Raw genomic sequence first — 144179 nt, forward strand, 5'->3', positions numbered from 1 at the left:
TCCTTGGAGGGAAAACAACTTCAAGGGGTTTCTAAGAGGCTGGAGAACAATGTTAAGGTTTATTTTTCTTGAAAATTATGTCATTATTTACCACTCGTTATTTGCAATGGGTTATGCATTTGTTTTGATGGTTTCTTCACCATATTGTTAAGAGAGAGATTCCTGCGCTATGGGGATGGCCAAACACAAGACAGCCAACACTGAACAGATGAAGTCAGCAGCTGCTTATTCACTGCATATATGCACACCCAGGGGAGGAGAACACTGCACGCCATGCAGGGTTACACAGTGTTGTGCTTAGGGATGCAGTAAAACATCAGGGGCTGTGGGAGGCAAGTTTTGAAGTCTCAAGAGGGTGAGGTGCCCTTCATTCCCATGGGAGGAAGTGATGGCTTGCTTGAATAATTCTGAGGGCCAGCAGGAAACTGTAGCTCACTATTCAGGGTAAGCAAGGACTGTGCCTGGTCCCCGTGATAAGAAGTGTTGTTTGGCCAGGTGATCTTGCCCATGGGAGTGGAGTGGTGGAGAGGGGAACTAACACTTAGGCTAGTCATATCTCTCCCCATTTTACCAGATCTCAAAGCAACGCACAATATTGAACCTTAATCTTTTTTTTTTTCTTTAAAGATTTTATTTATTTAACAGCAAGAGACAGAGAGGGAACACAAGCAGGGGGAGTTGGAGAGGAAGAAGCAGGCTCTTTGCCGAGCAAGGAGCCCGATGAGGGGCTCGGTCCCAAGACGCTGGGATAGTGACCTGAGCCGAAGGCAGACGCTTAATGACTGAGCCATCCAGGCCCCCTGAACCTTAATCTTAGATCTTCTATTTAGGTATCATACCATGCATTTGACGCAATCTATCTCATTTCACCCTCATAATAAGCCCAGGAGGTAGTTATTATTATTTCTTACTTCACAGTCAAAGAAACCTGAAGTTCATAGTATTTAAGTCACCCCAGGTGATTCCCAGGAAATGGAAAATTCAGGATTCAAAGCTGTTTCTGTCTTACTCTATAGCTGCGACATACACGGTGACTCAGCTTGTGAGGGATACTTTGCAAATCATAACAGGCCATACTTCCAATTAACAATGAATTTTGACACCAGGATGTGAACAAGAAAGTGAAATGGAAATTCTTGATTCTCCTGCCACATACTTATCTTCTCAATGAGCTGCAGCTCCACGGATGGAAAGCCCTTGGGTACAGTGAGTACCTTGGTTCTTAAGCAAAGTGCTAATTATCTTGCAAAACCTCAACACATTCCATTCCCCATGGATTATATGTCCTTTGAGTTTTATGAATTGTTCAAGCCAATCTCAGGAACATATTTTACAACAAAATGTATACACACGATTTGGCATGGTTCTAATCAATCTTATGTATGGTGATTTTTGGAAATAAGCTAAACATTTTCTGATATTTATGCCTACGGTCATTTCCTTTTATGTGAGAATCAGATTGACACACGAAGGTGGCAATTTGGTATTGATGAAGGGTTTGCCCAAAGAATTTTTACGAAGGAAGAATGTGGATTGTTTCTATGCACATCACACACACAGTGCATTTTCTCTTGAAATAAAGTGTGCCCTCCCGGCTTAGAATGCAGTAACCCTGGTCTATTTCTCCCCATCGATGCTGGGGCCATTCGCTTATAGCAGTAGGTAGAAGCCTTGAGGGCACTTTTTTGCTTATCCCTTTACCTACCTATAGGTGTACTTTAAAGTTATTCCTTATGGATTGTAATGGTCAGCGATCGCTGCCATCATACTGTATACCAAACAAACTAAACATCTCAGTGGCTTAAAGGACTGTTAAGGACTGAATTGTGTCCCCTTGAAATCCATGTGTTGAGACTCTATATCCCCCTCCCCCACTGTGATGGTTTGGGGAGGTAGGGCTCTGGGGAGATAATTAAGATGAGACGAGGTCATGAGGGAAAGTCCTCGTGGATGGAATTGGTGCTGTTATAAGAATCCTGAGAGAATGTGCTTCTTCCTGCTCTCCGCTATGGGAGGACACAACCAGGAGATGGCCATCTATGAATCAGGAAGTGGGCTCTTAACAGACACCCAATCTGTTGGCGCCTTGATCTTGGACTTCCCAGATTTCAGGACTGTGAGAAAGAAATGCGTGTTGTTTAAGCCAGCCAGTCTGTGGTATTTTTGTTATAGCAGCCCGAACAGACTGAGACAAGGAGGAAACATTTTTATTTTTCTTGCTCACAGTTCTGAAAGTCAGCAGAGGTGACTCTGCTTCAAACTACCAGATAATCTGTTTCAGGAAGTTCAGGAAATCCATTTCATGGGTCTATCATGCTCCTTAGCCCCATGGCTGAGATATGCTTTTCTCATAGGAGGTGGCAGAAGCACAGGATGGTGAAGGGAAGCATCTGATGCCCCTTGGAGGCTTGGGCTCTGCTACTTCTGTCCAGAAAGAGGTACTGCAAGTCACTTGACACTAGATAAGATGTGATGGGAGCATGGACCAATCTATTACAGGAGAACTTGTTTTCCTCCTATTAGCTTTTGAAATTGTACCTTCTAATTCATATATATATATATGAATTATGAATATATATGAATTATGAATATACATATGAATTATGAATATATATATATGAAAAGGCACTTCAAAATGTCATTTAATTTAGGCAGGGCTAAATCTCTAGGGGAAAAAAAAGACTAAAATCATACAGGATTACTTCATTCCCAAAGCTGCTATTTTTCTTACTTTTGATTTTTTTTTCAGATGAATCACAAAATTGTGTTTTGGAGACATCTCTCATGTTTAGGAAAAATAAAAAATCTCATGTGTAAGAAAAATTTACTGCAGGGGCGTCTGGGTAGCTCAGATGGTTAAGCATCTGCCTTCGGCTCAGGTCACGATCCCAGGGTCCTGGGATGGAGCCCCATGCAGCGAGGAGCCCGCTTCTCCCTCTCCCTCTGCCTGCTGCTCCCCCTACTTTTGTTGGCTCACGCTCTGTCAAATAAATAAACAAAATCTTAAAAAAAAAAAGAAGAAGAAAAATGTACTGCATACTTTCTCAAAGAGAAGAGTATATGTTATGGCTAAAGCACCCAACCTGTCATAGAGAAGAACGAAACTGGAACATTCATGAATTGAATTCAACATCTACCTGTAATGCGATACTTTATAATTTATTGTCTTAAGGAAGACCCTTTACCTTAACTATAGCTATTAACTTTTTTTTTTTAAAAAAAGAGGGAGAGCACAAGCAGGGGGAGGGCACAGACAGAAGGAGAAGCAGGCTCCCCACAGAGCAGGGAGCCTGATGCGGGGCTCAGTCCCAGGACCCTGGGATCACAACCTGAGCCAAAGGGAGATGCTTGATCGACTGAGCCACCCAGGTGCCCCTAGAGCCCTTAACTCTGAAAATGGTTGGTAGCTTCTCAGGGCTGGCAAAGCACTGTAATCCAGGTGACCACCAGACATTCATGTAGCTATGAAATTGCATAGTCTATTACTTACGATGAACAAGTTATTAAATCATGGCAGCTTGGCTAAGACATACAAATGATTAACTTTGATGAAATCCAAAGTCTCTGAATTTGAAGACTGTCCAGCTTCACCTCCCGGTGGCAGGGGGTTGCTAACATCAGGTATGACAGTGCTGATGGCTTGGCACGGGCTATGTGATCTTAACGCTCAGAGATGCAGGGCAGGAGCACTCCGTGCACCTGAAGACTGAGGTCACGGTCCCCGTTCTCCCTTACCAACTCGGGGACGCTGGTCACTCACTGAAGGTTCTTCTGGTATACATTCTTACTTAGAGAACGAGGACAATAATGATGCGTAATGTTCTCAGGCTTAGATGGAGTAACCCAAGTGTTAATTATCATGATGATGAAAACACGGACCGTGTCCTCCTGGCACGGAGCAGCATTGTGAAGCTAGCACTTGGCTCTGTGGCCAAGGGGATGTGGGATCGCTTGCACTGACGTCCCTGCTGTACATTGGAGAAGCTGTGACAACACGTGAATTCGCTGTCCCTCCATGGTTCAGTTTACTCATCTGTACAATGTGAATCATAATAGTATCTACCTCTGAAGAATAGCCTAGAAAATCATGAAAAGTGCTAAGCATGAAACCTGGCCCATAGTAATTCCTCAATACATTCATCAACCAAAATGATTGTTTTCATTATTTTGTGGAATTACGTGTTAAATTTCGGCAACACCAGAGGGTCCCAGAGAATATCTTGTTATACCGAGTCTTAAAAATAATATACTTCATCTTATTTTGGACGACTAGACAATAACCCTTTCACAATATAACATTTTAGATTGGTCTTTTGGACTCCATGATGTGACATTTGAGTGGCATGGGAAAGAATATTCCAGTTGTTATCACCCACCCTTAAAGAACATCTCCTTTTGTGAGCTCAAGGTACAAGCATCTCGCAGCCGAAGCTCCTGAATGCAAGTGCGGAGTTTGCCCGGGCTTCCCAAAAAACAGTTCTCCGCATATGTGCAGATAGGGGAAGAACAGAAGGACAAGAGATTCCAGCTGATTACTATTCTCAGGTGAAGGAGGAGACAAGACATTTAAAAAACTGCATTAATGTGAGCCGACTCATTTCCCCGCAATGTGATAAGCGGTTGTAGCTTTTTATTTAAAGCCTTCATTAAAAGAGGTCTTCAAATAAAATGAACTTTATCTGTTTCTGACAACCAGAAGAAAAGATATGAGATCATTTCATCTGCGATGCGGTTGAAATCCAACCTATTTTTGGCTACATCAGGTCGCGCCTGCCAGTGAAACAGTGTGGCCTGGTTAGAACAATTAGACGAGTTTTTTGAAGCATCGTTAATTCCATGTATTTTCATTGAGTCCATTATTTTCATGTATAATCATTAAACATTAGGGATGGAGTACGGCTATAGCCATAGCGGCTACTTTGAAGATGGTGAGGATGAGAAGGAGGAAGGGGAGGAAGATTAGAAGGGGGAGGAGGAGGGGGAGGAGGGGGGCAACATCTACAACATACCTGAACATATCTCCCAAACATGCCTTAAATCTGCCTGCTTTCTGGCTCCCCTGCCGCAATCCCAGCCCAGGACACGAGCTTTTTCCACCTGAATTTAGTGCAACAAATATCTGGGTTCCTCACCTCTGATCATCCCTTTGTCCCCTGCAATTCCTCCTGACAGCATCTGCAGAAATGTGCGGCTGATTACACCCTCACACCAGCTTTGAACTCTTCAAAGAGTCTCATGAGAGGCAGGGGGAGTGTTCAGGAATTCATGATAGGAGAGGCAGGAACCTCGTGGAGTCAGGGGGTGGGGGTGGAGGCAAGAGAACATTCTGGAAAATTGGACAGGACTGGTCAAGAAGAGCTATGTGGGCATCAAGGGGTTTGGCCTGGGCATTCCAGAGGGGAAAATAGGGAGCCGTTAAGTGTGTCTGAACAGGGTGCATAGGATGTCCCTTTTAAGTAGAATTTTCTATATGTATGTACAGAGAGAGAAGGGTCCAGAAGAAAGCTCAAAACGTTGAGCCGTTACTTCTGAGTGGCGAGATTTGAAGGAATTTATATATTTCTTCTTCGTGTCCTTAAAATGACTCTCATTTTCTACATGATTCTGTATTCTCAGGTTTTTAAGCGTTGAGGTTATTTTCATCTTGCAAGCAAAATAAAAGCGTGTCCTGTTTGTTGTTGTTGTTTCTTAACCACATCGCAAGGCCAATTAAAACCCTGGGTTAATTGGGCCTCTCGACACGGTAGGCTCTCACAGTAGCTGGGTCTGCGGCACCACGAACCGCGTTCTAATAGGCTTCCCACCGTCGCTGGTTTCGAAGTTTCTTGCCTCCGGAAGTCTTTTGAGTCTCTTGCTAGCTGAACCACGGTCGCTGCTCACTGAGGAGAGCCAGCTGTGTGCTGTGGCGACCAAAGGGCAAGCCGACTCTAATTACAGTGTTTTTATTGCTCTTTGAAAGGTGAGAGGCGAGAGTCCTCATTTACCGTGCTGGTCCGAGTTTTCAGAGCCCCTAATCAGAGAAGTGATCATTGCATTGTAAACTGAGCCCATCTACTGTGAAATTGCCGGAAAGAAATTGATAAAGCTTCCCAGTTTTAAGCCGCTGCTCTGAAGAACAACCCCTATAATGGAGTAGTTGAGATGGTTTGCTCTGAGGAAAATTCCTAAGGAAGCTGGGGCAGGGGGTGGAGTAGGGACTGGGCTGTAATTAAATATCGGGCACCCTGATAATTATATCATTTCCAATTAAGATGGTTTATTACCTATGGCCATTTTTCCCCTTTAAAATAGTCTTAGTTAGCTGGAAATGAAGCCCTATCTGATCATTTATTCATTTTGTCTCTCTTGTTCTCATATATCTACATGAAAGTCCTCATTTCTCAGAGTTGTTACACTTACTTTTCAGTACGGGGCATTTCCAGAGCAAAGAGGTAGACCCCTTTCAAAAGCAAAATTGTCTTCCAAAACTTAGGGCAACACAGAAAGATCCAGATACGGGATGGCATTAATTAATTGCATTTTCTAGAATTTTCTTACGTTGCCTCCTAAGGAAACCTTCCAAAATGCTCCCTAGAAATCAAGGGTTAACAGAATGTGTTAGTGCTCTAGAGCTGCCCTAAAAATGCCACAGCCTGGGTGTCTTAGCCACAGAAATGTATTTTCTCTCAGTTCTGGAAGTCTAAGGTCAAGGTGTCGGCAGGTTTGCTTTCTTCTGAGGCCTCTGCCCTTGGCCTTGTTGCTGTAACCTCACATGGCCTTTCCTCTGGGCACAAGCATCTCTGGTGTCTCTGTGCCCTAATCTCTTCTTATAAGGACACCAATGACATTGGATTAGGACCCACCTTAAAGGCCTCATTTTAACTTAATCCTTTCTTTATAGTCCCTACCTCCAAGTGCAGTCACCTTCTGAGTTACCAGGATTAGGAGTTCAATATCAACTTTCAAGGGGGACACAGCTGAAAAGTAAACAGAGGGGGAAAAAAACCAGTAAAGCACTAAACTATTACTTGTGGTTTTATAATGTCAGCAAGAGTGACAATATTATCTGCCAACTTTGAGTAGAGATGAATGCAGGATTTTTTTTTTTTTTTTTTTATCCCCACAACCAAGTGTCCTCTGGAATCAGATCATTACCCTTCTCCTTACAATTATCCGAGACCTCTCCAAAAGTGTTCATGCCTCATAAATGAGAAGTGGCCAGGGCACGAGCTTTGGTGTCAAGAGAACTTCTTGCAAGTCTGAGCTCTTTCAATTATTACCCAAAGACACCTTGGGCAGGTCACTTAGCATTTCTGGGTCTCAGTCCCCACATTTGGAAAATGACGCGATCATACACTCCACCTCCTTCTTTCCACGGTGGCTGGGGTGATCGCATGATCAGAGGCCACTGGAGGGCTGTGGGATTCTGAGGCTCAAACTTGTGTTTGATCCTGAATCTCATTGATTAAGGCATACTTTCATAGCAAAGGATGATTGGGTACATAAAAGTGAGGGGAAACAAATTATTAAAAAAAAATCGGAACTTAAGCAGTACTAAATAGGTTTATGATTTGGAAACAATCTCTAAATTTGAGGGCAATGTAAAAGGTAGCAAATAAACATAGATGTTTTGCCTGTGTCACTAAATGAAGGGTTTGAGGGGTCTTGAAGACAGCAGGTTAAAAGCAGAGGCAATTAAACCGTAGCTGGATGGACTAGGACATCAGATGTGGTTACTCACTTAGAAATGCCGACTTTCTGTTTCTCTTAATTTCCTGGCATGTGAGGCAAAAACCGGAAACTTTATTAAGGGTTCACAGGACACTCATTCTCCGTGAGGGGACAGCTGTTCACTTTTCTATGGCTGCAAAGTGTCACCAAGCACAATGTCTGAGAAGACATTTCCAGTGCAGAATGTCCTCTAGTTACTACCCTGACTGGTCACTCCAGAGCTCTTGGGACAAGAGGAGCCGCCAAAACATTCAGAGGCCAGAGGCCAGCCTTCAAGGATCCTAGTTTAGCAGGTGTGAGTCAGGCAGCGGATTTATGTTGTTCAAGAGCTCGGTCAATGGGCTGATCATGAGCCAGGTTTGAAAAGCATGGACGTAGGATCTACTCAGGGGTCTTAGTTTCAGTTTTTGCAGTGAGCAGACGGTGAGACAAGGATTGGAGTACAAAGTGTTGATTTGGGAGATGCAGGAAACACAGACAGGGTAGTGGAGAAATAAGACAAGAGAGGAAAGATAGCGAAGGTAGTGCGTCACGATGCCAGTGAGCACAGTAGGGCAACGGAGCTTCATCCTGCTGGGGAAACAGTAACACGGAATGGGACACATGCCTCCGAGAGCAAGGGAGCTCGGCACTGATGCACCAAGTGCCCAGTAGTCAGGGCTCCAGGGCTGCTCCCAGAGGGTGGCCGCTCCCCGGTATCCCCAGCCTTCTTCGTGAGTGCTAGCCAGGGTAAACCTTTAGGTAAATGCATGCAGGAAGTCCGGGCTGAAATCTGGTGGGTTGGCATGAAAATGATAGGGTTGAGGACAAATATGGCGGCCACAAAACCATGGAGACCCACTCACTACCCTCCTGGGATCAACTGTGGAACTGTGGTCCTCATCCCCATGACCCGGAGCTATAATCACATCTGCCCTGCCCAGGAGCGTGGTTTACTTTATGTATACGTGGGATTTCAGAGCTGGGCACAGAGGGATGGGTGGAAAATGGCGATGAATCAAGGCAGTCCCCAAACACCAGTGCTGAGACCTGGCCCAATGAGCCAAGGCTTGCTTTTCTTTTGCACCTCCTTTCTCTCCTGTGCCAATTAAGAAAAATGACTTGCCCTGTCTTTCTTCATTTATTATCGTGGGACTTAAGACAAGACTTCATAAAACGAAAGGACGAAGTGTAACCAGGCAGTGGGGCTTACGTGGAGAAAAGGACTTTGCAGATAGCTAGACCGGCTCCGCTACTGCACGTTAGCTGTGAGGGCTTGGGCGGGATACGTTCTGAGTCTTAGTTTCTTCATCTGTAAAATGGGAACAGTGATAATATCTACTTGGCAGGGCTGTTGTCAGAACTAGGGAAGGTAGAAACGGAACCTGGTACTATGCCAGGTAAATGATAACTGTTGTTAGGGAAGGGGGACTTATTTGACAAAATGTTCTTTTATTTGATAAAAGGTTCTTTATCTGTGACTGATACACAGGGATTCCTCAGTTCCTGTTTTAATGTGAAGATAGAAGGTCTCGTGAATGGTAAAGGGCTGAAAATGTCAGTTTAGGTCAGTCCTGTTTGTTTCCCCAGAGCCTTCTTCCAGGGAGTGCTCGCCCTGATTTTTCTCCTCAGTTCTTCATTTCACATTCTCCTCTTGTCACTGCAGCTTGCTCCGTGGATAGCCAGGGAATTGGCAAGACAGTCTGTGAGGATGAAAGACTTTGAGAGCAGACCAACATCTTTCATATATCTTTCTTCTAGAAGGAATGTGGGCAAGCCTAAGGAAGCTGGACTTGTGTAAATTAGCCCCATCCCACTCCCTGTGGGCCATTTTATTTTAAAATCTATTCAACAATCAATGCCATTAGCTCAACAGATGGCTTGTTAATCTTTAGACCAACAGCCAGATTTTAAATTGCCTTCCATTTTGCAAACTCTTCTCGGAAGAAAAAAGTAAATGAAATATCAAAGAAAAAGAAAAAGAATTTCAGTCCAACCCCAGGGAGACCCACAACATATTCATTTCAAGCCTAGCTTTTAAGGTCAGCTTCAGCAAATTCTTGTCGGTTGGATGCTTGGATATCTATAGGCAAAGAAAGTAAGCGCATTGATTCTTTTTTGAAAATAGTGAGCAAAGTGCAGAACATTTGTCAGCCAAAGAAAAACCATAACTCTCAAACTTGAGCAACTCAAACCCGAGCAAATCAAACCTTGCCATTAGTGACAAGCATACATGTTTTCTCCATACATGGGGACAGCTTTGAAAATACATCTAATAATTTCCCTGGAAATCCCAAAGCTCAGTCATCTCTAGATCAGATTATGGCAAGATTTTGTTTTCAGTGATCTCACTACCTCTTTTCCTGATGCTTTCAGGACCCAATTCCCTACCATATTACCCCAATGCACACATGGACGGACACACACACACACACACACACACACACACCTTAAACAATTACACTAGCTTCTGGTTCTTTTAATATTAAATCAGTTAGAGCCATAAAGTAGGGGTGGGTTTTCTTTTACTGTCTCCCACCCATGATACAGTTGGACCCTATGTCCGTCTCGTGGCCTCAGGATGGTAATTTCCCTGAGTTGGCCGGAAAAAGTGTTAGACCTTAAGGAGCGCCCCCTGCCAGATGCACGTGTCCCATTAATTCATTTGGTGCATCTGGGACCATCCATACGAGAGTGTGGGCAAATGTGGGATGAGGCATTCAGGTCTCCCTCTTCCCTAAATCCTGACTCACCTATTTGGATTTGGAAGAGGGTTGGGGAGGGCATTGACAAATGTGTGGCAAATGAGTTTGCTTTTGGTCTGCTTTGTCTGGGTCAGACCAGCCAACTTGATGAATCAGTGACATCACTTCGGGAAGCCAGAAGAACATCAGGTAGAGGCAGGGACTCCCCTCCTGCCAGCAGGGCTGCACTTGACTCCTTGGGGTTTATGTTGCCACTCAAGGAAACACATGCTAATCAACCCTCCCTCCCCAGGAAGCTGCACCAAATCATTTTCTCCATCTCTCCCTGGAGAAGCCAGATCTTGCCTAGTGTTGAGCATGTTATCTGGGGGCTGTTTGTGAAAGGAAAACAGATGATCTCATCCTATCTTGAGGGAGCAAGAAGCTTTTTACAATCACGGATATTCTTCATGACAACTCTGTGATGATGTAGGCACCTCAGGTGCCTTTTGAATCCTCAAAGAAACCGCTGCTGAGAGCCAGGACATTTTCATGCTCTCTATATTGTTACATTGCTCTGTTTCTTTGAAGACCGGGGGACAGAGCATCGGGAGAGGCAGTTGGTGTCCTATGAAGGACACTCGGTGGAGAGTATGGGCACATGCATGCCAGTGTCCAAGGCTGAGGGTTTCCATTTCAGCACCTGTAAAATCGGAGGGTGAGATCATCTCTAGGACTCTTCCAGCCCTGAGATTCTAGGAGTTCATCTGTTTCTAGTAACCTGAACATTTCATTAGGCAGAATTTTCCATTCTCTAGCTGTGCCAGATAGATGAGAGAACTTACTGAATGAATTGGAAGTCTGGAGCCAATAAGGAAAACCTACCCACATCTCAGACTGCCTTATGCTTGTTGATGCCAGAACAAGAATTATTGTGGGTAATCGTCGAAGGACGTAAAAAAGAACAACGCGTACCTGGCAGAATTTGTATATCAGTGCATTGCAATTTGCCAAAGTGTTCTTGAAAGTTACATCTTCCATTACATAACTTTTTATCACTTTCTTAAAAATGTTCCAGTTGGGCTGGCATGTTTTATGATTTGCCTTGCTTCCGAGATAAGCACACTGTCAATGATTAGACGAAACTTCCCAGGTATTTTTGAACCAAAGAGGTTGAGATTGGCAGAGGGAGGCCAAAAGAGGGGGGTTGAGCAGAGAAGCTGTTATTTAAAATATTTAAAAGGCAAGATGGTGTGTATGCGCCTCGGATAATAAGATGATGGTGAATTTCAAAAACCTTACAGTCCTAAAATAGGTAGCTTTCCATGTATATAAACACGTACGAGGGTTCAGAAACTTAGGGAGCATACTGGGATCAAAACTGAAGCAGGCATTTTAGGGCTTTTTCTGTTCAGCCAGCTGTGGGCCTTAGGAAGCCACTCCTTGGCATCGTGTGCTGTTGGTCCAGTAGGGTGACACATCCTACTAGCTGATGGGAAGTGTGTTTCCTTCCAGTTCTGGTCATGAAGGGGTCTTATAGCCTGTTATTGGTTTGTTTTTAAAGAATTAATTTTTTCCTTCAATGGCTTAACCACTCCAATTCATGGCAACCTACCTTAAAGTTGTTTTTTAAAGCTCTCGCACTTACAGCGCTCTTAACTAAAAACCTACACACAGAATCCAGGCAGGGGAACGATTATTAACCTAGGATGCCCCTCTTAGCTCTATGTATGCAGTGAGTTACCAACCCAAAAGTGGGAATTCACACTGCCACCTCAACCAGCAGCTGACTGCCCTACCACACTTTTCAGAGATTTTTTTTTTTTATAGGTACTTTCACTTGACTAATGCAATTGGCCATTAGGAAAATAAACTCTTATTAGTACGAATAGGAAGGCTATTTCGGAAGCAGCAAACTGAAATGGATTATGTGATTTGTGAATGCTTTCCTAAAACGAATGTGACTCACACACTCAAATAAAGGCAATTAATTTTTTCAAGGGTTATCTTAGCAATGGCTGGACTTCCTAATCTTGAGCGCAATAAAAAGTCGCAGTTGGGCATCTCTCTGTGGTAGTACTTACTGAGATATATTATAATGTTGTCCTCCAGGGGGCGTTAAATCTTCAGCCAAGCTCCCAATTTCTCTGGAAGGCATTCAAACCCAGTTAGCAAGAGCAGACAGTCTGGCTTCTTTCTCACTGGGATGCAGAAGTGCTAGGGCTCTTATTCCGAATTTCACATCTCAGACTTGCAGACGAGGCCTTACATTATTCAGTAAGGCCAGGGTGGGTCTGCCAATCCCCCGGCCCTGGGGTATATGCCAGTGTAGCCTCGCCACGTTGTTCTGAACGCTCTCCCGCAGGTCTTAGGTTGGCTGACCCTCATGGTCCATGTCAGTAACCCCTAAAGAGACTGTTGATATGGATAGGAACTGCTGTGCTTTCCAAGGGCAGAAATGTGATTCCTGGAGGCCTAAAGACAACTTAATGTGGGTTGGAGAAGTCTCTGTGGGCCAAAATTGCAAAGGATCCCTCCTTCCTACTGAAGCCTCACAAAGGGCTATTTTTGCTATTACTTTGTTAATGAGACTATCACGTAGGAATCTGCAACCCTCTTCGTCTGGGGAACCAGCAACTTCAGTAGTAGTGTATGATTGTAAAGCAATGCAGGACAGTGGTTAAGAGGTTTCTAGGTTCTAAAATTGACTGACTGGATTTCAGTATCTGCTATACTTCTTATAAGGCTAGGATCCTGGATTCATTACTGCAACTCCTGTGTCTCTGATCCCTCATTCACAAAAGAAGAATTGGAAGGATTAATTAATACAACCCAAAAAAAGTACTTGGTGTGTCCTGAGTGTTCCATAAATTCTATTAGTCATTCTTATTCCTAAGAATTGAGATCACCCTGATATGGCTCCAGTTTTGTCTCTTATTCCTCCCTCACACAGACTGCTTCATCCCAAATACCTCTTTGCTCCCCCGCGCCCAGCCTCTGGTTCATCAATCTTCCTTGCCTATATCACTACCTGATGAGATCCCACCCAAGTTCCAAGCGTTATCTGTGACGGCACCTCAAACAACAAACAAAAACCCACAATTCCCTACTCCCAGGACTGAATGAGCTTTCTCCTATCTGCGAACTGTAGCAGAGACGCAATATCTTGATATGCAGGTATATACATCCGTCAAAACTGTACACTTAAAATGGCCACATTTTTTTAGCATGTAAATCATTCCTCTACAAACCAACCCAGTAGGAACATAATGAAAAGGTCTCAGCCTTTGGAGAGAGAAAGATGTGCTTCAAATTCAAGTTCTAGTACTTTCTACCTGGTAGGCTGCTGAACTCCTTCCACCTGTAATTTCCTCTAATGGGGCAGTTGTCACGTTCTACTTTTGTGGTGAGGGTTGAGACACATAATAATAGTATAAAAATGCCTCGGACACAGTTGATGCTACGCGACTGTTAGACCTTCTTTTTCAGCGTAACTGTTTCTGTGTGAGTCACATACCCTTGCCCACCAAAAGGTGATCCTAAGGACAGAATGTGGGCTGTCTTTTTCTTTTCCATGTTTCTAGTATGGAGTAGAAGTAGTGTGTTTAGCTATTTATATATAAATATTATTTATATCATACAAATTATATGTTTATATAAATTATTTACATAAATTATATAAAATATAATATAAATATATATTTATATATAAATAGCTAAACACACCCACTTTTGGGTAGCAACACCTAGCAGCATCCCAGCTGAAGCCTCTGCAGGATGCCACACTGTGTATTATCGCTCGGGGTTGTTCGGCTCAGTATTTTAAGGTCTGACAGATACTTTCCTTGCTCGATATTTCAGCTATGGCTCCCTGGTGTACAGTAGGGCTTAATAACACATCTTTCATTATGATAGTTCTTTAGGTTCATAAGGTTGTCCATTTCTCTTGAAAGCAACGGAATGGCCATACTGTTTTCTGGAACAATAAGTCACTCTGTTTTCCATGGTTCAAAGTTAAGCTTTTATTTGGTTTTAAATTAAAAAAATAAATTTCATTATTAAATAGTGAGATGGATCTAACTTATGTTCAGATAGTAGCTTACTCAGGAAGATACCACTGGGGGTACAAGAAAGGGGTGGGTCGCCTAAACTAAAATGATTCATTACGTTGTTATGTTTGTTAAAAGTTCAACAGTGGCATAATTCAAAAGAAACGGAGATACAAAGTTTTAAATGTTTACAATGGATGGGAAAAGTAAACCACTTATTCTCTCGCAGCTGCAAATGACTTTCTTTCTCAGCGCCAGTCTGCTCGGACGCTATACCACAGTGCTAATGTCATCGGGTTCATCTGCTTTCTTCTGTCTGCTCGGCAGGGATTTCAAGTATTCAAGGTGTCTCCGGGCATCCTCCTGATTTTGCCGCACGTAATACACCACATAGGAGATCACCATGGTGAACCAGCCAAACATGGTGACCAGCATGGCATAATCGGTAGTCTTTTTAGGGAGGTTACAAAGGTCAGCATCATTGGCAGCATTGAGGAATGGTCTCCCGGCGTGCTCATCCAACACAGAAGTCTTACAGATCACGTTGTGGGCTGTCTCGTGGTTGGACGCCATGCTCCTCAGCACTTGCTGTAGGGTACAGTCACAGTGCCAGGGATTGTTGGCGATCCTGGCCCTGGCCTTCAGGTTATTGAAGGCATTTTTGTGCACGCTTTGAATCCGGTTGTCAGACAAGTCCAGAGTCTGCAGAGTTTCGGCTACTCCTTTGAAGGCATGCTCATCGATAAACTCAATGCCGTTTTTGGACAAGTTGAGAACTCTCAGTTGATGGAGGTCCTTAAAAATCTCGTTGGGGATAGATGTGATCTGATTGGAGTCCAGATACAGTAAGACTGTTTCAGGAGGGAGATCTCTAGGTATTTCCTTGAGATTTGCATTGCTACAGGTGACATTTAAACCCCCAGAGGAAGAACAGAGACAGCCCTTGGGACACATACTGGCAGAATGAAAGCACAGTATCATAAGAACAAAACTTTGTAGGAGGAGACACATGGAGAGGGAACGGGTTAACCACAGGTCTACCAGATTCATGCTGGAATGTCAGCATAATCACAAGCCCATTCCTCATTCACTCCGATAAGCAAGCGTGGCAACGGTTCCAGCCCTGTCCACACTGTTGATTTCCTTCTTGCTTGGTTCAAAAGGTTGCAGCTAACACACGTGTCTCTTCATTATTCCTGTCCTTGCTTGGGTACCTAAAGAAAAGGGAAGCAGATGCAATTACCTTTTTTGCAGAGGGAGGTACATTGCAATTAAAAGTGCTCTCAGGCGTCTGGCATTCTATGTGGGCAGGAGAGTTGGTTATGTAGTTAATTTTCATCGACAGCACTGGGAATTATCTGCATAATGGGAGTCTCCTGCTCAAATCCCAGGTGTTGGGCGAAAGGACTGTCAATAAAAGACAACATTTTTAAATAGTGTTGCCTTGGTTTTAGTTGTGCAGAATTACAGCAAACGGTCCAGATTTCTCTCGTCTCTACTAGTCCTCTCAACATCTTGAACCCCTTCTAAATTAGACAGCAATAAAATTTAATTAGACCTTCCCCCTTTCTATGGTAACAGATGCATTAATGCAATTTAGACCTGCTCTTGAGCAGCAATGAGAAATAACACCGGTATTTCATGGCTAATGACCGTAGATAGCAATAATTGTCATGGCTTTTGAATGGATGTCCAACTGGAATATTTTCTCTAAAGAAACATCTTACTTGAATTAAGAAATGAATAAATGCATTCCAACTTTCACAACAGAATGTTGCTAGGGACTGATAGACCAGGATCTCCAAAAGAGCTGTCTCCCTGTTTTTCTCTGTTTTCCAAACAATATATCCTCTCCCCCAATAGATCTTCAAATATGACACACACCTCCAAGACTTTTTATTTTTTATCCATTTATTTTCAAGATTTTATTTATTTATTTGAGAGAGAGAGACAGAGAGCAAGCGGGGAAAGAGGCAGGGTGGGTGAGGGAAAGGGAGCGAATCCCAAGCGGACTCTGCACTGAGCCTGACAAGGAGCTTAATCTCACAATATTGAGACTGTGACCTGAGCTGAAAGAAAGAGTCAGACGCTTAACTGAATGAGCCACCCAGGCCCGCCTTTATGACTTTTTAAAATACGAGATAAGAACTTAAATATATTAGCCTCTAAGACTTTCCCAATAGCCTCTTTTTTCTTTCCAATTATATATATATGATTGTTGAAATATATATATATATATATATACACACACATATATATATATATATATATATATATATATATATATATATATATATATATATAATATTGTTGGAAGGGGCTTCCAAAATGGCAAAAATTAAGTGATATACATAAGGATATAAGCTTACTCAAAAACAGAGATGAGAATATAAGTGAACCCTCAAAACTACTTTTTCATTTAGAGAAGACAGAGATCTGAGACCAGTTCACGGAGAAAGTGAGTGGATTTTGGAGAGATTATGTGATTCGCCCAAGGTCGAATAGCTTGTAGGTGGTAGAGACAGGACTCAGGCCAAAGGCTTTGTTCTGACTTATGAATCGCCTAGCTCTCTCCACTACGCCCACAACTCTCTCCCAATCTCATCCGCTCTAGGAGGACAGTCAGGATCCAGGGAGCATCACTTGTTGTGATTTCTGATGCTGTTACGCAGCAGTTTAATCCCAAATTGAGTACCCTATGGAGTTCAAGGGAGCTCCGTGCCTGAATTCAGAGGGTCCTCTTTCAAGATGTGAGAAACAAGGAGAATGTTCCTTCTTCTCACTGCAGTGAGCAACAAATGACTCTCTGCAAACTTATCTTTTCTAAAGATCCCAGATGGATAAATACAGAGGGAAATGACTCCAAATGTTACCAAACTCACAGAAGAGAAGATTAATGTGAGCTGAAAACATAATGAACGGGATTGTTAATCATGGAAAAAATGAGATTAGCACCAGCAGAATGGAGTGGATGTGCTTTTGGAATCCTGAGTCCCTTAAATGCCAGAGAATGCTAAAGAAGGACCCCTAGGCTTACAAAGCCATCCATCAATAGCTCATTTCATTTGCAGTGAGTTTCCCTCCCTTCCATGTTTTCCTTCAATACTGCATTGCATGACATTTGGGGCTCTAGTGATTGTCTAGATGGGAGAGAGAAAAAAATAAACAGGCGTGGAGGGGAGGGAACTCAGACAGAAGAGAGGGTGGCAGAAGGATAAGGCAAAGGATGCTAGGATGAGGACATGAGAAGGACACAAGAGACGGGAAACATGAACTTGAGTAGAGAAAATAAGAAGAGTCTGTATAATGAACCAACTCCCGTCAATTGAGTATGTACCACTGGCCTAGATCCTGCTGAAAAGTGGGAAGTCTTCTCTGGAGGATACTCCACATCTCTCCAGAGACTGAGTCAGAGTCTATCTGAAGAAAAATGTTCACCAATTGAGACTAACAGTTCTGTGAGGGCAGGGTCTTGTTTCCGCCTCATGCAGAAACAGCAGCAAACAATTAAAAAGTGAAAAGTACACTGGTTTGTATCCCAGCTGTAATCCTTGTTAGCAATATGCTCTTGGGCAAGTTATTTAACCTCTCTAAACCTCATTTTCCTTATCTTTGTATAGAAATTATAAAAAGTACCCAATTACAGAGCTGATTTGAGAATTCTATGAGATAATCCACATAAAGCATTTAGCCCAATGCCTATGAAAGCAGTGAGAGTTCAATACTTGTTGACTACAGTTACTATTATTATCCCAGATACATTCTCAAATGCAACCACAGTGTTTGGCATGTAGTAAGGGCTAAATAAATATCTATTGTATGAATGACCCCAAAAATACTGAGGAATCTAGCTGTGCTTTTTCTTCCCTAGGGTGAGTATTTTTATTTTTAATATATACATTGGCTCATCCAATGTCTATTGGTTTTATAAGTTGACATGGCGGTCTTTGGAAAAAATCAAGCAGGCTCCTAGTCGATGGAAGGAAGAATGGAGCTTCTTTTCAGTAGGCTTCTTGAGACTTAATCTTGGTTTTTCCAGAATGATCAGTCCAATGGTCATGGTGACAGCCAAGAAATGATTAGGACACATCTTGGGTTCTCAACATTAGAGTGCAATACCTCTTCATGCCCAAATGATCCATCTATACACCAAATAGAAGGCCTATTAGGAACACAAATACAGAGTATCTCTCAGGTTCAGAGAGGTTGGACTCAAACTAAAGATTCATTTTCTTTCTATGATGTTTGATAAAAGAGAAGGAAAAGCTCTGGGATTGGCTAGATGACTGGGCAACCATGACTCAGCCTCTAGATCCTCCTCCCTCAGCCAAGACGAAGTGAGAAGAGATGCAAGAAGTAGAGAACTGAGCCCTTCGATGTCTAGGAGGCAGACAGAGGGCCAAAATTATCGAGTCAAGGTCATCTTCAGCAGGGAGGATGGAAGAACTGCCTCTCCACTCTATTATGCTGAATTACTATTTTCCAAAGGGATTAGCAGCTTGACATTGTCTTATATTGTGGATAGGTCAAGAGGGGTTCTTGGAAAAGGAAGACATGGGGAGACATGCCTCAGTAAAAATGTGGATATTCATCAGTTACTAGCCAGCATAGTACAAATCTAAAGAGCAGCTAACCCTGAAACTAACATTCTAAATCCCAAACTTCCTCCTGCTCTGTCTCAGTTGGGTCCACCCACCAATGCAAAGCAGCAAACTAACTATCCTGCTGGAAAAAGAGAGTGCCTCCTTTCTAACTTCAGAATGAGGATGCAGAGCACGAAGAAGGCCTGCGGTCACACTGGTGATGGCAAGGACAGAAGCAGCATCACTGCCTGTCCTCCTGATAAGGAACAAGACCAGCCAAAGGGGCAGAGCAAATTAAACAGCATCTCTTCTACCTCTTGACACCCCCTCTCCACTTCTCAACTCATTACACAACCCTATCCTCATTCCCTCATTCCCTTCAAATATGTCTGGGGCAGGAAGCTACGGTATTTTGGGGTGTGCATTTAGGTATGAGCTGGGCTCCCTAAAGGGGGCCATTTTATCCCCAGACCCATGCCTTGCTCACATTTCCCTATCACACAGGTTTCTGAGCCAGAGCAATTAATGCCTGGATTGGGTGGCAACCATCAAGTACTGTTTACAGAAAGGAAAAAAAAAAAGTGCATTTAGCAGACTGCCTGAGAAGACAGATCTTTCAGTGGTTGATTAACAACTCTATCTTGCTTCCTGTTCTCTTCTTCTCATCATTAGGGGACACTCAGGGACACTCAGGGCTTCTAACCCAAAGCTTTCATTAACTCTTCTGAGATAAGTGAGTGTACCAATTCAGGAAGAAATACCAGACACACCGATTTCTCCCAATTACATTCCATGCAACTCTGTTACCTACAAGGATTTGATTAAAAAGCACAACATGGCAACACAGGAAGGTCTTTCGATCTGGGAGGTAAAATTCAAATCAATGGGCGAAAAAAATCTCATAAATTTAAGTATTTGAAATTAAAACTTCCATATGGCACAAAGTAAGACCATACTCAACATGAAAGGATAGATGATAAGATAAAAGGTTGATTTCTTTAGTATACAAGAAGTTCTCACAAAGGGATAAGAACCCGATCCAACAGAAAAATGGACAGAAAAACAATATATACAAATGACCAATAAATCATATGAATAGATCCTTGATCTCACAGACAGTAAAACAAATTCATGTTAAAGTACTTAACATCTTGGTTAAAATGAGGAAGAATATCTACTGTCAGTGAAGATGTGAAGAACAGAGCACTCTCAAAACCTGACAAGGGGATACTTGGGGCACTCCTTTTGTCTGAGCAATTTAGGAATATCTATTCAAATTTTAAAATACAAGAACAAGTTAGACTGAATTGTACTGATGTAAAGGTCTGCAAAGATGACCTCAAAAAACAGCCTGGAAGAAGGGGTTCTAATAGCATCATCCTATTTGTACAAAATTCTTTAAAAAGAGGAAGTAACCGTGCAACTGTAGGTATAGAATTTATATGTTCACATATGCATAGATCGTTTCTGAAAGGATCTGCATGGAGGGAAATGTATAAGAAACTATTGATTGTGCTTAACTGAAGAGTGGAATTTTGGGGGCCAATGGGGAGAAAAGGAGCTGGGGGTTTTTTTGTTTTATTTTTTTATTTTATACCCTTCTGATGGATTTAACTTTCTGTGGTATAAAGGAGTTCTGTTTGTTTTTGTTTACATAAAAAGTTAAAAAAGTTAATACAAAGAACCAGAGACTAACTGAAAAACCAGTCTGAACATAATGTCTCAGAAGGCAATTTTTGAACGCATGAAATAGTTGGACAATGGTGGCCAAGAAGGTTGAGTAAATAACAAGACAATAAATTTTAAAAAGCTGAACGTGTTTCAAGATGAGAGACTGAAGATGCAAAGGGACCATGGTGAGACCATATATAAAAATAGAACTTGAACTCCCAACCTGCTGCAACCAGCCCAGGAAGTCAAGCTCCAATCTCTGTAGCAGTTGTCCCAACTCAGCCAGATCAGTAACCGCTAGCTTCCCTAATTTTCATTCCTACTTCTAATTCAGGACTGACCATGGAAACACAAATCTGCTCCCCTCACCAATTGCATAGGATTATCTGGTTCTACCTAGCCTGCCTCCAGCTTCCCTATGCCAACAGCCACCCAACAGGGCACTTCTGAAGCCTTTCAGAATTTTCCCCTCTATCCAGCTTTTCCACTCCCCTGCCTGCTTGTGAGTCTCTGCCAAATGCAGGGGATGGCAGCTGGCTCCCTTGCTATAGAAAGCTTGGGGAAAATGGCCTTTGCTTGTTCTCATTTGGGTAGTTTTCATTTACTTCCACAAAGACTACAGTTTGAGTGTGTGATATTTTCAATGTAATATTTCCAAAATTAGCTTTATAACCTATTATAGAAATTATATAAGAATTTCTTTATATGCTCAGGTTTTCTACGGACTAAGCTTGGGTTTCAGAAGACATCAATGTGTAATTCCTGACCAAAAAATTAGGGACCGTTGGGATCTGAGCTATTGAGGTGAATGAACTGTAGAGATAATTTTCTCTACTGCTGCTCTTTGAGATCATGTTCACAGAGACAAACACCTTCATTCACATCTTTAGCACTGAGCTCTGCCAGGAACTTCAGTTCTACCTTCCATTCACAACCACCTATTACCAGAAGATTCCACCCAGGCTTCAAACTGGGCATCCCTAAAAGTAAAATCATTTTACCCTTTATCACACCCTCCCCCAAACTACATTCCTCCTCTGCCCTACACCACCTAGTCTTTCTTCCTGATTTTTTGAGAACAGTTTCCATTTTCATCCTCCTTGTGCCCCCTGTCTTGTGCTTTGGGTCCCCACTGCCTCTTTCCTGTTCAAACCTCCATCCTCTTGCTCCGAAAGGAAGCAAGAGCATCTTTCCTGGACGGCCCACGTGCAGCTTCCGCTCTTTTAATGTCGGATTAAAATAACCATCTGAGCATGTATTTCCACTGGGTGAAAAGCTTTTATGACCCCCTGTTGTTTATAACAATCCTCCTTTTCCAGTCCTGTGTCCCACTACACTTCTCACACAGACACAGAAACCTGAGCTCAATAAATAGAGATCACCAATTCCAGAGCTGATGATGAACAGCGTTTTGTTCCACAAACATGAGATCTACCAGAAGTCATCCCAACCGAAGACCTCTCCAGCTTGGAATTGCCTTCCTGCAGAGGAAGATCTGGCCCAGGAGTCATTTAGGGGGCTGTTTTATAACAGCAGCTATCATCATTTAGTTAAGGATATGAACTGATAAGGCTGACGGGTACAGGAGGAACTGAGGATCCTTATATTTAATCTGCTTGCAGACCCATAATTTTTAAAATCAGGAGCTCCTGAAATCTCGAAACTCTTGCTTTTGTAATTAAAGCTATGTTTATCTTCGCTACCGGACTACGAGTTTTCAAAGGGTACGATCAATGTCTTACCCATTTTTATATGCTCTTATTGCCCATGGTAAAAATTTAACAAATACTTCTTGAAATCATTAGGATCCATTCTCATTTCATCATTAAAACAGCTATTGTTTACTTGGCATTTTTTACATTCCGGGTATTTATTAAGTGATGAACTCATCTAACATGAGTAATGGATGATAAAATTGAAGTTCTGACTAGGTTCCTGGTTAAATGGATATAGAATTCCAACGTGAGGGGTCAGGTTGCCATGTGAAGGTTAGCTGACAATGTTCTTTGAGTCTAACACGTATGACCTTGCCCACTTTAAAAGCATCAAGAGGTACCTATGCTGTCATCTCCCCAAGGAGAGGAGAGAGTTATTACAGGATTCCTGGAGCTGGGGTGGAGGTGCAGAATATCTTAGAACAAGAACAAGGTTGGCCTATTGTTGGGCAGTAGAATTGGGTAATGTTTTGAGCCTGCACTCCCAGACTTTGTCAGAAAAGGGATAGAAAACTATTTCCTCTGGGTCAGATATGGCCACCTGCGGGAAGGAGATCCCCAGTGAAAAGTATCTCAGGTCCTTTTTCATGGTCCCATAGGATTCTTTGGTAAGGCAGAGGGGTCTGAGCAACAAAAAACGGAAGGGCAGATGCTTAGATCTGGGGGAAGTGGCTATCTGGACTGTATCCGCCACAGGGGCCAGGGGAGTCATATGGGTGAGTAGGGGGCTTGAAGAGGCCCTGGGAGAGAGGCACCAGGCCCATCTCATTCTACCTTCCAGTGAGCCTCTGAGCAGAGCAGCTGATACCCAGTGATGCTGAAGGCCTGGGAGAGGGGTGGGAGAGAGGGGCAGAGAGGAGAAATCGAGCTACCCACCATACCTTCTTCCCCTTTCCTTTATGCCTGAAACAAAGAAGAGGGGAGAACAGCTGGCTATTAGAAGAAATTCAGAGTATTGGCTAATCTCTTGAATTAGACATTAACATTACCATATTCCATTTTTACTTTGGTTTAAGTTAATTGAGCTTGTGACCTAAAGTAATGGTAGGACAGTCTATTACCTGCGACTGGCACAAAATCATGGGGCTGACTGATGTCATTCAGGGACTAGAGGAAGATGATTGCCTGCACAGAACAGAGATGAAAGGAATGGTGGAAGCAGAAAGTGAGTTGCATTTTATTCTGGATATACATGTATCACGTTGTATAATCCTCAGTACCACTGTGAAAGGTGGCAATTATGACCCTCGCACAGATGAGCAAATTGAAGCATAAAGAGGTGAGGTAACTTGTGCACTTGTCATAGATGCTGAGTTAAAGAGGCATAATCTGAACTCAGGTCCTTTGGCTTCCATAGCTCATGTGGTCAAACACGGCACGGTACACTGCTTTACAGAGAAACTACCATATTTTTTTTCCTTCTTCTCAACTGATTCCACTAAGATGAGGAACAAGGACCATGATGGGTTTTACACTGGAGGAAGTATTGCTAGAAAGGAAGACTAGCAGGATGGGAGGAGAGAGGGAGAACAGCTGACATATGCTTCTGAAGGGGTTCAGAACAAGTCTCTCCAGAGAGCACCACTCTGGCATGATGATTATTTTGAGCTGAAGACAATCAAGTCCTAAAAGACTCAGGAAGAGCTTTATACTTCCCTCTTAGCTGCCTCTAAGAATGCAGATACAGGGCCTGGTTTAGGAAGAGAGCTAGCACCAGAGGTAACTACAAAGGGAATGGACTAGGTGTGGTGAGATGGGTGGAGGTCAGCAGGGCCTGTTTGTTCAGCTTCCTTTCTGTGTCCCATTATCTCTGCATGGTCTCACAAACATGTTTACTAAACATTTGCTCTTGCCATCTTTCTGTGAATGGTCTTCCTTCCCTTTGAAGCCTCACACCCCACCCCCTTCATTTTTGCTCAGAATGGCATGCACACCTCAATTGCCTGTCCGGGAGCCTCATTGTGTTTGTGGGGCTCCCTGTATGTAATTAAATTTGTTTTTCTCCTATTAATCTGTCTTATATCAATTTAATTAACAGACCAGCCAAATGAACCTAGAAATGTAGAGAGAAATTGCCTCCCCTATGCTTCTAAACCAAAAGCTCTAACATTACATTTGCCTTACATTTGTGAACTACCATTACATTAGATGCTTGTGGGGGCAAGTCCATGGATATGATCTCATGCAATTATCTATAAACAGCCCTTTTAGATGCACATTATAAACATCATTGGTCTTATTTTAGTATAGTTGAGGAATTCACTGAATGGAGGAGACTGCTTAAAGTCACACAGCTGGGTAGCAGGACAGAACCTGGACACAAGTGTCTTACACAGTAGGTCCCATTCAACACTCGTTGGCTTATGTATCTCTCCTACTGGCCACTTTTTGATATGGAGGGTCTGTAAACACAAGTACTGAGTTTTAAATGCCAAACCAGTCCTCTGTTAACTGCTTCCTACAAACTTCAGGAAAGTCAATAACAAGAAGAGAAACTCCTTTTCTTATAATAATCTCTTAAAGGCTACTCACACAAAACTTTTATCAAAATGACATGATATCCATCTGTCCCAGATCTCAGTCAATTCAGGTACTGCTTTTCCTCTTTGGAGCCTATTTCACAAAATAATTCTTTAAGCAAACCCTCAATTTATTGGGGGGGAAAACCCAACTCTTATGAATGCATTGCCTCCTTTCTACATGATCTAATGTCCGTAGGTCTCCAGGATGGATTTAAACATTCTTCCCACCCAGAAACCCACTGGAAAAACAGAGGAAATCAAAGAAACACACAAACAAAAATCACTTTTTTTTTTTTGGACCTAGTATCTCTCTCTCTGTGAGACTAAACACAGAATAAAGATAAAACTGTCTTTGCAAACATCTGTATTTATTATTCAACATGCTGCAAGTTTATAGGGAGATTGAGTGGGAACCTATCCATCTCAGTTTCTTTCTGCTTCTCTATTATTATTTCTCAGCAAGTGCCTATGACATTTAACAGTGAGAGCTTTGCAAGCTCTTAACACATAATCTACATAAATGTAGGCTCCCTAAAACTCACCAGGGTCCTGAAGCAACCTGAAAGCTGCTTTTAGAAAACACTAACTTATGTTGAATTCAGTTGCATTTCTGAGTAGGATGAGTGACTGTTACCATTTTCTTTCTTTTTTTTTTAAACCTTGTTTTGATTAACCCTATCCATTGACTTGGTGGGAAAAGTACAGGATTGAGATCCAAACCACATCTAGAAACTGAATTCAAACTCCAGATTCTGCGGAATGAATTTCAGGAATTTAGCAAATCACTCACACTTCTTTTTTTTTTTTTTTTTTTAAGATTTTATTTATTTGACAGAGATAGAGACAGCCAGCAAGAGAGGGAACACAAGCAGGGGGAGTGGGAGAGGAAGAAGCAGGCTCAAAGTGGAGGAGCCTGACGTGGGGCTCAATCCTGTAACGCCGGGATCACGCCCTGAGCCAAAGGCAGACGCTTAACCGCTGTGCCACCCAGGCGCCCCATCACTCACACTTCTAAGCCTTTGTTGTCCTAGAACTAGAAACAATAATATCCACTTCATTGGTCTCATAGTTATGAGGACAAAATAAAATAAATATCAGAAAAATCAGAAACCATCAATGGACATTTAAAGATTATGCTCTGGGGTGCCTGGGTGGCTTAGTCGTTAAACATCTGCCTTTGGCTCGGGGTGTGATCCCAGAGTCCTGGGATCGAGCCCCACATCGGGCTCCCTGCTCTGCTGGGAGCCTACTTCTTCCTCTTCCACTCCCCCTGCTTGTGTTCCCTCTCTCACTGGCTGTCTCTCTCTCTGTCAAATAAATAAATAAAATCTTAAAAAAAATAAAAAGTAAAAATTATGTTCTATTGTGGGTTTCAGTATTTGGCTGTTTTCCTAAAATATCAGATCATTCCTTTTCCAGAGATGTACATGTATTTTTCTTAAGCATAACTGACGAGGATATGATTCTCACATAACCTATAATAGTATTCATGACAAAATATATTTAACTTGAATCTAATCAAGAGGAAAGGATTTGACCAATCCAGAACTTGAGACACTTTGCAAGGTGACTGGTCAGGATGCTTCAAAGGGTCACTGAAAGGAAACAAACAGAACAACAACAACAAAACAGACACAAAAAACAAAAACAGTCTGCAGAACTATTATCAATTAAAGGAAAAAGACATGTGACGACTAAAGGAATGCAAAAGACTGACTTCTGGATGTAAAAAAAATGCTAGAAAAGAGCATTACTGGAACAACTAGGGAAAATTTTTAATACAAACTCTATATTAAATATTAATGTATGAAATATAAATTTCTTGGGCTTTTCATGATTTGAGTAGGAAGTAGAGACTCCTTGTTCTTAAGAGGCACATACTGAAGTATTTTGGGGTAAAATGTCATGTAAACTGCAGATAGAGGGCCTGGTTTGGGACCAGAATATCCAGGAAAAACAAAACTATATTTTTACGTGGAAAGTGGGAGACAAAAGTGGCAAAAGATTAACAGTTGTTAAATGTAAAACAATGAATATAAAATTATTCATTGTACCAATTTTTCAACTTGTTGGAAAGTTTCAAGTTTCTCAAATGAAAATCTGAATGGGACATTCTATGCTTAAAAAATAAAAAACAACAAAAGGACTTCAAGAGAAAAATCCCTTCCTAATAAAGCAAGAGAGTTTTAGGAATACTCATTAGAGTACGGCTTATCTCCTCATAGCGACACAGAATAGAAATCCAAGGTGAAATGAGAAACAATTCTTTGAAATTGTATTTCATGTACACCAGGACTATGAAAGGACTAGCACACTGACAGAAACACGTGTGTAGAGTGGACCTGGTTTTAATTGGGCAGCATGGAGGTCATGGCTTAGCCTCTTATGAATTATATAACCTCTTTACCCCACAGTCTTCTCAATTGAACAAGGGGGTAACAGTTTCTCTCTCAAAGGGATTTCATGAGGATGAATTGAGGTAGCACCTATAAAACACTTAGAAAAATTTGTTACACGATAAAGTCTCCATACGAGTTTACTATTACTGTCCCCTCTACCACTACTAGTATTGTTACTAACCTCACCACCATCATTTTACACCTTGTCTTCTCTCTGGTAAGAGAGTGTAGGGCCAGAGTGTGACCCTATCCTTAATGCAATAAAGGGAATAACTCCAATGGTGGCTAACATTTCTTGGACATCTACTATGTGCAAAGCCCTGGACCAAACACTTTACTTTGAAGATGGAGAGAAATTTTGTCCCAGGATGGATCATGCCCAGCATTGTCTCATATCTACTTTGGATGATTTAGCTGATGAGATTTGGGACTTTTGAGCTGATGATACTTAGATGAAATTTTGGATTTTGATTTGATGTTGTAATGGGTTGAGAGTTTGGGGGATGTTGGATATGAATGAATATATTTTGCATGGAGGATGGATGTGAATCTTTGGGACCAGAACGTAGATTGTAGTAGGTTGAAAAATGCTCCTCCCCCCAAATATCTAGGTCCTCATCCTTGGAACCCATGGAGGTTACCTTTTATTGAAAAAGAGACTTTGAAGATGTGATTAAGTTAGGGATCTTGAGATGGAGGGGTCATCCTGGATTATCTGGGTGAACCCTAAATGTAATTACAAATGTCTTTATCAGAAAGAGGCAGAGGTGGAGTTGATATGGGAGAGAAGGCAATATATTACCAAGGTAGAGATAGGAGGGATGTGGCTACAAGAAATGCGGGCACCCCCAGAAGCTAGAAACAGCAAGAAACAGATGCTCCCTTAGAATCTCTGGAGAAAATGGGCCCAGCTGACAAAGTGATTTGGGTCCAGCAAAATGACTTCAAACTTCTGGCTTCCAGAACTACAGAACAGACGTGTGTTGTTTCAAGCCACAGTTTGTGGTAATTTGTTATAATAGCCATAGGAAACTAACACCACCGTAGTTAAGTGGAGAATAGAACACAGAATCACTTCTAGCTGACTCTCCATTACACTGAATTAAGGATTTTTGCTTCAACTAAAGACTTGGCTTAGCTCCGAGTTTCCTGGCAGCCGAAGGAAGAAGACAAAAATGTCGAATTGCAAAATGATTACTAACTAAAATAGTGAAAGATGATTAGTAAGCAGAGAGAAACTTTTTCAAATTTCAGAATTTTTAGAGGGCGCCTGGGTGGCTCAGTCGTTAAGCGTCTGCCTTTGGCTCAGGGCGTGATCCCAGAGTCCTGGGATCCAGCCCCACATCAGGCTCCTCCGCTGGGAGCCTGCTTCTTCCCCTCCCACTCCCTCTGCCTGTGTTTCCTCTCTCGCTGGCTGTCTCTCTCTCTGTCAAATAAATAAATAAAATCTTTAAAAAAAAATTCAGAATTTTTAAATGATCCTGTGGAAGGGCTGCCACACGATATAGTGGGCAAGATCTGTAACGTTTCACAGATGATATATGTATATTCTGCCTTGGTTTTAGGCATAATGTAAGTCACTGCTCTGTGAAGACTTCCTAAGCCCTAGAAAGCTAAATTGTCATATAAGAATGATGTTTCCTAGAGATGCAAGATAAAAGGGGGATGATTAGCATGTCCCTTATAGTGCGAGGGTCTGTAGGGTGTATCATACAAACCAAGTCCCCTCTGACAGTGAAAAGCAGTGCTGCTAACAATTGTGCTGGGACAACATGCTCAAACAGAAATTGTCCCCGACAAAATGAGACATGTGATTATCTCGCTTATAGGCAACATCCTTAAAAGTTAGGAGAGAGCCTAGTCAAATCTACAGTATGCTTTTTTAAAAGAATATGTCAATCCTTGACTGAGACTAAAGCAGACTTTTTGTTCAAACTTCACATTCTTCCTAGACATCCACATAAATTATCTTCTGTGAACTATTAACTTACTACATTTACAAATAATATTATAAAATAGATGTAATGTTTTATAAATGAAAAAGACTGCCTAGAATTCAAACATAACATATCAAATATTTTATTCTTCTAGGTAATTTTATAATTCCCCTTTAGCATAGGTGGCAATTTTGTTCCTTTCTTAAGATTCTAAATTGTCGTGATCCTCATCATTTTATTTTATTTTATTTTATTTTTTGAAGATTTTATTTATTTACTTGTCAGAGAGAGCGTGAGCACACAAGCAGGGGGAGCTGCAGGCAGAGGGAGAGGGAGCAGGGAGCCTAATCTGGGACTCGATCCCAGGACCCTAAGATCCTCATGATTTTAATACCAGCACCATGCCCCAGTGAATGGAGTTATATATTAGATCTATCCAAACATTATTCTTTTGCCAGATATTTTGATTTTCTCCCATTTTTGCTAATAACTTATCATAAATAATGTGGAATTGAAATAAATGTTTCGAGTCAACGCATTTTCCTTTTTGGATCATTTCCTTAAGATAAATTCCTAGAGATGGAATTGCTAGAGTCAAGCTTCTCATCTGAATTCTGTTCATTACAACATCAAAAGGGCCAACTGCATAAAATAATGGGCTAGTCTTTAAATGGCTAAGGGTTGGTTGCGTCTGTCCACTTTGTACTGAATATGTGTCCATAGCATCAAAACCAAAATATGTAGAGTTGTTCCACAGGCCAGGTAGCAGCTTGAAGTCTGAGTCACCTTCTCCTGGTTAGTCATTGTGGATCTTAGTCATAGAGGCATCTGATAGGACAACTGGCTCAGTCCATTTGCTCCCTGATGAGAACAGAGAGACCAAAGAAGTAGAATACTATATTTGGTCCAATATTTGTATTTTAAAAAACTGTTTATTTACAGCTCATAGAACATTTTCTTGGCAAAAGTCCTCTATTTTTCCTAAGAGAAGTCATGGGGGAAAACGATGCCCTGCATGGTATTTGGTTTGTGTTTTCCATGAAAAACCTAACTGTGCAAAGATATCTGGATAAGACTTTTTTCTTCATTGAGGCACTGTTTGCTATAGCAGAAAAATTTTTAAAAAGAGGAATTAAAAAAATAACCAGAAATACTTCAAAAATCCATCACAAAAAATTGGTTAAAAGTAGTACATTGATAGAAAAGAAAGAAGCAATCTACATATGTTGATTTAAAAAAAAGATGTCAAAGATATATTAGGTGAAAACTGTACATGTCTGATCTCATCTGTGTAAAACAAAATAGAAAGATTTACACACACATACACACAACAAACACGTATAATTAAAAGTTATGGGAGAACAATAAAAAATGATAGTCTTATCCTCTAGGGGATGGTTCTAGAGCTGAAGAAATGGAGAAGAATTTTTACTTTTTATCTTATACATTTTTTTACTATTGCCATTTTTTTGCCATGATCATAATAACTAGGTAATAAAGGGAGTGGCCAGTAGGCACTGAGAGATAATCTCTTCTCTGTCAGGGGCTACAGGGATTACAAAAGTATGTGAGACATGGTGTCTCTTCTGATCAGCTGAATTACCATGGGCAGTCATTTAAACTTTCTCAATCTCAGCGGAGTGTCCAGGAAACATTACAGGCTTGAAATTAGATACAACTAGATTCAACTCCCAGTTACGATACCTGCTGGGGGATCTTGGGCAAGCAAGCTAACTGTGCAGTTTCCTCAACTATAAATAAAAAGACCCACCTATTTCATGGGTTTCTGATAATGCCTGGTTCTGATAGTGCCTATCTCATAGCAGACGCTTGACAAATACTATTAACTCTGAATATACTTTCAAAGGGATGAGAATCCAGTTCAGACTTCCCAAGGGTCCTGTGGAATACCAGGTATCCAAGAGTTCCAGCAAATGAATATTCTACAGTCATCTGAGTCTGAGAACTACCCTCTCTGAGAGTAACAATGGGCATCAGCCCGTGAAAGGTTCTGAGAAGTTACAGCAAAGCAACCTGTTAGCTCAGAATTTGCCAACATACTTGGTCCCCCTGACGAAGGCTTCCCCACACCCCATTATTCTTATAGCATAAACACCCACAGAATTTATTGGCTAAATTCAGATCTAATAAACAACATTTAATTCTACCTCAATTGCTATTACTAATACACGATCACTTTACCCGAATATTTGGAGGGGTATATAGTGACAAGTTTTGTAAATGAGAATTCCATTTGCACTCAATCCCTCTCAGCCTATATAATATTACCATAGAGAAAGAGTCAATGACAACTAATGTCCATTAGAGGCAGAGATGAAAAAATGAATAATCCATAAACTATCACTAGGATGGTTTTTTTTTTTAATTAAAGAAGTGGCCCTTGATTAAAACTATTCACGCCTCTAAGTAAATGAAAATGAATGGGTTATTACTATATTTGATTTACATATTCTCCTATTTCCTTATCCTCAGGCACCACCTTCATTTTTGACAAGATCATTGAATAACATGATCCTTAAAGACCTTGAAAACCTTATAGAGTAGTCAAAGAAAGGCCTTTAGAGTTAGACATGCCTAAGTTTGCCTAATTTTGTTATTCAACCATTTACTAGTTATGAATTAGTGCTAGTAACTTACTACTTATCAGTTTGTTTTTTTAGGTTACTTAACACTGGACCTCAATTTTTTTAATCCACAAAATGAGCCTGATAATACTTAATTTCGTGTGCTGCGGTACGTTGTTTCAAAAACAGTTTCCAGTATTTCCCATCCTGTATTATCCATGTCCTTTTGCAAGGTAACCTTAAATTTCTCCCATCAAGACGTGGAGTTCAGGGGCAGCTGGGTGGCTCAGTTGGTTAAGCATCCAACTCTTTTTTTTTTTTTTAAAGATTTTATTTATTTATTTGACAGAGATAGAGACAGCCAGCATGAGAGGGAGCACAAGCAGGGGGAGTGGGAGAGGAAGAAGCAGGCTCATAGCGGAAGAGCCTGATGTGGGGCTCGATCCCATAACGCCGGGATCACGCCCTGAGCCGAAGGCAGACGCTTAACCGCTGTGCCACCCAGGCGCCCCAAGCATCCAACTCTTGATTTCGGCTCAGGTCATGATCTCAGAGTCGTGTGAGATCAAGCCCCACATCAGGCTCTGCACTCAGTGCGGAGTCTGTTTGAGATTCTTTCTCTCCCTCTGCCCTTCCCCTGACTCATGCACACTCCCTTTCTCTCTCTAAATAAAATAAAACAGGATAAGATAAGACACCACAAGATAAAATAAAAAAGAAGTGGAGTCTATTTCTCCACCCCTTGAATCTAGGCTGGCCTTGGAATTTCCTTTGACCACAGATGAGGCAGAAATGACACTATGCCACTTCCACGCTTACATCTCTCCAAGAGGTCACACATGCTCTTGCTTTTGCTCTTGGAACCCTCCCCCTCAAGCCACCATGTGAACAATCCCTGCCTAGCCTGCTGGATGATTAGCAATCAGATAAAGGAGGAGAGGGGCAGTTGTCCTAGCCGGGTCAACTCCAGCCTACAGCTGGCCACACTTCCAGCATGTGAGAAAGTCTAGCCTCGATCATCAGAGTCAACGAATGACCTGCAGCTGACCACAGACTCATATGTGAGCCCAGCCAAGACCAGAAAAACCATCCAGCTACCCATGAACTTGTGGGCAACACAAACGACACTGAGTTTGGGGGTGCTCGTTAGCTAAAAGTCAGCTGATATACATGACTATTTTAACAATTAAGAAAGTTAATATATTTATGTTTCTTATCATGACAACTGATTGATATTTGTTTAATGTATATATACTAACAATAATAGAAGAGTGTCCTAGGGACATGATTCAAGAATGTTATAACTGTTCAAAGCTAAAGAACATCAGCAGTTACATTATCAATAGAAACCAAATTATGTAATTCTATCTGCTGACTGTGATAGTCAATCATAGTCCAGATTGTTATGGTAACCCTCCAAGTAGCCCAGAAAAACTGATACATAGATGGAAGATACCCAGCCAGTTCCTAGATCTAATGTGAATACTACACGTTTGTATTGTTAGCTCACATATTGCGAGTGCCTGGTACAGGGACTAGCAAGGACTCAGGGCTCTATCACTGCAGGCCAGTGGTTAGGAACAAGGGCTCAGTCTGAATCCCAGCTCCTTCGATAACTTTGCCTTGCCTCTGTCGCCACCTCTGCAAATGAGGATAACAGAAGAATTTACTGCCTCTGTTTGTAGCAAGGATGAAGTGATATTCTTTAGGTGAAGTACCTACATGGCACCTAGTGAGTACACAATACATGTTAGTTATTTCTCTTTGTTGGGTGATTTTTGTTTTAAACATATTCCTGAACACAGAGCCTGGGGTGGCAGTTCTGGGCATATGTGAGTCGCCACCCTAGTGTTTGCTGGGTCTCTCAGGCTCTCAGAAGCTAGCTGTCCTGCAAACACAAAGGCCAACATCAAAGAGACAACTACAAAGAAAGCCAAGTTTCTAGAGATTCAGTGAAGAATTGAAATATCATGTTTTAGCAATCGTGATGAAACAGAATTGAAATAAATCCTGTTTTATTAATTCAGGAGCTCTGCCGGCATGTGGACACTCTGAGGTTCTCACCTGTTGTTTGGTCTGCAAAAGGTTCCCACGGAATGGAACCCCCTTGCCAATACACAGTCCTGAAGGGCAGAACCCTGAGGCTCCACTTCCTCTCATTTCAGTTTGGCCATTAACGAGCCTGCCCAGACCTGGGACCTCAGAGACATTTCTCACCGAATAACCTAGGCTGATGACCTGAGGCTGACACTGGACCCTGATTTCAATTAAAGGTGAATAGACAATTTATTTGCACTCGGATTATCCTTCTTCTAGAACCTCAGGCTTTCCCTTCCAGAACTGCTGTTTTATCAAAGCAAGTGGAATTGCTGCCCCTCCAATCTGTTAGCAGAAACGAAGTGGTATGTAGATCACCCCAATCTTCACGTAATCTGCCCTTGATTTCCGACTCAGAGTCTTCATTCCGTGAAGCTCTCTAATGTACAGTTTCAAATTCATCTTCTCAGTGACCACCTGGGGATCATGGAAGATACACATGTCCTCATTGATTTTATCCTGTGGTATGTATTTTTAAAAAAACAAACAAAAGAACTTAAGTCCTCCCTAAAGAAGAAGACAGAATGGCAAAACAAACCAGTATTTGTAGAACAATAAAGTTGTACAAAAGAACTTGCCCGGATTCTGTTGGTGGTGATAATTCTAACGGGAGGATCATCAGACAAGCTGCCTCCTATTTACCTAATTACGCCAATGGATGAAAGAGGCAGCCCTTTTCAGATCAATGGGTTGTATCTAGTCTAGAAATGTTCTTGCCTCTTCCTGTTCTCCACCTGAGCCCTTTATCTTTCCAGTTAAACATAGGCTTCTCTCAAATGTAAAACAAAACAAAACAAAAAACCCCAGAACTCCACAGAACTCCACAAATCAGAACAAAACAAAAAAAGGAAATCAGAACTGAGATCTACGGTTTTCTCTTTCCATACCGTGTAGTTCATTGAAATTCCACAGGGAAATGTGTAGCCCTGAGTTGGCTTGATATTCCTTTGCGAATCACCCGGAAAAATTAACAGCTACCCAGGGACTGAGCTCTTGTCAACAACAAACCAAATAAAACTTTCCAAACTCATTTAATTGTCTGCAGGATGCAGTAAGGCTTCCCTCATCTCCTTGTTCAGACATCATATGCCAGTTTAAATAAAACTGAATTGGTATTTTCCGTCCTAGCATTTACTCCATCTTGGTGAACCAACCAGCCAGGTTAAGAAAAGTAAAAAAAGGTAAGAATCAGTCCAGTTGAAGCTAAGAAAGTCAAACAGAAAAGAGACAGCCATTCCCAGAAAAAGATAATATAAAATCCCATCCTGTTTCCTCTAAATGCTTGCACGATTAAAAAATTAAAAAATAGGCCATCACAATATTGACACGCAGTCACAAACTTCATTGCCTGAAGCATGGTTTCAGGAATTGTGACTAAATTGCAATTGTATTAACCAATTATTATACATGTTCGGCTCAAAAAATGTTTGGTCGAGAAAGAATGTATTATTTTTACCCAACCTGTTGCTTTTTGCTTTGCACAGAGTCTCAGGCTGTGATAACAGGAGGTGGTGAGGCTGGACTGGTCTCCCTGCTTCCCTGATTTAGTAAGACTTGGTCTAAGCATGAGTGCACAGTCCCTTCACCCCCGCCCCTGCCATTCTTTTCCTTTTCTCTCTTCCCACTTCAGCAATTCCTCAAGTCACAGAGGGAAGGGCTGGACAGAGCAGAGAGCCAAACTCCCCTATGTGGTAGGCCTGTGGACCATCTGAGTGTCTCAGCTGTGGGCATCCCCAGAGCTGCCTTAGTTCATTGACAGAGCAGGTGCTTGGGACATGTTTGCTCAATGAAGGGCCGGATGGCTGAAAACACATGGAAGCTTCTTAAGAACCTAAACCCCTGATGCAGGGGACTGGGTCGGGGGAGACTGGAGTCCTGGGGATGAGCCACCTTCCCCTTACCTTTGCAGACTTTTCCACTTATCTCCGCGGCAGTCCATGTGGAAATGGAGGCAGAGAGAAAGAGCCACTAATTATGAGCTGCTTCTTATGCAATCGGGTTCAGAATAAAAACAGAGCTTCTCACACTGGGGACATGGAGAAGGCAACATCCAATTCAGAAAATCTGACATCTAGCAAGATACAGGAGGGTGACACCTGTGCTCCCCACAAGCCACCCAGAGATGACCATGGTCACAGGAGGTCAGGTTCTGGGAGGATTCGCCATTGTTGACCATGTAGGGGTGGATCCTGGTGTCCCAGGCGCACTCTCTTCGGGCCTAGGACACTGGCCTGGCCCGTGATTTTCAGAAACACGTTGTCAAAACACGAAGGTAGAATATTTAGGGGGTGTGAGTGGCAGAAAGAGACTGACTACTCTGTACCAACTGGATTTTTCACTGGAATTGTGCAGCATTTCCCTTTTGGCCTCTACTTTCTCTCAGCTCTAGAAGGTAAGCCATCATCATCAACCTTCAGGGAGATGGAGCCTCTGAGCGTCTACAAAGCCGGCTTGTGGGCCGCTGCTGAGAACTCTCTGGAGTCCAGGAAAACATGGGAGAGCTATGGACAGAGTTCTGCGCGCCTGCAGAAACAACTGGCCCTCCTCCAATGCTGGAGAAACTGAGGCCTTGGTCACATGACACGCTGATTCTTCTGCTAGCTACACTTCAGATTCTCATCATTTGGGGGATCCAGCCAACCAACAAGGATACAGCCATACCTTGCTTTACTGCAGTTTACTTTGCCCTACTTTGCAGATATTGCTCTTTTTTTGAATTTTTAAATTTTTTTAAATTTTTAATTTTGCAAGTTGGTACAACCACTCTGGAAAATAGTGTGGAGGTCCCTTAAAAAGTTAAAAATTGAGCTACCCTACAACCCAGCAATTGCACTACTGGGTATTTACCCAAAAGATACAGACGTAGTGAAGAGAAGGGCCATATGTACCCCAATTTTCATAGCAGCATTGTCCACAATAGCCAAATCGTGGAAGGAACCGAGATGCCCTTCAACAGATGACTGGATTAAGAAGTTGTGGTCCATATATACAATGGAATATTACTCAGCTATCAGAAAAAACGAGTTCTCAACATTTGCTGCCACATGGATGGCACTGGAGGAGATAATGTTAAGTGAAATAAGTCAAGCAGAGAAAGACAATTATCATATGGTTTCACTCATTTATGGAACATAAGAACTAGGAAGATCAGTAGGAGAATAAAGGGATAAAGAAAGGGGGGGTAATGAGAAGGAGGAATGAAGCATGAGAGACTATGGACTCTGGGAAACAAACTGAGGGCTTCAGAGGGGAGGGGGGTGGGGGAATGGGATAGACCGGTGATGGGTAGTAAGGAGGGCACGTATTGCATGGTGCACTGGGTGTTATACACAACTAATGAATCATGGAACTGTACATCAAAAACCAAGGATGTACTGTATGGTGACTAACATAATATAATAAAAAAATATTTAAAAAATTTTAATTTTTTTCTTTTTTTTTTTTTTTTTAACAAATTGCAGGTTTGTGGCCACCCTGAATCAAGACAATTTATCGGTGCCATTTTTCCAACAGCATTTGCTCACCTCGTGCCACTGTGTCACATTTTGGGAAGTCTCAATATTTCAAACGTTTTCATTATCATTATATTTGTTATGGTGAACTGTGATCGGTGATTACAACTCTCTGAAAGCTCCGATGATGGTTAGCATTTTTTTTTTAGCAAGGAAGTCCTTTAATTAAGGCATGTACACTGTTTTGCAGACACAATGCTCCCGCACACTTAATAGACTACAATATGGACTAAACATAACTTTGATATGCACTGGGCCACCAAAAGATTTATTCGACTCGCTTTATTGCCATGGTCTGGAATTGACCCCGCAATATCACCAAGCTTTGCCTGGGTATAGCAGAGGCCATTCTTTTTTTTTTTTTTTTTTTGAAGATTTTATTTGACAGAGAGAGAGAGAGTGCACACAAGCAGGGGGGAGGGGCAGAGGGAGAGGGGAAAACAGGCTCCCCGCTGAGCAAGGAGCCTGATGAAGGACTTTTTTTTTTTATAATTTTTATTTTGTTATATTAGTCACCATACAGTACATCCCCAGTTTTTGATGCAACGTTCCGTGATTCATTATTTGCGTGTAACACCCAGTGCACCATGCAATATGTGCCCTCCTTAAATCACCAGCCTATCCCAATCCCCCACCTCCCTCCCCTCTGCAGGACTTGATCTCAGGACTCTGGGATCACGACCTGAGCAGAAGACAGCCGCCTAACCAACTGAGCCCCCCAGGCATCCCAAGCAGAGGCCATTCTTGCCCTGTGATAGCCAGAGCTAAGAAGGAATGCTTGGAAAGTGTACTCCAGACAGTAATTGTGGGGGAAGGATGGGAATGGTCATTATTCTCTGCTGGTGCTGACAAATACTCCCCCACTAAGCTGAACTTCCCTTCCCCTCCCCCACAAAGAAGCAGCAAGTACTCTTTTTTTCTCCCTGTTCTCCTCCGCAGGTGAGTGCATTACTCTTTATGTGCTGACCAGAGAAAGACAGATGCCCGGGGGGTCTGGAAAGGGATGTGGAGAGATTTTTGAAGGGTCATCTTCCTTTTCATTAACCTGTGATCATAACACTTCCACGTTATTTCTTCCCAAGTGCACTCGTGGTACCTGAGCCCCTCTCTGAGATGACCGAGATGAAAGCTTCGATGAGGCGTCTTTGTAGTGTCAACAGAAAGAAGGATCGGACAGAAATCTTTCCAGAGGCCACTTGTGGAGCGGCTCCTTGTTCAGTGGCTCTGTTGCGTGGCCACATGAGATAAAGCTGTGGGAGAAGGAACCAGAGCTAACTCTTGAGTCTTCAGGCTGTGGATCAGCTCAACCCTGGATTCTCCCCCACTTCGTCTGCCTCTGAGGTCCTGGGTCAATTTTGCTGCTCGTTATGACGAGCACCAGAGGGGAAGGCAGAGGAAATGAAGGGAGATGAAATTCAAATGAATCGATTCTGCCACTTGTTAATAGCTTAGCTCGCAAGTATACAAGTGGGAGGAGGCGGCAGCTCTTCTGTGGGTTTCAATTCTCTGTGCTATTCTGGTCCCTCGTGCTGCCAGGCAATATCGAGTGGGCTGTATGGAAATGATCTGTGGGATGAAAGAAGAAAGGAGGGGGGAAGCTGCCTCCAACGGTAGCTTCTTCGAATAAGAGGAAAAGGAATTATATGCTCAATGGCAGCATGCCACACAGAGTAGCCCAAATTTTATTAAACAAACTCATGTTTGGAAGCATCTTCTCCCCTCAGAACTGGAGGAAAAGGATGCTGAGACCATATTTAGAGCCATTATAATGCAGAGGATGCACTGATTGTCATAGCAGCAAAAAGAAAATGAGAAAGTATTCTTGAAAGATGATGCCAAGGACAGCTAAGGCAGAAACAAGCAAGGACTGTATCAAAACCTTAATGGATACTGAACGGGAAGAAGACCGCAGTAAGACCTTTCAACCTGCTAACCCCAGCACGGAGGATGGCAGGAGGAGGAGGGAACTGCGCTGCAGAAGGCAATGCCCTCCTCTCTAAGCTTCGGGAATAGGAAGGAGCAGGACTACGGTTGTCAATGTCCTGTCCTGCCCTGTAGTGGGCACTGGGAGGTGTCACCGCTAATGGACGGCTTGTCCCAGCTGCTGGGAGTGCTGGTGACAGAGAACTCCCCGCTGTCAGCCCCTTGGCGGCTTGTCTCTGTGGCAGAGGGTCGCTTTGCCCTCCAGGGACAGCCCACGTCCAGTGACTGAGCAATGTAGGAGGACAAAGGCCTGGCCTTCTCAGCTCTATCTGGGGCAGCTCCAAAGGGCCATTCTAGATCACAGCTGCCTGAGGGGTTGGCCGAGGTTGCCGCTGGGTGTGCATTACAGCTCAGTCTGTCCCTCTCTCTAGTCCGTCCCATCCCACCCACAAATGTGGGTCTTCAGGGTACTTCTTAAGGAACCTCCCCCATACAGAATCCTACCTCCAGAGACTTCTACTCGGGAAGCTCAACATGTAATGGTCACTACTTTTTCCTCACCCTGCCTGGCATGTAGAGCTGATCAGTTTCTCTGAGCTAAACAGTTACTTTTCTGTATGAGGTTGGCGTACACAGGAAGAGAAGCTATGAAACACACCAAAGAAGAGACCCAGGTTGGAGAGGGAGGGGACGTCAGAGAGAACAAGCCTATGAATGAGCCAAATGGGAGTAGAATAAAGAGACTGGGCTTCAAATTCAATGTTTAAAGAAGCAGTTTTGAAACAACCACACAAAATATTGGGCACCAGGAAGTCACAATGACATTATTTAGGAGAGGTGTATGGCATCCATACCAGGAGAGCCTGGGGAGAGAACAGGGAAGGGGACAGCATGAGTTTACCTGAGCAAGGCAAGAGGCAGAGTCTGTGTGAATCCTATACCATAGCTGAGTCCATTAATGGGAAAGTAATTTTTTTTTTTTTTGCTAAGCCTAAGAACATGGTATCTTTTATTTCGGAGAATTATTGGCAATACAGTCTCAGAGAATCCTTGCCACCAGATAAGATCATAACAGAGAGACTGGACTAAATGACTGATAGATCTGAACGTACTTCCCCACTGAATGGCATTAGACACAGTCTCTGGACCCTCCATCTGACAGGAATAAAGTAGGAAACAGCTCAGTAAGTGGAAATTCATGACACCAAGGTCTTCCAGAATTATATTATAGGAATTTTTCATCACTTGAACTGCCTAAGAAAATTAAGATCAGCCAAAAATTGAATAATATGTAACTATTTCTTAAAAACAAGGTGGATACACACACACATACACACGAACACACGTAAAGTCTACAAATCTTACTATTTAAAAAAAGCCAGTTATAGAACAGTATGTGTAATGGTATGATTCCCTTTGAATCAGCAAATCCTTCTATGTTGTCAGGTACGACAGCTGATAATTTCACAATTACTAGCTCAACATGCATAACACTTTTTGAGGAATGTACAATTATTGTCCCCATTTGCCAGGTGAAGAAGTTGAAGAACAGAAAAGTTAATTAATTTGCCCAAGGTCACAGAGTTAGTAAAGGAAAAAACCAGGATATGAACCAAAATCTATGTTAACCACTATGTGGGGCTTTCTCTCATTTATCATGCCTGCATATATTAAGAGCAAATAGGGGTTAATTAAAAAAATCTCTCTCTCTCGCCAAACTGAAGCTGGACCTTGCCAAGAGGAACTATAGTGATGCCATCTGTATGGGTTTATCATGTGCTTTAGGGAGATGCGGCTGCCATTTCAGTGCTTCACAAAGTGTTCGGGGCTCCTTCTGGAAAGTGGTAACACTGCACTTCCCCACCCTTTCTGAGGCTAGCTGTGGCCATGTGATCACTTTGGCTAGTGAATTCTGAGCAGAATGTAGTTGAGTTTTTCAGGCCTCCTACTTCCATCTTCCTGGCTCAGTGCAGACCCCCTCCCTGACCTATGCTAGACACGTGGTGTGAATGAGAAATCAACTTCTGTTCTTTTACCCCCTTGAGATACGGGTTCATTACAGTTGTTTATCCTCCTTTCACAGATAAAGAAACTAAGGTTCAGAGAATTCTCAGCCTTGTCCACAGTCACATACTAGTAAGATGGGAAGCACTTTGACAAACAGAGAGTGAGGGGCAGTATTATTTCAGAAAGGAGGACCAACTTTAGCAAAGTCAAGAAGGTAAAAAAGTATATTTGAACAATTTCAAGTATTCTTTTTTTCTTTTTTTGAACGGAGAGCGCCTCTGATGGGAGGAAAAGTAAAAACCCGAGTTCCGAATGCCAAGTGAATAACGAGTTCATTCTGAACTTATTAGATATGTTTACAGGAAGTCAGCAAGAGAGCTGGAGCAAAGGACCGGAAACTGTCAAGAGGAGAGACAGAAAAGTGTGAGCACAGATGCAGCTTACACAACCATCAAGGCCAGGACATCATCAAGATTTTGCTACAACCTGCCCAGTTGCTGACACTGCACAGTCCTTTCAATACCACGCAGACTGAGATTCTGACTCGATTTCCTGGGAACCAGCTGGCTCAACCAGTTCCATGCAAGCGGCATTCACCTTTGGTTCCTCTGCTGCCATCAGAAAATGCAAAGCCTTCACAGAGAGGGCTGTGAACTTTCCTGACTTTGTTTTTTAAAAAAGGGCGGGGGGGAAGCTTCCAAGGGAATTGTTCATCCTGCCATGATCCTGACTGAATAATGAGCAAACCATCTAAATTGGCTGATTCACCAGCAGAAATGAGGCAAGGCCACAGTGGACAATTCAGCCAGAAGGATCTTGAGGAAATATTGAGAGGAACAAGCCCTGAGGACTACGGGTCGGCCTCTGTCAGACATCAGCATGCCTTACACTCAGGAAAGAGTCCAAAGAGCTGGCACGACGGTTTGCCTGGCAAAGTGCTATGAATTAAGAAGAGGTTTAGTCACAAGAAATTCTGCTACAGGCGTCTCAGGAAAAGTGAGCAGCCCAGCTCTGCACAAACAAGCAGAGTGATACAACATGGAAATGTGGAGAGGCTGCTCTCTTGAGCCGGAAGAACAGATAACTTCCGGGCTTGACAGACCAGCGGAAGTTGACTGCTCTGAGTAGGCAGTATTTCAGGGGTGGAATCTGGGATTAGTTTCACTGCTGAGTCTCGGTCACGTGTGGGTCCACATTGTCCCTGCCCTTCCATGTTGGATCAGGCCTTTGAAAACTGCTGCGCCTTCATTCCTGATCTGTATCGTACAACCCCTGGTGGGGTCCTGCCACGAACCTCTCTGCTCCTGGGGGATCCAACTCCATGCATATCGTCACCGAGCCCTTCTTCATTTCTCTAGACTTTGCTAGAGCTGCTGCGTAGTCTATACCGGCGGGGCCCCAGGAACTCTAATGCTGCAACTGTTCAAATCTGGCTTTGCCAACAGTTGGTGATGCCAGCTGGGTGCTGATTCAGCCTATATCGAGCCAGTTTTTACCACGCCCCTAGAAGTGTGATTTGAACTGCTGTCCCCTTCCCAGATGGGGTAAGGGAAGCACCAAAGCTGCCTTAGTTTCGATTTCCTGGATCCCGGCCTTTCCTCACCTCTTCCCGTATCCACAAGGTGCTCCTGAAGTTCCCGCAGGCCTGCGAACTAAGCATGACTAGAATATAAAAGACCTCAGAATTGAGTTGCTCGGGTTTAACTGGTATGAAAAAATGCAGGCAAAATTGTTTTTGCGAGTCGTTCTTGATACATGCTGCAGAATGCCTGTGCAGAGAAATACAGGGTGTAAATTAGGAAATCTCAGATGTTGCATTGTTTTGGGTAAACACAATGGAAAAGTGAAATAGGAAATACAGAGCTAATTGATGTAGAAGAAGGAAAAACAGCAATCTTTTGATGCTAATGTTCTGTGGATGAATGCCCCATGTGCTGCGTAAGGGGGAGGGGAAGCACCATCCCACTGGGGTAATAATGCCCCTGGTGTGAGAGCCCTGATGTGGGGGCTGCGTGGAGGTCCAGTGGTGCTTGAAAGTGAACAATGTCACCACCAAAAGGAATATTTGATTTTTTCTCTAGGCTGGGGACTGTCTTTTCAGTGGCACTCGGCCAAGAAACATGTTTTCCCGTCTCAATGACAGGACTTCCTGGGGGTAAAGAAATAGCTCTGCCCACCAGGAACAAAAGCAAAAGAAATGAAGTAAAGGAGTAGACCAGATGACAAGAGAGCAGCCAAAGAAGTTTTCTTCTTTAGGGAACAATGTGTGTGTGCTTGGTGGGTTTGGAGCAAAGGAGAAAGAGAGAGTGAACTTGAGAGGTTACAAGGGAAAGGTGACGATAAGGAGACACACATTATGTGTCCAGGGGTCTCAACCCTAGGCGTTATGCAAGAAGAACAAAGGAAGTGTGAAATAAATGGGTTGGACAACGAGGAGATGCTGGCTACACCACCCTTGGGGAGTCCTGAGTGAGAAGGGCTTGGGGCTCACTTGTATGAATTGGCTATCACGTATAATGGATCTGGTTAATGGCTGAATCTGGTAAACACACTGCACAGAGTGATTTATTAAATGAATTTTTTTTTTGGTTGATAAGCTCAATTCAAGAGCCTTTGTCCATTTCAGAAATACTTCTACTCATACCAAGTTCATCAACCATCTGGTTGCTACTCTACTGCCAGACAGTGATTGACGTTAATGAAAATATGGTGATGAGAATGATGACTGTAATTGCAGTGGCTGACATTTAGTTAGACTTTACTTTGGACTATATGCTTTAGACACATCATATCATCTGATTCCACATGCAGAGCCACCCGGAAATGTGGGAGCCACTTTGGTTCCCTTTTACAGACGAGGAAATCAGGGCTCCAACAAGCGTGCTTGAGTCAGGTGCACAGTCTGGATTTTGACCCAGATCTGCCAATTCAAGAGTCTGAGCTCATGAACATTATGGGATCTCATCTCTTGCTGGGCAGAACTGATGGGGTTGATATCTATTCCTTCCAGTAGACTGTGCGGAAGAGTTTCATGTGCTACAAATATGTTCTCATAAATATATTTAATCAGCTTTTCAAATAAGTTCCCCATTATAACTACTTATCCAATATTACCCTTTTATTAACCATAAAAATCAACACCTATAATTGTGTTTGTTAACACAGTTTAGTGGGATCCCAAAGGATAGATTTTAGATTATCTAAGGCTAAAAGAACTTCCATGAACACAAAAGAACGACAACAACAAAAAAAGGACAAGTAAATGCCAACGAGAACTGAAACTATATATTAATTATTTCTTTTGCAACCTTTCCCCACTGCTTTCTTGCTCCCTCAAAAGCTATTCTTTTAAAAGCCTGACCCAGACCACAGTATTTAAAGTGTCTTGTGTAGTATGTATGTCACAAAAATACACATTTGGGAGAAAAAAATAAAAGTTTTTCTTTTCTCTGTCCAATGGTGCCTTTGGGTTTTAGCTTCCAAAATAAAATCCTAAGATTAATAATGAAATAGGAAGGATAAAGCCGGGTCGCCTGGGTAGCGCAGTCGTTAAAGCGTCTGCCTTCGGCTCAGGGCGTGATCCCGGCGTACCGGGATCGAGTCCCACATCGGGCTCCTCCGCGATGAGCCTGCTTCTTCCTCTCCCACTCCCCCTGCTGTGTTCCCTCTCTCGCTGGCTGTCTCTCTGTCACATAAATAAATAAAATCTTAAAAAAAAAAAAAAGGAAGGATAAAGCCATCTTTCTGGATTTGGATACTTGTCTGAAATATTTGGAAATCTGTGTTTTAAGATATACCAAGATAGGTCCCCTCTCTGGGCTGAACTATACCCTTGATTCTTTTAACCACAATGAAACAAAAGATGTTGAGCCCAAGAAGGAGAAGTCAGCTAGTTTCCTCTACCAATCCCAGTGCCCCAGCAATTTGTGCATATTAGCCACAGGCTCTCTGTATTCTGCTTGAAGGTGTAAGAAATCAGTTCTGGGCTGCAGGGCAGGAACAGCACATTTGTGAGTTGGGGTGACACAGAAGTTTAAGGAACTATAGAAGTGCCTTATGTGTGACATTTCTGGGATAATCTTCCAGCAACCGGATAAGATAGAAAATCCTATTTCTTAGGCATTGGGAAATTTGCAGTCTCTGCCCCTGGCATTAGACTTCATCCAGGGAAATCCTATCAGAATCTTCTTTTGTTTCATTTGTGAAAGAAAGACACGGTGGGTTTCTAAGTAGATTACCAAGGCGTATATTTCAAAAGTGCAACTTAGTGGAATTCCTAAACATAGAAACTTCAAGAGTGTTTACCATATAATTTTTTTTTTCCCTCAGAGAATATTTTTACTGGGAAAGTTCTTGAAACTGTGGGACAACCATCACGATTTATTGACACCCTTGGATTAACATAAGAAGGAAATCTTTGATACGGCAAGAAGCAGGAGATTCAGCTTTTTATAGAAATTTTCCCAAAGATCTCCCATCAATTTCAGTTAATACTAAAGCTCTGCACATTCATTTCTCAATAAAAAAAGAAAAAGACAGGCTTAAATATCAAGCACATTTGACATTTCTTCTATAAAAACAAAGTTGTATAAAAAATTGTTTTATAAAAAACAAAACTTGTATAAAACCAAAGCTAGTTATCAACTGTAATTTTCAGCAACTTACTTTAACCTCTCTGTAACTCATTTTCCTTATCTATAAAATGGGGACATTGATTGTCCCTACCTCAGGATTGGCTTATCTGCTTCCATAGTCTCATTCTACTAGTCTCCATTTGACTCTTAGGTGGAATAATGACAGGTGATCCAAGCCCGAAGGTGAAACGGAAGAGAATGTCATGTTTGCCAAGTAACCTTTGATACTCTGGCAAAGGTAGTGCTCAGAACACCCTTCTTCCAAAATGGAAAAAAATAACTTGCAATGAGGGACTCCTGGGTGACTCAGTCATTAAGCGTCTGCCTTCAGCTTAGGTCATGATCCCAGGGTCCTGAGATCAAGCCCTGCCTGCATCAGGCTCCCCGCTCAGTGGGGAGCTTGTGTCTCCCTCTTCCTCTGTCTCTCCCCCTGCTTGTGCTCTCTTGCTCTTTCTCTCTCACTCTCAAATAAATAAATGAATAAAGAAAATCTTTAAAGAAAATAACTTGCAATGAAATGGATCTTCAGGGCAGCCATTCTCTCCTGGAGCCTGTCACATATAACATGGTCATTACCTGTACTAATGTAATAATACATCCTTAAAGTTATACAAGTATAGACTTCCCCTCTGGATTGTGATGGGTAGATGGTAGACTGGTGTCTGGTTTCTAAATTCTAGTTTCTAAATCATTCATAGAGTATCTCTTCTATGTATCAGGTTGGGGAGGGTAGTGGTCAAGGAAGGACCAGAGATTTCAAGTAAGAGGTCCTACATGAGGATGCCAGGCACAACTCTGTGCCTCTTGAGTTGGGGGTGGAGAAAAGAATAAACCTGTAGAAGACAAGGAGGTTGTAAAACCCTCCTGGAGGGAAAGAAGGTGACAAGGGAAACATCCACTCTCTCTTTAGCATGGATGCCACCGCATCCTGGGAGTCCAGACAAGTCTCCACTAAATGGGCTGCTCACCGTAGCAAATGGTAATGACATTCAGTCATTGAGCAGCCATTTACTGGGGGTCTGCTACGTCCCAAGGACCCATTAAAGTGCCATGGATGCAGAAATAAAGACAACGGAATGAGCCCCTGACTTCACAACAAGGACCACAGACTCCATGCGAGTGAGATGGACACCACCTCCCTATTCGACCATGAGTTCCTGTATCTCAATCTTAGTGACAACAGGCGCCATGGGGAGGAAGAAAGAGATCGAGTCCAGGCTTGGCAGTGTGATTCGGGGCAGACGACTTAACCTTCCTAAAATTCTGTGAATTTATTTTCAAATGAAAGCAAAACCATATGGTCTCTACTGTATCTTCTTTAGTCTCTACCTGTTAATTATAAACAAAATGCAGAGAGAAGCTACTTTCTTATTCTGGCAAGAAAATCTTCAGGAGGACTATCAATATGGGATGTTTAACACCACAGATAGAAGATCCTTAACACTATCTAGCACACAGTCATCATTTCTTAGAGGAGATTACGCACCATCACATTTCCCTGGCTACCCCAGGACTCCGAACTGTTCCAGAAATTATCTAGTCACGCTAGCACGATACCGAATGCGTAACCAGACTGTCACAGGGGGCATCATTTCCACCATCAGCAGCAACAGAGTGAAAAGGATAAATAACTCTTTATAAATTGATGTCAAAATGCATTAAAGAACTAAAAAGCTCTTATGTTATTTTGATTCTTCAGCAAAGATGAGACACATGGAAGCTGAAATTATGCAATTTGTAAAGGAGAAGGAGGAGGACCTAGGATAAGCAAAAGAGCTTTTTTCCCCCTTGAAATGCAAAACAACACCTGGGAAAACACGGTTTATTATGTTTTTTAATACATAGAGTCAAGAAAATAAATCCCAGCATTCTGGCTTGTCTGTGTTTTGTTAGTTTCCTTGACCTTTAATAACTTTCTTAAAAATCGCAAAGAGCGTGCAATGAGACCCTCAGAGGGAATTTACCTTAACCGCCCTGGGGTGAGAAGCAGATTCCCACCGTCCTCAGGTTCTCCCTTCTGCCTTCTACTGTGCAAGACTCTACCTCACCTCTCCAGAAACCCAAATGTGGGGAAAAGGGGTGGGTGGCACCAGGACGGTTGGGAAGGGCCTGTGCCCTGGTGTTGGAGGGCAGCTCTGATGACCCTTGGCCTCCCCTGGCCCATGGACCAGCAGCCCTGGTGGCACCTGCGAGATTCTTAGAAACGCAGAATCTCAGATCCCATCCGAGACCTTCTACATAAGGACCTACACTGTCACAAGGTCCAGGTGATTTTCTTGCCCTTGAAAGTGTGACTCGCCCTACCTCGGCCTCACCTGCAGGCTGATGGAGGAGAGAGCATGAGCACTGCAGAGGGGTGGGTCGTGACCACGGAAGAAATGAAGCTCAGGGACCCACTTCTCTCCTAAATGTGGCATTCCTTTGCTTTTTCACCACCTCCCGCCTTGCGTCACTCACCTTCCTTCATTCATGTGTTCATTCAACAGAGCAACAAGGCTCCTATTTTCTTAGAAGCCTCCTAGGTGCCAGGCACTGTCCTCGTCTGTGTTGAGGGTACAGCAGTGAACACGACAGACCAGGTCCCTGCCCTCATAAAGCTTCATTGAGGGTGGAGGAGAGTAAGATGGACAGGAGGCAAACACAGAAATAAACCACTTCATTTCAGGGAGTAACTCTGAGTAATAACAAACCAGGATAAGAGAAGCATGTTATGGTGGGATGGTGCTATTTCAGATAGGGGTTGGGAGAAGCCTCTCCAAGGAGTTAACTTTGGAGCAGAGAACTGACTGAAGTAAGGAAACCCATCTCTGAAGAGAGTGGGGGAACAGTGTTCCAGACAGGAGGAACAGCATGTGCCAAGACCCTGAGACATCCCCAGCTTCTTTGAGGAAGAGTGAAAAGTCTAGCTTAGCTGAAGCAAAGTGGGCAAGGGCACAGCGGTAGAAACAGGTTTGGAGAGGTCAGCAGGGGCCAGACTGTGGAGGTCTTCAAAGACCACAGTGGGGGGGGGGGTTAGATTTTATTTTAAGCATGATGAGAAGCCACTGGAAGACTGTGAGCAAAGAAACAAGTTTGTCTGGTTTATATATTGAGAAGATTGCTCTAGCTGGTTGTGATCATACCAAGGCCACTGGCCATCACCTCTCTTGCAGAAGCACCTACGATGCTACAGACTGTCCATCCCTAGGGGTTTTGTACCTCCTTGTTTAAATATTTGATGACTGGGTCAAAAACTGAATGAGTGAGTGAAAGGTTCTGATGCCCTGATTTGGGCTACCCCAAAGCAAATAATCTTATGCTATGCCATATTCATAAAGTTCTTTCCTTGTCATATCTATCTTGATTTGCTATAGGATAACAGATATACTGTCAGCAGAAAGCCCATCCAGATATTTCTGGAAGATCTGAGCTTTTTAGAGAATTCCAGATTTCCCTTTGTTTCTAATGGGAGACCATGGAAAATACACATTTCTCTCATAGGCAGAACTTAAAAAAGAAATTCCTCCCAGGAAGGTTGTCTCCCCTCCTTATCTCAAAGACTTTCATAGTAACCTTCAACAGAATGTGAATTGGGTATCAGATGACCTTCAAAGTTATTTTTTTTAAATCTCTGTTTCTGTGAATCTATGATTTTATGTTCTCTGATTGTGGTGCTTTTCCAACCTTTCTTTCAGAATAATCTTCAAGAATCAGCATCATGATTGGCATGTGGCTTTGAGGGTCCCCTTGCTCTTAGGTGCAAAATCTGGTTCCTCAGACACCAACACTGACCAACAATCCCTACTTCTGCCAGATGTTCATAAGTTTCATTAAGGAGTCCTCTCTGGTGCTTTTGTATATCCCTAAAACATTTTTAGAAATCTTAATCTGGCCATTTATCATCTTGGTAGCTCAATTTTGGCTAACAATGAGAATGTGTTATGTATGTTCCTGTGTTTCTCTGGAAATATAGCATTATAGCATTATTGTTCTTACATGCTCTAAATAACCTTCACATTTTTATGGCATTGGCACAGGGGTGCTTCCAGCACCCCTCAACGAACTGGCCCACCAGCCAATCTGCTTTCACCCACACAGACCATCCCTTCTTCACATACAAGCCCACTAGCTCCTCCAGAGTGGGCCAGGACCACAGTGCAGGAGCCTGTCTCCTGGCAGTAGTGCTAGCCCTTACCCAACCCCAACCACACCCCACCATTGTGACCATTGCCCATCACAGGCCAAACCTCCCCCATATTTGCCTTCATATGGAAGCTTATGGGAAGTGCAGTCTCTGCAGAACACAGCACTGGGGGTTTAACAGTCTCAAAATCAACCTCTACACATTCCCACTTCCCCAGAGGAAAATATGGCTTCCTTGTATGATGCTTTATTTTTATATAGTCCTATACAATTTTCAAAGTGCTTCATGCACATTATTTTCTTTGATTGTTCAACATCCCTGTGAGTAAGGTAGACATTGCTTTTATCTTCATTTTGCAGATAAGATTAATGACTCATCTTCACAACTAGTCAGTGATGAAGCTAGACTGAGAAGTCTGCTCTCTGACCCCTAGACTCATGCCCTTTCCATTCCACCATGACACCACACCCAAGTCCTACTTCAGGCTGTGATTCTGAAGCACAAATATGTCCATTCTATACGCCCATCCACTCAGTGCCTGCACTGAAGCCGAGATACCCACCTTCCAAGACCATGCTTCTAGACCAGTGCTCATAGATGTCCAAAATATAAACATGAAATAAACCAAGGATTGATCTAATGCTGCCACATTTTATCTGGCCAGATACCACCATTATTTCATAAAAGAAGTGACACGTTCACCACAAAAACAGAAAGGAAAACATTTTAGAATAAGAGCTAGTCTTTCCTAAGAAACAACCATTAAACCATTTTATACCACTCCACTCTATTTTTAAAAAATTATATTTTCACATTTAAAATGCAGACAAAATGAAAACAATTTTCCTTTAACTGTACCTTATATGCAATTATTATTGACACAGTTTGTCAATCCCAGTGTGTCTCTCTAGATACATTCAACACTGCAAGAAAAACCAGTTATTTCAATTAACTTCATTTCTGTCAATACTATCAAACACCCAGTTTCACATACTATTTTGTAAAAATGGAAATGACACTCACTAGGGCTTCTTCACACACCTCGGAATATTCTGGGCAAACTGAAAGAAGTTGAGAATTAATTGTTTCTATGCCACTAGCCGCTTTTCTGACTCTCTCTCCCCCTGGAACTCCAGGAAGACAGTGGGTAGTTGGCAGGGCGTGGCTCTGGCTGAAGGTGGCAAGCACTGCAGGAAGGGGGCTGCGGCACCTGGGGCCGCTGCCGAGACCCAGAGCTGATGGCATAGGCCTGGCTCACAACCCTGCCTGTTGCAAATCATCTGACTGGGGTATCACAGGCACTTGCATTGCATTTCTGATTTTAAGAATCACTGGCTGTGTTTACATGCTATTCCTGAATGTCTCCATTTTATTTTAAGAAAATGACATACGTTCCTACCTGTATGGTTTCCATCTACCTACACCGGTATCTTCCTATGTGCAATAGAAATTAGGTGGGAAAACTCCATAGGGAAGACACTTTATGAAAGTACAGAGAGAACATACATCAAAGATTAGAAAACATCAAGAGAAGGATTTCTTGGCCTCTCTGCTTGTGATACCCCAGGGTGTTTCCAATTACTTCGAGTCATGGAATGTCAACACAATAGCCCAGTAAAAGATGATGTTCAATCCATTTTAGGTTATATTTAAGCACATGCTATTTGAGAGACAATCAGGAGCGATGATGAATAGGATTCGAAACATGTTGACAATCAGGTCAAACCTGGTGACTCTTCACTGAGAAAGAAAACATGAGAGGAGTAGTTTGTGGGTTGGAGCGGAGAAGGAAGGGGCAAGTTTGAATTCCTTTCTAGGAATGCTCAGTTTGCTGCACCTGTGGGAGTTTCAGGTTGTGAGGTCTCATAGGTACTTACAATCCATTTAATCATCTAAAACTATTTGTAATATATAGGTGAACTTAACAATACAGAGTTTAGGGCACAAGCCCCCCACAGTTGAAAATCTGTGTGTAACTTCTGACTCCTCCAGAACTTTACGAATAGCCTATTGTTGACCAGAATGCTCACTGAGAATATAAACAGTTGATTAACATATATTTCGTATCTGTTATGCATTATATACTGAATTCTTATAATAAAGTAAGTTAGAGAAAAAATGCTAAGAAAATCATAAGGAAGAAAAGTACATTTACAGTAACCTACGGCGTTTATCGAAAAAATCCACGTGTAAGTGGACCCAGGCAGTTCAAATCCATGTTGTTCAAGGGTCAACTGTGTGATTAATGATTGCAAACCCTGTGCGAGGCTCTAGGGACTAAAACAAGAACATGGGACCTGCTTCCACAAAGAGCCTACATTTGAATAGTAACAATTTCTGGAGTAACTGAGAAAATGCATTTACTCTTTGAAAAAAATTGTTTTAAAATATATAATTCATTTGGAAATTTTAAAGAGCATCCTTTTTTTATTTTTTTAAAGTAATCTCTATACCCAGTGTGGGGCTTGAACTCATAATCCCAAGATCCAGAGTCACACACTCTACCCACTGAGCCTGCTAGGCACCCCATCTTCTTTTTTTATTTAAATAAGAAAACAGGAATCGAAGTCAAGTGCTGTCACATTTGCATAATTCCAACATTTTACTTTTGTTATTTTAATCTGGCTAAATTAGTCAAGAGCCTACATTTTATTTCAGTCCATTTAATTTCATCTTAATATTTTTCACATTCATGAGTAAATGTGTTTGCTTTTGTCCTATGACAGTATGACAAAATATATTTACCAAATATTCATAGTTAACCTGTTAAATTGGATGGTGCAAAAAAAAAATTGGATGGCTTCAAAAATACCTCCATGAATTAACTTTGGGAGACGGTGGAAGTCACAGCCATATTTATTTATTTTTTTTTAAGATTTTATTTATTTACTTATTTATATATAGAGAGAGATCAAGCAGGGGGAGAGGGAGAGGAAGAGAGAGAATCTCAAGCAGATTTTGTGCTCAGCACGGAGCCTGACACGGGGCTCGATTTACCATGAGATCACAACGAGAGCCGAAACCAAGAGCCAGATGCTTAACCGACGGAGCCACCCAGGCGTCCCATAGCCACATCCTGATAGTGCTCCGTCATGAATCCGCAAACTACCCCAACACAAACCTCTCTTGTAAACTGCAGAGTATGCTCGCTTCAAAACTTCAAGAGGTTTAAATGACTTCTATTAAATCATGAATTGACTTAGTCCAAAATCTCATCAGCAGCAAACCTATTCATTTCTCTGTTATTTATTTATTATTTGTTATTTATAATCTCCACGAGGCCAGAAGATGAGATTGGGTCTCCTGCAGCCTGCCAGCTTTCCAATCTGGTGCATAATCCACGGTTCATTTTCAGGAACGTGCTAGACCTGAATGTCTCTCTTTTATTTTAATAAAATGGCTTAAATTCCTACCTGTATGGTATCTATCAACCTCTGCATATCTTCTTCTATGCCAGTCACAGTAGAAGGCAAAGCAGCCAGAGAGACCCAAGCCAGGAAGCAAGATTGAGGGCAGAGCTTTTACCCCATCCTGTGCCAGGGGACTAGCTCCGGGGAATTCTCTTCTGTCTGGATTACAGGCTGGGAGTACGTATGGAACAGGAAAGCCCTCACTAGTAAGTGTCTATCCAACCCCTATCCCCACTGCTCTGTCCCATTTTTCCAAGACTGCCCCTCCAAATCGCCCTACACAGCTGAGAAAACCTTAATAGAAGTACATTTTCATTGCACTGTGGCTCAACTCTGGTGTCTTTTTCTCTTCTTATCTACATATTTGGCAATAACCCCTTCGATATCATTGGGTTTTCATCTCACACAAAGGCTATCTAAAGATGCAGCACTATACAGTTGCTGCTGGAAATGGAAACCTCAGCATAAGAGAAATAAAGACTGCATAAGCTCACACAGTAGATACTTCATGTTCTGATTTTTTAAGGATAGGATTTCTACAAAAAAAAAAAGCAATCTATGAACGCTTTAATTTTTCTTGATTTGACTTTTGTGCAAAAAATACTGCTCACCACTATAACAGACCTTCTTTTGGGCTGTTCAAGAGCGGATCTCCAAGGTTCATTTCACGGGGCAACGTTTACATTTGGTGAAGCTAGAATTGGAATTGCAAATGCTAGGAAGCTGGGCAAGTGGAGTGAAACTTTAGAACAGTGAGTAAACTTCAGCTGCCACCCAGCATTCTCATCTCCTGTGCAGCCTTGCTGTTCCTCAAGTCAGCTTGTAGAGTCACTGTGGTGAAAAACGAAGAATATTGTTAACGTTCCAAAGAGTGGCCCCTAAAAATAGTATGCTATGAAGCTGTTTCTGAATTAAGACGTTCAAAAAAGACTTGGATATATTCTATTCAAAATGGATTGATTTCAAAGACACGAAAAAGGAGAAAATATCATCTATGTTGAATGCAAAAATCTTAAGTAGCTACTAGTGCCGCTACTGTAATTTGAACAATGGATTTGAGGCTGAGGTTTTAGCCTCTGATGGAAACTGGATAATCAATTTGAGATTTTATGTCTAATAATAAAAATGTTAATACCTGGCTGACCAGGTTGGAGGTTGGGAACAGAGACTCAGTATGAGCTGCCCATCCAGGAAATGCATGGTACGTAGAATGTTCTTTTTCAAAAGGCAGGTGGTCTTCCCAATGTAACCAATAAATGAAGGGTCTTCTTCTTCTTTTTCTTTTTTTAAAGATTTTATTTATTAATTAGAAAGAGAGAGAGAGCACGAGCCAGGTGAGAGTCAGAGGGAGAAGCAGACTCCTGGCTGAGCAGGGAGCCCGATGTAGGGCTCCAGCCCGGGACTCCAGGATCATGACGGGAGCCAAAGGTAGACACTTAACCGACCGACCGAGCCACCAAGGTGACCTGGGTCTTCTTTTTGATTCTTTACAATTAACTGGACATTATAGGAAGACATTTCCATACACTTGCATCACAACTCTTTCGAACACTTAAGAACTGACCTAGCGACTGAACAATGAAACGAAGAAATCAGGCGGGCAACTTCATGTCCTGGTGCAATGGACTGACTCATCACCACCTTTCTCCCTCCAAATCACTGACTGTGATTGCCAGGATATCATATAATTAAAAGCTGTGTTCCCTCTTCCTTGATGTATCTTCAGCTTTGCCCTTTGAAAAATCAAGAATATTCTCTTTAAAATGCATTTTGTCTTCCAAAAACCTTACTCAATTTTAAATTTAAGGATTCTGTTTAAAAAGACTGACATTGCCATGTCAATGTGTATGTATATATTGGATATTTTTATATTCAATATTTTTCCTGTAAATCTAAAAATATATACAGAGCGACACAGTTGTGTCACATATAAAAACGCCAAGGTTTTTTTCAGGGGGTGAACATCTCAGGTACTGGACAGCAATTTCTTTCAAACGGTTGAAGCTTAGAGCTAGGGGTGGGGAGGGGCATGCACAGAACACCATGTGTTTGAAAAGTCTATAAAATGAGTTTAACAATGAATCATTGTTATTGTAGTGGCTTTTCAATCTTGTAACAACAAAACAGATCTTGTGTTTAAAATCCACAGTGTTTATATCTTGGCCTTTCTGGGAGAGTTTTCGGTTAGGAAAGGATGTCAAGCTCAAGTTTGCAAATACAGAAGAAAGAATTCTAGGACGCAATCTGAAGACCTAGAAAATGGTCCTGGTTAAAATAATCTGCTTCACATCCCTGAGCCTCAGTTTCCTTTGTCAGTAAAATGGAGCTAGCCTGGGTCCTTTAAATAGAGATATTCTTTTTGTAAGATGTATGAGAAAAGGACTCTGTTCGCCTCTCTCAATGCAGAGTGCACTATGATGCCCTTGGCACAGGATGTGATGAACACCCCCCGAATGAAAGAACTGAGATATCAGAATTCTTCTCGCTAGCTCTTTGTATGTGCTGATAAAGACATGAATGGTTACTGAGTTTTTATGATGTGTCCAGTACCACACTGAGCTCTTTCTGTGAATTATTGCTTTCCACTTGCCCAATGTAATGGGGTAGTAGTTATGATTAACTCTATTTTATGCTTGGGGAAACTGAGACACAAAGTGGTCAAGTAACTTGCTCAAGGTGACCCATGAGTAGGACTGGAAATTCATACCCAGGCTTATTATCTCTTTGGACACAATAAAGAAACAAATAAGGAACAAATGACTTTTGCCTTCAGCTTTGATTCCTGATATTTTTATAGCACATACGGTACTTCATGGGATTCCCAGAAAACTCTGGAATAGCAGGACCTTTATTTGATAGATTTATTAAAAGGCCCAAAGCTCAGAAAGAAGAACTAATTTGCCCAAGGATCTAAGTGGCATAGTGAACAAGAATTCAAGCCTCCGGAATAGTAATACAATGAACATTCCCCTGTATCACCCACCACGACCTTTTATCAAGCAGTGGGGTGGGTGAACTAAATCCCTTCAGTTATTTTGGGAAACACAGCACTAATGTGTCTCTCCATATTCTAGAAGACTGCTTCACATCTCTCACTTGTGAAAGGCAAAGTGATGAAATGATTTCTCTTCAGAACTGAGCATCCACCAGGAAATGTAGCTCCTTTCCTCAACCACCCTCACTTCTCCTGTGATGAAAGAAATAGATTAATTAACAGCACCCACGGATAAAAATGAACAGGACAAAGGAAAGAAATGATTAGAACGAAGTGCTAAACTGATGGCAAACTCAATCAGAGGCAGAAGGGACAGGAATAGTAATTCAAACCACCTAAAATAGAAGGCTAAGTGGGGTGGAGAGGGGGAAAAAGCATTTTATTAAGCTCTGGGAAATGTGATTACATTTGGAATGCACTGGAATGGGTGAGGAGGACTTGATCTTTTGCCTGGGAGCCACTGTGCACCCCCAAGTAACAGAACCGAACCCAAACAAACAAAGCAAAACTAAAATAATTGGCTTGGCAAGGGTATCTGTTAACACATCCTGCTTATGGAAAATCCAAGAAATCATCCTTCACCAGCAACCGTAGGACTTTAAGTAAGATTCAACTTTGGCGAGAGAAAAGTAATGAAGTGTGAAATAGTTTTTTCTTCAGGATGGCAAATAAGAAACCTCCTCTATTTTCCAAATTATTGGTTTACTCTCTTCAAATAGGGCAGATTTTACTAAGAAAGTCAATCGTAAGGAATGAGAATCAAGCAATTAGTGAAAGTCGGGGTTCATCACTCCTGGGGTCATCAGGGGCAAAAGAGCAAAAATTGTCTCCTTATTTTACAAATGTTGGAACATTTCGACAGTATTTTTGCTTCAACAATCAAATCTTTAATTTTCTAGCTAAGCCAGTAAGGTTTGTTAATGCAACTAAGGAAGAAGGACCTTCCAACCATGTAAACAATTTGCTTCTTCTCAAGGTAAGGAGCAAAGTAAGAAAAGTAAAGGCAAAGGAGGTGTTCTGGAAGCATGTGACTGGCACGGACTGAAGTATGTCATGGTGGAAGCAGTGATGGCTCCACAAGTCACTCATTCCTCATCACGAGCACAAGGACCCCTTTGGAACATCAGTACATCTGTGGGCCCACTATAAGATAGTTGAGTTTATTTAATATTCATTGACTGAAAAAATAACTAATGACAGTAAGCTACTCTAAATTCAGTAGTGCTTTTGAATGAATTTGCATTTATTTATCTCAATGAATAACATCTTTGTATGTTTACCCAATGGTTGAACATGTGTGTGTGACATATTAATTTGTTCAACCTACAGACAATGTTTGATAAGCGTGCAGATTTGAGGACCCTTATGAGTAATTCGTGGCTCCCTAGGATTCTTCAGCTGCCAGATGGGAACTACTAAACCCTTTCTCTTCTACTAAAGACTCCATGGACTAAAAATAGACTTTTAGAAGGCATTCCAGCATGTTATCCTGCAAAAATTTGCAGTCTATCTGCATTGAAATAGAGCCAGAGTATCATACGCTAAAATGGTAACAGTATTCATTGCTGGCTACAATGGTTTAGGGAGGTTTATTTGCTTTTCTGTATTTTCCAAATTTTCAACAGTAATTATTTATCCCTTTTGTAGTAAAAACAAACAACAAAAAAGCCAAACAAAAACTTAACAAAAGGTCCCCATGCCATGATATCAGGAAGTCCCTAGCTGTCCTTTGTAAACTTAAAAACCCAGATTCTTGGAAAATGTCCCTAATAGCAGCTCCTACTCTCTCCTGGGGACCCAGTCCCGCAAAGCAATGTGGGAAACCATGAGAATGTAAATGTGAATTCTACTACCATGAGGTATTTCACAAATATTGAGTTTCTGATTAAGAACGACTGCATCTTCAGCACAAAAATAATCCCGTCATGCTTCTGCTTACATCCTTCAATGGTTCCCCCCATTGACCTGGAGGAAAATGTCAAAGTCCTCAGAGCTTTTTGATCCTGCCCCCCAACCTCTCTAGCTTAATGCCTAACCACTCTGTTGAGTAACCAATTCTGGCTCGGGCATGGCCTTTCAGAGCTATCCTGCTCGCTACTTCTTGAAAGAAGACGTCTAGTCATTTCCCAGGGCTAGTTTTGTTTTGTTTCTTTGGGTTCAGTTCTGTTACTTGGGGGTGCACAGTGGCTCCCAGGCAAAAGATCAAGTCCTCCTCACCCATTCCAGTGCATTTCCTCTGGAATGAAGGCTCTCCAACTCATTTATAGAGGGAAAAAGACAGCTCCACTACTCTATGCACTCCCAAGACAGCAAATCCATTTTTTTTAGGATTTAACCGCAATCCACATACATCCCCATCATCTAGTTATTTGAAATTTACAGGTCCAAAATACTGTTTATGCAAAAATTAATGATAGGTCCAATGTTGAGTCTCAAAACTCAACCACTGGTGGTACAACTTAAAATTGTTAGTAACCCAATGATCTGTGTCTCCATATGCAGGAGGGATTGTACAACATTGCCAAGTGTGGTGCTGGCCACTATTTGTTTCCCAATTTCCAGTGTCACCTTCTTCTTTGGTAAGAGATATTCTTTTTGCTAGGCACATGACCACCTACAATAAAAAATTATATACCCAGCCTCTTTTGTAGTTAGGAGTATTCATGTGACTAAGAATGGGACCGCACTCTAGGGATGACAGAACAGTGAGCCGAAGGAGCCCCATGTCCCTGAGTGAATAATTTCTTTAGCTCTAATTCCAGTTCTGGATTGTCTACTCTGAATTGTTTCTAGGTGAGAAAATAATAAATGTTTACCTTCTTCAAGTCTCTATATTTACTGGCCATTTTTTTTTTCAAATCTCTGTCCTTACAGCCCAACCTAATCTTAAAGAATATATGAAGCTTTGTGTGACAACCAGACATTTTAGCAGAATGCAGAATTAGAACCCGTAATAAACGTAATCATGCACTACATTCAGTTAGTGACTATCAAGTGTTAGTGATCCTTAAGAATTCACTTTGAACGCTAGCATCCTCATCAAAATCTAGGAGCTGAAAGACCATGGGGTTGGGTAGACTGGTCTAAACTAAGGTGCTTTTCTTTTTCTCCAAAGGGGGCCTTTAGTAACAGTGAAAAAAATCACAGAGGGAGCATTCCTAGAATTCAAGGGGCCTAGGCATTGCTAAAAAACAATTCAATCTTAGTTTTTAATGTTGTTGCTGGCAAAAATTATTACTGATACCTTTCTTTTCAGGCCAAATCTCTATCTTTGATGAAATTGTTATAGTTGATAAATTTCTATTACAAAACAGCAATTTCGATTCTACAAAATACCTAACCAGTACTCTTCAAAACTGTCAAGATCAAGAAGAACAAGGGAGGATTAAGAAACTGTCATGGACCAGAGGAGTTGATAAGGGTAGTGTGGATCCTGGATTGGATCCTGGAAAAGAAAAGCACTGTGGTGACATCCAACTCAAGTCCAGAGTTTGGCTGACAGTGATGTGCCAATATTGGAATTTTCATCGTGACAAATAAAGCAGACTAACAGAAGATGTGAACAGGGCAGAGTGAGTGTATGTATACAGGAACTCTCTGTTATATCTTTAATATTTTGTGCATCTAAAATCATTCTAAATTTTAAAATTTTACTTAAAAAATGGCAATATCTATTGCTCAACAGTCTGGTGGATTGGTTGTGATAACTGGTATAAAACCATGGACTTGTAGGAGGGATCCGGTAAGTAGTAATATCCTCCCTTCCAAGTAAACCTTTAAAATCCCATCAACCCTTTCGTTATTAGACAAATGCTTCGACATGTACTTCTTCTGTCTTGGCATACCTAAAAAAAACTATTGTCTTATCATAAACTTACATAAATTTGAAGATAGTTATGCTTTTCTATCCTTTTCTTCACCATCAATTACCTATTTGCCATCGGCTTTTCCTCTTATACTTCTTTTCTTCCCTGAAGTCTTTTTCCTTTGTAGTCTTTCCAAGTTTTACACATGTGACTAAATTTAGGATCCAAATCATACTAAGTGCTCTCACAAAGGCATCTGACAGCAAGCTCTGTAAGGTCAAAGCTCCTCCTTCTCCACGGTTCTCCCCCTCTTCCCTCCCCGGGTTTTACGCAGAGTAGGTTCTCAGTATGTTTCTGTTAAATTGATTTAAATTAATAAACAAGGAGTACAGTGAAAGGACCATTTCATGATTCCTGAGTGATTTATTACCTTTGCAAAGATTCCAGCATGATGTCAGATTTAATTACAACACTAAACTTTTAGCGCTCTCATATTTATTTCAAAGCACCAAGTTAGACAGATTTTTCAGTACATCATGAGCTACCCTTGTGAACATCAGATGCCTCTGGGAGCTCCATGAACTCTTTCAAACAACCAGGATAAAAACAGTGAAGGAAATCCTCTTTTAGTAAAATAAAATCATATTCAAGTTTTGACTAAAATTCCTCACAATCGCCAAGGTTCCACTTATTTCCAAAGAGCATCTGGCAAGTCAACAAACTAATTTCTATTTTTTTATTTTTTAAGTCTAGGTCCTTTCTTGCTGATTTAGCCTATTTTAGTGTCTGGTTATTCATTTCTTACACTACACTTTTTTCTTACACTGTATTTTTTAGTTTGTTGCCTCAACTCTTTTCTATATTACTACACTCTACTCTTTTCTGATTAGATAACATTTTGAAGTTTGTTTTGGTAAATTATATAAAAGAGAACACACAAAGAAGTCAGCTGGGAAGAAAGACATGTCAATAAGACAATGTCCAACGGTGCTTCCAGAAAGTACTTTTAGCAGATTTTAATGAGGAGGACAAGAGAACCAAAGATGATACGGAGAAATAGTTTAGTAAGGGTGAGCTTCAGTGACAACAACATGAAATTTGATTTAGAAGTTAAATACTCACATTAGCCAGTCCTTCAAATGGGATCTGGCCTTGGAGTAGAGATGGGGCCAGCAGCCCTCTGCTCTGGACAGCTCAAATCACCTTGGGTATAAGTCAGGGCCCAATCCCTGGAAGCAGATGCTGCTGATGCTCTATCCTTATTCCCCTGGATCCCTTGATGGTTCTGGTGTGTTTCATTCCTGACAGCTTGTACTCATGACCCTCAGGCCTCAGGCCGCTGTAACTCGCTTTGCATAAATCAGTGCTTCTCAGAGTATGATCTGCAAATCCGGAGCATCACATCACTTGGGAACTTGCTGGAACTGCAAGTTCTTAAGCCCAACCGCAGATCCACTGAATCAGCAACTCTGAGGGGGAAGGCTCAACAACTGTATTCGAATAAGCCTTCTAGGTGATTCTGACACACAAGCAGTTTGGAGCTCCACTCACCTATCTATATACATTGAAAGCCAAGTGACTGGCGGTTTATGTCTTTGGGGAGAGGCGATCTTTGGCCAATGTTGATAGATGTGAGTACACCCAACACCCCAGGTGCCCCACCCTGGTGGGAACAAATCGAAGGTGGGACCCAACTAGGGAACTATACAAAAATATGTCCTGTAGTGAAAACGAACTTCAGCTTCATCGTTTATAGCCTGGTGTCCCAGAATGACATTGTCCATTGTTAACTAGACTTCGGGCACTGTACTAGAGGCTGGGGATAGCAAGATGAATACAGCTCTTTCTGCCTCAGAGAACTTAGGCCGATTGGCAGTAGTGATGGGAAGCAGACACATGAACGGATATTGTCAACAGATCAATACTGAAATTCAACAATGCTAGGAATACATTTTCCCCAGAATTCTCGAAAGGGGCAATAGGCCAAGTTCACTGCTGAAGTGTGGATGAGGACTCGTGAGTCAGGATATGGAAAGTGAACAAAATATCCCAGCCTAAACCACGGACCAAAGCATGAAAATGAGCAACAGAGAAAAAAGCACATAATTTGGTGTTTGTGTGGTGTCAAGTTCAAACTGGAAAGGGGCAGGTGATGAAGCTGAAAAAAATGGGATGAAACACATGAAAACTTCCGTGCCCTGCAAAGCAACACAGCCTTTTTCTGTACATGATGATTTTAAGCATGAGAGTAACTTGTTCACAAGTGCATAGAAAGATCCTTCTGGCTGAATTAAGAGGGGCTATTCCCTCATTAGGAGACCAAGTCAAAGACTGCAGAGATAGTCCAAGCAAGACATACCAGGGGCCTGAGCCAGAGGAGGATACGTAACGCAAGAAATATTTAAGGGGGGAAATTGGCAGGATTTTGACGGCATAAATGTTGTACTGAATGACGGGGAGGAACTAAGCAAGGACAAATCCAGGTTTCTGGCTTAAGTGATGCAACTAACATCGAGTCATAATCATTTCCATTTTGTCAGTTCAGAGTGCGGACTAAAACAGTCACGCTGAGAACTGCTCCCCTACCTTGGGAAAGCAAGATACAACTAATATTTTACATCAACACAGTTGACGGAAAACTTCATCAGTGCCGACAGACACAAGGCAACTCTGATTAGCATAGATAGAGAATTGCCTCATCAACAAAAACACCAGGCACAATTAATACACAAGCCCTTCCAGTTAAATGCAATTTAGGCATGATTACTTAAATGGAAAGTTTATGAAATTACCCAGGATTTCTTAAGTAATTAATAAAATTCCAAGTCTGCAGAGAATTAGACATAGAGCAAACGTTTACTAGAGAACCAACAGTAAAATGAAGATGTATGTGTGTGTTGGGGTACGGGGAGCAAAAACACAATCAATGTGAGCTGTCAACAAGGCAACCCGCAAAATGAATTCCACAAATTACTACTTGGACAGAAGCAACCATAACACCTAACTCTGGTACAGAAATACTACCATTAGATATGCCCCTTTTCTCAAAGCCAGAGCTTCCTGCCTGCAAAAGCGCAGGAGTTTGTAGAACTGACTTGGGAGAGGTTTTTACTGATGGCATTGAACCTGGGAGGGCCTGCCGAGTAACCCCGTCTAGCTCCATCCTCTTGCACATGGTGCATTGGGGACAAAAGTGACGGAACGACAAAGCCAGCACAAGAACGCAGCTCGCCTTCTGCCCAAGTGTCCGGGCTCTTAGATAGGCCCCCTGGGTAATAATACAGATGCATGGATTCACACCTCTCCTTCCTCTCTGCTCTCTTTTGACTTCAACTCCGTGGTATGCAAAGCGAGAGAAATAGCAATGGGAAAGACCAGTTTCAGGCTTTCGTAAAAATAATAGAGATGTCAGTTGGCTTCATCATCCTACCATCAATCTGAGAAAAGGCTTCCTTTAAGAAGCAGTCTGGGTCGGTGAGGGCGAGAGGCAGTGGTGGGAATCAAGTGCTGTCCCTACCACCAAAGTAGCTGCATTCTTTCCAAGAAATTCATAGTTAAAGACTCCAATCCCAATTTGAATAAAGCAAAGGCATCTGTCTGTCTGTCTTAAAACCTAAGCAGAAACCTGTCAGCACGGACAATGCCACAGCTACAGCAGAGCTGAGGAGCTGCATGGCACGGAGATTTCAGAGGAGGGGCTGGGGCTGCCAGGGTACAATGGGAGCCAGAGAAAGTTAAGGAGTGAGAGGGGACTCAGTGGTAGAAAGTATTTATTACTCAGCACTAGTACATTCAATATTTCAATGACTGGTGTGCTAGTACCATGTAGACCAGATGACTATCAGTCCTGGCAAACAAGAAGAGTTTTCTTGTATTAAACTCTCTAACTCCCAAAATGTAGAGCCCAGGTAGGGCCTGAAAGAGAATTTAAGGACAGTAATTAATTAAATTGACTAAAATGATCAAGGGTAAAAAGGATAAGGCAGGCTAGCTTTAATAGCTAGAAGAAATGACTTAAATTATCTAACTCAAGAGAAGGAAAAAGAAGGCGTTTGGCTAGAAGATCTGAAATTCATCTTCCTATAAGGGGAAGTTAATGTAACTGGTTTTCTGGGACAGGTGACGGGATGCTGGGGTGATAGGTTAAGGACAGCAGCATTTCTCAGAGGAGCGTCTGGTTCGTCAGATACCTACTAAAAGTTTCTGGGGGTCACAGAGATCACAGCCTGTAACCCTGAGAACATGGTTGTCAGAGCAAGATGAGTAATCTCTCGCCATTCCAGACCTTTCTGCACTTTCCTGACCTTCTAGCCTTAAAAGACACAGAAACATCAGAGACTGACTTTGGGCTTTGATCTTGAGCTGGAGGAATCTAAGAACATCAGGAAATACAGCGTGGGAAATTGATGGCAGTTGCATGAACCAAGTTCCAACTCTCATGACTGGACAGATCTGGTGTATGCAGGACGCACATGACCATTGTCACAAATGCTGCACGGTCAGTATGACAGCAACGAAATGGGAAAGCATAAATGTTTGACTCTACCAAAGTGGTTGGACAATCGACAGCGCATCCATTCAATGCGATGATGGTACATGGCCATTAAAATAATCTTTGTAAAGACATTGTAATAATGTTTTTTAATGTACATAATGAAAAGGGAGGATATAAAATTACCTGTACGGTATGACAGCAACTAACAACCAAACACCGGAAATCATAAAAACCACCAAAATATTAATAACATTCGGGTGTGGGGACTGAGATTTTGCATGGCATTTCTTCATCCTCCTTATTAGTATCTTCCCAGTTTACTTTAAATAAGCATGTATTAACACAGTGAATTAAAAACAACAATGTGCGTTGTATGAAGGGTATGTACTTACATGGATTCTATAGGTAGTAAATGTGGTCTTCTGAGAAGAAGTTACCCTTTGGCTCCAAATTAGAAGTTGTAATACTTTGTATTCTCTTCTCAGGAGACCTTTCCCTAAACAAAGGCCAATGTTAGTGTCTGTGTGTGTGTGTGTGTGTGTGTGTGTGTGTGTGTGTGTTGTGTAGTAACGGGGTTTCTCTTAAAGATGCACACATTGCTGGGGTGGCATTTCTATGGACTGGTTTGAAAGGCACTCACAATTCATTCAGGGTGATTTTGAAATTGTTCAAATGTCTAAGACAAATTATGGCAGCTGTTAGGGTCTCACGTGGATTAATAGCAAGCCAAAGATAAAATTATCACAGAATTAACTTTTATCTTGACAAGTTTTATTATTTTTTAAAGAAACATATGGTATTCCACACAACACATGACCATAGTGGCCACCATTACCACTAAGGTGGAAACTACTACCCCTCTATGTACGGATGAGGCAGAGGCTTAGGCAAGATAAGTAATTCACTCAGGGTCATGCAGCAAGAAATGAAAAAAAGCAGGATCTGAACTGAGTGCTCTCTGACATCAAGCTCTGTATTGTTTTCTTTTTTCTTTTTTTATTCGACAGAGATAGAGACAGCCAGCGAGAGAGGGAACACAAGCAGGGGAGTGGGAGAGAAAGAAGCAGGCTCATAGCAGAAGAGCCTGATGTGGGGCTCAATCCCAGACCACTGGGATCACGCCCTGAGCCGAAGGCAGACGCTTAACCGCTGTGCCACCCAGGCACCCCCAAGCTCTGTATTGTTGACCATATCCTATATTGTCTGCATTTTTTGACAACAGAAATATGCACCTAGATATCCTGGAAGTCAGTAGTCCTCAAAGACCGTTTTTCTCGGTCAATGTTTGCTCCAGAACAATACCAGAGAAGTCAAGCCATACTCAGGAACTCACAGATACGTATTAACTATTGGAGTTTCTTATACTGCCCACTTCAGAAATCTGAATGAACCCTATCGTAGAAGCTACAGTTAAAGGAAAATGATGATGTCATTGTCTGATAGCTCTCCTTTGATTAAATCAGCTTTAAAATGTTACCTCCTTGCACACATAGAATTCACTCCATCCTTGTCCTGTTTCGAATTTGTTAATTTATTTAAGACAGCTAATCGTATCTAACTCTAACATTTACTCTGAAAGACTTATCATGACCTGCTGCCCAAAAGGAAACCCATTCTGATCTGGGAAAATTAAATGAAATAGAATAACATTCTGGTTTAAAATTCACTTGCTTGACTTCCGTGGCTTTCTGACCTAAAAGGAAAAAAAAAAAAGAAAAAAGAAAGAAAAGAAAAGAAAATTAATCTCTAATTATAATTTTTATAATTTAATAATCAGGAGGCACCTCCATCACACTCATCCAGGAACCAGAGACATAGAAATCCTGGCCCCAGCAACACAAGCAAAGCCCCTGTGATCTCGATTCTCAAGTCCCCCGAATTCTTGGGTGGAGGAGGGATATAGTAATACAACTATGAGGGGAGCCCTACATTATCTCTTACTAAAATTCAGAGGGAGAAATATGTGTGCAGCTGGAACATGAAAACTCCAAACGACGGCTTTTGCAGAATGAGAACAATGCTGGCACGAGACAAGGCAACAAGAAAAATCATGGGCTGAATCTGAGTGCAAAATTCTATGGTGAAATGGATTTCATCAAAAAACACCTTTCCAAATGAAGAGCTAAATTCTGGAGGCCTGGGAGAATCATTGCAATCCAGATGGGCCGACACCTCAGAGAAGAACCTATAGGGGATAATATCTCACAAAACAGGAATGAGTGAAATCAGCTGATGGGGTTTCTGTTGGTTTTTAGCCTCTGCAAAATATTCTATTTTCAGAAAACCTAAAGAAAGCAAGTCCAAAAAGACTTCTTTTTGTTGTTTTCTGTTTAAGTGTCCAGGCAAAACTAGTTCTTCCTGAGGAAGCCACAAAAATATAAGAATAGAGACTCAGGAAGCATAAGTTGGGTCTTTACACAATAGTATTTAAAATATGCCAAGGGTTATTCGAATGTGTCCATCTAATCTTTGAACTGTCTGTACAGTCATACATGATCCGTACGATTCCGATGCATTATCTCATCTCAACTTCCCAACAATCCTGGGAGGTTGCAGGACCTCATTAGGCCCATTTCACAGATGATGGAACCGACACAGAGAGACCAAAGGACTTGTCAAAGGACAGGTGCAAATGGCAGAATCTGAACTTGAACCCTCATGTCCTTGCCGAATATAAGCCCGGGAAAAACCATGATGAGGGCGTTCGCTCGGCAGCCAGCCTGCTCAGATTCAAAATCTGAGCTCTGCTGAGTTGGAGACTACACTTAAGCTCTCTGTGACTCAGTTTCTTTATCTATAAAGTGGAGACAAGGACAAGGCTATGGTGGGGATAAAATGAGTGCAAAGTGCCTGGAGCCCAGTAAGCACCACAGTCGTGGTTGCTATCATTAACTAGGTACAGATACTTAGTTCCTCCTCCCTTTTTAAACATAAAAATGTACTTATGAAATTATGTCCCCAATATTTATATCTGGATATCTCCAAACTCCCAATGTACTATGCAACATCATTAGCAAGTTAGCATCTGATCCCAAGCCAGATCCTTAATTCTCTGTGATCCTGATGTCCCCCTGCTCTCAAAGTTCACCATCCCTTCTGCTGGATAATTGTTTGTAGTCGTGCTCATAGTACTGCTCAGATGGAATGGGATCCATTATCTTCCTGTTCACTGCCAGTGTAGACACAATCTTAGAACTGGAGCTGCCTGGAGGTGCCTGGGTGGCTGAGATGTTTAAGCGTCTGCCTTCAGCTCAGGTCATGATCTCAGGGTCCTGTGATTGAGCCCCACATCAGGCTCCCAGCTCAGTGGGGAGTCTGCTTCCCTCTCTCCCTCTGCCTCTTCCCCTGCTTGTGCTCTCTCAGTCTCTCTCTCTCAAATGAATAAATAAATAAATCTTTAAAGAAAAAAAAAAAAGGACTGGAGCTACCTGAATTACGTAAACTCATTCAGACCCAGAAGAGGCACTTTGTAAAATACTGTAGACTAAAAACAAACAAACAAACAAACATAAAAGATCCCACTTTCCTCCTGATTGCAATTTTTTATCTACTGTCACAAGTGCAACCTGGCTATTACTCCTTATCACAGAGACCACATCATCTGAAAATATTCTGTATGAAGAATGAGGCCTGGCAGCACTTACCAGTTTGGCCATCTTAATCACCCTGAATTTCAACTCCCACAAGTTGAGTGTTGGAAACAAAAAATTCCTTGGAGAGCTCATTGTCACTTGCTATTTCTGATGAATGGCCGTGATTCTCTTTAAATTTTAATACATTCCGAGGAAATAACCATACTGTACGAGCTAATGAAATGTGCTACATGAAAAACATACTTTGAAAGCTGAAGCTTAGAGTTTGCTTTTGGAATTATCATAACTTAATTTGACAGAGGTTTAAGATACAGATAGTAATTGTTGTATGCATTAAGTATTAATGAGGTGTTATGTGATGCTCCTAGCTTACCCCCGTCAGTGAAAATGCTCAGTAAATGCTTATTCCTTCCTCTTCGCTGTCCTCCCCCGCAAAAAGGCCTGGTAAGAATGGTCTCAGCCTCATCAACTCTTCCCTCCTCCTCAAAGTGTGGTAGCTGGACCAGCAGCAGTCCTGGGGAGCTTGTTAGAAATGCCAAAGGCCCCATTTCACATCTACTGCATGAGACTGTGCATTTTAAGATGATCCCAGGTGACTCCCATGCACGTGAAAGTTTGAGAAGCCCAGGGCGACCTCCATGCATGACCTTTACTTGCAATTTTCTCTTTTACTGGAGGGGCTGTTCAAGGAATGACTCTCTGCTAGCTGTTCAGTGGGCAGGCAAGGTCAAGATTAGGCTGAATTTGAGAGTCAGTACTAGGACCCACGTCAGCAACCATCCTAGAACTAAAGACAGCCGGTCTCTCCCTGATTTGCACTACTGTCTCTTGTTATTTACTTATGAAAGCTTAAAAGAGCAGATTCGGCCTCACCTGCCACAACTCAGAACCATAAAAGTGAGTCATCCCACTTCCACGGTTAGAAGAGCCACGCTGCTCGTCGATTCGTAGCTGGGTGAGCCCAGGAATGAATGAAAGGCCCAGTCCAATCAGCCCTCTGTGAAACTCAGCTCAGAAAGCAACCCCTAGGAAACAAACTGAGGGCTTCAGAGGGGAGGGGGGTGGGGGATTGGGACAGGGCGGTGATGGGTATGAAGGAGGGCACGTATTGCATGGTGCACTGGGTGTTATACGCAAATAATGAATCATGGAACATTGCATCAAAAACTAAGGATATACTGTATGGTGACTAACATAACAAAATAAAAATTATTATTAAAAAAAAAAAAAGAAGGGGCCCCGGGGCGGGGGGGGGGGGAGAAAGCAACCTCTAACGAACGTCATGAACTTTTTGGCCAGAATTAAGAAGTTTCAAGAGATTCCAGCAAGGAAAAAAAGAAAAAAAGAGGAAAAGGAAAATAACTTAATGACTCACTCTAATTGTGGCAATACTCAATTCAGGGAAGAAAGTCTGAGTCTGTTTAAACGACTGATACCATCAATTCAGAAAAAATGATTTTGCAGATAAGAAAGTTGGAATGTGATCACTCAGGATAAAGTACTCGCAAAGAGAGAAATGGGAGCTGCAAGAGTCCACATTCTATCCCGGGGGAGTCGGTCACTAACTATTATTGTACCAGCCCCTGGTCACTCTGTCTTTTGGCCAGAAAGTGTATTTTAAAATTGAATGTAATTCAATAGGCACCAATCGGGTGGCAACTATATACCCGGATGGTAAGGATTTCAAACATGGAGGTGATTCATGCTGTTCCCTCAGGAGCTTACAGTTACTCGTGGTGTGCGTTCACAGCGAGCATCTAGTTCAATCTTTTGGGAAAAAAAAATTTTCATGCATAAATGCCCTACTTCAGGCAGCAGGGAAAGGGCAAAAGATGGAGTATGGGGTTCAGAAAGCACTCGCCAGGGAATAGGCCCTTAAGCAGAAGTCCTCGATGATATAAAAAACAAAACATTAAATGCTTTAATTATCTCCTTGACATTTAAGGGTTTTTCAGCCACTTTCATACAAGCTTCTGATCTGTATTACGTTCTGGAACCCTACAAAGAAGGTAAGGAGGTGCTTTTCCTCCTAACTGAACAGACAAGGCTCTGCAGCTCAGAGAGCTCAAATGAGTGAGTCATGCTTACATAGCTAGGAACTGGCAGAAAAAAAGAATGTGAACCTGGATTCCATAACTCAATCTAGGTCTTTGTCTACTATCCTGTGCTAAGTGCTAAGTTGCATACAAAGCATATCCACATACCTTACTTCATTCTAATTTTGATCTTAAATTACCCTGTGGAGTGGAAAGCATCAGGGGTGATTGATTCTGATTTTCAGATGAGAAACTTGTCAAGTGGCTCTTAGTAATGGGTCATCAGGATTGAAAACCCAATCTTTGCGTTCCCAGACTAGGGAGATTTCCTCTGCTCCCTTGATGTGAGTATTCTCAGAATTCATTTCCTCCTCTTCTTGGAAACCTGGCTTGACTACATTCCACAGCCTTCCCCATAATTAGGGGGAGCCATTTGACTGAATTCTGGCTAATGGAATGTGTGTGCAAGAAATGCACACCCCTCGTAAAGCTTGGCGTATGAAAGTTTTCCATGCACACTCCTCTAAACCTCTTTGCTCCTGAAGAGGGGAACGATGGCAAACACGGAAGCCATGTGTTGGTGGTAACAGAGCCATAGGCAGCTGAGGTCCCTGAATGACTCTATGGAGGAAAGTCACCTTTCCCTCCCACCTTACCATCAGCTATAAACTGCCCTGGACAACCATGTGATTAAGAAATAAAACTTTCGTTGTGTTGAGTCATGACATGTTTGGGTCAATTTGTTCAAACGGTTAGATTATCTTGGCTAGGGTACACAAGCAGCCTCCCTGGTTGCCAGCCCATCTGGGGAGCAGCGGCAGCAACGTGAGTCTTGCTCTGTTTCACAGAGACGATCAAATCCTTCCCCGCAGTGATTGTTCAGGACGCTCATAAATCACTGAGCCAAAGCAACATGGGGAGAGGGTCACCCGGGCACAGCCATTTGGAGGCAGTGTAGAGAAGGAGAGGAGATGAACTGTGAGCAATCCTCAGTCTGGGGCTCGCTCTCTCATTGATTCGCTATGCAAGCCTGGCTGGTCCTTCAGGTTCTGAGTCTTGGTTTCCTCATCTATAAAAGGGTGATGATAAGCAACAATCATGTGACGGTAAAGTTTAAGCCATGCCACAATTTAAGTGATACGCTTGGCACAGACCCTGGTATCCCATAAAGGATACCGGGTAAGCAGCAGGCATCGTGAATATTTAGCATGAGCACTGGGGGGGCTTCTCGGTCCCCACAACACAGCTGGAATTGCCGCTGAAGGTAATACGGGTAATTAGTAATAGAAAAGCAGAGATAGGAGCTCTGCTTCATTTGGTATTCTAAAGAGGACACAGCCACAAAGGACGGTGAAGACAATGAAAAAGATACAGGTAGCTGCTGTTGAGGCAAACAGGGCAGATGAGTTAGTGAAATTAACCCAAGCGTATTTGTCTCCAGCGCTACTGGGTTTTACTCATAATCCTAGGTCAACCTGTCAAGTAAATCTATTTATCAGCAGAATGCCTTAGTCATGCAATCGTAGCAGGCTCTAGATTGGATTCTACTAATAGTCTACATAAACAAAGCAGCATGTAACTCAAGATAAGGACATCATTATGCCTCTCAAAGGCTTTAAGAGAATTCCAGAGGGTTAGCAAGAATTACAATTCCTTCTCCATTGGTCACTGGCTTTAAAGATAGGGTCATAATCATCGGCCAAAGCAACCTTTTTCATGACACATCCCCAAAGGCAAGAGAAACAAAAGATAAAATGAATTTATGGGACTTCATCAAGATTAAAAGTTTCTGCACAGCCAAGGAAACAGTCAGAAAAACTAAGAGGCAGCCCACGGAATGGGAGAATATATTTGCAAATGACACCACAGATAAAGGACTGGTATCCAAGATCTACAAAGAACTTCTCAAACTCAATACACGAGAAACAAATAAATCAAAAAATGGGCAGAAGATATGAACAGACACTTTTCCAATGAAGACATACAAATGGCTAACAGACACATGAAAAAATGTTCAAAATCATTAGCCATCAAGGAAATTCAAATCAAAACCACACTGAGATACCACCTTACACCAGTTAGAATGGCAAAAATAGACAAGGCAAGAGACAACTATTGTTGGAGAGAATGTGGAGAAAGGGAATCCCTCCTACATTGTTGGTGGGAATGCAAGTTGGTACAGCCACTCTGGAAAACAGTGTGGAGGTCCCTTAAAAAGTTAAAAATTGAGCTACCCTACGATCCAGCCATTGCACTACTGGGTGTTTACCCCAAAGATACAGATGTAGTGACGAGAAGGGCCATATGCACCCCAATGTTCATAGCAGCAATGTCCACAATAGCTAAATCATGGAAGGAGCCGAGATGCCCTTCAACAGATGACTGGATTAAGAAGTTGTGGTCCATATATACAATGGAATATTACTCAGCTATCAGAAAGAACGAGTTCTCAACATTTGCTACAACATGGACAGCACTGGAGGAGATAATGCTAAGTGAAATAAGTCAAGCAGAGAAAGACAACTATCATATGATTTCTCTCATCTATGGAACATAAGAACTAGGATGATTGGTAGGAGAAGAAAGGGATAAAGAAAGGGGGGTAATCAGAAGGGCGAATGAAACATGAGAGACTATGGACTATGAGAAACAAACTGAGGGCCTCAGAGGGGAGGGGGGTGGGGGAATGGGATAGGCTGGTGATGGGTAGTAAGGAGGGCACGTATTGCATGGTGCACTGGGTGTTATACACAACTAATGAATCATTGAGCCTTACATCGGAAACCGGGGATATACTGTATGGTGACTAACATAATAAAAAATCATTAAAAAAAAAAAAAGATAGGGTCATAATGTTTGCTCTATGACTGCAGACTTATTTCTCTTATTACTTTCTTTGCCTAGGAATTTTGAAACTACTTTGGAAAGTTTCCATTTACCGTAGCGCTTAGTGAATACAGAACACAGACACAGACACATATATGGACACTGCAGTGTTACCATTGCTTCAAACCTGATCGACGCTTCACGAAAATAAAATGTGCCCATATAAATCTATAGCCATGCAGTACGCTATTTTCAAATTCCATGGCATTCCAAATTCTCATTATTCTCTTATCTGGTACTGCATTTTAAAAATGACAATCATGGGGCGCCTGGGTGGCTCAGTCGGTTAAGCGGCCGGCTCCTGATTTCAGCTCAGGTCATGATCTCAGGATCCTGGGACTGAGCCTCTTGTGGCGCTCCGTGCTCAGCAGGGAGTTGGCTTGAGGATTTTCTCTTTCCCTCCCCCTCTCCTTCTTTCCCTCCCCCCACTCATGTGCGCTCTCTCTCTAAAATAAATAAATAAATCTTTAAAAGAAATGACAATCACTAAATCCAAGTGTATTTAGTTACATTATATGTTACCAGTTAAGTTCATTCACACCGACAGCAAGTACAGTCTTCCTGGGAGTATCAAACCATCGGGAGCTGCCTTTTCTGCAGGCAGAATAAAAGGGAATGATTAGATCTGAAAGAATCCTCAAAGATTTATTGTTGTGATTTTTACCATGTTTCTCAGCGACATCCCTTGTAGGAATTTCAGTGTTCCAGCTGACACCTGGCAGGCCATGAATGCATTCTCTGGGGCAAGGAACACTGACAAAATGCCCATTGCCCCCAGGCAGAGCCAACAAAGGCCACTGCCAAAGACTGGGTGTCTCCGCCTCTGAGCTATCTCGTTTCCATCCCTTCTCCTCCAGACTCATGGCCACCGCCCTGTCTGGTGCTGTTCTGTCTTTAACACCTCTTTCAAGTCTTCCCTTTTCACCAAGAGTCCGGGCCTCAAAGTCAGGATCATTGGCAGCTGAGAGTAACTATCAAGAAATGCCTTTGTTTTATTTCTATAGTATTGTATCCTAAGGTTAAACTACTATTTACGAAAAGTGCTACTAGTTTTCCATTAAGGGAGTTGTGTAAGTATTGATGGAAATACATATAGGTAAATATTCTTTATAGATATATTTAAGTAAAAAATAAGTCCATTTAGGGCGCCTGGGTGGCTCAGTCGGTTAAGTGTCTGCCTTCGGCTCAGGTCACGATCTTTGGGTCCTGGGATCAAGTCCTGCTCGGGGCTCTCTGTTCCTCAGGGAGTCTGCTTCTCCCTTTACCTCTCCCCCATGCTCCTGTGCTCTCTCTCTCTTTCTCACGCTCTCCCTCTCTCAAATAAATACATAAAATCTTTTAAAAAAATTAGTCCATTTAAAGAAAAAGACCAGGAAATTATACTCAAAAATCATGAAGATGTAAGCTAAGGACTAAAGTTAGGAAATGCCATTTAAAAGCAACATGAGCCTCCGAATGTGATGGAGGGTTGGGGTTTCGGCTTTCCTGCAGGTACTTGGTACACACCGGTGCTATGTTCACTAAAAAACGATAGAATAAAACATCTGCAAAGAGGAGTCGGAGAGGCTGCTGGGAGCCTCTGCTTTCTGTTTAACATGCACAACTAGCAGTGTTAGGAAGCAGCGTTTTGGAGATAAGTGAGTCCCGAAGTGTACCCTCTCCTTTCTTTTTCAGCGGAAACAGTGGCTGGCAGGCAGGCTGCATCTGGCCCGGGCTCCCATCTGAACCGGGTCAGGCGCCACAGGCCGTGGCCGTGGCTGCGGCAGCCCGTCTTCAACGCGGGGGCATTCTGCAAGAAATGGCAGCTGCTTTGTCCAAGGAAAATGTGCTTTTTCTCAGCTGTATTGAATGTGGAGCAAATTTTTTTAAGTGGTCAAAAATAACAGGTTTGGTTGTTAGGGTTGTTTTCTTTTCTCTCTAAAATGGTTCCCCGGACAGCAAGGGCAGTACACGTACCGCTTGCCCAGCCAAGTTGCAAATGACAAGTTCGCGTCTACCCCGTGTCCTCACTCCTGCTGCAGCCTCAGCCCCCACCCCCTCCCGTTCCCAGGACCCCATTCTCATCAGGAAGGGATTGGGCACACAGGCAAATACACAGGACACAAGGTGCCCAGCTCTGAAAAAGAAAAGAAAGCGTTTTCTTCTCCTCTCTTTTTGCATAGTCGAGGGGAGGTTAAAATACAACAAAATAGTCCCACTTTTCAACAAAAATGAGTTCTGCCAGCCATAGAAAGGCTTGTGAACCAGATGCCACTTCTCAATGGTTTAAGAAATATGTGACCTGGAGAATCACCTCAATTCTGTCACCTGTAAAGTGAGGTTCTTTTATCTGACCCGAACATCAACGGAATATTGTAAGAAACATTTAGACGTTATTTTTAAAGTGCTTGTGGTTCTCAGGGAGGAACAAACGGTGTATGGAGTGAGACCATAAAATAAAGCATCCAAAAATGAATGAAAACTAACGAACAACATTTGTCTCCGATGGTTACCTTTTCCTAGGAAACTGCGTATTAGATTTCATCCACCTGGTAGCGAAGCCCCTTTACAGCATATCGTGATACTCGGTGATATTAGCTCCTGCTGTATATTCCCTTATGCCTCCAGGCCACAGCCGAAAAGACCAAACAAAACAACAACAACAACAAAAAAAACCTTTGCACTTTTCCACTACAGGCTTTCTCATCTCTGTTTGCTTATGCCGTTCCCGCTCTCTGGAACATTCTCCTTACCCCCTGCCAGGAAAGCCTTTGCTATTTCTCTTTCCTCTGAAGTACATCTAGAGTGCACCCACATTTCTCGTCAACATTTATTATGCTAATCTTATTATATAGTTGTGTATCAGGACCACCTGGCAGATAACTACTGATGGCTTAGCCGTAGCCTTAGCAATTCCGATCTCATGTGTGCGGAGGAAAGCCTGGAACTTGGAAGATTTTAGAAGCCCTCCAGAAGATTCTGGCACATAGTGAAGCTTGAGAACCATCGCTCTACATTCTTACAGTCTTCTCTAGGCCTCTGCTATTGGACCGTGAGTTTCTTCTGTTTGCCCGTCTTGGTACAGAGAGATGGGAGGCCCTCCATTTCAACAATCTGAATGGATCCAGGCCTGGGCTTGCTAAAGCCTCCCCTGGTCTTGTTCCAGGACCCCTACAATTCTGATGGATTTTCGGTCTGGTTCTATGACATTATTGTGCAGTTATTAGAAACAGACCACCAGGAATAGGAAGGCATCACAATTCAGCCAGGCTGGGGACTGCTTCTGCATCTAGGAAATGTATCATGCAGGTTATGTTAGGTTCTTCATTAGACATGGAAAAAACAGCCATCTGGTGCTACCAAGTATGGACATTACAAACTTTTTCTCCAATATCCACATGATATAAATTGCCTCTTTAATAAACTAAATGCCACCCATGAGATGAACAGTTGTTTTCAATATGGTGGCTTTCTGTATGGTCGGGCATAACTATTTCATGACACACACATGGGTATAGTCTGTTCTCGAAAACAAACAGTTCAGAGTGGGTTATATTATAATTCGTAGTAAAATCTAACACCTGGCCCTGAGCAGTAATCTGATAAATGATTTAAGGGTCTAAAACACCCAGCACGATCAAACGTTCTCAAAATCTCTGCAAGACTCCAGGTTATCTGACTGTTGTTTAACGGACACTGTCAGCTTTCTTCTCCGTGAGTTCTTCTTTCTGACAGTTTACATGTTTTGTTTTATACTCCATCTCTCTCATCCTCCCAGAGGCTTAAATCAGTGAGAAATGGCATGTCAGTTTCTCCTAAAACATTATTAATGACAGACCAATTTCTGCAACATCTGAACTCACATGTATAATCCAAGCCCATCTTTGAAAATATTTCAAATCAGTCTTTCCACCGTCTTTGTTACTCTGCCTGAAGAAAAATGACAGGAATTCTAGATTTCATAGAGAAATTGTCCAGATATAGGCTGTGGCTAACACTAGTCGGCTGAACTAAATGTCAGGGAGATGCAAGTCATTTTCCTTTCATTAATTCTCATTAATATCTTCTTCTTAGCTCATTTTTTCTTTCCCACCTATCATTGTTCTTTTTTTTTTTTAATCCACTCTTTTAGGCATTTTTGTTCTCTCTTCCTTAGTCCATTCCCTGACATCTCATTCATTTTTTTTTAATCTCACAAGCTCAGCCTCTGGTTTCGGGGTGACCTCTCCCTATGTGTGACTCTATGGGGGATGCTGTCATCCCTTCACTTGCTCCTTGACCCTGACCATGTCCTGCACTAGTGGCAGTGGAAACTGCAATGCCCTCCAGGAACAGATTCCAGCACATTCCAGATGCAGGCTTATGCCAAAATAAAAATGTGCATGCAGATGGACAAGAACTGGGAAGAGAAAAACCCAGAAAAAATTGAAAATATGTTTTAGCATGGTGAAATTTCAGGAGACACTTTGTTTACTTCCCTTAGTGTTGTGATAACTTTGTTATGGCAGTATTTTATAGCAGAAATTTACAGTTTCAAATAAAAAAGTATGCACTTTTTAAAAAGTTGACTTCAAGTCTCTAAAACGTCTATGAGTTGTTTGAAAAAAAATGTGGGATTGAGGGGTGGGTAATGCAAAGAATGAGACAGAAAATAATAAGTATCTTTGTGGAGGCATTCTTAGTACACGGACGTAGGAAATTCGCCCATCCTCCTTGTGCACACTAGACTCTGTGAACTAACGCATTTCTACACATTCTTGCCCCCCAAGGACCATCTCTTTTATTCTCGCAGGATTGGTGCTGACGCTGTTCTCCTAACCCTCTGGAGCCCTGCATTTAGTTCCCTAGCTCTTCTGTGCTACTCCTTCTGCTTCTGTCTTCCACCCCACTTCACAGCTGTGCAGTGACATCTAACACTTCCCGGCAGCATATGCTGGCAGAAGCAGGTGCCAAAGCAGTAGAGACTGGGAGAAATGGAGAGGACCCCATGAAGGGTTGGGCTCTGCCTCACAGGGCCCAGCTGTCCTTCGTCCCTGGTCCCAGGGACAGGGCAGGTCCAGATAATCACACTGGTATTATTATTTTCTCATCTATTAAATTGCCTTTTTTTTTTTTAGAATTCATTGAGATAATACATATTAAAGGGCCTAACCATAGTAAATTTTCAATATATGTTAATTTTTATTACATATCCCCTTCTGAGTTAGGCCTCCAGTCTGAACCAATGGGTAGAAAAGTTGGGGGCAATTTTCCATTGACATCAAGTTTAGGCAAAAAGGCACTTCTGTAATCTGTTTGAAGGTCTTCTCATTCTCCCCACAGATGAGCTCCAGAGAAAAGAAAATAAATGAAAGGTCTCTGTGGGGTGTATGATGACACTTTGTTCATTCATTCACTTAACAAATATTTACTGAGCATTGACTATATGTCAGACTATCTTACTGGTGTCTAGGATACAACATTGATAAAGCAAATTTCCTGGCCCCATGGAAATTGAGAGTAGCAGAGAAGACAAATACTCAACAAGTGAGTAGGCATACACACACACACACACACACACACACACACACACACACACAACATGCTCACGTATACTATGTCGGGGGTGATGAGTGCTATGGAGAAAATCAATCTGGGGTAAGCATGACAGAGAGTGGGGGCGGGGGAGGGACTGCATATTGCAGATGGTTGCTCAGAGGAAACTTCTCTAATAAGGTGACATTCAGTACAGCCTTCTCTGGGGACCTCCTAGGAAATTGTTCTTCAGTAAAACAAACACAACTGACACATAAGAATCCTTAGTATGTATGACTCTTGGACTAAATCATTCTGATCATACCCCTTTCCTACATGCATAAAAATGGTTTTCAGTGATAATTATGAAAGGGGACAAATATATTTATTTCATGTAAATATGCATTAAAATATGCACTGACCAAACAAAATCATGGACTCTAAAGTATCCAAAATTAAAAACAAACCAACAAACAAAAAACAAGTGGTCACAGAGGATGAAAGAATTAATGTAACTCAAGTTCTATTCATTTTTAGTTCTCCACTGCTAATTCCAAATCTACGATTTAAATGCAAGAATACATGATACCACAGGGACTGGGGACACAAGCTCTGCCTGAAGCAAGGGAATGATCTCGGATCTGTTAAATCCTTTTTATTAAGTGGACACCTGAGGCCACGTGTGCTAGTCAGACTATTGGGACTTCTCCAAATGAACACCCATGTATAATCCGGCATTTATTAGATAATAATAAATAATGTCCTAATTTGGAGTTTACATATATTAAGAACATTTAACAGTCACCACAGCAGCACATATTTTTAGGAGGAAAGAGTACTTTAACGCTGACATTATTTAGATGTGCTAGTGTTTGGTGATAATAAGAAGCAGAACCACTCAGTGTTTTTTATGACAGTTTCAAATCCTCTGTGCACCTGCTTATTGCCTGCCTGCAGGGTATGTGACTCCCCCATCCCACCCGAGACATGCCACTGATGGAGTGAGCTGGGTGACCCCTCCCTTCTCATTTCCAAATCTCAGTGTGATCCTGCCTTCTAAATATGTTTCACACTCTCCTTCACGGACCCCCTACAGGCCTGGCATACAGCAGCCCGTATCCTGGAAGTAAAGTGATAGGACATAGTTACAGAAGCTCAGCAAAAAAGCCTGTTTGATGCCCATAGAAATGGAGCCACCCAACCTTTGCATTTATTAGAAAGAGCATTGCCCCACTCTTGAGAGCAAATAACAGATATTGACTTAATATTTATAATGTGTAACGTGGCAAGCTAGGCATTGAATAGGGGTTTGCAAAGTTATGAGACATGGTCTTGGAACTTAAGACATAGCTTGGACACAGCTTATAAAAGGCAAAAACATAGAGTAAATAAATTCAAGAGATAGAAGCTTATTAAAAAAGAGGGATTACTTTAATCAGGGGTGGTCAAGGCAAACGTCTGCATTAGGGTTTGACCCAAGCCTCCAAAGGATGCAATGAGGGGCTCCTGGATGGTTCAGTCAGTTGAGTGTCTGACTCTTGATTTTGGCTTAGGTCATGGTCTCAGGGTCCTGAGATCGAGGCCATGTCATGCTCAACGGAAAGCCTGCTTGTCCTTCTCCCCACCCTTCTGCCCCTCTGTGCGCACACTTTCTCTCTCAATCTATCTATCATCTATCTATCTATATCTATCTATCTATCATCTATCTATCTATCTATCTATCTATCTATCTATCTATCTATCTATCTATCATCTATCTATCTATCTATCATCTATCTATCTATCTATCTATCTATCTATCTATCTATCATCTATCTATCTATCTAAAATAAATACATAAAATCTTTTTTTAAAGATTTTATGTATTTATTTGACAGAGATAGAGACAGCCAGCGAGAGAGGGAACACAAGCAGGGGGAGTGGGAGAGGAAGAAGCAGGCTCATAGCAGAGGAGCCTGATGTGGGGCTTGATCCCACAATGCTGGAATCACGCCCTGAGCCGAAGGCAGACGCTTAACCGCTGTGCCACCCAGGCGCCCCTATAAAATATTTTTAAAACAAAAGATACAGTGACATTGGATGAGTAGAAGAAAGAGGAAGGAGGAAGTCTTCAGTGGAGACTACATCAGGGGTGTAGAAAATGAGGTGTGTTAAGCAGTCAAGCAACAGTTTGGATGATATCCAACATGAGCATTGAGATGCACCATGGAATATATTAGAGGAAATAGAATGGGACCACGGGTGGCCTTGAAAGCCAGGTTAAGGAGTTTGACTTTATTGACAGCCAAGGGTCACCACATGCTTTACTCAAGGGGATAACCAAACCAAAGTGGTATTTTAGGAAAATGAATCTGCTGGTAATATGAAGTAATATGAAGGACTGAGGTAAAGGAAGGGGGTAAAGAAGGAGCAAATTTGCATACAGGCATGAAGTGATAAAAGAACTTGAAATATATATCTCCTTCAAATATAATGGAATGTATGACATTAGACACACGGTCAAACATCACAAAATTAAAACTCAGAGTTTGGATTAAATTTTAATTTGGGGAGCATGCAGATATGGGTTTGAGGAAAATAGTCACACAATTGGCATCTAGTCAAATTCCCTTATATTTGCTGACCTAGTATTCTGAGCTAAAGATTCGGAGCTACATTCCCAAAGGAACAATATAGAAAAGTCAGAGGGGAAAGAGTTCTCTTCAAATGCTGGAGCTCAAATGTTAGTTTCTCTACAAAAGCCAGTAGACGCTTTCCATCTTCAAACACAAGGAAACAAACCAAAGAATCACTTGCATGAAGCTCCAGTAAAATTCTGTCTGGTGGTTGGCCCCTGTTGGGACAGCCTGGCCTTGCACCAGACACTACAATATGAAACCCTTCAGAATGCAAGATCTACTTTCTATTTCTGATTCTTTTCTTGAAAACTTAAATGACTTCAGTTATAAACACTAAAAAATAAGAAAAATAATCCTCCAAATGAGCTCTATTTCAGGGCTGCACTTAATTTAAGATTTCTCCTGTGCTACTTAATTCACCTCTCCTCTTTAAATAAAGCTTCCTACAAGAAATCTTCAGCTCTTCAAAAGAGAAAAAATGCTCCACTCTCATTTGTGAGTTGTCTTAAGGGAGAGATGCAAGTTTAAGAGAGTCTAGACAGTCAGTATATTGGTCTTTATTATAAATAATTTTCTGATTTTAAGGCATGGTCCATATTACAAATTGCATGTCCATTCTTCAAGTCATCAAATTCAAAATAATATAATTGAAATATTTTACATCAAGCATCAAAGTCCTTGTGCTATATACATTTTTTTTTTTTTTTCAGTAAACGGGAGCATTTGTCTGAGGGTTTTTCTTGGGAGAAAAAGACCTTACATCCTAGGAGGTGAGGTCAGGATTCTGATCTTCTGGGGAAGGAAGAGGAGGAAACAGACTGGATATTCAGTCTCCTTTTCTGACTCAGTTTACCAAAATCCTTGCACTTTGAGAAACAGGGAGAACATCCATTTTGAGAGCCACAGGTGAAGTAATTTTTCCCAACATTTGTCAAGATTGGTTTCAGTTTCTTAAGCTGGAGATTTGAATTTCCACTGAAATGTAAAGAAGCCCTTTTAATTTCCTGGGGAAATGGAGAAAGAGTCAGGAGGGGAAAACGCAGGCAGCCCTGTACACTGTGTCTACAATTAGGTGGCGAAGAGAAAAGGGGTTTTCACCGTGAAATTCATCGTTTGCTGCCTGATTCAGTCTCTATCAGGACGGTTTTCACACTTACAAAAACCCATCTTTCTAAACATCATGAATAATGGATGGAGATTTCTGAAACCCCTTCCTTTCCCTCCACAATTTAAATCAAGCTCTTTCAAAGCCAACATACTACATCTTGATTGAAGCCTGAAAAGGTTATAAATAGTAAAGGGTGAAAATTTTCCACAAAGGTAGGTAGATTTAAAAAAAAATCCTTATACCATACACAGGCAAGATGTACTCGCAGCTCATTATCAACACTGTCCTCCTTCATCACCGCGCTGATGTCATGAGAGAACAAGGAACAAAGAGGGGCCGGGGACCACCACGTTTGCCTCCAAGCTGAAACCTCTGCATTATCCTGTCTCCCCCAAACCAGGCATATGATGCCATTTTCTTGAAGCTAAGCTTGGCCCAGGGAAGCTGTGTGTAACTTGAATTCTTAATACAGTCTCCCTCGGACGCTGGCCATTGTTTGAATGCCGCACGCTCGGTGCGCTCTAGAGAACTGAAGCTTCCACCTGTAAACTGTTCGCTGAGCACCAGTTTCCAAGCTGGAGGAATTTTTGTTTCTCGTGCTTCGAATTCCTCTAGGTTTTGTGTGAAACTCTTGCCAATGTTACAAACACCAGATCTTTACAGAGAAGGCTGTAAGAATATGAAGAGGATACTTCAGGCGGGGGCAATGGAAGGGGTACTTCATGCATGAGATGGAGAAGGCTTAATGATAATAATGTTATTTGCATGGTGTCCATCTCTCAGGGAGTCCCCAGTGACTTTCATGCAATGAATACACACTGAGTGACCAGTATGAACCAGGTGCTGCTATGCCCACACCAGTCAAGGCCCCTGCTCCCGAGAAGCTCAGGGCTGAGAGCGAGAGACACATAATAAACATCAAACACAAATGTGTCACCTAGATAACTTAAGATAGTGAGAGAGGCCATGACGAAAATCCATGAGGTCCATATGTTAGAGATGAGGAGGCTGTTCTTAGGGGAGTTGTTCAAGCTGAGAACTGAAAGAAGTGAGTAGCCGGCGATGGAGTAATCTGAGGGAGGGCCGTGTCAAGCAGAAGGAAGTGCACGTTCAGCAGCTTTGAAGCAGCGACCTGCGTGGCGTGTCCTACAAACAGCAAGAAGGCCAGCACTATGGATGGGAGCTTTGGAGAGAATGATAAGAGGTGGGTTGGAGAGGTGGGAAGGGCCTCCCTACTTGGAAGTACATGACCATGCATAAAGAAACAAGATGGAGGAGGAGGAGGAAATGGGGCTCATATTTGTTGAGTGTTTACTAGAGGCCAGGCTTTCAGCCAAGTTCACAGTCATAAGTGGTGGGGGCTGGAACTCACACCAGGTTCCCTGAGTCCAAATCCTCAAATCCTGTATGTGTTATACTAATGCCATGCTGCCCAGCCCACACCCTGCCATCTGGAAGGCCAGCTTTGGTTCACCCAGGTGGAAATGGGAAAGATGAGGAAAAATAATATTCTGAATCCCACACAGGATCCTTTTCACCTGCTGGCCTATGTCCTGAGAGATTTCCTGGGAGGGGCATAATTTTGGTCCGGAATTTAAAAGTTGCAATTTCTCGAAATGCAAAGGAGTATTGTCTTCACTTCCTATCTTTGGTGGCCTCTGGTCTAAAGAATCAGCTGACTGTCTCTACACTCTGAGGCAAATTCAAGCACTAAACATAGAATATAGTTATCAGATGAAACTAAAAGGTTGACTGGAAAAGAAAAAAAAATAAAGCATATTTAATGCCTCTAGGAAATGAATCCAAATGGATCTTGATTAGTGTTGCAAGGAGAATGCAATATAAGTTCTTTCCACCACCTTCCTTTAAGCAAGTTTGAATACTCTCTCTGACACTGCTTTTACCTGAGCTCAAATTGCTTTAGAAACCTGTCATATTGAATTAGCAAAAGAAGATAGTAATTCAGAGGGGTGCCAATGTGGCATTATTGAAAATTGTTGGCTGGAAGGCTTCCTCTGCAGGATTATTTGGGGACAGTAGCTCACTTTCATCACCACGTGTCAGTATGAGCAAATGATGGGCTTTCTGTGGCTTCTGGATTTAACCTTTTAGAAAGCCTACCATACAGATGAGAAGAGTACGCAGAACACCTGCACTCACCAAACAGAGAGAGAGGACACATGTGAGAGCAAGAGCACATCCATGTGTTGGCTCCATTCTGGTCACTTGGCATGGACCAATGCCAGAAACACAGACCCTGTGGCAGCCCAGCAGAACAGTCGGGTTTCAGAAGACCCTTGACCTTGACATCCAACTCAAAGGCTATGAGAATTAGGAATAAATAGCACAAACATATAAAATAAAATACTCTCCCCTCATGATCTTAATGATGGGCCATCTCTTTGGAGAAGCCTTCCATGACCATCCTATCTCCCCCTGCTTCATCACTCCCTGTCATGTTACCCTTTCTTTATAAGATGAAACAAGTTTTGAAATCACCCAATTAATTTTCATTACTTGCCTGGCTACTTCCATCCCTCCCATCCCAGAACACGATCTCTATGAGAAGCAGAATTTTAACCACCCTCCACCAGCCCTAGGAACAATGCCGGCAGCATACTAGGCACTCAATAAATATGAACTGAAAGACTTTAGACTTCACAAAAATCTCATTATACAAGAGCAGGGGCTATTTTCTGTGCAAGAGTGTTGTTTTATCAGCTGTAACAGTGACGTCTACGCAAGCAAGAATCCAGGCAATCACCATGAACCATCTGCTGACAAGAGACTGGCTGTATGTCTACCAGTTGGTGGAGGGAACCTTAGCTGTGGAAGAGCCATGGGGCGATTTTGGTTCTCCACACCAAAGTGAGCACGCCCCGTAGTCAGCTCAAGACAGATGCCATCCGACTCTTCAGCACCTCCTTCTTGAGCCGTACAACAAAAATCGCACATTATCTCTGAGACTTCTCTACCTCTGAAAGTCTGATATTTTCCTGCAGCTCTTTATTTTGAACAACTGTAAGGTCTAAGACCTCAGAAAGGGTGCAAGAATTGCACAATGAACATGGTGGACTAACCAGCTGTTAAATATTCTGTCACGGGGTGCCTGGGGGGGCTCAGTTGGTTAAACATTGGAGTCTTGATTGCAGCTCAGGTCATGATATCAGGGTCCTTAGATCGACCCCGCATCGGGCTCCATGCTCAGCAGGGAGTCTATTTCTCCTTCTCCCTCTGCCTCTTCCCTGCTCTCTCTCTCTCTCTCTCTCTCAAATAAATAAATAAATGAATCTTTTTAAAACATAAATAGACTGTCATATTTGTTTTCCCTATTCTTGTACATACGTGAGCATGCATGTGTGAATGTGTGCACACGTGTCTATGGGTGTGCACATGTCTGTGTGTGGTGTGTGTATACGTCTATATATGTGTACACATGGGCATTATCTATGTATATTGGGCTTGAATTATTTGAGGGTTCATTGCAGACACTGATGTACTTCATCCCTAAATACTTCAGCATAAATCTCCTTAGACCAAGAACAGTCGCCTCTACTGCAATTATCACACTCAGAAAATGTAAACTTTATAACTATACAATTTTCTAATAAGCAGTTGGTTTTCAAACCCCTTAAATGTCCCCAAACGTCCTCTATAACTTCTTTTTGATCCAGAGTCCAATCACATATCATGCATTATATTTAGTTGTCATCTTCCTTGAATCTTCTTTAATCTAGAATGGTTCCCAAGCCATGTTTATTTGTTTATTTTTCGCCCTTTACGACACTGACATTTTTGTAGAGTCCTGGGTCAGCTGTTTTACAGAATTTCCTTTCATTTTAATTCACCTGATTGTTTCCTCTAATTATATCCAGGTTAAAGTCTCTCGTTCTAGATACCTAACATGACCGATATAAAGTAGATGTGAAATAATTATGGCTCCCAAAAAGGGATGTTTAGGCTGAAATACCAAACCAATGAAGAATAAGAACCCTTCTGACATAGGTATCAGGTCCACCTGATACAAGAGTCTCCTCCATCTGTTAAAAGTCTCATCAGTGCAATCAAGTTAGTGCTTCCAACATATCGGTCACTCACATACCGCCTTCAAGAGTTTTGTTACACCCAGGTTCAACCTGTGTTAGCATTTATGCAATCTTCTATTTCAATTTAATTTCTTTATTTAAACTATCATCCTAAGAAATAATATCCATAAAAATGGTTTTGCTATGCTTGCTGTATTTTTCTAATACCTATCAAAGTACACAAAAATACCCAAAGCAAATTTATGCACATCTAAGATGACTGCCCATACCACAGTGGGCTTCTTGGGGAAATACTGAGTAGAGTATGGTCCTATTGTGATTATGTGTGTCGTGCATGTGTGTGTAGACAGAGCTGGCATAAAAGGCTTTCTCAAGAACTAAGGAAACAAGAAGGTGCCAAGGTTGTTGGGCCAAGCCAGGGACAATACCCAAACAAATGACAAGTCCTGCAATTCCTGAGAGGCACAGCTGCTATCCCCAGTCCCCTATCAGATTGATTGCTTCTCTATTCATTTCCCAGGCTCTCAATAGGCGAGACTGAAAACAGGCTCAGCAAAACGCTGCTCAGGCAAACTCAGACACTGATGGAAGGAATCACTGTGTCCTCCAGAATATCGCTCTTTGTGGCCTGTAAAATATGCACATTGGATCATAGAATTCCTGATGTTTCATACCCCTCTACGTCTGCCAGAGGAGACTGAGGCCCAGGGATGCTGGGTGGCTTGTCCAAGGTCATACTGCTACTTGGTGGCAAACCAGGAACTTCAACTACAACTTCAGATCCCCAGGGCCAGTTTATTCCATACCTCAGGCTCAGGACCGAACCTATATAGTGTGTGTGTGTGTGTGTGTACACATACATATACACATCCATACATATACCATTACATATCCATACATATGTCATTACACAAATAAAACCATATTTATACACACACATATATATAACCACATACATATATGCACATAAACACACACACACACACACACACACACAAAAAAAAAACCATATTCTGGCCTCCTGAATCCCTCCTAAATGCTCTTTTAACCACAAATGTTCCCAGTCCCCAAGAGAAGGGCATTCTCTGAACCTCACCCTGTCATCTTGGTTAATCACCAAACAATCATCTTTCCCTGTGTCCCTTCATATGGGAAATATGTAGCCCAGCCCACACTCAAATGTTTCTAATAGTACTACTCATCTTAATTTTGGCCAGTGTACAATCATACTATTAAAAATCAGCATTAGACCTCCAAAAAGTTATTCTAGGGCTAGACCTCCCACCTCTTTTCTACCTCAGGTGAAAGCCTTGTGGAGTAGAAGGCCTGGGTGGCTCAGGGATATGTTGGGGAAGAGCCCACACCTGTACTGGTGGCTGGTAGATACCCAGCTATCCATTGGCCCAGGACACTCTCAGGGCCTCTCCCCTGTCTTTCATCCCAACACCCAATTGGTTACTAAGTTCTGTGGCATCTGTCTCCCTAGAGTCTGTCTCCTCCATTCGTTCTTCTTCCCTACTGATACGTCTTGTGCATGCCCTCAACTTCCTCCCCTACACTGTTACAAGATCTCCCCCCTGGTATACCTGCCCATTGCCTGCCCACCAAGCCACCCTCTACACCAATGGCTCTCATGGTGTAGTCCAGGGACACCTGGGGTCCCTGAGACCCTTACATGAAGATGAGACTCCTTCCGTGATACTGTAGACATGATTTGACTGTAGATATGATATAGATTATTTCTGTAACGCTACAGATATAATATTAAAGATGTGGTTTGCCTTTCCTATGCTTATTCTATCATGAGTATACTGGGGAGTTTTCCAAAGGTTTTCTGACATGGGATATTACAACAGAGTGAATCCAGAAGCAGATAGGAGAATCCGACTGCATTCTAATAAGCCAGACATTAGAGATGTACAGACATGTACAAGGATGTCACTCTTCTCACTGAATTTTCATTCTGGAAAATAAGTTATTTTTCATAAAAATGTGTTTTTATGTTAGTATGTAATGAGTTTATTATTGTTATTTTAATGAATTAGTAATCATTTTATTGATTTTTCAGTTTTATTTTCTAATATGGTACATAAGGATCATATAATCCACATAAACAAAAACTGTTTGGGATCCTCCATACAGTAAATCCCTCATTCATGATAGCTCTTCCTCCCTGTTCATACCCTAATTCATACAGGTCTCCAGGTTTCCTGCCCCTCCTCTCTCTGTCAGGTGCAATATCAATCTGATCTTGCCCTAAACCCATCCAGGGTCTCTAAAGCCCCTTTGAAGCCATTCTCACCAACTCACAGCCCAAGCAAATATGACTCTTCTCTGTGAGCTCATTGCTCCCAGCACATACATGTTGCACTCTGCCTGTAATGCTTTCTTTACGAGCTCAGTTTCCCATAGATTTCTCTCTCCCTCCCACGTCCACAGTTCTCAAAGGTCAGAGACAGAATCTCACAATCTACATCTTTGTGAAATGACCTGAACACAGGGGAGGTGGAATCAATGTGACAGTGGACTTCTAAACATCAGACACAGGGAAAGAGAATGAATGAGAAAGGGTGGGATCAAAGAATTTCATACGTCCAAGCTGGGGAGGGCTCTGCATAAAGCAGTGCTTTTTAAAGCCACTAGGCACAAGGATTACTTAAGGAACTTGTTAAAAATGCAGATTCTTCGCTCCACAGACACAGCCATTCTGACTTTGCTGGTTTGGGGCAGGGCCTAGAACTCCTCAGTTCAACAAAACACAGGGTATTCTGATGAAGGGGGTCCTTGGAACACACGTTAGGAACCACTAGCAAAAATAATACAGTGGAGGGGAGGGCTGCTCAGGGCAGTAGCTACTAGATCAGGCTGGGCTGAATCACCTGAGGTAGGGACAGCAAGGAAGACTTGATGAAAAGGCAGTTTCCTGAGCCCCACCCCCCCAACCCAAGTCTTCAGAATCAGAATCAGAGGTGCATCCAGTGGGGCTTAGAGTCTCAGGAAACTTTGCTCCTGTGGTTTAAGTGCTTAGTCATAAGAACCTGGAGCAGGGGTATTAACTTCTTGTCTTCATCCAATCATCTCCATTCATCCCTGAACCTCCATCTACGAAGCAGAGACCATATGGTGCCCCCGGGATGTACATGCTAAATACTCATAAGGAAAGATCCTTTGGAGGGTCATATGAATGGAGTCTAAGGAGAAGATGGGGAGCTTTGGGGAAAATACTGGATTAACAAAAAGACCAAAAGAACTGTTTCATAGAGAGGATAAAAACACTGGAAGGATGAAGATCTCTCAAGTTTTCCTGAGTTTGAATGTCCACACTATGCTTATGGATCCTGCTCCCCTTGTTTCCCCATATAATCTAGACCCACACCACCTGCTATGGTAACCCCCAGTCACAGTGGATATTGAGCACCTGAAATGTGGCTCCCATGATTGAGGAGCTAAATGTTGAATTTTATTTGTGATTCATTTAAATTTAAAACCCAATACGCCAGTTATTGGAAAACATTCAAGTATATTTGAAACAACAAGGATATGTGAACCTGCTTTTGCAATTGTCAATTTTGTGAAATCTGAACATAGGTCAAGTGTTTCTGATGAAAATTCAGTGTCCAAAGTGCAATGTGCTATATAAAATACACACTAGTTTCATGGACTCAGTATGAAAAAAAATTCAATATTTTAACTCGATCATATGTTAAAATGAGAATTTTGGATATATAGGGTTAAGTAAAAAAACATTATTAAACTTAATTTCACCTTTTTCTTTTTACATGTTTAATGTGGCTCCTGGAAAATTTTAAATTCCCCAAGTAACTACCATTCCATTCAAGATGTATAGAATGTGACTACTGAATATTGTCATTAAATATTATGAAACCATCTTGGAACATTACTTTATAGAGGGAAATGAGTGTTCCTCTATAAATTAGTCACCCCAGGGACCACAGGCGGATTCCAAGGATGCTATCATTTTGGAAACCCGATCTTTTCCAGATTTCATCCCTACCTGCCTCCCCCACGATGGAACAACCTCCAGGACAGCTAACGAGTCCCTTCTGAAAAGAAGCCTCAGAATTTTCAAGTTCCAGTCTGGTGTTTACACACCTGATCACCTCTACCTTCAGGAGCCTTACTTCAAATGACTTTGGCTTATTTCAAAACGCCAGACCCACCCTTAAACGGTTTAACAATTCACACTGATGAGACCATTCACAACATTATGGCTCTCAGAGAAGACCCAACGCCCCACTGAATGAAGGCAACGCATCTCTTTCCAAAGAGACTAGTTACTAAGCCAACCACGCTCTTCAGGTCGAATTCTAGCATGTTTGTTAAATAGATCACTGGATAGTGACATTCTGTTCTAACCCCTTCTGTGGGTTTCATCTGTCTGAAAATTGTTCTCATTGTTATTTTCCATGTTGTCAGGCATTGACTCACACCTTGAGACAGAGGGTTTTGACTTGGGGTCCATGGCCCCCATTGAGAGGCCATGACTACAGTGCAGGGGATCCACAACTGCGGGAGGTCTTCTCTACTTTTTTGCCCCCACCGATCAACAAATGAAATTTGGCATTTTCTTCAATTTTAAAGACAAGCAACAGACTATACTCAGTATCTGTGACATCACCAATAAAAATCACAGCTTTTTTTTTTATATATGGCAACACAGTTCCGAAATATCATTTATGTATATCACAACTTTAAAGTCATGATAGTTAATTACTCCTGACCATAGCCCCTCCTAATATAGAGAGACAATTAGTGGTCAACTTCTCATCTGGTAGTCATTCAGCCACAAAAGGGAAAAGGTGCATCTTCTTACCCAGTGATCCAGACATCCGGGCTGCTTAATAGCTGCCCCTATCTACACTTATTTATTCTTCATGGATAAATAGAAAGAAGTCAACCATTTAAATTATTTGTTATTGTTTTGCAAAACTGAACAGTCTAAATGAGAATGTTGAATTCTTCATAAGTTAGCACTGTCTTTTGAAATATGACAGGTATGTGGGCTATAAGTCTAGACCAGGCAAGTTCAAATATATCTGATGGTGAAGCTAACTACTGAAGTGTGTTATTTAAAGTGATTTTTTTAATAGGGATGACAGATTTGGCAGTGATATAGGTCATGCATAATATTGTAAGTTCAGTGTGACAGATTCTAGGAATCCCTGAGAATCAGTGTTCTGTGGGTATTTTTGTTGTTGTTACAGTTCTTTGTGATCTTATGTACTTTAATTTTTACATTTAAAATATTTTTATATTTAATTTAAACAAACTAAAAATGTTAGTTTTACATTAAAAAAATAAGAAAGAGTACATAGGTTTTACCTGACTTCCAACAGAATACATAGTGAGAAAAATGGCTAAAACCCCCTGAACCAGGCATTGCATTGCTAAGGACCCTGAACATCCATGTGTATTTACTAGAAACACCTGCTATAGGTGGAATCCACAAATGTTACCTGGCATTGGTCACAGTCAATGTTCACCCCCCCCACTCCACCCACACTGAGGAGAAAGAAGGTTTCTCTGTATTAGTCTCTACTGTTATCAGCACCAAAAAAAGGTAAAGCAGACAAAAAAAAAAAAAAAAAACCACGACTTTTTAAAAAGAATTAAAGGTGCACAATTTCACCTATTAAAACCCTAGAAGCTGATGATGAGTGAGAGGTTCTGGAGCTTGGGAAGTGAACTTCTTAGTGACTCAATAAATTACCATTAATTTTTCTAGAAACCAGTTGGCTCTTCCACCTGCGATATGCAAAGTGAATTAAAATCTTGCCTGTTATTACTGAATCCATTTCCCTCAGTTAAGTAAAATATGAATGTATATTTGGAAGCACTGCAACACCTTCCAATTTAAAGGAAAGCAATGTGGGGCTTATAGGGTAAAATCAGGCGAGGCAGAAGAAAGCGACGCAAGTTGAAGACCCATATTTCTCAGCACTGTTGTCCCAACATTTAGAAACAACCCTGGCATAAAAACAATGCTGTCACTTTTGGAAATTTTGTTCTTTTTTTTTTTTTTTTTTCGACACCAAAAGCCAGCTTCAGCCCACAATTTAATATTGTCAATACATTTTCTTCATTACACAACTGGCCCACCAACTGTTACCTAAGCACTTCACTCTTCAAGTCCCACACCCACACATTCTGAACTCGTCTGCACCCAGATATGAATAAAGATGAATAGCATCTTGAGGAAATAGCTTCTCCATTCTCAAATGGCAAAAGCCATGGAGCAAACACCTCACCGTATCGGAGGGATTTCTCAGAGGAACGAGAAAAAAACCCTAAAGACACCATTTTGTCAGGAAAATCACATCCTTCCATGGCAACTTGCCCACTGGGGATTTGAAATCCAAAGGGACCTCAGAAGTCCTTTCCAATATTGAGGTTCTGTGCCTTTCTAATAAAGAAATGACTTTTCTCTTTTACTAATTTTTAGGTAATTAGGTTTTGGTTGGTCAGCAGCCTAACTCGGCATCTGTTTATGGAGAATGGTTCTAGGAGACCTTGATGAAATTGCAAATGCTTGGAAATAGTCACTTGCTTGCACGCTGGGTAAATAGGAAAGCATGCTGACCGTATTTATTTTACTATCGTTATGTCTCCATGGGGTGGGCTAGTAAAAAAGTGCAAGCTGTTAACAGCTTGGTATATACATACACACACACCCCCCACACAGTATACTCTACAAGAATTTATTTTTCCTTCATCTCAAACCATGACTGCAGAAAATCCCCAATACTCGAATGAGTTTTTTTCCAAATGTTTGTTTCTAAATCGGATGTTTGTCACTCCCTTCATTAGTGTTCCTTCCTTTGACATGTTGTTAATGAATGCCTACTATGTGCCTGGCTGGTGGCGAACATCACATACAGTGGTATAAACCCAGACATGTCTTTGCTCAAGAAATGTTTCACAGGGTGGCTAGGAGGCCAGCCTAACTTATACTAACCTCCCGTATTAGTCATCTCGGGCTGCGGTAAAAAATACCACAGCCAAGGGGACAGCATGGCCAATGTCTTGTGAGGGAGCTCCCCTTGGGTTGTAGATGGCCTTGATCTTGCTGTATCCTCACAAAACTGTTCCTCAGTGGGTGTGGCTGGCAAGAGAGGAGGCAATCTCTCTGGTATCTCTTCTTATAAGGGCACTAATCCCACGATGAGGGGCCCACCCTCATGACCTCACCTAAAACTAATTACCTCTCAAATACAGTCACATTAGGGGTTAGGGCCTCAGGATGTCTTAAATATCAAATGTGCTATGTCGCCTATAATGTTAATTCAGTAGACTTAACTGTTTCAAATGCATCTCAGAAGAGTAGGACTCTGGCTCCTCTGTGATTTGGCTGCCGCAGTGGTTAGGGCTGAGGGCCCAGACGTCAACAGATGAGAGCTAGAGCGGGACCAGGCACCTCCGTCCTGAGGACCCAGGTGGTTTGGGGTTTAGAGGAGAGTAAAATAAACTCAGGTCAGCATCTAAAGCGGAAATCGTAAGATCTCTGCGCTGAGGTCAAAATCCGGAAATGATATGCTTTTAAAAACCAGGTGTCTTCAAGGCTTGCCTGCCTCTTTGAAGCTTCTCATGATCAAGTTCAATCAGGTAATACAGCAAAACAAAGAAAAATAACACAAAATCAGAATGATAGCAAGATTCAATGTATTATACTAGGACTGAGGTTTTCACAGAGCTGCAATTACAGAGCACTTTTAACCAGGCCTGAGGAAGTAGGCTTGCTGCATACTCACCCCTCTGCTATGGGAAAGCCAACATCCACCCAGCCCGGCCTCTCAACTAGAAATGCTTTGACTCTTCCAGAGTTCAATCACTTCCTTAAAAGCCCATATGATCAAAGCCAGCCTGGAATGGACAGGGATCAAAGAGGAGAAATCCCAGAAATCCAAGTGCAGGATTTGACTCTGCCTAAAACTTCGTGCAGCTGACTTCCTTTCAGACAATCCTCCACCACCTCAAAGAGACAGTCAGCACACATCACAGAGGTTGAGTGGCCTTTCCCCGTGGTCCTGAATCCACGCAGAGGCAACCAATAACTTTGAGCTGGATCTCTGCCATACAGACTTCCAAAATGGAACGTCAAGCTCCTCATGTTTTTCACTGAACGAAGGGGAAAAAACACTCCTACATTTCTCTTCCCCCATCTAGTGTCAAAATTGAAAAGGCAGGTAAGGACATTCAGGTATCTTTGGGTGGCTGAACCCACGCTTAGGGCTGTGCTGAATGTGTGGCTCTCCCACAGCACATGGTGTCTGGGAATAATTCTAACGCACGTCTGGTTCTTTGCAGGGGCTTTTATCTCCATAGTCCAAAAGGATCCTCACAGCAAGTTACGCGGGATGAGAAATATGATAGCCAGTTGGGAGAAACCCAGGGCTCAGAGAGTTGAATGGGCTATCACCTTTGGTCACACAGCAAACGGCAGAATCCTATTCAAAATCAGGAATTCCAAGGGCAAATGTTGTCACCGTCACACAAGCTTGGGAACTAGAACTCCATTCTTCTGTGGAAGGCTGGATACAGCTTGCAGATGTGTTCTGTGTTTTGTGCTGTTCTGTCTTTAATTGAATTAGTTCAACCATTAAACATCAGGAGCTTTCACATAAAAATCTGGATTTCTGGCTTTTTTGGGAAAATCAAAGCTCAGATCCATGCGCACACAGGCAACAGAAGAGTGGAGCTAAAAGGAGACTGTGGCTCACTTCCCTGCGGATAACCCATAACCCAAACCTGATCAAAGACTCCCTCTCCCTCCATGGGCTCATGCTCCCTACTCAAGACCATAGCAGGTCGTGCTGTTCCCTGCTTCCATGCCTGTGCTCACGTGACTTCCCTCCTCTGGGATGCCTCTGTCTTGCCGGTTTGGTGGGCGTGTGTGAACAGTCTTTCAGGATTCAGGTCAAAGGCCCCTGGCTCCCTGAAGTCAATTCTTCGTATCCCTGGAAGAACTAACAGGCCTTTGTCCAGGGCTCTCGAATATTTTCTTGCGTTTATTTTATCGAACCTATTTTCCTATGTGCATATTCAGTATTGGGCACAGAGTAGGCAATGAACAAGGTTTTGATCATTACTAAAAACAAGGAAGTAGTATCATCATGTGCCAGATACTGTTCCGAGCACCTTATACACAGGAACTCATTTAAGCTTCACAACATTTCACACAGAGGAAATGGGGGCCTATGAAAGGTTAAGACATTTTCTCGGGAGTCACTCATCTTGCTATTAAGTTGCAGACGGGGAATTAGAACCGAGTCTGGCTACCTCCGGATAGAGGGGTGGATGGACAGACAGAAGGAAGGGAGAGACAGAAGGAAGGAAAGAGAGAGGGAAGGAGGGAGAGCCAGGCAGGTGAACTGTCAGGAAGAGGGAATGGCACGTTCGGTGGCAGGAACTGCAGGGCTGTCAGTGGGGGCGGGGGCAGCTGTGTGTGCTGGTAAATTTTAACAACAGATTACCTGGGAATAAAAGCCCTGCTTTGTAGTCTCTGTGCGTTTCTGTGGCGTCAATAATCCTACCAGAGGGGATTTCGAGGTACCAACATGATATCACTGAACGCAGAGTTGGAAAGAGTAAATGTGACCAGTTGACCATACTCCCCGGACTAACTCCTCAGCTGGAACACAGGAGGGCACAGGACGTGCCCAGGAAAGTGACCGAGGAAGAGACAGGCAGGACCAGGTGAGGAAGGAGCCATTAAACCATACTAAGGATGTAACTTCCTAGACGCAACAAGGAGTAACTTGCAAGTTTTTAGCAGGAAATGACACATCATATGGTTATGAAGATGGGTACACAGTCAAAACTTCATCTCCATCATCTGTCCTACAACTTTCCTGGGTGACAGTTACGGCTGCAAGGAAACTTATCGATGATTCTATGCTTTCCTTACTCTATGCCTTTACCCATCAGCAAAACTTCCCTCTACCACTACCCCTGACAACCACCACCATCGGGGCTCTTGGAAGTGCTCCGGCTGTGAACAGACTCTCAGGACTGTAGAGTGTCTACTTCTCACTCTTGGTTCTGTGGCATGTCAGGGCCAGAAGGCCTAAGCGAAGTGAGCTTGAACCAGCTGAACAGGAAAGCCATCATAGGGAGTATAAATAAAACAATGCCAGCTGCACCCTTGACATTGTAGACCACAGAGCTGGCAGGGGCTCTAGAAAGCTTTGAGTTTACTTGGGCAGTAGAGCAGAGGGCAGTCAACTCAACCAGCCCAAAGACATTAAGCTGGTTAAGGTCAAAGCTAGAAGCAGAATAAGGTTGCCTGGTTTCCAAATACTCTACCTGCGTATAAAGAGGATGTTTTCTGCCACGTAGTCTCCCCCTGCAGAGTCAAAGGTTTTCTTGGCAGAGCTTTTTCTACTGAGCCTGTTCTACTTCACCAAATAGAACAGGGAGAAACATGGTGATCTCCAAGATCAGTGACATCTTGTCACCTTCTCCCTATGCAGGACAATAGGAGCTCTCTGTTTAGAAAACACTCTATGACCACTGTCTCCTCTCTCACTCAGGCCTTATTATCCAGCTTAAGAATTCTCCAGATCTGGACCTTTTCCCATGGGTCTCCATCCACCTGCCTGCACGGAGGCCATTTCCTGATAACCAGGAAGTGGGCAGGGAAAGGAAGTGAACCTTTCAAAGCCATTGTGGCAGCTCTGCTTTGGGGAAAGAAAAAAAAAATCATTAGAGGGGGAACTAAATACTTTCAGCTGAAATGCAATGCAATCTGATAATTCAACCTCACTTCAGGTGAAACTAGCCAAGGCTACGGGGCACGGAGCCAAGGTGGCCACTGGGAACTGAAATACAGGCCAGTATTCATCTCTCCAGGAGGCAGAGGCTGCTGCTGCTCCAAGGAAGCCCGTCTTCTAAGGCATCCCGTAGCCTGCCTATACCCCTGATCTATGACTCTCTTTTGCTAATGGTGTTTTTTATTTGCCAATGCCCATCAGTATCTACCACCAAATCCCTGGGAATAGGGCAGGTAAAGCCAGTTCCTTGGGCCAGAAAAGTGAAAACTGGTCCAGAGAGAGAGATCCCAGAGAGATAAAAGCAGCTAGGAGGACCCTGGTACAATTTGCCCACGCCTGTTCCAATGCACACCTACAGTGTCAGTTGCAGATACTGAAGTATATGGGTTTGGGGTTCTTGGGGTCACAGACATTTGGGCATCTATCCATAGAATTCAAGTGAGCCACACACTTGAATGGGGAAAAAGTCACAACTGTGTTTACTAACATTGAAGTACAATTTAGTATTTCATTCCATCATAAGTGCCGGCTGCAAACCTGACATGTAGTAGCGGAACCAGCGATTTTGCCACTGATACAAATCAGATATTTTCATATCAGAACTCAGCTGTTGCAGTGATCTCGAAGCAGCATTGCTGCTGATCCCTACTCAGGAGAGATGGTAGCCATCCGTCCCACCAATAGATCTTGTTGTTACACACAGTAGCAGGTCACAGTGGTGTGTGTGTGTGTGTGTGTGTGTGTGTGTGTAGTGTTATAATCATCTGCATTGCATTTTAAGCATTTAAACACATCATTCTGGGGTCCCTACGCTTGGCGGACTGCCAAAGGGCTGCAAGGCATCAATGAGATGAAGAGCCCTTGGCCAGGCGACTGAGGAGCCACATTAACGAGGGACAGGGAGTGTGAGTATGAGACCACGCCCTCTGGCGGAGCGGCTAGCCTGCCTGCCTTTGTGTTGACCTAGACCTGGAGGAATTATTTGGGTACATTATTGCTTCCTTGTACACTTCTTGAGCTCTTTATCATTCCCATTCCCTCTCTTTAGCGTCTGATTTCTATGCCTTTTTCATCTTATCCTTCAGGTCTGGCTCACTACCGAATCTTATTTAGTCTTTCTGTACTAATGGCTGGGTTCTCGTCCTTCAGGTGGTCTGTCTTCCCTCTTGGCCTGCCTCCCTTACCCCCTTTCTCTCCTCCCCCAGCCTCCACTGCAGCTCAGTTACCTCTCTCCTGACCTGGCTGGCTATCAGTCATCCCTCCTTTTGGGGTTTTGCAGTGCACGCTCTGGGCACCAAGAGTCTACACTATACCTTGCATTAGGGAAGGGAGGTAACTTTGTCTACAGGATGTGTTTCTAAAAGGCAACCAAAAAACAGACTGACTACCTGGACAAATGACAACAAAACATTCCATAGTAGGAGGGTACCTACCTTTGCCAACCCAAGCTTAAATATAATTTGTAGGAGGATGCAACACATTCCTGCCTGATAATCCCTGATGACCAGATGCCTAGGGAAGGTCAGCAGACTGGACCAGGAGTCTTCTCAGTGCGTAAATCCCCAGTATACTGCTTAGTCACTGCTAACAGGGTGAGCCCTCTGTAAGCAGGCCTAGACCAGCAGCGCTTTTCTAAATCAGAAGTGATGAGGTTAGACTAGAGGAAAAGCCAGTGTGACTTCATGACCTTTGTGCTTTAGCTTTGGACAAACATACAAGTGCACTGTACCTCCTCCCTGCCCTCGCCAGGGGAAATATCTGTCCTGAAACAGCCAACTCACCCGGCAAGGTATGGAATACTCACATGCAGACTGAAAATTATATCAATAGCCTAAAAAAGAAAGGAAGGAAGAAAGAAAAAAAAAAAAAAGGAAAGAAATAAAGAAAAGAGAAACAAAAAACCTAATCTGCATTTGAAAATATACTTCGTTTTGTCACATATTGTCATATGGCTCACAATATTTTATTTTTTTATATTTGTTTCTATTATATTTCTAAGACAAGGCATGAATCTTTAAAAAAACACTGAAAGTGTAGTGACACTTCCATTGGACAGTTGCTAACATAAAAATCAGCTCAGAGAACTTAGGATAAATTGAAACCACAAATTTTGTACACTTAGCTGATCTGTTCTTTGATCCTCTTAAAGAAAAAAAATCTATTTTTATCAAGATGGTTCTTTTGCAATATTTGTTCGTTTATTTTAAATGAATTATACCACCCTTACGATGAACTCATCCCTTTTGAGAAAATCTTATGTTCCAAGCTGCTTAGCTCTTGAGAAGATTGCAGACTTCATTCTCACATACAATGGCCATTTCATAGGTCATGTTGCAAAGTATTAATTCACTAGCTTTTTAGGAAGCATGTATAGCTTCCTAAATATATACAAGTATGACAGATGTAAGAGCTTCCCTCATGGTTCCCAACCACTTGTAGAATAAAGCTCGTCGAAGTCACAATCTTTATTGATTATATGGAATACTCAAACTTAAATATAAATTAAGATATTATATATTTATTTAAAATAAAATCCATGAGAGTAAAGCTTCTCAGGTTCTACTTAGTGCTCCTTTTTTTGTCCCCTGCCAACGTCTTTTTCAAACTCCACAGAAACTTATTATGTGGCTTCTCTTGTTACTAAAAGTAGGTCAAGTTCAGATGCTCCGGTCCTTGATTATGTTTTTATTTTCAAGTATCTAACCCAAACTGAGAGTTTGCATGCAATGTATTACATAAATGAGTTTATTCATTGTGTTCTGAATAAAAGGGCTTTGTTTTTTTCAGAACCTTTCCCCCAGAACATGTTGTTTAACAATAATTGTTATTCTGCCAACAAACTGATATCAATGTATGATTTAAGATAAATACATGCAAAAGGAAGTGTCCCAGCAGAAGTGCTGTGTGGGCCCTTTAGCCCTCCACCACACAGGAGCCACAGCAAACTAGGTAGAGAGGATGGCTGTCATGCCCAGCTAAACAGGGTGAGGCTCCAGCTAAGCCTCCTTCCAACCCTGAAAAGCTAGGAGCTGGGAACCAGGATGTCTGCCCAGATCAAAAAGGATTCTTCTTCCTGTGGTTCCTAAAAGGGAGCCCGTTTCCTTTTGGCTTTTGCCATACCTGATTTCAACGTTACATCTTTTTTCCCTCTCACATTGCTATAATCTAACTGAATCAACATCCCCGCCTTCAGAAGGCTACCCTTCTGGGATAATTTGATTTTTCATGGTTCTCCCTGAAAAATAGGGTAACTAGGCATATTTTTTCTGACTTACATAAGACAATATTCATTTCTAATAAATTCTCTAGAAAGTGAATGCTTCCTTTGAGATAACTGGGGACTCTGGGATTTAGATCAGTCAACCCAACACAGATGGCAAACTGAGGTGGTGGGTAGGTGCGGAAGGGGGAAGAAGAGCATCTCTTAGCACAGGCTGTCCGTGGCCATTCCTGTCATCCCAAAGCCCTTTATCGGCCAAGCCTCCATCGACCCCCACCCCAGGTTCTTGACAGCACTGTTCCCCCACCTCCACCTTATCCTCCTCCACCCCCATTCACTGCCTGAGGGCTTCTGTCCTGGCTTGCCACAGTAGCAGGGATGGAAATCCTATTCCAGGCTACATAAAGGCACCAAGTTTCCACCATCTGTCTGCCTGTAACTCTTACCCCTCATGTGGTTTTGAGAAATAGGCTTTTCCCAGTCCCCCTCTCTGTTTACTCCAGCTGACTTTGTCTTGGTTTGTCTCCAGGGGCAAGACATCCTGATACCACAGCTACAGAGAAAAGACAGGGGATGTTCTTAGAAACCAGAATTCTGCCCTACAAGAATGCCTAGGGGTATATGGAGTCCCTACGTTGCTGGAGAAGGTCCCTCTGTTATAGGGGCTCAGTGGGTGAGAGAGTGGCAAAGGACTATTTTTCCCCTTTCTGAGCCCCAAGTATAGCCATTAAAAAGATACTGTTTTGCCTCAGATTTGCATCAGCCTGAGGTTTGACCCAAGGGTCAGAAATCCAGAAGAAATAATACCGAATCATTTCATTGTATTCAAGAGGATTTCTCTTATTTTCCCAAATACTTGGGCATGAGGCCAGACAGAGCTATTCAAGTTGACAAAAAGACTGCTAAAATGATTGAAAATACCTTTAGTTTTATTTAGAGTCATCTAAAGGTTTGCATGGTTAGTTAGATTCTGTTGATCTGAAGGTGTATAAGTATTAGGTTGCAATTTTTTGCAAATGAGGCACATTTGTGATGGTTTATCCATTATACGTAGCTACTTTTCCTGGTTATGCTGATTGAGGCATTTATGAAACACAGAAAAGTGAACTTTTTTTTAATAAATAAGTTTCTCCATAATTAATTTGGAGAAGCTGAAAAACAACAGCAGGGGACGTAATCTATTTAGGCATCAACACAGTTTATTTTGACCAAGAATCCGAAGACAATGCTTCCAGTACTAGTTACGCTAGGAACACAATGAGTAGCCTTGAGCACATCACCCAATCTCCTCCCTGCCTCTGGATTGGGAGCAATGCTATCTGAGGTCCCTTTAGCTCTAATATTCTGCGATTCAATCACAAGAAAGGGACTCATTTGCAAAAAACAGTTTCTACAGTTTGTGACTATAGAATTTCTGTGCACCTTTGAATTTCCCCCTTGCCATTTCTCCTCATATTTAAAAAGGGAATGTCTACCAAAAGGTCCAGAAAAGAAGTTCATTGCCAGCTGCCAATTCCCTAAATTTACTTCCAGTACCAGGATCTCATCTTACCAAGATGCACCTCGACAGACTCCGAGAGGGGCGATATGCAACCTCAGTTTCCCTAGTGCCATAGGCAAGAACAGGCACTTATATCGTATGCCCCTGGAGTTTGGAGTAAAAGGCTGGGGCCCTCACCCATACTTCCTCATGGACAATAGGTCTTTAGTACCAAATAGGGCTGAGAGCTTGGAGCACATCCAGTGTTCCCTCCCCACAAGAGCTAACCAGCTTCACCGCTTACTGGCCAGATGACAACGAGAGCAAATAACTTAATTTCTCCATGGCTTAGTTTTCTCATCCATAAAACGGGGAAAAACAACTTTACCGTCCAGGGTTGTTGTGAGGACTAAAACTAAAACAGTTTACGCAAAATATCAAGAACAGTGCCTGGCACAGAGTACGAGCTCAATAAATCCTGGCGCTGATTATTATTACTACCTGTCTCCCCAGGATAGCTCAGCAGCCGCGGAGGGGGCGGCGAGAGACACTTTGGAGTGGATTTAAAGTCTTCCTTCAAGAGTTATATGAAGGACATGTTCCAACCTGTTTCTAGAGCAAAGGGAAGTGGCCTGAGCACAAACCCAGGTAATAAGCATCTGGAAAGAAATGGGCCCTGGGGTGTCGGAAGCTAACGCGCCCGGGGTGCCGGACTTCATTCTGGGATCCTACCTCTGGTGTCCAGGTAATTCGGCCGAAGCCAATGCTCTATCCCCCGCGATGCCCGGCCTGTGAGGGTGTGGCCTTTGTGCTCAGGAGCTGCACCCGGAGTCTGTGCTGAGGGAATCCCCGTTCCCGCTCCTTGGGGCTCTGAAGCTTGCAGCCCGGAGACTGGGAGCTCGCTGCTCCCGGGGTGCCCCAGGATGGGAGTGACCGACCTCAGGATTCCTCCGCGGAGCCCTGACCAGTCGACGTCTCTTCCGGAAGGGTCTAGCCAAGGCGTGGGGCCCAGAAAAGGGGACTGCGCTGAGCTCTGCTCTCTCCCCGCTGGTTACGGGAGAGCAGCAGACTTACACAGGGCAACCGCAGAGATGGCTGTGCCCCTAAAAGCCTGCACGTGGGAGGCCTGAGCAGGCAGGGCCAGAGGGTTTGAAACAGCTCCAGAACCCACGCAACCTGCAAATTCTTCTATGGGCCAGGAGGAACCAGGAACAGGACTCTCAGCCGAAGGCGCTGCTTGGAGAGGGGCGTGCACCTCCTCAGAGAGAGAAGGGTTAAAAGAGGGTCTTCCAGGCCTTTGGTAGCCCAGTGTGTTCCCCAGCTGGACAAACGGAGCCCGGGGGCTGCCCGTTCTTTGCCACAGCAGTCTAGGTCCCCTCCCGCAGATGGTCTTCCATTCCAGATTGCCGGGGTGCAGAGGAGGAAAGAGCCTCGCCTTCCCGCATCCACCAAAGCGGCTGGAACAACCAGAAGGATCTACCTAGGGGCCCAAACGTGGACAGACCCATCTCTGCCCGGGGGCCCGGGCCCGGAAGCTAAGTCTCCCCTCACCTGATGCCCACACCCCCTCGCCTGCCCCGCACGCCCTCCAGCTCTGCGCTCTGGAGCCTGCGGGAGCAGCGTGGGGCTCCCCCACTCCTTCGCTCCGCCCAGGTGCAATTTGCAGAGGGGCGGGGGGGGAGGTGGCTCCCACTGCAGCCTCCGCCCGTGCGCTCTCCACCAACCGGTTCGAACCCCTGTCTACTCGCCAGGCGCTGGGGACTCCCCCCTACCCCACACACACGCCTCCCCTGGGGGCCAGGAATCCCCTTCCCACCCTGCTGCTGTGCAGACCTCTTTGACTCCGAGCGCGGGGCAGGGACGGTGGGCGTGGGTCTACCAACCCGGCTGCAGAGGTGGAAGGGTGTATAAGTGGGTGCCGGAGAAGGGAGGGGACTACGGTCCTCTTAGAGCCAGGAAAGGCATCCCTGGTCCATGATCCGACCACTCAGTCACCGCCTAAGATGCCAACGCATTCAGAATCTCGCCAGGAGGTTTGTTTCTCCTGGAGGGGAAGACCGCCCCATCCCAGGCACCCAGAAGCCTGCCTTCCCAAGTCCCCCTCGGGCTCTGGCATTCCTGGTCTCCATTCTGCCTCCCTGCGCCTCCCCAGGTGCCCAGCCCCTCCCCCATCTGTATTTACACACCCGGGCCAGAGCCCTCCGGGCTCAAATCCCTTTTCCTCTACGTCAGGTGACGGCTCGGGGCTGGCCCCTTGCCCACTTTAAAAGCAGAGCCCTTTGGAACACTTTCAACCAGATCTATCCCCGACCTTCGGTTTCCTCGTCCACCCCTCCAGCAACATTTCCCTCCCCAAATGACTTACTTCACCCACCCGAATCTGCACTTGCAGTTCCCGCGGCACAGAGCCGCAAGCCACTCCAAGGGTTTCATTACCGAGTTGGGGGTGGCATTCGCAGGGATGGACCGGCTCCCGCCGCGCTAGACAGAGCCCCAGCGATAGCCGCAGCCTTCCCCCCTACGTCCCACCCCTATTTCATTATCTCTGCTCCTATCCAACCCCCACAGGCAGGATGAGCACTGCTGGGTCCCAAACCCTCGCCTCTCTAGCGGGAGCTGCAGGGAGTGAAAAGTCGACTAGCAAGAACACCGAGAGAGAAATGGGCAGATGCAAACGTCAGGGGGTGGTAGTGGGGGAGGACTGGGGGAAGGGCGCACGCGAGAACTAGACGTGCAACTTGCATGGCACGGGGTGAGCACCGCGCAGGGAGGGGGGCACAAAAGTTTGCAGACTATTGCACGGCAGCCGGCTGCACGCAAACAGAGGGGTCGACTCCCCCTCGCCAGGAGGGGTCTCTTCCAGGGTTGGCGCCAAGGGGCCGGGGGATTTGGACATATCTCTGACCTGGGGTGATAGTTCCCCTCTACTTGTTACGGAAGGGACGGCCTAGGCACGCCGGCAGAGGGACGACACCGCGCTTTGCGAAAAGCAACAGGCGGCTGCACCTTACCTTGCGCCAGTCCCGGGCCGGGGTGGCTGCTCCATCCTCGTGGCGCAGGGAGGAGGCGTTGGATGCGTCTGCCTGGGGGTGTGCGCTGCCAGAACTGCAGCGGCTGCTCTTCCCACCCCGCTGCTAGCCCGGCTGCCCACCCCGAACCCGGCCGGCCGAGAGGGCTCGTTCCGGGTCGCGGCGGCGGCGTTAGTGCGCGGCGACTGGAGCGCGGGACGCGGGCAGTGCGTGGCTCGCTGGCGTCCTCCGGCGCCTCCGCCGAGCGAGGGTGCGGCCCCGGCCCGGCAGCCGTGCAGAGCACCGCTGGGCTCCCGCTTCTGCGGCGGCTGCTGCAGACCCTGCGCCCGGCCCCGGAGCCTCGCAGGAGGAGGAGACAAAGACGCGAGGGAGGCGAAGCGCCGCTCGCCCAGATGCGATCGTCTCAGTCACTAGAGGGGAATCGCCTCCAAACCCGGGGCTGGGGATAAGGGAGGAGGGGCGAGGAGGCAGGGGACTGGAAAAGCAGCAGGGAATGAACGTGACAGTCGGAGCCCTGCCGCCGCCTCGCCCGCGCTGCCCTGTCGCCTCCCGGGTGGAGGGTCCGGAATGGAGAGAGAGGGCGGGCGCTGAGCGTTTGCTGCTGGAGGAGAAGAGCTGAGGTGGGAGTACTGGCTCCCTCCGCCTCCCTTGCCTTCCTTCCTCGAACCCCCCCTTCCCCCTCCTGGCCCCGCCGGTGCATAGCTCCACTCTCAGGAAGCTATGGCCCCATTCTTTCTGCTGTTTTTCCAACTACTGAGATCAGAGCTGAATAAAACTGCCAGAAGAAGCATAACGTGGTGATGGGTTGATTGTCCTCTAATGGGGAAAAGGCGGATGCTTAAAATCTATTTGACAAATGATTCCCTACTGGGTGCCAAGCACTGTACTAGGCTGTTCTGGGGTAAGATGAATAAAGTGAGATATCCTCCCGAAGGCTCTATGACCTAATATCAGAATGATCCCCTGCAGTTCCTGAAGCCCAAAGTTTTGGGAATGAGTCGTGGCCCCTGATTCCCACCCCCAACCAGTCCAGTTTCCCAAAGCAGAAGGTGTTAGGAGAATTGAATTTGCCTTCCCATTGCAGGGATGACTTTGAACATACAGCCAAAATGGAGTGTATAGTGCATATAGACCCTAAGAAAGTATGTGTGTGTGTGTGTGCGCGCGTGTGTGTGTGTGTGCACGTGTTTGTTAAGATTAAAGCAAATTACTAATTTTAGCAGTTCTTATGTCATGATTTAAATAATTCATCAGATCTGCACCTAAATAAATAAATGAATAAAACAAACAAGCAATTTGGGCCAGATCAACCGGTCTTCCACATCTACAAATGCCAGCTTCTTTGACAGCCCTTTTCTAAAGCCCTAACCCCTTACTCTAGACAGAATTACCTCTCCTCTTCTCTTTGATGTCACGGTCATGTGTGCCAATCACTTGCAGAATTCACATACTTACAGATTTTTTATAGACTTCTATTGCTTTACTCACCTGTATTACCTCCTTCTTTCTCCTTTTTTAGGATTTCGCTGCAACACCCAGCCTTGTTTTGTGGCTAATGGATACTCAAGGAAAGCTTAACCAGTTGAAGGTCGTTTTCTCCTTTAAACCACAGCTAAATCCCAGTGTCTCCAGAATTAAAGGAACTTGGGTGATGAAATTTTTAAGTTTGGGGCAGGGGAGGACACAGAGAGTTCTACTCTCAGCTCCCTTTACCTAGAAATGTAAAACTATGTCATTCATTTGTATTTCTAGATAATTTTCTTCTCCCACTGACAAGCCCACCAATTCTGCTGAATTCCCAGAGGCAAGGGAAACCAAGCTGTTGGACAACTGCATAGAGCAATCCGCTGCCAACACCTAGAACAAACCCATTCCAGGTGGAGAATGACCAAAACCTCTTTGATCATTTCAAGACCTGTGTCCAGTATGTTGAAAGCCTGTCAATGTTTCCCCACTTCCAATGAGGCTGTCCTTGTGAATGCATTTTAGAATAGTTTGAACAGCATTTCATTGCCGAGAGGTAAAAAATGTGCTGTGGAGTTTAGGGATATTTAAAATTGTTCTTTATTTTCCATGCCCACTTCCTGAGCATCGTAGGGTGGATACCCTAGATCGGGATGCTGTATGGAAAGGGTCCAAAATGTGTAGGAGATTCGAGAAAATGACTGCGAAGATATCTTCTGTTTCTAAGATGATACTGTGATTGGAAAGGTTGTGTTCTTTGTGGTTTAAGTTTTTCTTATTAATTTTGTTTTGTTTTTTTTTTTTAAGTGAAGTTTTAGGACGCAGACACAGGTGCATACGGATGGCAGGTATGTAATTTGGTATACTTTTTCTGAAGGGAATTATGATGTTACTCTTGGAAGCATGAAATTTTTGTGTGCCACTGTCCTTAAGACTCTACTCCTAGAAATTCATCATTAGGAATAAATAAGGCTGTAGATGTATGGTAAGATTTATCCACAAGGATATTCATTGCAGTGTTATTTATTCTAGTGAAAAAAAAAGGAAAATAAAACCAAATTGAAATGCCTAGCAAGACAGGAATAGTGAAATATTTTATAAGTCTGTAAGTGGTTGTAAGTGAATGAGTGAATATTGTCAACAATGACAGTTATAATTTTAGATGCAAAAAAAATCAGATGCACAAGATGGGAGATACAATAATAAAAATTAATATCTGGAGTAAACAAATGTAGGTTTGGAGCTAGACATTTGTGTTTGATAGCTATGCGATCTTAGACTTGAACTTCCAATTCCTCAACTCTGTAATTGGTTGATGTTGTTTTCCTCAGAGTGTTGTGTTTTAAATGAAATAGTATTTGCAAAACACTTACTACAGTGCCTACTACACGGTAAAATCTCAATATGTTTTTCTCTTGGTAATCATTACACGTATAAATGTGAATACCTACATATATTTAGGCTCGTGTCGAGAGTGATATACATTCCAGTATTAATAGCGGTTATCCCTGTTATATTTTAAAAATATAGGGTAATCAAAAGCAGAAGAATTTGTTTTTAATTTAGTTTTCTTTTCATTAAAAACAAATGATTTCTAATTATTGACACAGGAAACCTCTAGACTTGGCTGCTTTCTACTCTAGTTGATTCACGTGATCATCAAGACTTGCTGACCGTTGGTGTCGACCATGCTATAAAAAGGATAAATGACAGGGCATGGAGTTTGTCACCTCTGATATAAACTTAGATTTGTTTTGTAGCAACCAGGAGTCAAATCCAGCTCAGCAAAATATGCTGTTTAATACCAGGAGCTGATTGGTTGCTGCCCCTGACGTGTCTTGACAGCCTATCAAAAAAAAAAAAAAAAAAAGAGGGGCGCCTGGGTAGCGCAGTCCTTAAGCGTCTGCCTTCGGCTCAGGGCGTGATCCCGGCGTTCCGGGATCTTCTGGGATCATGAGATCGTTCTGGGATCGAGTCCCACATCGGGCTCCTCCGCTATGAGCCTGCTTCTTCCTCTCCCACTCCCCCTGCTTGTGTTCCCTCTCTCGCTGGCTGTCTCTCTGTCACATAAATAAATAAAATCTTTAAAAAAAAAAAAAAAAGAAGAGAAGAGAAGAGAGGAGGTATCAGAAGCTATATTTGTGACTCAATTAGTAAATTAAGAAGGAAGCCTCGCATTGAAGGGCCATGGGATTCCATGACCTTCACGTCTACAGCAGTGGCCCCTCTGGGCCAGGCCAGAAGTGGAGCCTTTGTAAGACTTATTATGTGTGTCACAAATGTTACAGAAATGTGGAAGAAAATATCATTTGCTTGTGTCTTCAGTTTAACTATCTTTAGAAACAGGGGTAAGCATTGTTTTAAAATCATATATTCCAGTAAGTTTGAATATAAAGGAAATCCCTTGAATTTTGAATCATAGTCTCCATTTCAAACTCTCGAGAGAAATGAAAATGCGTTTCTCCGAGCCCCTGAGTTGATTTTCTGAAATCTGAGTAGTTGGGGTACCTTAAATGAATGGGATCAAGGCAAGAAGATGTTAATATCATGAATCCTCTGTGGAACATGTTCCAGCGAACTATTCTTCATAATAAACCACCCTAGAATTTCTTGGCTTAAAATAACAACAATCTTTTATTGGCCTGAATCTGGAATTTGGACAAGGCTCAGGGATGAAGGCTCACTTTGGGCCCTCTGAGTGTCAGCTTAGGGCCACTGGATTCAGAACTGGAGGATTCACTTGCCAAATGACTCACTCACATGCCTAGCAGTCTCTGTTGGCTGTTGGTGTTCAACAGGAGCTGAGGGTCAAGGACCTCAGTTTCCACATGGCGTCTCCATATGCATCTCTCCAAAGTTTCTCACAGATTTCCTCACTTCATAGCATTTAGTTTCACAAAGAGAGCCCCGATAAGAATCAGACCTTGCCTGGATAGTGAAAGCCTGAACGGTTAAGCATTGCCTATTACACAACTAATCTAGTCTTCATACGATATTATAAATATTAATCCAGAATTCACTGGGCAAAGTATACTAGTGAAGCTAGCTCATCCTTTGGGTGATTCCGGTAAATGGATCAACTTTTCTTCTATTTACTGAGATCATTTGGAATGTGAATTAGTGCACCCACGATGGGAAACAACATAGGATTACTAAAAAAATTAAAATAGAACTATCGCATGATCTACCAATTCCACTTCTGGGTATTTATCCAAAGGAAACAAAATCACTATCTCAAAACTATATCTGTACCTTCATGTTCATTGCAGCGTTATTTACAATAGCCAAGACCTGGAAACAACCTAACTGTCTAGTGATGGATAAAGGAACACACACACACACACACACACACACACTATGGAATATTATTGAACCATAGAAAAAAGAAGGAAATCCTGTCATTTGTGACAACATGGATGGACCTTGAGGGCATTAGGCTAAATGAAATAAACCAGAGAGAGAAAAACAAACACTGTATGATTTCACTTCTATGTAGAATCTAAGGAAACACAACAAAACAAAAAAACAAAAAACAGAAACTCTTAGGTACAATGAACAGATTGGTGGTTGTCAAAGTCAGGGGTTGGGGGCGATGGGAAAAATGGGTTTATTGTTTAATAAAAATAAAGGAATTGGAGGACTAGCCATTTGTAAATTCACAATATTTCTGTGTGTGTGTGTGTGTGTGTGTGTGTGTGTGTGTATACACACATATTTAATGATGGTTCCACATAATAAAGACCAAATTCCCTACCATGGTTTTCATGGGCCTCTGCAATTTAACTTTCTCTCTAGCTCCACCTCATAGCTTCCTCTAGCTTCTTATGTTTATCCATCTTACCCGAGCCTTTCGTTGACTCATATTCGGGCTAGCTATTGACAAGTTTGCCTCTCTTAGTAGACTTATAGTAGGAGGCTAAAGTTCCTTGAGAGCAGAGACTTTATTCCAATCAGTGTATGCCCCCACAACTGTCAGCCAAGCCATGCAAGGAGTGGGTGCTTATACATGCTTATTGAAAAGATGAATAATTCAACACCCCTTGCCTTTCCAATTCAATCATTCTATCTCCAAAATGGCAATATTGCTCGTGAGCTGCTCCACAGGGGAGCTAATTAATTCTCTGAAACTGGAAAATGTTTTGAAGTTCCACAGTACTTTGGAAGCACTCGAGAACATTAATATGTGCAATAAAGACATTATTATTACTTCCCTGACACATAAATGGTGAATAATCTATTTTAATGTGTTTGTTTTGAATATACTCAACAAATTTGCAAGAAGTAATGTATTGTTGGCTCATTTCTACTAATGGACACCTTGTGTGGACTGAATAAGATGTGGCCTCTTCTGGCTCTATTGTTTGTTCATTTCTCTAGCTTTCAGAGCTGCTATTATATGTGCTCCCTGCCAGAAAGGTACCCATGATATGACAATCAGCCTTCTTGAGGTTCTATGTCTTGACAAGTAGTATGGGTATATATGAGATTCTAGGATTGCACGCTTAGTCCTCTAGCCATATAATTTCTGTGCGAAATGTCTGGTAACTACAAAGCCGAGTGATCCAATAGAGAATTCTTTTTTTTTTTTTTTTTAAGATTTTATTTATTCATTTAACAGAGAGAGACAGCCAGTGAGAGAGGGAACACAAGCAGGGGGAGTGAGAGAGAAAGAAGCAGGCTCCCAGCGGGAGAGCCTGACGTGGGGCTCGATCCCAGAACTCCAGGATCATGCCCTGAGCCGAAGGCAAATGCTTAACGACTGAGCCACTGAGGCGCCCCCCAATAGAGAATTCTTATCAGATGGAGCTATCAGTCTCTTCCTGGGAATTTTGGAAAAGAAAACTGGGAAGATTGGGCTCATCTCTCTAATGGCTAACGCTGCCAGATGTAAACCATTGGAGCCATGAGTAGGCATGGCATCTGTCATGTGGAGAAGGCCACACTGCATCATGAATGATAAAGCTGCCACATGGGGACAGATGTGAGAGGCAGACTGAGTCCCTATAGGGTCTGAGTCCCTGGGTCCAGCCGTTTGGAAGTTCAGCATGTCTCTGCTTTTCCCTGCTTTTATTCATCCTCTGCTTTTATTCATCCTCTCTTTTCAAGAAATCACCTTTTTGCTTAAACTAGTTCAAATTTAGTTCCCATCACTTGGGACCAAAAAAATTCCAACAAATGCAACATCAAAGAAAGACTTGAGAAATGCTTCTCAGAATATGTTTGATTAAAAGGTTGGAGAGAGAGCACTTGGGCACACTTTGAGACGAGGCTTATATTTCGAGAAGTTAAAAGCTCAGTGAATAATAGAAACGGAACGCTATTTTTCCAGATAATAAAAATAGGATCTGACATGTAAAAGCAGGATCCCAGTGTTCGTGATGTACTAGCATGTAGGCTTCATGAGGGTAGAAACTGGATTCTCTGTACACTGATGACTACAGTAGAATTCCGTACTTAGCAGGGGTTTAATACATATTTGTTGAATGATCTAATGCATTTATTTATTGCATCTCTTCCTTACTCCTAGTAGAACCATGAAAAAGGACTACTTATTGAAGTCACCCTATAAACCAGCCACCGCACTCATCAGACCCGTCATTTAGTTTATTACCAGACCTTGGAGTGGAGTTGGGGGGCGACTATGGGTTAAGAGAACTTGTTCTGAGATTAAACAGTTTGTTCAGCTTACATGTAGATGCTGTATGTTGAGCATCAGGATTTGAACTCAGGAGCTCAGTTTCCAAAATGCGTGTTCTCTCTAACTTACCACATTCACATATTCGCATATAGGGCAGAGATCTCTTCTGGAGCAGTAAACTTAAAGGTGATAGGGTTGGACTGGACTATTGCTTCATATATAATTCCAGCTCTAATTATCAAGGATTTAGTGAACAGAGACTTAGTCCTCATTTTATAGACGAGTAAGTGAAGGTCTACAGTGCTGTCTCCCAGTACTCGCCAGTCGCAATCTCCTTAGAAAGTCTCACTATCAGGATGGAAGTTCTCTTCTTATTCCCCTTGTCTTCCCATAAGGCGACTTCATTACACCCCCAGTCCCTGATAGCTATTGGTGCTCCACTGCAACCCTCTGGCATCACTGTTCCTAATCCCACAGCTTCTTACTGCAAGCACCTGCTACTCTATGCCTGGTCCCTTGAAGGGAACCCCGGCAGTGTTAGAGGATTTACTCCTCACCCCCAAGACTGATGGGAATTGATGGATAAATACCCTACACACTACTCCTCCGTTGGTTTGATGCTACGGAATGTTCTACACTATCTCCGAGAGGTCCTCGGTGTGATTGTGCCCCAATTACCCATAACGTTAATTTGCTCAAAAGTAAACCCTTTATTGGTTTCCTTCCCTTCCGTGTCTCACTTCCCTAGAACTTTCCCAGAACTTTCCAAATAAACTACTCAAACTCTCACCTTTACCCTAAGGTTTTGCTTCTGGGTTAACCCAAGCTAAGTTATTTTTCTGACCCCTTTATCCTCATCCCTAAGGGAGAGGGTCAAATTACCTGACTGATGAGTTTGAAAGAACTGAGCTGTGTCTGTTACTTCAACTCTTTTGAAGAGGGCAAGTTCATAGGACTTGCATGTTTGGACTACTACTCATGGGCTTAAAGGCTTGCCTTCATGGGAAGCTCTTCAGTTAGCAACTGGATGGATGGATCATTTTAATTCAGGAGTGATGTATTAGGACACTTCCCGGATCCTTACAGATCTAAAATCATCCTCTCCAGTCAGCTTTATCAGAAATATAAATATAAATATGGACATTTTGATTCCATCAAGATTAGATTCACATGATTCATAAAAGCCAACATGTGGAAACAACCCAAATAAACAAAAACTGATGAACAGATAGACAAAATATGCTATATCCACACAATGGAATATTATTTGGCTTTTAAAAGGCATGAAATATTGATACCTGCTACAACATAGATGGATCTTGAGAATGTTAGGGTAAGTAAAAGAATATGGCCACAAAATATCACATACCATATAATTCCATTCATATGCAATGGCTAGGAGCTCTGCAGAGACATAGGACAGATTAGTGGTTGCTTAGGGCTAGGGTGTGTGGAGGGGAGCAGGGAAGGGAGGAGACAGCTGAAGGGTGCCGGGTTTCTTTTTGAGGCCATAAGAATATTCTAAAATTGACTGGAGTGATGGCTGCCCATATCCCTTCATATACTAAAAACCATTGACAGGTACACTTTAAATAGGTGAGTTGTTTGATATGTGAATTATATCTCAACAAAGCTCTCGAAGTTAGGTCCACACTGTGATGCAAAATGCTGACATGAGGGGCACCTGGGTAGCGCAGTCGTTAAAGCGTCTGCCTTCGGCTCAGGGCGTGATCCCGGCGTACGGGGATTGAGTCCCACATCGGGCTCCTCTGCTATGAGCCTGCTTCTTCCTCTCCCACTCCCCCTGCTTGTGTTCCCTCTCTCGCTGGCTGTCTCTCTGTCACATAAATAAATAAAATCTTTAAAAAAAAAAAATGCTGACATGAGGGGAGGCTAGGTTAAAGGTATATGAGAAGGCTCTGTACTATCTTGGCAACTCCTTTATAAATGTAAAACTTTTAAAATAAACAGTTTTTAAAATTGGGTCTAAAGTTGGGAAGGTCCTAACTTGGAAAGGTTCAAAACTTCTCTGACTCAGTTTCCCTACCTTAAGGGAGAACAGTACTCTCTCTTCTCATAAATCAACTGCGATGGTGTATATAACACTACTATATCTGGCAAATGACCTCTCTCTCTTTCTAACTAAAATCGAAACCTAGGTGCATAAGGCAGAATCGTCGGTGTGTCTCAGGCATCCCGTTTCGCCCCCAAATCTCTGTTATCCCACTCTATCCCTGTTATTTTTCGGATACGAGATTTGGCCTGACAAGGTGTGATCAGAGGTTAACATTCTTGTTACTACAATTTAACAGGTATAATGAGCCAATTCAGTTTGCAATGCCAGAGATTTGGGGGTGGGGGGGACAGAGAAGCTGGGTGACACTGACAATTGATGCCAAAGTAGCCCTCCTTAGCAATTAGCTGTTCTTGTTTCTTTTGCCTCCCATCATAGCTATTTTTGTTGTTATTTGTTTTGTGAAATGGTATCATTCCATCAGACCCACATGAAAGCCTCAAGTTGCTGATGCAGGCTTTCCTTTCCCCCTTCTGTAGCACTTATGGAAGCCAGCACAATATTTCTGCTGGCTGGTCTGGAGTCAGTTCTGTATCTAATTATGGGGTTGATTTTCTTCTTTTGTATTAAAGTTTTCTCCACCCACTGGGGGTGTTAGGGATGTGACAAGGAAGCTTTCCGTATGGTCCCTGTTTCATTGTAAGAAGCCAAGGGCGTGGGGGAAATGCCCTTGTTGGAGTGGAGGCTGGGGTTTCAGTCCTTTCTCTAAACTTAAGGGACAAAGGAAGCCTCAGACAAGCCATTTAATTCCCCAGGCTTTAGTGTCTCCTTTATAAAATGAGAGGATCGGCCTAAATCATCTCTTCTGTAACTCTTGGTTCCTCCTAGGACTGACATTCTCTGTAACGCAAGCATTTTCCTGAAGTTTACTGACAAGTAGTTACCAAACACCAGAGGAGTGCTGATACGTTGTTAGCTAATATTCTCTCTCATCTGTTCGCAGCATCTTGATGGGAAACCATCCCTGGGAGCAGCCCTCTGTTCCAGTGTCTGCTCTGAAAACAGGTTTAGAGAACATAGGAAGAGGGAATTACGGAGACAGTGGATCCCTCCAACATGGACAGGGATGGTGGCGTTCTGTTACGATTCCGAAACAGATACAGAGAAACCAATGGAAGGCTGGTCTCAGAGCCTGGAAAAGGAGTATTACATAAGTGCAGTTTTACTTTCTGCGTTAATCTTTGCTGAGGTAATTGCCTTCCTTCTATTTTCGGTGTGTTGTTGGCAATGCTGCATGGCCTAGTGACAGTTGTTCAATAAAAACAGAGATCATACCCAAGAGGAGAGGTGCAATATTCACACATGGCCAAAGTTCTTTGAGCCACAGCACTCAATTCCTCAAGAGTTACATGGAGAGAGGCATCGCTAGCATTTACCAGGGATCAAGATTGAGTTATGTTTATGGGTTGTTGGGTGTATCTGCCACACACCTTTGGCCACAAGGAGTCAACAATTTCAGCAAACGGGGGGAAGGGCTTTTCAAAATGAAGGAAACTGAAACTCCTATTCTTCTCTCTACTCACCACATATTCACCCGCAGCCTCCACATGCATCACCAAACAGAACTAAGTGTGCCACCTAACTATCTCTCTAATGGTCCACACCACACTATCAGCCCCCTCTCCAGTGCTGTCTTGATTCAGAACAGTATCATTTCTCACCTGGGTACTGGGTCGTGGGTCCTCAGCTCTGCTCCCGGCTCCCTTCACTCTCAGCTCAGCAGCGGGAGCAGTCCCCTAGCCTGCAACTGTGCTGGCCACATGCCTGGCTTAAAATTCTTCAGTGGCTCCTAACCAAACTTGAACTTCATCACAAGCCTGTAAGTCTCACTATAATCTGTCCGCCAACTTCACTAGCCTCACCGTCTTGCATTTCTTCTTCTTCTAGGGTCCAGCCAACAGTAGCTATTCATGGTTCCCCCCAAATTCACCACACTCTTGTGCCTCACGCTGGGATACAGCCTGGCATCTCCAGATTCTGCTTCCAGGTCTCCTTACCTTTTAGGTGTCTCTCACCAACATCCTCCCCAAATTGCCTGTCCTAACTCACTAAGGACTACTTCCTTCTTGTTTCCAATGTTCCATGTACATTCTTTCAATATAGCTATAATCAAACTAGCATTTTCAGGGTGAATTCAAGTGTGATAATCTAAAGGCTGAGACCATGTGGTGGATCTTCAAGTCCTTAGCACCACACCAGATAAGAGGCGCTCAATAAATGTCTTAGGCTGAGATAGAAAGAGCATTTTCTAAGCACCTAAGATAGGAAAGGCTCCACATTTGACTTTGGGGAGATACAGGACAGGAAGGGAAAGTAAGCAGCCTATGACTTACATCTGGGAGAGTGATAAAAATAATCAGAGGATGGACAGAGATATTAATAATAATAAATCATGCATACTGAAAAGTCAATAAGCCAGAAAGTTCTTGAGTCTTGGGTAAAATTTAATAAATCATGGAAGGAAAAGCAAACTAAGGGTATTATTAGGGAAAGAAGAACTTTGACTCCAAATGACTTCCATTCCTTCAGTGAGTGGAAGGCCTCTGGAGTTCTCGCTATTAAAGCCTGCTGGCATATTGAGGCTGGCCATGCTAATCAAGCATCTAGCATATGGAATGGATCCGAAAATGTAGATGTTCCAAAACGGGGGAATCCCTGTAATCATTTCTCATGATCTGTAGAGATATTAAAAGGAATTCTTCAGTAGATGACTTTATACCTATAGAATTTAATCATAGCTCCCAGCAAAATTATTCTCTTATTCTCCTTAGCATCGAAGACTGACTTTTAGTGGGGAGTGTTGGGAGGTGAAGCAAGACAAGTAGCAGACAGGAAATTATAATGAGACTTGAAGACTATATTATGGAGTTAATATTTTATCAGGAACCACTGAAGAGTTTGGAACAGGTATGTCAATGTCACAGTCACGTTTGCAGGCCAGGAGTCTGACTGCTGTATGCAAGATGGATGGGAGGTATAAATGGAGGGGTGGGGATAGTGAAAGGATTTAGGAGTCTAAGACAATAACCAAGGTGAGAAATGTCAGTGGTTAGAATCGAGACAACAGAAGGGTGGATGGGACATATGTGCTTATAGAGGAAGATGATTCTAAGGTAAATTAAGGCACCTGATGTTATCTACATGACACATTATATTCCAATTTCCCCTTCCATGTCCTAACTCAGTGGGGTATTCCTAGCCCATCAAGATTTCTATGGCCCATAGAACCCCAGCCCCCCTGTGACAAATGCAGTTGGCTGCCCAACCAAATTACCCTTCTCCTCCCCACCATTCTTACAATGGAGCCCATACTCCACTGTAGAAGCTGAAAACCTGCTTTCCCAGCAGACTTTGTGGTGAAGGGTGGGCATCAGACATGATTGCTATCAGTGGAAGCTTGCTGCCAGGAACTATTTAGTAAAGGTCTTTCTCCCTAAAAAAAGAATCACAAGAGGGACAGTATCTTTCTTCTACTGGTCATGCACCTTGTCATGCCTATGTGTGATGCCTAGAACCGTGGCAGCCATCTTGAGACCATGAGAGGAAAGCGTGAAGACAGAAGCCATTATGTCGAATATGAGAGAAGAAGAATGGAAAGAACCTGATTCCTTATTGATATCATTTGAGCATTAAACCCACCCTGAAACCACCTACCTCCAAACTTTCATTCTGTGAAATACTACAAAGCCTTGTTTTAAAAATATTCAAAGGGTGGTCAGTGAACCAACTGTAACAAAGTAAACTGGAACTTGTTAAAACGGCAGAATCTTGGGCACTATTCCAGAAAAACTGACTCAGAATCTGCATTTTAACAAGATTCCCAGCACCAGTTTAAGCCACTTTTAAATGAATATTCTGTTACTTTCCTTTGAGGCATCCTAAGTAATATATTCACTACACACAGCTCCTTTTATAACTAGAATTAATTATACTTTCTCCTGTTTTTCCACAATGTTTGACCACCCCTCTATCATGCTATGCATTTTATTTTGTCACATACGTGTAGTATAGTTAGAACTACCTGTGGCAATCTGACCCATACAAGTTCATGGATTCCTGAAGAGTAGGCCCTACATCCTACTGACCTTTTTATTCCCCTTTCTGCCCAGCATTAAGCTCCATGAAAACAAATATTCAAATATTTGTTGAGTGAAAGGATAAAAGGAGTAATCATTTCTTCGTAATTCCTCTGGCCAATAAGGATTTTAGAACCTCCAATAGGTAGCTATAATGGACTCAAGGGTATGTTCGTGATCTGCCTTTGGCAATCAAATGTGTTCTGTTTTCTTATTCAACCATTTTTCCAGGCACAGCCTTGCTCAACAGAGCTCCTCAGAGGCAAATAAGTCTTAGGTCTTCTTCATGGTGGATAACATGCTGCCATCTTCCTAAAGCTTAATCGTCTTATTGTCACTGGAATAATGAAAGTCATCTCGGGGTTGCCCCAGTCCAACTCACCAGATTCAGCCCTCTTGGGACCACTTTATCTATATACTGATTAATTTAAAGTCATCAATGCCACAGATTAATCCACCATTTAGCAGCAAGCATTGACCACTGAATATGGGCAGGAAGGAAGTTCCTGGCCATCCAGAATTCAAGGAAAAGCCAAAAAAGAGGCAGGCACATTCAGCTGTCTCTGCTTTCCTTAAAAGGCTCTGGCAGCGGCCAAGCTTGGAGAAGCTACAATGCAAGGATAAATATAGAAAATTGATTTATCTTTTTCATTTAATAAAAAGCATCCATAGATTTCATAAAGTAGAAACCCTGCATATAGGTCATCCAGATAGAGGACACACACACACCGGATAGCTTTTAGTCATCTTACAGCACCTACACAAATATATAGCAATGGGGTTTGACTTTCTGTTTTATCCATGATTTTGTAAACACACCTTCACAGCCCACCATGTACCTGCATGCTGGTCTGCTCCCTCACTATCTGGCAAAACAGCGCTCATTGTAGGTGTGGTGAGCAAAACCCCAAACCTAAGGTGAAGAGACTTAGGATCTGGTCCCAACTCCATGCTGGTTAAAGGTGAGCAGTGAGCCTATCCCAGCCCGTTTGTTCAAACAAGTGCCATCCTTTTGACTATGAACACTCTTCAATCTCAAATTTTAGGGTGGATAGGAAAAGCGATACACTGATTTAGAGGAAATGGTTTCACAAAATTCATGTAACTTGTATGAGATAATTTAGAAGAGGTTGCACTGAATTCTGCTGTCTGTTTCAACAATTTCATTTATTTACTGACAGCTTTAATTGGGCAAAGGAACAGACGTGAGGTAGCAGAAGAATCCCTAGCTGTGCCTGCCATAATTCAATATTGTCAACTGAAAGCTAAACTTTATTGGACCAAATTGCCCAATAAGGCCCACAGAAAACCACACATGGACAGCTGTGGTTTTAAGTCCTCAATTGACTTTGCAAATAGGAAAATTGCAGAAGCTATTTCAGAATCTGGGAATGCTTATTAGCAAATTTTGCCTGTTCAAATTATGGCCTAGATTGAGAAAATCAGTCTTATAATTGTTGGGGCATTTTTTCACTCCCAGAAGAAAAACTAATTTTATGTTTAGATTAATAAGATTCTTTGAGACACTATTCATTTGAAATTCAGTGGAAGTTAATTCCCCAGAAAGGAGCTGGTTAACCAATTTATAGAGTTTCCAATTTGGGTTAACAGACATCTTACTCATACTCATGATAAATGCACAGCAAGAAAGAGAGCGCTGCGCAGTTAGTGGCTTGCCCAAGGTCACTCAATTAGAGGCAGAACTAAGATCACAGCTTCATTACCCCTTTTAGAGCAGTGGTCCTCAACCCGTGGTAATTTTGTTCCCCTAAGAAACACTGAGCAATGTCTGGGTACATTTTCGGTCTTCACACTAGGAAAAAGGTACTACTAACATCTAGTGAGTCCGGGCCAGGAAAGCTGCTGAATATCTTCTAGTGCACAAAACAGTTCCCCAGCATAGTAGTGATGAGGCTAAGAAACCCAGGGATAGAAGTATCATTTAAATGATATTTATACGCACGCGCACACACGCACATGCACACACACGCGCACGCAAACACGTGCAAACACAAAAATCGCAACAAGATAGCTACATTATGTCTAACACTTGTTTATAAGCAAAATGGGAACCGTAAGGACAACAGAAAACCTTCAAGTTTTCCAAAACACTTCTTTTGCTTGTTTCACTTCCAACACCAGCACATCCTGCCGGCTCCTCTTTCAAGTGATATTCTCAAAATAGCTGCTTTGGGCCACCACCACGGATACGTCCCAGCGCTGGCCATCATTCTCTTTCTCCTGGACCATGGCAGCATTCTCAATGGTTAATCTTCAACTCTCCACCTGTTCATTCTACTCAGCAGTCACAGTGAACCTGATCCTGTCGCTTCTTTGTATAAAGCTTAGGCTCCATTGGGACGAGTCCCACATCCCAGCATGCTGTTGGAAATGAGCAGGGAGTATTTTTGGTTGTCATAATAAGTGGCAAGTTACTAGACTTTAGTACCTGGGGCAGCAGAAACGTATCGCCCTGTACTAGGAAGGATCGTGAAGAACTGACTTGCCCAAGCTGTTTGGCACCTCTGATGAGGTGCGGCGGCCTTACTGCCTAGCCGGCTCTCCAGCTTGCTCTCCGTGCGCCAGCCAGTGTGTTTGGTGTTCCTTGAAACTGCCAGGCATGTTTCATTCTCAGGGATCGGGCACTGGTTGCTCCCTACCTCAAAAACTCTGCCGCACGTATCCGGATGCCTTGTTCCTCGCTTCATTCAGGTCTCAGCTAAATTGTCATCTGATGAGAGAAACTGTACATCGCCCTCTTATCTAAATGAACATCCTCGTCATTAAGGTGAGGTGTTTCTGATCAATGTTTCTTCCTTCCATTTACCAATATCTGACGCCATTATATAATATACATTGTTCGGTGCGTTCTGTCTCTGATCTGTCTCTCCTTTAGACAGTGAGGTCCAAGAGGGCAGGGGTTTTGTCTGTTTTGTTCATTTTTGTATCTGCAGTGCCTAGAACAGCACCTGGCACACAGAAGGGACGGGACAGTATCTGAGAAATGAATAGATCAATGTGTGTCTTTACTTAGCCTGAAAATCATGCCTCTGGAAATGTGTGATCAGAATAGAGAGAATCATCATCAAATTCCTTTAATTCGATAGCAGTATATTTTTTAAAAAATCTAACATTACTGGGGCGGGGGGGACCTCCTGCATTCACCAAGGACTGCTTGGAAAATTATACTTAGGAAACAGTCTTAATTGTTATTTTCATTATTTGGTCACCATCATCTGTCTTTGTGGACTGAGTAGAATAAATAGGTCAAGTTATTTCTTAAGAACTTCAGAAATCATGGAGAAAAAGAACAGAACAAGATCTATTCACATAAGAGATCACGGAGAGTCTTTTTACGGGATGCAAAATTTCATGGGCTATTTTTTTTGCTGACGATCTTAAACATCTAAATTCAACAAGAATGGTGAAGAATTCCTCCCCATTAACTTTGAGGGGAGCTGGGCATCTGGCAAAACTGTGATTGCCCAGAAGCCTAGTGTCAGACCCAGGAAACGAACTTCCCTCAGGGAAAAGTCTGAGTTTGGAGAAACAGCCCTTTGATCCGTAGGCAGAACTCAGCTTCCTCTCTGGTATCTTTCAGAGCTCTGACTCGCCCCCTGTGTCTCCCTTAGCCTCCAGGCTAAAGAACAATGGGAATGTAGCAAAGCACCGAGAATGCTGTTGTGGGGAAGGAAGTACCCGGAACACTCAACTGCCCTTTGAAATTGTTGACCCACGTGTTTTGGGCCATGTTCCCAAACAGAGCCCCAGCGGGCATTTCTGTGCAAGTGATTTACTGGGGGCTCCGCTCAGGAGAAGGGCAGGATAAGAAGCTGGACAAATTAGGGGAAGATGTCTAAGCAAGGAGGTAATTTTTGGCTGGGATTTAGCATCAGCCTGATCGGGGAGATCTGGAGTTGGTTCCCCTGGGGCAAGGAGACCAGCTTTTGATAACCCTTTGTCAGTCAGTCTTGGGCCTCTGACTGCTCAATAGGATGGGACATGACCCCCCTGGGGGCAGCTGTGCACCCCCGAGCAGCCAAGGATCACAGAGGCTGCAAGTGGGGTGCCCCTATGCCGTGAAGGGGATTTGGATGAGACATCGACAGCCTTTGCTTTACGTCTGCTAGAGTCCGAAAGAGACATGAATCACAGTTTAAAAAAAACAAAAAACAAAAAACCCCAAAGCACTTTCTCTAAGTATCATGCTTGGCACAGCATTATTCATAGTGGCCTTGAGAATCATGTCTGGCATCTTGAGTTTCTTCTGAGGGAGCTCTGCTAATGTAGGGCGATGTCGACATGGTATTTGCAATGCCGAATAACAAACATCTCCTTTTCTCCTTGAAATGTTGCAAGCATCTTACAAAGAGCCACATTAGTAAGTCTCAGAGAACAGTGAAGGAGGTTAAGAATAGATGTTAACACATCTAACTTAAAGATTTGAAAAAGGAGTTCATTTTATTAGCAACTACGAGTGATAATCGGCTGAAACCATTGCAGCAAGGGCTTTAGAAATGCTGCTTGCATATATTTTCTTTTCCCTTGTTTTCCTTTTTAAAAAATATTTTATTTATTTGAGAGAGAGAGAGAGAGAGTGAAAGAGAGAGTGAGCATGAGTGTGTGTGTGGGGGGGTGTGCAGAGGGAGAGGGAGAAGCAGACTCTCCGCTGGGCAGGGAGCCTGATGCAGGGATGGATCCCAGGACCCCAAGACAATGACCTGAGCCAAAGGCAGATGCTTAACGCACTGAGCCACCCAGGCGTCCCATTTACTTGTTTTTCTTAAACAAACAAGCAAAAATGTCTCTGAAGCAGCATGATCTGGTCCAGGGTTCTCAATCTTAGCACTATTTACATGTTGGGACAGAGAATATGGGGCTTTTTTGTGCATTGTAGGATGTTTACCAGCATCCTGGCTTCTACCAACTGGATGTCAGTGGCGTCCCTGATCCCCTTCTATCCCTCACATTGCCAAATGTCCCCTAGGGGCAAAATCACTCCCACTTGAGAACCATTGGTAAAGCCAAAGAAACTCAGGATAATCTTTGGAATCATGGCAGGGCCATAGACTATGTGTCTTGAGCAAGTTTTTTAGAAAGTTATTCTAAATCTTGTTTTAATTGTATGTGAAATGAGAAAAATACCTAGCTTACGGGACAGCTATAATGATTTCAATGAAAAACAGCAGTATGGCACAGAACCCAGCACACTGGCCAGTGTGTATGTAGTTCTCTTCCTTTCCTTCTGGACTAAAAACTTTCAAAATGTTTTTGAGGGGCACCTGGGTGGCTCAGTTGGTTAAGCCTCTGCCTCTTGGTTTTGGCTCAGGTCATGATCTCCCTATTGTGAGATCAAGCCCCCCAAGTCCTGCTCTGAGCTTAGCGCCAAGTCGGCTTGGGATTCTCTCCCCTCTGCCTCTCTGCCCCTGTTCTTTCTCTCTCTTTCTCTAATAAATAAAAAAATCATCAAAAAAGTATTTTTGCATTCTTATGGGTAGAAGAGCGATAAAAGGATCACTTTATATGAATTAGGACACGAAGTATGGTTGCACTTCAAAGATCGAAGTTTGAGAGAGAAAAAAGACCTAATTCCTTCTAATTGTAAAAGATGACATTCCCACTTGTCCTCTATCAGTTTTTACTGAATATTCTTTGGGGAAAGTATATTGAAAATTTAAGCAAGTATTTACAATAACTAACCTTTTCTGAATGTTTACATGTGTACCAGATACTATTCTAACAAGTTTATATGAATTATCTTCTGAATAGATACTAGTGTATCGACTTAATTTATAGATGAGAAGTAGGAGAAGAGAAAGGTGAAGCAATTTCCCCCAAAGAACAGAAAATGGTGGTGCTGGAATTTATACTGAAAAGGTCTACTAGAAAATAGAAGAACCAGGTCAGCATCTTCAAGGACAGCTGGTGATTAGAGGAGGGGAACACACCAAGAACCATAGTCACAATCCGCTGCCAACCCCTTGTTGACCCGCCTCTGAAGTGCAGTCCTGGAAGCACATTTCTTCCTTAAATTAAGACCTTAGAGGGCATAGGCATGGAAGAGTTGCTGCCACACGCCATATGCAATTTAAATTAAAATGATAGAAAAATATGAAATTTAGGAAACCCCAAGAAAGTCATAATTTTTTCCCATGATGCTACTGATGCTTTTTTTTTTGAAACACCTAATATTACATTTTCTGACCAATGTTAGCTTGGCTACTGTGGATCTCATACTGATAACTCTGAGTGTGTTCATCTTCCTGCAAACGTGCTGGTATTGAATCAGTGATCTTGACCTTGATCCTGGACTGGAAAACTTTGCTTTACTCTCCTAACCCTGGTTAGATCCCCTCATTTGTACCTTCCATGTTGCTTTTGATCTAGGGCAGACACCAGCAGACTTTTTCTTGAAAGGGCTAGATAGTAAATGAATTAGGCTGTGTGGGCCACGGGGTGGGTCTCAATCACAGATAGTCAATTCTGCCACTGTCGTTCAAAAGCAGCCATAGACAGTACGTAAAGAAACTGACATGGCTCTGTTCCAATAGTGTTATATTTACAAAAGAAGAAGAAGAAGAAGAAGAAGAAGAAGCAGCAGCAGCAGCAGCTGTTGGGCCAGATTTGGGCCATGGGCCATTGTTTGCTGATCTCTGATTAAGGGTACTGTCATGCAACATTACGCAAAATTACACAATAAAAACAAGGCTTATGGAGAAAAATGGAGTTAGAAGAACAAGAGTCCAAAACTTCATCAGGGACACAGCAAAAGGTTGGAACCTAATAAAAATTGTGTCACAATTTATACATGTTAAATGGTTAAACACACAAATACTACATGGAATATTGAAAAATACTTGAAGTTTGCCTGTAAAAAGGTGTTTGGAACCACTATACTTTGTGAGTTACAGCAAAGTGGTAGAAAGAGGGTTGTGGGATTACTCAGAAAGCTGTAACACCAGGTGCAGATAGGTGTGACTCAGGACACACATGGTTTAGCCCATGGCAGCTGGTAGATGGGTGAGGCGTGCGTGGGGGGAGGTTGGTATCCCTGTGTGGCTCGGTTCAGGGGGGTAGAGTTTTCTGCATTCACAGAGTGCTTCTTGTGGTTGAAATCACACAGGAGCAAACACAAAATTCTTGTTATGCTCAAATTGTTCCTTCCTATATTACTATCACTGGAACAAAGTCAAGGTTTCAAAATGAGTGTTATAGCAGAACTGATGCCTCACGGGCATCTCAGTGCTAACACATCACACCATAATACGTCCAACTGTTTTTCTTCGCAAAGTCTTGCTGTCTCCATAAAGGCTGTCAATGCCATCAACAACTATCCAACTGCCTTAGACAAAAACTTCGACATGATCTTCAACTACTTCTGTCTCACTGACTACATTCAATCAGTCATCAGCTGCTGTCAGTGGTACCTTGTAAATATGTCTCAGATTCATCCTCTCTCTCCACTGTGCATGTGTTCATGCTTACCATCTTTCACCAGAACTCTCGCTGTCATTTTTCCTTTCTTTCTTTCTTTCTTTCTTTCTTTCTTTCTTTCTTTCTTTCTTTCTTTCTTTCTTTCTTTCTTTCTTTCTTTCTTTCTTTCTCTTTCTTTCTTTCTTTCTTTCTTTCTTTCTTTCTTTCTTTCTTTCTTTCTTTCTTTCTTTTTCTTTCTCTCTCCCTCCCTCCCTCCCTCTCTCTCTTTCTTTCTCTTTCTTTTCTTTTTCTTTCTCTCTTTCTTTCTTTCTTTCTCTCTTCCTTCCTTTTCTTTCTTTCTTTCTTTCTTTCTTTCTTTCTTTCTTTCTTTCTTTCTTTCTTTCTTTCTTTCCTTTCTCTTTTTCTTTCTTTCTCTTTCTCTCCCTTCCTTCCTTCCTTCCTTCCTTCCTTCCTTCCTTCCTTCCTTCCTTCCTTCCTTCCTTCCTTCCTCTTCCATTCCCATCTCCCTACTCCCGATCTTCTGTGTAACCATCATAGTGATCTTTCTTGGAGCTCTAAGAGTAAAGGCATTCAGTGTAAGTCCTTACTTTGCCCTGCTATCTGGATGATCTTGAGTAACTTACTTAACCTTTCTACCCCTCAGCTTCCTCCTCTAGAAAATGGGAATGCTAATAAATCTTGTGTCATAGGATTGGTGTCAGGATGAAATGTATAAAATGCTTAGTGAAGTGTCTGGGATATTATTATTATTATATGCACTCAGTAAAATGGTAGTTATGTTCAATACCATTAATATAGTCATTAGTATCACTGTTATCAGCATCGTTATTGCCGTCACCATGATAGCATCATTCTGGACGAGTTTTCTGAAGCTGAAACACTGGACTCTAACCCTTTATGGCATTCACTTGAATTTAGTGCAAAGTAAGTGGTACTTATTTTGTGCCTAGTGCATCCAAAGTAGCATCAGGGTAGATACACAGTCCAATGTTACCACCTAGGCTGACAAAAATAGCATGTTAATATCTCCAATTTAAAGCAGATTGTCACGGTGGCTATAAATAAAGTACAAAGGGAATGTAGGCAAAGAAAAATTCTAGTGGAGCATCTGGGAGGCCTTTGGGGAGAAGATAGGATTTGACTGGTCCTCAAGGATGCGAAGGGTCTTGAGAGGCAGTTATGAGGAATATGGTCCACTTAGAACCACCCAGGGTTGGGTGTGGCTGGAAGAGAGAGGGTTTAGAAAGGGCAGGTCTTCTGTTGTGGCTGCAGTGTGTATGAGGTGGGAGGAGTTGAGATAGAACATGGTTAGCTGATGGATTGGGTTGCAGTGAGGGGTCAGTGGGTACTGTGCAGTCTACTTCAAAGTGAAGTTCATTTCCACCATTGGGAAGTAGACTGAGCTGTAGGATTCTCTGCGGATAAGGTGTTCCAGGTGGAGGAAGGCACAGGCCAAAGCTCAGTGGTGGGGATATGCTGTGACTCTTTGTGGGTCGCCTCTAAACTGGAGTGGCTTCAGCACAGGGTCCAGGGGTAGAAAAGTAGTATGTAGGAATAGGAACTATTATTATTTTTTTAATTTGTTAGCCTTTTTCGAAGGAAGAGTAAATGCTGAGAAGATGATGTCACACCTAGCTCTTTCCAAACCAGCTGAGCCAAGACCATCCTATGATAATGAGTTTCCAGAGGGTAATGGTGTTGGGCTGACCTTGAGAGTTTCTCGTTCCCACCCAAGTGAGTGTGGCCCGGCCCGAGAGCAGTCCCTATATCTTGCTTCCACCAGCTTTATGTTGAGCTCACCAGAAATGTCAGCCCCAAGTTTCACTCACTGAAGTCACCCCTAGTGAGACTCAACTCCAAAGCATTCCTGGAAATGTGTTTGACGTTAGCAACTGGACTTTTGGCGTCTGTGATGTGCTTGCCCCATGGATGTTTGCTTGCAACAGCACAAAGGAGAGACCAACAGAGGGCAGGTTGTTCATCCTGAGAACCTGGGGCACACTGTGTCTGGGTCGCAGAGGTGTCAGTGCAGGGTCAGACAGGGTCAGGCAAACAAGTCTCTGGTAGTACGGCCCCAGGGCACTGCCCTTTTCTAGAACTTGCTCAAACTGCTTTCTGCAACAACAGAAGATATGTGGCTAAGAACTCACAAAATTCATTATCTTCTAATTCCTAACCTGGGTAAACCAGAGCTATAATAATTAGTAACCAGGCACCGAAATATGACAACACAGAGAGATATTGGCAACATTGCTTCCTCACAGTGGGGAGAGAAGCAGACAGCGTGCCTGGCAGGGGCTCGGTAAACACCACCCAGCATTCGTGCCCCAGTACAGAGATGATTCAGAGGTGCCCTGCACTGTCTCCTGAGTTCCAGAAGGGCCAGTGTCCCACAGCAGGACCCTGATAGAGAACACGCCCTCTACTGGCTGCCCCACATATTAACTCATTTCATTCTCACAACACCGTAATGATCTGGGTACTAATATTAACCCCAATTATAGATGAGGAAAGCAAGGCATGAAACATTGATTACCTTGCCCAAGGTCACCCAACTGGTTAGTAGAGGAGCCAGGTCAGGCAGCCTGGGACAAGAACTGATGCTATTTTTCGTATAAGGAATCTAAGCTCAGAGAGGTTAGTCAACTTGCCAAAAGTTGCACAGATGGCACGTTTGACAAGGCTGACATCAGAACCCACGTCCATCTGCAGCCAATGCACTTCACCTACTAATTAACAAAAATCCTCCTGGAGGTCCCTGCATGCATTCAGCCTCCCATTTTCTTCTCTAAAGGAACAAGCCTGGACATGTCACCTGGAGCCCCATCCAGGGGCACTTCGCCTCACTCCACCCCACAGTCTTGTGCTGAGAAAGACAAAAACCCAATGAGGTATGGTTGGGGGAACCCCCAAGCCACCATGTAGCCTGAAGCTACCCCACGCGTTCACCTGGATATTTTCCAAAATGTGAAATTGCTTAACAAGAATTTGCTTCTTATGTGTTTCTGACCCTTGATCTTAGCAGAACAGCTGGCATTTGATGAATGCATTCTTCTTCCAAAGCAAGGGGAAAAAGAATAAGGTTTGTGCTTTAAGAAAACATCAAAGCCTTTGATTTTCAGAATTCTTCTCTAAGTCACTCCTAAATCACTAGCCACATCAGTAGGAAGAGAGCACTGACTAATTAAAGCACATTGCAGAGGGATCCCCGGTGCAAGTCGGGTCTGTGGCGCTTCTTGACTGTGCGAATATATGGAAATCGCTTCGCCACTCTGAACCTGAAACTTTTCACAAATGAGAATAATAACAGTGCTGGCTATGTTGGCCTAAGGTGAGGATCATCATGGAGCAAGGCATAGGAAAGATTTTGCAAATATTAAGATGCCACAACATACCAGGGACACTGTAATATTGCAAAGCAGGGGTGTGTGTCTCTTCTTTTAATTCCGCTAATATTAAGTAATGTAATAAATATTTATGGAGTACATATGAGGAGCCAGACTGCTTTGTAGGACACAGGTAAATAAAACAAACAATTTCTTTCTACACATCCTAGTGTAACCAAAATAAGTAAATATTTAGTTTGTGAGAGGGTGATAAGTTCTAAAGGGGGAAAAAAAAACCAAGGCAGGGTAGAAGAAGTATTGGGGGAATAGTTGCATTTTTAGATATAGTGGCTACGAAGGATTTCTCTGAGAAGGTTACATCTGGATCAAGATTTAGAGAAATGACAGTGTAGGCCATGAAAGAATAACTCAGGACAGTAGGACACTCGGGTTCCCAGGAACACACTTTGGTAAGCATTACCCTGGTAACCAGACCAACCTCTTGCACTCCATGACTGTGGCTGTTTGGAAGAAGCAGAATGTGCTTCAGTCCAGCAAAAAGGAAAGGGACCTTAGTCGGCCCTGATTCTGAACATGCTCTTGTAAGTTATGGGGTTCAGGACATGCTACCCCAAATATGGCACCTTGGCATATTAAATCTCTTAAGCTGGAGGATTTTCTTTCTTTTTTTTTTTTTTTTTAAAGATTTCATTTATTTATTGAACAGAGATAGAGACAGCCAGCGAGAGAGGGAACACAAGCAGGGGGAGTGGGAGAGGAAGAAGCAGGCTCATAGTGGAGGAGCCTGATGTGGGGCTCGATCCCATAATGCCGGGATCACGCCCTGAGCCGAAGGCAGACGCTTAACCGCTGTGCCACCCAGGCGCCCCTGGAGGATTTTCTTTAAAAAAAAAAAAAATGACAGGAGCAAAACCTCCAACCCCTCACCTTCTTCCCTGAAAGCAGGAGATAAATCCTCCATGTGAAAGGTACCCTACCTGAACCTGGAGGGAGGGAGCATTCTTCTCACCAGAGATGGGAAATGGAGAGCCGAGAAATCTGCACAAACCTTGTTAAACCCACTCTTATCTTCCTGGTTACTTCTTCACCATGTACTACCCCTAGCCCAAATGCCTCTGTCTTGTCAGTTCTTTACACATTTATTTTCTACTTATCTAAAAGGTATAAAAGCTTCCTGCTTGGGGCGCCTGGGTGGTCAGTTGGTTAAGCATCTGACTCTTGGTTTCAACTCAGGTCATGATGTCAGGGTCCTGAGATCGAGCCCCGTGTTGGGCTCTGTGCTCAGTGTGGAGTCTGCTTGAGATTCTCTCTCTCTCCTGTCCTTCCTGCTCATTCTCTCTCTCTCTCTCAAAAAAAAAAAAAAAAAAAAAATCTTCCTCCTCTGGCCACTTTGGGTCTTCCTTCTCTTGTGAAGTTTCTCATGTGCATGCAAAAATTCAAGGAAATGCATATGCTTTTCTCTTGCTAATCGATGTTTGTCAGTTCAATTTTCAGACCCAACCAGGGACCCTAAGAGAACTGAGGAAAACTTTTTCATCATCTCCATAAGCTACTTGCCATCTAATCGTTTCTCTTATCTGGAATCCCAGCTCAGGAAACCTGAGAAAATAGCCCCAAAAGCTTCCATGAAACTGGCAGCTTGAGAGAGAACCAGTCTGCAAAGCCAGCTAATTCTGCAGACTCCCCAGCTCCCATGAGGGCTATAATCAGAAAGGAACATTGGCCATGCAGAGGGTGAGTGCAGAGCTGCCGAGGCCAGCCCACTCCAGGTTTCCCCCGCTATCAGAAAGTAGACGGGACCTGTGAAACCTTTCATAAGCCCAGATGGCACAAAGTGAAGCGATTACCATTCACATATACGGAAGTTTTTGAGCATTCCCAGACCCCCTCCAAAAATAACCTCTTAGGCTTTTTCTGATACCTCAGGACACATCTTGCTAATGGATGCACAAGATAAACTGAGATAAAGCACAGATGCTCAGAGACACAGTTCAAAGCGATGTTGGCCTGATGCTGGAACGCCAGAGTGTAGTTCCCGGGGAAGGAATGGGCGGGGCCACAGCCGCTACTTGGGGTGTATGCTGCCTCTGTCTGGGCTCACTGCAAAACAAATACTGAATGCTGTTTTGCTATTTTCACTTTTCGCCTTTTTTTTTTTTCATAAAAGCAAAGTCCTTTCCGGATTTCTCTTGGTTGGTATAAACAGGTACTAATGTAGGTCTTTTGTAAAAGCGAAGTGGCATCACGTGAACTTTGAGAAATGGGGGCTGCTGCGCCGTCTGCACAGGGGCCGGCTTTCCAGCCAGCTGCTCCTGATAGGAGATAGTCGGCAGTGTCCCCAGCCCTGGAGAACTGGGGCAAGTTCAGCAGCCTCCTGGGCATCACAGGGCTACGGAGGAGGTCCGCAGTGTCCCCAACAGCGCAGAAGCATCAGGAGCTCAGTAGCTACCCCAGAATGATGAAGCTGGTCTCAAGTCGGCCAGGAACTGCATTTGGACCACCTGAGGGTCAGTTAGAGTTAGAGCGCTTGTCGTGGCCAGAGCTTCGCATACACCGCATTGCCTGGAGAATGAGAAGCCGAGGGCTGGGCAGAATTCCCAGGTAACACGCTCAGCCTGAATTTTATTTAACAAGTATTGGGCTCAAGTTGCTATGCTCAGCTTCCTAGTCTCACTCCTTCCAGTGAAGCAAGAATAAAGGATTGACTGTGTCTCTGTTGCCCTGGGGTGTGTTCTTGCCGCTCAGAGATGAGGTAAGAGACTCAGGTAGAGGGCAAGAGATGTGCTTCTAATCCCAAAGCACGTCTAGCCAGGGACCTCTGGCAAGGGAGTAAATGCTCTGAGTTTCAGTATTTCTATCTGTAAAATGGGAAATCATTTCTTCATCAAATAGGAATTGTCCTGAGGACACACCATCTTGTCGAAAGTCACAATTATGTTACTTAAAATAGGGTTTTTTGATGATCAGTCAAGTGCAGACACAGAATAACGTGAACAGGTGCATGAGAGGGAAAGAGATCTATGATACTCACAAGTCCTAGGAGAGCGAGGCATGGCAGGCCATGCAGGGAGGGGGCCAGGTGGGAGGAGGGCCCAGGGAACAGGTTCAACCAAGAGAGAGGGAGCCGAGAGAGAGTGAGCACCTGTGGGCAAATGCCTTTTTGGGGGTCAGAGTGGAGTGCACAAGCCAGAGTGCGAGGAATTGCATTGGTGTGTCCGAGTGTTGGTAGGTCACAATCAGGGGAGGACAAAAAGAGGAACTTGTGAACAGGGACCAGCCTGATCGCACTAGTGCACCTGGTCACATGGGTAAAAGGCTCACTGCCTGTTTGTCGATCTGTTGAGATGGCAGGAAAATGCGAAGTTTTAAAAATTTATAATACAACATCCTTAAAGGAGAGAAGATCCTGTTTGAGTCTACCTATGCAGGACGTCTCAACAGAGTGTAAACACCATGCAAAAAATTTCCAGGTCCTTCTGGCAAGCCAAAAATCTCTCCAGGGATTGACATGAATATGCAAATTTGCAACCACACAGATGGAGCTAGAAGGTACAATGCTGAGTGGCATAGGTCAGTCAGAGAAAAACAAATACCATATGATCGCATTCATATGTGGAATTTAAGAAACAAAACAAAGGAGTAAAGAAAAAGAGAGAGAGAGAGGCAAACCAAGAAACAGACTCTTAACTATAGCACACAAACTGCTGGTTACCAGAGGAAGGTGGGTGGGGGGATGGGCGAAACAGGTGATGGGGATTAAGAGTACACTTTCCTGATGAGCACTGAGTAATGCATAGAATTGTTGAATCACTATATTGTACACCTGAAACTCATATAACACTATCTTAACTGTACTGGAATTAAAATAAAACTTAATGAAAAATATGCAAATGAGTCAGACCCTGGGACCCCTTCAGGACCACCAGACATCCAACATTTTTACCCACCTCTCACCCATCTTATCTGTCCTGCTCATTGGATTCTCACTGGTAACTATGTGTTCTCCAACCGCTTTCATTAAGAAACCAGTTGCACACCAAATGTAGATAAAAGGCGTGTTTTTTAAAAAATGGGTTTATATTAGATGTTTCTTTAAATTAAGTAAGAATTTTTTTTCCATTTAATCATATCTCTAGGAGGTAGGAATCGTGAAATGAAGTTGGCATTTTTAGAGGAGAAACTGTGGGGGTGGTGCTCAGAGAGGTAAGGAGCGCACAGAGGTCACACAGCTAGAAAGTGGCGTGGCAAAGCCGGCCCCAGTCTGTTTGATTTCAACTCTCTGATCTAACTGCAAAGCGAAGCTATACTAGTTAACTATTTCTGCATAACAAATTGCCCCCAAACTTAGCAGTTTAAATAACAAACACTGATGATCTCACTGAGCTTTGAGTGTCCAGAATCAGGGGGCATCTCAGAGGAGTGGTTCAGGTTGAGGTCTGTCTTAAAGCTGCAGTCAATTCCTTGCCTGGGGCTGCAGTCATCCCAGTGCGTTGCTGGAATAGAAGATCCAAACTTGCTCCCATGGGTACTGGCAGGAAGCATGTAGGCCTGTCCATAGGGCTGCTTACAGTTTGACAGTGGGCTTCCCCAGAGTGAATGAGCCGAGAGAGAATAATACCCAGATAGATGTCCTAGGAGGTATCTAACCCAATCTCAGCAGTGACATATCATTCCTTTTCCCATAAAATGCTATTGGTCACAGAGACCAACCCTAGGAGAATGTGGAGGGCACCATATAAGCGTGTATCTTCCAGGGGACTAGGACCGTGGTGAGCCACATGGAGGTTGGACAGGATTGCCCAGCAGACTTTGATGTTATCACTTGCAAAGGACTCAACAGCCCCTTTGGCTCATGGGCTCCCTGCCAGCTACACATACACATGGAGAAGGTAGGGGAAGGCTTTTCTAGGCATCTTCTCCTTAATATAGAGGCCAGGAAAAAAGGGAAAGAAGAGGACTACATAAACATGCATTATTTTTGCATCCTTCACCAGTGCCTTGAAAACATTGGTTATGCTATGTTGAGGGCAGTTAACCCTTTTCAGGATATGCACGCACCCATTTTTTGATGAGAAACAGAAAGAGAGAGGGAGGGAGGGGATGGGGCTTACTTTTCCAGTCTTTCTAGACACAGATTCCCCATTAGTTTTAGTGTTGTTCTTCTCATAACATGGCAGGACATAATCTAGCTCAGAAACTAAGAAAACCCGATGGGGAGAGAAAGGGAGAAATGAGCCATAAATGTTGGCTCTACCGCCCAGCACCAACAGATGATAAACTCCCGCTGCTCCTTGCAGAGACCTGTAACTACAACTACACTTGCCCCCTTTTAAAAATAGCAGTCGGAGTGGAGAGTATTTCCACGATAGCAGAGTGTCACCTTCATTTACGTGAATAAGCTACACAGATGAAGCCTGTGGGGGCTAAAGCAACAGGCAAGAGAGACTCAGGGCAGAGGCAGGGGTAGATTTTGTCAGAGGGTTCTAGAAAAGAGTTGGTTATTCATTCACTCTTTCAGCTAGCTTGTGGGTAGCCTTTGTAATGATGGCTACTAAGCATTTGGGGGAATATTAAAATATATGGGGTGCAGGCCCAGAGGTAGAATATTATCGATTGATTCCCACAGATTTAATAGCTGGGCATATCTTCAATCACTTATTCATTCGCTGACCAAATATTGCTGTGTCAGGCATTGTGCTGGACACTGGCATGGCAAAGGTAAGTAAACTAAGTTGTCTGTTCTCCAGGGCCCAGGGTATCCTGGAGGGTCAGGATTACCTGGAGGGTCCGGAATGATAAGGGAAGAAAGAAAAAAGGAGGCATTCAACTCAGTTTGGGAGAGAGGATGGAGAAGTTTCTAAGGGGAAGTGGTACTGCAGCTGAGTCCCAAAGAGGGAGTTTAAATCTTTCCTTCGACACATGTAATGTAATATGCATATAAGGTATAACTGACATGTGTAACTGACTTTCCATCTGTCTGTCCACTAAGGGGGTGGGGCTCAGAGGTTACAATCATGGGCTCTGGTTTGGATCCCAGTTCTGCCACTTACTAGCTGTGGAACCCTAGTAAGTGACTCTCCGGATGCCTGTTTCCTCATCCATAAGATGGGGTTACTATTAGTGATTATTCCCCAAGATCATTATGAGAATTAATGAGTTAATGTCTGCGAAGTGCTCAAGAGAGTACCAAGTACAAATAAGTACCTAAAGTACTGAGCTCTGGGGTAGGTATCACTTATTTCTATCTACAGAGAGAGGCAGCCATAAACATTTTCCACTGGAATGCCTCCCAGTTACATGCCTGGCCATAGGAATTAAAACCAGGGACCATGAAGGAGAAAGGCCAAGACGCTGGTTTTGAGAGAGGTTGGAGTAATGAGGGGAGGAGTCTTTATGGGTATCCAATGGGAAAAGCCAGAGTTGCCAGAAGAAACAGGGGCAAGAGCCAGGCATCTCAGATCTTCACAGTATCAGAGGCGTTGAGGTGGAAGCTGTTGGACTCATACCGTCATGGATGCTCTGGCTAAAATGATTGCACCGTGGAGGGGCCAGAGTGCTTGGGTGGGTCTCCAGGAGCCTCCTGCGGGGCCGAGATGGCAGACAAGAACCTGGCCAGCTTTCAAGCTCCGGGTCCTCATTGTGTCTCCCCTCCTCCACTCTCTCCATTTGGGTGGCCCAAAGACTGAACTCATTGGGGAAACTGAGCCTGCAATTAATGTATGACTTACATCCAAGTAACTGCTCTACCAAGTGCGGAATGGGAACCCTTATTTGTAGCAAAAGAAATAAAACTAATTGTTATGGCATTTTGTCTACATTGTGGTACTGTGTTATATATATATCATTCTGTGTTTAGCTTCAAACCAGCCTCCCGAGGAAGCTAGCATTATCATTCCCATTTTAAAATGAATGAGGAGATACTCAGAGCAATTAATAACTTTCCCAATGTTATTATTAGCAATCGGAAGGACTGCACTGGGAGCCTAGATCTGTATGACTCGAAGGCAAGTGCTTGCGACTTCTGGGCTATGTGGTATCAGCATTAAGGAGTTGTAGAATTTCAGAGAAGAGTAGAGGGGGAAATGGTGAGGACTTCCCCAGTGACTGAGTATTTGGTTTGAGTATCAAAAATGGATAGTGTTTTACATGTGAAAAAGGTAGAACGGGTCATTCTAGACGAAGAAATGCAAAGGTTATGAGGGTCTGAGGGTTATGAACCTCCCAGGGATATGGGGAGGAGGCTAACAGGGTGGCTTCCACTTGGGGATGTAGCGGCACACAAAGCTGGAGAGGGTCAAGTTCAAGGAGCGTCATTTGTTCCATCAACCTAATAAAAATGCAAGCTCTTCTTTACCGTGAGCTGGTGAGGAAGGGGAATGAAGGGAGAGGCTCCGTGTCCTACCAGACAGCACAGGCAAGTGACGTTCTGTTTCAAAAGCCTTTTGCCCCTGGTTGATGCTCAGTTTCTGCATCACTGTCTGAAGACGGTGGCATGACCTCTAGACACTGCAAGGGACCCAGCTGTCTAGATTGGACTGGATGCTGTGAAATGAGCAGCAGAAGAGAAACCTGTAAGGAGCTGAACCTTAGACCCAAGCCTGCTGGATTCTGAAGCCGAGGGGGTGCCTGACTATGCCCAGAAAGAGCCCCCTCCAGCTCGTCTGCGCAATCCTGACAATTCCCACGGTGATGCCGGTGTGGACACAACCATTCCAGAGAGTCCACGTGTTTCTGAATCGGGTTCATGGACAGACCCAGTCTGGGATTTGTTTTTAATGACCTGTTCTTTTCCCACACCATCCTTGACTAGAAATCACCCCCACGCAGCTAGCATGTCATTTTCAGAGGCAATGTGAATCCAAAACAACGGGACTCTGACCTACGCACCAAGAGAGTAGATGTGGTATCATTAAAAGAAAAACAAAGCAAAACAATGAAGTGCTGGTTTTGTAAGCAACAGTTCAGATTTATACCCCTGCTCTTAGCTCTTAGCCCTGAGCTGTTCTATGACCTTGGACAAAGTGGTCACCTTGCCCAAGCCTCCCTTTTCTTTTCTTTTCTTTTTCTTTTCTTTTCTTTTCTTTTCTTTTTTCTTTTTCTTTCTTTTTTTTTTAGATTTTATTTATTTATTTATTTATTTATTTATTTATTTATTTGACAGTGAGAGAGAGAGAGAGAGTGCGCATAAGCAGGCAGAGGGAGAGGGAGAAGCAGGCTCCCCCCTGAACAGAGAGCCCAATTTGGGGCTCGATCCCAGGACCCCAGGATCATGACCTGAGCCGAAGGCAGACGCTTAACTGACTGAGCCACCCAGGCGCCCCAAGCCTCTGTTTTCTTAACTGTAAAATAGGGCCAAGAAAGTATGCCTTTCAGGGTGGATGTGAGCAAAAGGGACATAACATGCATGGAAACACACTGCTGTTTTAAAGCCTTGAGCTTTTGGACAGCATGAGAAGCAATAGCCTCATTTAAGAATCAGGGAAACATCAAGACTCCTAAGGGGTGCCCTTGGACACTACTTTGCGCCCTCCTTGATAGGTCCCCCGCAAGTATAGTAGAGGCTTCTTCCCAGGGACAAAGCAGAAGAGAGGAGTTTCGGGCACTATTGGCTCCCGCTCTACGCAAGGTCTCCAATCACCTTCACCTCCTCTGTGTCCTAGCAAATATTAGAGATGGTGACATCCAGGTGCATATACATTTAGATGAAGGGAACATCCAGGTGAACGACAGCGTGGACCCAAAAAGTATCCTTCTCCACTTCCCCCCGGCCTGGCTAGTTACTTCCTGCTTGTAGTTTTGTGGTCTTGAGAAAGTTATTTCATCTCGCAATGCCTTGGCTTTCTCATCTATCAAACGGTGACATTAATGGTACTTCCTTTGTCATACTATCGTTGTGAAGAATACTTACGATACTACATATAAGCAGAACGTCTGGCACATAATAAGCACTCCATGAAAGTTAGCTCCTGCTAACATTATAGTTACTGCAGTCTATGGCAATTACCTCATTCCCTCACATGGGGGGCTCAGCCCCACTAGACGGCGTGTTCCCTGCGAGTGCGGGTCTGCTGTACAGTAGGTGAAGAGTAAATGAATCTAGAAAGGCCAGCCATCCCAGCGGACAGAAGTGGGCAGACAGCACGACAGAACTGCTTGGAAGGGCAGGAAACGGAGCTGAGACTCAAAGGAGCCGAAGTCATTGCCAGCTATGGAGGAGTGGCCAGAGCAGTCATCCCAGGCCGGGCCCAGGCATCCTACAGGATGACAGCGAGGACAGGATGAGCTGGGGACTGCAGGCAACAGATACTGGAGGCCTTGAGCTGCACGTTAAGCAGGAGGGATTCTATCCCATGGGTGTCAATGTTTTCCAAACTTCAGCCAGTTTCACCTGCACAGTTTTTGCCAGACCTGAGTAATGCGGTATCTCTGACTTAACCTCTTAATATTTTCCTTAAACTAATTTATCTTTTTCAAACTTAAAGAAACCTACTGTATAAGAAAACTCTATTTCTATTGTCAGTAATAACCCATATTTTCTGCTGAAAATATAATGGTGAAACAAAGTAAAAACAACTTACTTTTATAAACCCTTGCTAGATTCTCTTGCCTACAAAGGCTCTGAGCCTACTGTCTCTTGGCTAAAAAGGGAAATCAGTAGGTTTTCAAGGAGTGTGAAAACCATCAAGCACATATGGCAAACTTTTCACTTAGAAGGATGGAGAGGAAGCTGGGAAGGGAATGTGCTTGGTGCTGTGGAATCCGATGTCAGGTAATGCTGTCACCACGGGCTTCTAAAAGCACCCTCCGAGCTGCCAGGGGTGAAGGGCCCACAATGAGGGAAACGGTCTCGGGGTGATGGGAACATCTTTTAATGGTTTGAGGGAAGAAAAGTGACCCCCTTGGAACACTTTTCTGGCTATATCGAGTGGTGTGGATTTACAGGGACTGAGACTAGTGGCTGGGAGTTCAGGTAGGAGCAAATGACCACAGCCAAGTGAGTGGTAGTGAAGATTTGAGAGAAGAATGTTGTAGGGTTGGGGGTGGGAGGGAGAGAAGCCATCGATGGAAAATTCAAGGAGCATGGACGGTGCTTGCTGATTGACTGTACTAAGAAAGAATCTAGGATGCCCTCCCTGGGGTCAACTTGGGCCAGAGGGAATATGATGGCACCACAGTGGAAGAGAAGTCTGCAGGTGATGTTCCCACTGCTCTTTTCTGAACTTGTCCGTCATCTTCTTCCAGGCTCCCAGGTTCTTCTAGCTGACTTCTGGGAGCTCAGACCTTCAGGATGCCCCCAGTCAGATGTGCAGAAGAGTTCACACTCCAAACCCATTAGACTGCCAAGGATGATCCCGAGGTAGCAGGCTAGCTGAAGACAAATCACTCTATAGCTTGCTCTCCCCATGCCACTACTATTACACAGTTGAGAACTAGTTCAAAGGAAAATCAAGCATGGGGATAAAAAGAACTTCAAAATTCACCCAGCGAATCCCACACATCCAGGTGTGGATTCCAGGATCTCACTAATTTTCTTTTTCCATTTGGTGACTAAGCGGATTAGAGAAAGTTAGAGGCTGCGTGTATGCATTTACATCTTAGATGATTTCTTAGTGCTGCCGGAGGAACAATTTCCTTGGTCCCAGGCTTCCTTACTTCACTGCTCAGACAGACATCTTTCATTGCTACCGTGGAATTCCTGCCCTTTCCTTGAGGGACCAGTGGTCTTCACATCAATTTGCTATATCCTGGAAATGAGACTATGCATTTTATTTCTCCCTGATCCAAATGAAAATATCAGCTGGCAGTCACAGCAGAAAGTGGCTAATGAACCAGCTCACACTATGGTGTAAATGACTATGAATAACTTAACTGTCTAACATTTAGAAACAAATTAGTCCAAAGGAATAAATATCTTATGTGGAGTTTCAGATCCATGGGGCTTTATTTTGAAGTCGCAAATATATCTTTTCCCTCCTGTGAGCCTATCCTAAATCAACAGACACCAAGGCACTAAAGTTTCATTGATTGGGTAAGAGTGGTCTATAAAAGACACTCCCAAGAGTGTCGCGAACAGTCTACTTTGAAGTCCGGCCATAGAGTCAATTAAGATCTGAAACAAACATCTTCTCTTATTTCTACGAATGATCATGTCTATTTCAAAATGGAAACTTCTCCTTTGATGATGCTTTAAATTGAAAAGACTCTAAAGGTAGTGGCAGAATGCATAAAGACCCTTTGTGGAGGATCAAAATATTCCCATGTAACTTTGTTAGTGGGTAGATTAGTGATGTAATCTGACATTTCACAGGTAATTCAAACATATTATCTGAATAGAAAAATGGAAGGGAACACAGGAGAAAGTGATAAACATTCCAGAAATTACATAGGCAAACTATGGAGTTCATTATATTGGCAAAATAGTAGTTTCTGCTCCCCTCATTATAAATATGTCAATTTCCTTTAAGTGGATAGCCTTTGAATTTGTCCTTGTTGGCACATTTCCTATTTGAACCTACTTGAAAAGATTGAAGAAGTTGTTCGTAATTCGATTTAAAATACTTCTTGACTCTTGAGATGGGAGGTCAATAGGTGTTGTAAATTATGGCCATTCAGAAGCTAGAAGGTCAGTGTCAGTCAGCAGGTCTATTTCCTTTAACTTTTAGGAGAGTAGCTAAAACATATAGCTGAAATATGGTCTGCTATGTCAGAGAATCAAAATTAATGATATGGGCTACAGAACGTATTTTTTCTCCACCAAGTCATGTTTTTCTAATCCAGAAGTGCCTTTTTTGACATAGTACTTGATTATTCAGACAAATCATAGATTCCTAAGACAGAAAGGAACTTAAACGTACATATACCCCATGTTGTTATATCTAAAATAATGCTTTCCAATCCTGGGTGCTCATCAGAATTCCCTGGCAAGCTTTTTTAAAAAAATGCATGTGGCTGAGCCCCACTCCTGAGCTACAAATCATTATCTGTGGTTGTTTGGGCCCAGGCATCCATGTTCTTGAAAGCAACCCTCTGTCTTCATGACCCTGCTGAATAGCCAGGGTTGGGAACCACTGACTTAGAAATCAAACTCACCCCTTGTGTTGAGATTGTGCTTCTCAGTGGTCAAATTCAAGGAACACATCACTCATATATAAAGGGTTGCTTATAAAATGAGCCCTGATGCAATATTTAATTTGTTTTCCTCTTTCCATGTACACCATGGAGTTTCCCTTTCCTCTATAGCCAGGAGAAGAGAGCTTGAGTGAGCAAGGAGAAGATATTAGTTGAATGGGGAGAGGGGGTTGGAGGCGCCATCCTCCCCACCACCATTCCTTGGAGAGAACCTCCTTCAAGTTTCTACCAACAACATCTGATGAAGCCAACTGGGGTATGAGTGAAGACTGGGGCACTAACCCACTAGACCCTGTGCCAGCCCAGTGCAGCCTGGACTTTGCTCCCTGTGGCTGCCCCACGCTTGGCTTGGGCGACGTTGTACTTCTGCCTGGGGAGTGAGCTACAAGGATCCCTCTCAGCCTATGAGCCCTGAGGCACGTGTCAGCTGTGATAGGTCCGAGAACAAAGCACAAAGGCAGAGTTAGTCACTATAATGCATGCAAATGAAAACATATTCTCTGGCCTAGGATATTGGTATCATCGGGTTATTTTATTGGCATCTGCAATTTGTACTCCTTATTCTCAAAAACGATGATCTAGCCTTTAAACCTAATGAGTCAGTGAATAATTGTGGAACTTCTACTGTGCTTAACACTGTACCAGGCACTTAAAAAATTATTTATTTATTTATTTATTTATTTATTTATTTATTTATTTATTTATATTTGAGAGAGAGAGCACAGGAGCGTGAGTGGGGATGGGGGGCGGGGTCAGAGGGAGGGAGGAAGCAGGCTCCCACTGAATGGGGAGCCCAATGAGAGACTCCCTCCCAGGACCCTGGGATCATGACCTGAGCTGAAGGCAGCTGCCCAGCTGACTGAGCCACCCAGGCGCCTCTGTACCAGGCACTTCAGTGAACAGAGAATAGGACCTAAACCCTGTCCTCAGAGAATGTCTATTTTGTGCACCTATAAACAGTGAAAACATTGTGAGTTGAAAAAGCAGTGATATCTGGGATTTTAGACCCTGACCAAAAGAGAACATACACATAGCAGAATAACAAAGAACAGATTTGGACCCAAATGGGGAGAGAGTAGTAGGAAGGGTCGTGAGAACCCAGCAGAGGAAGTAACACTTGGTAAAGACAGCCATGGGGAGATTTGGTTTCAAGGAACGCCCCAATGGCGCTTTGAGCAGTGGTATCAGAAGGAAAGGGGGTGAGCTGGGAGGACAGAGACAGGCTGGTGGGACACTCAAGCAGATGTCGTTACATGACTTTGTGGCCATGGGATCCCATTTTGAATGGAAAAATGATAAGAATTAATCTTTGGGAACGGAGAACGATGAAGAAGAATGAGCAATGAAGAATGAGCAATGAAGAAGATACAAGATTTCTTGGGTAAACGAGGGTATGGCTATAAACAGTCATCCTGGAAAGGAACCAAAAAGTTTGCTTTTAAAGACATTGGCTTTGAAGCCATTCTAGGACATCTAAATAAAAACTCCCAGTTGGTAGTGGAAGATAAGAGGTTAGACTATGAATAAGAGAGAATGGAATGATGGATCCCCTAAGACTGAGGACGTAAGGAAAAGGGGGCTCAGAGCTGCAGAGTCTGGGGAACAGCCTTGAAAGAAGAGGTCATCAGTGAGCTCTGCGTGTGCGAAATGTGCCTGTGTAGTTATTTACACGTGTAAATGCCCCCTACGTGGTTTTATTGAGATTGAAATCTCAGACTTTTGCCCAAAACAACTCCATTTTATGCCAACAGCTTAAAATCTTTCACAAAGGATGAAATTCCTTTTGTATATTTCCCTGTGTTGACCAATTAGCTCTAACAGAACATTCTGTCAGATGGAAAAAATGTGTACAAAAAAGGGGAGAGACAGTTACCTTTTAAAACGGACCTTTCATTTTTCGTATTTTATTCACCCTTTTTTTAGCAGATAAGGTTAAACTCGTTGTTATTTAAACCGTGTTACTAATTCAGTGAATTCGTGGGGAAAACATTGAAACTTAATAGTACTGACGATTTTAAGCATCTTATTTTTAATGAACCAATTATTACTTTTTCTCCAATTACCAATCAATCATAGCTCCTTTTTATTCCAGACTGTGAAATATGGAGCAATCTAGGAGTATTTAGCAGAGAATCTGTATATAATGGGATTCAACAGGAAATCGTACAGAATAATCATTATTTCTCTTTGGGACTCCGAGTGAATATAACTAACCTATCTGAGCCAATTCCACCTCATCTATAAAATGGGCCAAACAAGATCTGACTTGCTCATCTAACAGGTTTTCCTTGAAGACTAAAACTAAAAAAATGGAATAGCGTATGAAAGAACTTTCTAATCCATAAAGCCTCACAGGCATGAAAGTTATCACTGCTGTAAATTGTATGAGGCCCCTGAAGAGTGAAGAGAGTTCTCTATTAGCATAATGCTAAGGCAGATAGAGGAATAATTGGCTGGGTTCTGAGTGATACAGAATGTGGGTGCATCTGAGATTGTCTTAGTTTTGGTCCTCCCCCCCCCCAAAGGAGGCACTAAAGCAAGGGTTTTTATTCATGTTGTTTATGTGGGAAGTGCTGTGAGGATGTGGGGAAGGAAGACAGGGAGGAAGGATGGCAATGCAGGAGGCAAACATAAGCAGGCCACGCCTGTGGGCAACATGGCTTCAGTCCCACAGGGATCCTCTGAAGGACTGTGTGCAGCCCCCCTCCGAATTATCCGGGGAGGTGAGGAAGCTTAGGTACTTAGTCTCTAACTCCCATCCCACCCTGGAGGGTTGCTCCTGGGGCCTTAACACCTGACGTTTCCAGGCTGTGACATGTAGGAGCTGAAGGAAACAAGAATATGTCACCGCCAGATACACTTCTCTGACAAAAATCATTTTG

The 144179-nt window shown here is 43.0% G+C and overlaps 1 protein-coding gene and 1 pseudogene across 2 annotated transcripts; one reads left to right on the forward strand and one right to left on the reverse strand.

Moving 5' to 3' along the window:
- Window positions 1–14380: 14380 nt before the first annotated feature.
- Window positions 14381–105760, reverse strand: LRRC3B (leucine rich repeat containing 3B). Of its 2 annotated transcripts, none has more exons than XM_045774487.2 (2): window positions 105118–105760; window positions 14381–15636 (listed from the first exon to the last, which is right to left on the reverse strand). In XM_045774487.2, exon 2 carries the CDS (start codon window positions 15470–15472, stop codon window positions 14693–14695), a length of 780 nt encoding a protein of 259 aa, XP_045630443.1. In that variant the 5' UTR covers window positions 15473–15636; window positions 105118–105760; the 3' UTR covers window positions 14381–14692. The 2 variants fall into 2 exon arrangements, with proteins under 2 accessions (XP_045630443.1, XP_087726279.1); XM_087870153.1 differs by lacking the exon at window positions 105118–105760 and adding an exon at window positions 102839–103349.
- Window positions 102776–105549, forward strand: LOC148108377 (uncharacterized; annotated as a pseudogene).
- Window positions 105761–144179: the final 38419 nt, after the last annotated feature.

The sequence above is a fragment of the Ursus americanus genome, chromosome 20, assembly GCF_024610735.1.
Source record: "Ursus americanus isolate L20-20 chromosome 20, mUrsAme1.1.p, whole genome shotgun sequence".
NCBI lineage: Eukaryota > Metazoa > Chordata > Mammalia > Carnivora > Ursidae > Ursus > Ursus americanus.

Bases quoted from the DNA above. Each gene is read 5' to 3' on its own strand.
- LRRC3B (XM_045774487.2), bottom strand. From the start codon at position 15,472: ATGAATCTGGTAGACCTGTGGTTAACCCGTTCCCTCTCCATGTGTCTC.